Raw genomic sequence first — 144,179 nt, forward strand, 5'->3', positions numbered from 1 at the left:
TTTTTTTTTTTAATATTGATTCAGGGGTGTTTTTCCACTGTTGTCAAGGGAGGGACACAAGGGGGAATTGACCCCTTGGCCTCCCAAAACTTTTTGTTTTATGTACTTTAAAATGTGAGTTTGAGTTCTCTTTTGTGGAAACTTAAGATGTGGTGTAAATGATTCTTTCCAAAATTGTCCAGCAGCTTTAATGAGGCAGTGACAATTCCTAAGTAGTTTATTGGGAGTCCTTTTACATTTCTCCTTAGATGACTTTGCGATCTGGGTGGCTATCGTATAGCCTCACTGTCCCAGAGCACCTGGTTAGCCATTTCCCCTCCAATAGGAATATTTTATAAGAATCAACTGATGACTTGGAGTTCGGGGCCTCGTTATCTGGGCCCCTGGGACACACACGTTTTCTTGGTTTTGAAAACCTGAAACAAGCAACTTCCCATTTGGGGGAATTAGCTGACAGCTCCTGAGGCCTAAGGAGGTGGTAGAACCGTGAGCGGTGCTGTCTCTTTAAAAGTGCCCTTTACATGGTTCCCTCTCCTGGGGCTGCCTGCAGGGGGCTGTGGGCTTGGGAGAGGTTGTGTAGGTGACAGTGAATCAGAATGAAATGGTAGATTTTGTGTAGATGCATTTGTCTGCTGTAATTTTTTATATATATTAAACTTACTGTAACTGTACAGTTCATTTCTGTTGTAAAACATCATTAAACCATTTTCCAAGTGTTTTCACATTGTCTGAGTTTCTCTGAGGTGGTTGTGTTGCTACGCTGGATGCTTCACCCGTTCCCATGCAGACGACTCAACCAAGCCTCCCAGCGTGTTTTTTCCAGCAGGTGCTCTCAGGCGTCCCAGAAGCACAGGAAGCTCGTGGGTTCCTGCCCCACCCCCTCCCCAGCTCCTGCACGCTCCCCCCTGTGCTCCATGGGGCTCTGTGGCCACTGCATTGCTCTCTCCCCAGGCCCTAGTGGCTCCCAGGACCCAGTAGCAGTGGTCTCCTTCAGACCCAAGGGCTCTGTGTGATCAAACACAAGTCCTGATTGATCTGTGAGAGGGCACTTCGGAGGTCCCCTCTCACTGTGTATTTGACTGTGGAACTGGCATTGAAATTGCCTTTTCCAAATTTGTTTAAACTGCCAAGACCCTCTAGCATTTCCTGCCAGGCCCTGAGCACTCATTCTGTGGGGTCCCCTGAGGGAAGCTAATCCCGAACGTGGCCTCTGGTTCTCCTGTCTGAGGGTACACAGCTTAGCTCTCTATAGCTTCTTGTAGCCAACATTTAGTGTCTTAATGTAATTAGTTGACTGCATGAAAAGGAAAATTTGAATCTTAAAGTGAATTTCCCAGAGAGAAAACTTCAGCTTGTTGAAGAGCTTTGGGAGCCGTCCAGTTTAACTAGTGTGTATAACCTGAATCTGTGCGTCCCCCTTGAATTAGGAGACAGAAGAGAGATTGAAAGCGAGAGCTTGGGCTGTGGTCTCAAGGTATGGTTGCTGTCCTGAGAGGGGCCCAAAGTGGGAAGACAAATACTGGGTCCTTTTCTCCCCTGCTCCTAGGTCAAAGAATGCCTCGCTCTTTTCCTTTCTACCCCGTCTCCTATTTATAACTTGCTTTTCAGTTTGTAAAGTTATTTTCTTAAAACAGGTTCAAGTTTTAACAGGAATCAGCTGTTTAGTAGAGAAAGCGGCGGGATCACAAGCATGAGGACTTCCTAAAGCAAAAGCCATTCGCCAGGAGCTAAGGAATGAGGGGAAAGCACTAGTCCCATTCTGTTACCCTGGGGTCCTTTGTAAAAATGCTGTTACATTCTAACCCACTCCCGGGGTATCTACCAAGGGGAATTACCCATGAGAGGATGTGCATGCTCTCACTGCAGCCTTTTCTTTCTCCGAAGCTGAGGTCCACTCTCAGCTTGATCTGGGGCTTCGTTCTACCAGCACATCTACTCAGTCTTCTCCCACCAGCCTTCCGTGTGGTTGTCCTGCACAGAGTCCAGTAAGTCCTCTGTCCCACCCATCCCGGGAAGTTCACACACCCATAGCTTACAGCCAGCTTTCCTCCTACCTCTTGAGTAAAAATCTTGATAGAATTGGGTCAAACTGTTACTTTCAGGCCAGCCATGAGGGTCACACAGCCTATACAAAATTCAGCTGACCTTAAAACTAGGTATGAGGTTGAGGCTTACGTTGACAACACAGGAAGCCAACTTCAGTTTTTATAAAATGCCCAGTGAGTAGAAGATGAAGCAGCAGCCCAAATGAGGCTGTCACCCGTCATTATGAACTTCAGTTAGTGGAAAGACAGCTAAAACAACAGTGTAATTTTCCCATTCCTTTGCCCCATGATCAGGTTACATAATTAGGACTGAGAGTTTCCAGCCATCCTGTCCCTCCTCAGAGGCCTGTTCCTTCCATGAAAACTTCCACAGCTTCTCCCATAACTTGCCGGGCTTGGTCTGCATCCCTTCATCAGCAGCTACTCACCCCTGCCTCACTCTGCTTCCACCTGCCTGACCTGTGTGTGTCATGACACTGCAGTGTTCTTTACATAGTTCCAGTAAGTCAGCTGAGGCTTTTCCCACCGTGCCATTGTCCTTTAGGATCTTTACACGGTGTGGATGAAGTCCAATGACAAAATTTTAAAGGCCCTAACTCTATTATGATACTTCTCTAGCCTCCCTGGTAGCTTGCCAAGTGCTGGGCACAGATAGGGAGGTGCTAGGTCGATACTTGTTGAATGGAATTGAATTCCCCTCTGAGGCCAGGATATGAATCAAATACCTTCTCTCCTGGCAGAGATACACATCACCCCTGTTGGAATGCCAAATGCTCAGGGGCTTTTAATAGCCACGGCCTTGGATTTCAACATCTTTACCCAATACTAGTTGGTGGCTTGATGCGTTAGGGCTTATAAACAGCCTCTGCAGTGAAAGGAGGTACTGCTGGGGAGAGGCTCACTTCTTGTGGAAGAACCTGACCTAAAAGACTGTGTTGTCCCTCATCCTTCCCCAAACCCTATGGACTAAGGTTTTGGGGGGATTTTGGCCATGTGCATGGCTTGTGGGATCTTACTTCCCCGACCAGGGATCGAATCCGGGGCCCCTGAAGGGAAAGCACGGAGCCTAACCGCAGGACCACCTGGGAATTCTCCAAACAGAGGTTTTGTGCTGTGGCATCAGCGACGGCTCATAACCTCCAGACACTCTCTGCCAGCAATGTTCCCTCTTCCTGATGCCCCAGTGCTCAGCTGGCCTCTCTCCTGCTCTCTTACCTGCACGCCACAAGCTAGCTGGATGCTTTGAGCCCTGCACCCAGGGCCCTCCCCTTCCCCTTCTCCCGGTTCCTTCATAAGGCCTGGCCTGTCAGACACCATCTTGCCCCAGGCTGGGCCACTGGAGGCACCCTGCTCGCCTGCATTTGCCAAGGAGCTATCTGTTCTCTCCTGGGAGCAGGCTGATTTCCTGATGACTAAATGACCACTACAGGCTCGACTGCCGAAATAAAGATTACAGTAAAGCAGCATTTGCACTGAAGCATTTATTATGCAAAAAAGTAAGGCTCTAGCAAACCAGTATAAATTAAGACCGAGCAGAGGAGAGAGGGTTTTCCATCCATAGCCACGTGCCCTTTTATTACACAGCCCTGTTCCAGCAAGTCAGCTGAGGTTTTTCCTGCCATGCCATTGTCCTTTGGGATCTTTCTAGGTCTTAATGGTGCGGAGTCTTCCTTCGAGGCCTTTCCCAATACGTGTTTGTCTTTTACTTGGTGCGAGGTGACCAAGTGCCTACAAAGAATGTGGTCGCGTCTCTCGCTGCCCCCTCACCTCGTCTATAGTCTGTAATGACACTGCTATGTTCTTTCACACCGGACTCTTCACTGCTCGCTTGCCTGTGAGAGTGTGGGCTCCATGAGGGCAAGGCCAGGCTGCTTCATGTTTTGGTCCCCACAGAGCCTGGCACACAAATTCTATCACAGGGGACGTATGCCTGACAGCAGGAGCGCCCCTTCCTGCCCCACCCCCCAGGCCTCTGGCTCCCCTGCTCCCATCCCTGATCCACCACTGCTTCTCCTCCAGCCACTGGGGGCTGCTACCTACTCCCACCTTCCCCTCTGCCCCCACCCTTCACAGGGAGGCCCAATCACCAGTTCCCTTGCCATGAGGGGTTACGCGGACAACAGAAGCCAAATTTACAGCAGGAGCAAAGCCACTCAAATACTGACAGAACAACACAGACCTTAGGACATGCGCTAACATCTGGGGTTTCTCCGGGGACTTTACAGAACACAGCCGGTACTTGGCTGTGTTTAAGAAGGAGGGTGCCCGTCTCCCAAGTAAGAGCCTGGAGCCGCTGGCAGCGGGGCATGCCCACAGCCTCCAGGAAACCAGGAAACCCCAGAACAGGCTGCGCGCACAGCCGGCGCCTCAAGGACAGGGCCCGGGGGACGCACGCCCTCCCGGCGTCCAGGGAAGAAATTCTGTGTGACAGTTTGGAGTTGGATATGTATGACCGAATGTTACAACTTGAAGCATCCCATTCGTAAAGAGGACTACTTGGGTGGTGGAGAGATAGGCGTGAACTGGGCTGTAGATACGTCATCCTGTGTCTCAAACAATCTGGGCGTCTGCAGGTCTGGCCTGTGAGTGGTGAAAGTCCAAGCGCTGTTAGCGAGCAGGCAGGTCTTGCATGTGGAGCGCAGCATAGGTGTCCTTGGTGGCCGGGCTGAGTCCCTGGGGAAAGCAAATCAGAAAAGAAGAGGGGGTCAGGAGCCCTGCGGGGGGCACGAGCCTACCTGGAGGCCGACAGGTGTCCGCTGCGGCCTGGCCTGTGATCCCCCACCCGGCTCAGGGGCGCAGGAAGAGTCCCCTCACGCCACAGGTGGGGGCCTTGGCCCACGCAGCTGCCGCAGAGACGGGTTCTGTGTCCCACTGGGAATGGCTTTGGTGTCATTCCTTCCCAGCTAAATTCTCCCCTTCTCCCAGCTTCCCACATGCTGTACCCTACAGAGCTTCCTGTCAGACCACAGAGGAAGGAGAGTCGCTGAGCTGGAATCGGGGGGTGGGGGGGCCCAGACGTGCTCCAGAGAATCTACGGTCGCTGATACCCAGGCCTCCGGGAAGCCGGGACTTGTCATGGGGGAGAGAGTAGCTCCTTGGCCTCTGCCCTCCTGAGCCCCCTTCCCAGGCCATGCCGCCACAGCTATGTTCTTTGTCAGGGAACAAGCAAGCGGGTCCCAATCTCACTGGAACGGCTCCCTCTCTGGTCCAGGAGACAGAGCAACAGCATCACACACAGTAAAATCTGGGGGCCCTTTGGACAGCACTCTGAGCTCAGGCAAGCCCGGCAGTCTGACGTTCTGGAGGCAGTCAAGCAAGCTGTGAACAGCCCCAATGAGGCCGAAAGAACCACGCGAGAACCCGCTGGGAATTACATGTTAGAGAAGCAGGTTGGCGGTGCTCGGTTTGCATAATTATTCACACTGATTTGCAAAAACGCGGCACCTGACTACAGTAACATTTTCTTTCTAAAGTTATTTTTCTTGATTTGTTTACTGCAATCTTCTCACCCATCCTATGAGGTGTGAGGACACGAGGCAGAGCAAGGCTTCTGCAAGGGCCCAGAGCAGTGGAGAAAGAGGCAGGAAGTGGCTTGTGCGGTGTCCTCTGCTTCCATCTGCCCTTTGCTCCAGACCACACAGCCTCTGGGCAGCTGCCGCCTGTCTGACGTGCCCAGTTCCCCCAGAGTCCCACGGCCTCCTGACTGTGAACCAAGTCATGTGCTTGCACGGCTAACGGCAGCCCTGCCCCAGGGACTGGCGAGCAGCGGCGTCACCACAGGCCGGCACGGGCGCCCTGGGCTGGCCCGGCCCAGCTGTTGACAAAAGCTGGCACCGCCAACAAGCGCAGCCAGGGAGCCTGGGCCTGGCCCCGGTTAGCTGGTGCCACCTTGGGAAGAAGGGCCAGCAGCACTCACCTGGTAAAGGCCATCATGTCCCTTGCCTCTTCGCCGCTGGTTCTGTGGGAGTGAGACAAGAAAAGGCGAGAAAGTCAGAGAGTCAGCAGCCGCCGTCCTGCTCAGGAGCCCTACTCAGGGAGCCCCCAGAGAGTCAGCGGTGACTGTCTCCCAGCCAGCACTCCTGCCCCAGGGAGAGAAGGGTCCTCGGGTCACTGGCCAGCCCCTGGCCTCCACAGGGTTAGGTGAGGCCTGGCTCTGACGGGGCTCAGGTTTGCTCTGCCCGACTCAGACCCTCACAGGCATCAGATTCTTGGATCTGGGCCACACGGGAGCTGGCCACGCTGCCACCGCTTGGAATAAACGGGCCTCCCTGCAGTTCTCAAAATTCTTGGCTAACTTGGAAAAACAGTACAGACGTTTCTCAAAAAACTAAAAAATAGGGTTACCGTATGATGCTGCAATGCCACTCCTGGGCATATATCTGGAGAAAACTATAATTCACAAAGATACATGCACCTCAATGTTCACTGCAGCACCATCTACAACAGCCAAGATGTGGAAGCAAGCCAGACAAAAAAGACAAATGCCATATGATATCACTTATATATGGAATCTAAAACAAATTATACAAATGAACTTATTTACAAAACAGAAACAGACTCACAGACTTGGAGAACAGACTTTTGGTTGCCAAGGGAGTAGCGGGAGGGATGGCTTGGGAGTTTGGGATTAGCAGATGCGAACTACTATATACAGAATGGATAAACAACAAGGTCCTACTGTATAACACAGCCGTCATTTCTTTTCCATTGTGGAAAAGGATATGACAAAGAATGTACATATATGTATAAATGAATGACTTTACTGTACAGCAGAAATTAACACAACATTGTAAATCAACTATACGTCAATAAAACAAATTTTTAAAAAATTCTTGGCTAGTCATCAATGCTCATTGGAAACAGCAACTAGGTGGTGGGTACAACCTTGGGCTGTAAAGTCCGATCAGATTCTGGATCCCTAGTCACCAGCTCTGTGACCTTGGTAAGTTACTGAACCTCCTGTGCCTGGCGGGGCACGCATTCCTCATTGGGTTATTGTGGGAATTAAATGAGACCACTCACCTGGTAAAGCACTGGCCAGGCCAGCTTTGCAGGCATGCCACCTACGCAGCCACACGGGGAGCAAGCTTAGAAGGGTTCAGTGCTCTGCTTGCACTTTCGGAAATTCTTAATCACGTGTGAAAAAGGGGCCCCACCATCCTAAGTGCTGAACTTACGTTGGCACACATTAATCACTTGATAATTATTATTAATGGTGACAGACTTGACCCGTTTTCACAAACCATAGGTCATCTTAGAGTTTAACTTGGTTTTCAATCCTAAAAGGGCATCAGCCCTTTCTGAGGACCTTATATACCATCAAATGGGTAACAGCTGGATTAACCTTTGCCTCTGGTAGCCACCACATAGGCTTCTGCAGGTGACAGGAGGACGGGATGGGGCTCTTTGGAGAATCTCCTGCACCACCCAATCCTTGGGAATGAAGAAAGAGCAACACTCACCTCGCCCTTCATCCCTATCTCACTGTAGGCCTCTGCCATTTTGTCTTTTCGCAGCTCCTGGAGAAGAGGGCATGAGACGCTGGTTTTACCAACCGATGTAGAAAACAGGGGGCTCCCCTACAAAAGGAAACCTCTGGATTCCCAAGTTGGTGGGGCAGGGGGGTTTCCACATTCAAGGTTCCAGAGATTCAAACATCTCTGCTAACAACCAGCCCCAACCCCACCCTCCTCCACCTCCTCAGCCCTTTGAAACCTTCTCTGAGCTGCCAGCCCTTTGCACTGAGCTGGGAAGCTCAGGTTAGGTTCAAAAAGATAACATGTGGAGTCTTGGCCAAAGGACACGCATGTTGGACAACACAAGGGCTCACCCGGAGCCCCCAGAACCATTTATTTGAGCAAGTTGTCTCTTTACACAGCCAACACCATGGGCTGTGGGTCAGCCAACTGCAGGAGGGAAGGGTGGTCACCCCTGCAGTGGTCCCATGTGGCAGACCCAGATCAACACCCAGGACAGCGAGGTTTTCAGCAAGAGGTGAGACTCAGGACACTACTCCGGCCCCTAGGAACAGAAGCCCCTCGGAGGGGCTTGCCCAGCTTGACCTCGCTGTCCCCCCAGGACTCCACCAGGCTGACCCGGGAACTCCCGCAGCAGGCTCAGGGCCCGAAGGAAAGCAGGCAAGCCCAGGGGCCTTCCTACAAGCAGCCACTGCAGGCAGTAGCAAGAGAGGCATTATTTGGCCCTGGGAAGTGAAGGTCAAGTCAGGCAGAGACCGAGGAGCTGGGAGCAAAGCCTTTGTCCGGAGCCCTCCTCCAGCCCCTACCCTGCAACTTGCCAAGGAAAACTGTGCCACCTCCTGTACTCACATTATACACGACTTCGTGTGGGTTCTTCTTCCTCTGCTGGGAGAGACAAGGGGAAGAAGTTAGAGATGGAGAAACAGAAATCCAGGCCTGGACAGTTGCAGCACCCTCCCCAGGCCCCCTTCCCCACACCCTCTGTGGGCTCTGCCATCAGCCTGTGCCCTCCCCAAGATGCTGCAGCCTCGCTCGGCCACTCATGGGCCCTGGTGCCTCTACCATGCCTCAGACTCCTTAACGCACATGGACACGCTCTCTCACACCCAGGCGGAGCTCTGCTCTTAAGAAGATGCCACTCGGGCCTCCTCCAGCTGCTCGCCTCCCCACAGGGTGTGGAGTTTAGTTGCTGGGAGGTGGGCATAAGGGCCCAGTCGCCCCACTCACATGTGTGAGGCCCCTTGTGATTCAGAGGGAGCCAAGAGCACAGGAGAAGAGGGGCAGCAGCAAACGGGACCCCCATCTGTCCGCTTGGCCAGGCCTCTAGCATGTCAGGGTCCTGAGCAGAGGCGGAGTGTCCTGGTGCCCAGCAGCCCTCTTCTCACTGCCCAGCTGAGCTCTCACACACACTCACTCTCTCTCTCTCTCTCACACACACACACACACACACACACAGAGTAAGGCCTTACCGGTTTCCCCCCCATCTCGGGGTCCAGGCCCCCTCTCCTATCCAACACGGCATACTCCTCTCTTCGCCCTAGATTAAGCTCCTAAAACAGAGAGAAAAGCGTCAGGGACCAGAAAGAGACGCTCAGGAGGATGGGGCCAGTAGGGCTGGGAGTCCCTTCTCGTTGGTGGCTCACAAAGGAGAGGGGGCTGCGAGACCCACCGGCTGACATCATCTCGGAGAACATCTCAAAGATGTACCATGGGGAGTGGAGGGGCGATCATGGATTCGCTCAAAGTCCCATTGCACGGAGAAAGTGAAATCGCTTCTGCACCGCAGGGAAGATCCTATACTTTCCTTCTCCACCCCCAGCCCTCCGGTTTCTGAAACCGCTGCCGGGCGGGGGCTCGCTAGGAGCAGGCGCTACGCTAAGTATGCGCTTGCGGGTCATCAAACCGCTAGCGCGCGGCATCCTCACAGCACCCCCACGAGGCAGGCACGATGACTATCCCCGTGTTCCGCGTCAGGAAACGCAGCCCCAGGGAGGTTAAAACAACGTGCAGGGCTGATAGCCGCGGACGAGACCTGCAACCGAGCCCCTGGCCGCGGCTTCCCCACGTCCCAGCATAGGCCTGCACTTTCTCTAGACGGGGCTCCACGGGAGGGGCGGACTTACGTTGTAGACCTGGTTCTGGCCCTGCTGGTGGGCGGGGACCGCCGCACTCCTGCTGAACTGATGGAGAAGAGGAGAGAAAGCGCGTCACTCTCTGTGCGGACAGCCTCGCTCCGCTCCTCGACGGCCAGCGGCGCGCGCCCTGCCTGCTGGGGCTGGGCCCTTGCGGGAGCCAGCGCCGTGGCAGCCCCTTTTCTGAATTCAAGTGTCCTTTCTCCTTCCAGGGGTCAAGTGCAGGCAAAGCAGGAGGCCCTGGCACCGACCGCAGTTTCCCGTCCCCCGGCCCGCGCCCTCGCGCGTGCGCAGAAGCGCCGGGCTCGCGGGCCGCGCCCCCTGGGTTCCGGGATGTGCTCCGGGCCCCTTCCTCGCAGGGGCTCGGAGGACACCCCGAGAAGGACGGTGGCTGCGCAAGGTCCCACCTCCTATCTTGACCCCTGCGGCAGGGTGCTTTCCTTGCTGCACTGTGTCGCGCTGGCTTAGTGTCCTGAATTCAGCTGAAACTGCACGGTCTTGCAGATTCAGAGCATGGGAACCCCCTGAGAGATCATCTCGGGCAGCGTTGTTCAAACTTAAGAAAATCAGTAAGGCTCTGTTTCTTAAAAGAAAATCTTTTGCCAAAGTCCAAACTCCAAAAGAGACATGGGTTGAGGCACGGAAGTCATAACGACTGAGGCTTCCTTTCCGAAAGTCCTTCCACCCTCTGCCCACGCCATGGCCACGCCCAGCCCCTCCAAGAAATGCAGGGTCTGCAGGACACCAAGTGAAATCCATGCCCTTGGCCAACCCTGCCGTGTACTAATGAGGACACGGGTTTGAAGAGAAAAGGCTGACCCGGGCCTGGGTCAGCAGTTGGACAGCAGCATCTGGAAAGAGACTGCAGGTCCGCCACCTCCCTGCTCTTCACCGCCTGAAGCAGAACTCCCTTTCCTGCCAGCAGAACCCCCCGCCCTGGGACGCTTTCCTGTTCACACATCTGCATGGCGCCTCACTAAGGCGCGAGCCCCAGGCTCACCCTCCTACTCTGTCCGGCTCAGCCAGACGCCACCCCCACCCTCCCCAGCCCCCGCAATATGCACCCTTGGCTGGTCTCTGCTTTGCCCATGAACACCAAGACTCAGGTACCACCCACGCCTGAGACTTTCCAAGACCAAAGCCCTCTGAATATCCACCGAGGTGGGGAGACCATGCTCTCCGCCCAGAGCCCCGTGGTACCCACCTTCGCTCTCAGGAACAGGGCAGTGATAATGACACCGTAGATGAAGAGGAACCCATCCAACAGGTAGCAGAGTTTAGGATCGAGTAGGCCGAAGCTCTGTGCCGCTGTGTCAAGAGATGAGATTGGTCAACCAGGCGCAGGGGACGGAACATGTCCCTGTAACCCCATGGGGAGGGGGTGTGCCATGACGGATCATACGGGGGGCTGGATGCATTATCTACACACACCCGTCTGACCACAGCCTCTCTCCCCACCTTGGACCAGCCCCTGGGAAAACCTAGCCTGCCCCAACAGTAGACATGGCATCGGTGGAGCCACAAAGACAGGAAGGAGACAGAAACTAGGTGGGAAGGTGGAATTGTCCACTGTGCACAGGGCTGCTGCCTCACGGCATGGGAGCCCAGCTGGGTGGCAGCCCCATCTGAACCAGGCACTCGAAGCCACCCCAAATTGCCAAGGGGCCCCTGATCCCCGCTGCCGTAATAACCTTGGTCAGACTGTCCTGTGCACACTGGAAGGAGGTACAGTAAATATTCTGGTTAAATAAAAGTTAGCATTTTACTTGAAAGCTCACGGCACTGTGAGGGAGGAGACACAGTTTTAAGTCTAGACTGTTCTTCCTATCAGGTATGTGTGCAGCAACTCAAGTGTAAAACGGGGCCAAGTAGGCGGCTCACTCCACCCCTGCCTGGTATCACAGAAGCAGCGGTCCCCCGGCCAGTCTCTCTCAAGCCCGGGGCGCCCTCCGATGGCCACCAGCAGGACTACACCGAGGCTAAGGGAGCGGATAACACGCACTTGAAACAAGGTCTCATCCGTACTAGTTATGTGACTTGGGGCAGGTTATTTACCCTGTTGCAGCTGCCTCTTCTGTTGACCAGGGTGGAAACTGTAACATTTCTTTCGTGTTTACTCCATGCCAGACACCGCTTTGATGTAATAACTTGTCAGATCCTCCCAACAGCACCCCGCGGACACGGAGGCACAGAGAACTTCAGGTTTCGCCAGGAGCAGGCACACAGCAAGTGAGAGGCAGCCCTGGACCGTCCAAGCAGTACGTCTCCCCTCCTTTCCCCCACCCCCACCCCCTGGGCCCAGCCCGGCCCACACTTCGGCAGGAGCAACGTTTTGGCTTGGGTGCAGGTGATTCAAGGCTGCCCCAGAGTCCCCACCCCGACCCCCCTGAATCCCTCTGTCCTCAAACCTTGAACTCCATCCCTAATTCAAGACGCCTCCTGGCCCCAGGCAGCTGATCTCTTTGTGAACTTCCTGCTCAGAAACCATCCACGAAGCAGTCTTTCTGAGCAAAGTCCCGCCCTGACTTAGCAGCCCAGGTCCAGTCCCCACACTGCCCCTCCTGCTCTACCCGCCTGCCTTTGCTGGGGCTGGTTCCTCTTCCCCGCCTACCATGGCTAGCACCATCCCCTCCGCTCAACTGCCGGAATGGGACTCAGGTCCCGCCATCACAGCCCCTGGTGAGAATTCAGTGTGTTGATGGAGATGCGAGAGCCTGTCTCCCATAGAGCACTCTACAGACATCATGTGTTGGGTTATGAAATTCCCCTCCGTCTAGGCTGGAGTAAGTGCTGGAGAACAATGGCTGCATCTTCATTCTTGCCTCTTCCTTCACCCCCATCGGCACACAGAGCACAGGGTAGGCATTCACTAGATACATGGAATTTTCAGGGGAGATGCCAGGTCCCCTACACAAGGTTGGCCTGCCCTCTGGCCCTGAGGCAGCGCCAGAAGCCCCTGCTGACTAAAGGCGGGGGTCTGAAAGCCTCTAAGAGACATTCGAGCCCCCAGCAAAGGCCACCAAAGCTGGGGTGATTTTTTTTTTCCCTTTTAAGACTGGAGAGGAGGTGTCAGCGGCGATTTATGGGAGTGGCTGAGATTCAGAAAAACGGTTGGAAGAAAATCGCTCAGTTGCCTGTCACATAAAATGAGAACAGAAAAATTACTGGACAGTAAATTTAGAACAAATAAGAAGAAATATTTCTTGGTGTTGTGCAGAGCTAGCGCAGTGGGGGAGGGGATTGGGCGCCTCCCCAGAGATAAGTAATAGAAGCAGGTTTTCTTTCTTTCTTTTTAAAGAGCAGCATGATTTTATGACCAAAGACAAGTGTGCTGTGTGTGGTTTGGTCGAGGAAAGGATATTAATAGCCACACACTTCCCAGGTAGGAAGCTTCCCTCTGCCTCATCCTGCTGTGCCCATGCAGGGAGGAATGGGACTGACAAAGGCAGTGATGATCCAGAAAGGTCCCTGCAGGGACCCAAGACCTAATTCAATTACATGACTGATTAAATATTGATTGGGCATTTGCTTGTTGTCAGAGGGTATTGAAATAGAAAGAGCCCTGGATTGGGTATCAGGTGGGTTCTAGTCCTTCTCCTGCCACTGAGTAGCTGTGTGGTCTTGGGCAAGTCACCTTACCTCTCTGGGCCTCGATTGTACCATCTGTAAAATGGTGGGTAATAGTGTCTATCTTAAGGGTGTGGTGAGAATCAAATGGAGAGAATGCATTGGTAGGTGTTTTTGTACATTTCCTCCATAAGGATAATGAAGTCTAGCATTTGGGTAGGGTCTTCTGAGTCCCTGCTCTCATGGGACTTAGGGCTCAGCTCATGAGGCTGCACCCAGGGTGGAAGGGCTTCCCTTGAACAGCAGGCAGCTTTCCAAGATGACAACTCAAAGGCAGGAGCCATAGACACTCCCAGGTTGCAGCTTCTTCCCTGCTCCCCACCACCCCAAAGGCAGAGACCTGTTCGCCCCCTTCCCTGAGCCACTTGTGCCTCTTGTTTCCATCACCACCATATTCAGTCCCAAAGAGAGGTATTTAATGAGGCGATATGGTGCCTGTTTTCCTCTACAACCGGAGAAACTGTTGCATTTCACGCTTCCCGTCCTCCACCCCAGATCCACAGCACCCAGGAGAACCCCAGCATTTGAACAAGTACCCAGATACTGACTGAGGCTTCTCGCTCTCAATCCTGGCGCTCTTGATCCTGGCTGCAGATTGGAATTGGCCCATCCCCCATGCCCCCAGGTTCTCACTTAATTGTTCTAGGGTAGGGCCTGGGCGTGAGCATGGACCAGTGCACAGCAGGGTTAGGTTCAGAGCAGCAGCTTCCCTCAGGTGCAGCCTTCCATAGCGGTACAGCCGTACCCTACAACAAGTATAAATTCTACTGCCAAACAGAGACAACAAACAAAATTAAAGCCTCAGTCTCTCATATGCACTGCAATTTTTGTGTACTTCTGAACTGTGTGTTATTGAACTTCTCTAACTCCTCATCTATAAAATGGGGATAATAATATTACCTGCCTCCTTAGGGGATGATGAGGCTTAGTTAAGGTGACTAGCATGGGGTACAGGACCTGGCATGTAATAAGTGCTCCATACATCAGCTGTTGTTGGTACCATGATTTTTTTCCCAAATCACCACCAATACATTTATTTGAGGGAAAAAGGGTCAAATAGTATCAAGAACTTTTAAACGGAATAGTAGGACTAGGGACACTGTTCTCCCTAACTTCTGGGTGTTCACAACTGCACAGGTAACCAGATCCTGCACGTGAGGTGACACCAATTAAACCTGCAAGCATTTGATGAGCAGTCACGTGATTTCCCATTCGGGAGGTGCTGCTTTGTATCAGAAGAGTCGTGTTGAGAAAAACGAAGCCAGAACCTAGCAGTAGCCTCCTAGCACAGACTTGGACAAGACGGTGACCTCGTGAAAGGGGACCTCACCCTATTTACAAAGCAGGAGACCCTATTTACAAAACAGAAAAGCGATGCTTCCAGCTGAGCTTCAGGGTGAGAGCTGAGGGTGGAATCTGATCCCACGATCCTTTTCCCGTCCAACCTGGGCCTCCACAAGCCACCCTGTGGCCCCCTGCACAAGGCAGACTCAGCAAATCTGGGAAGTAAGGGGATTCTTCCCCAACCCCATTCCACCTTACCCAGGTCCAACAGGTGACCCAATCCACAGGTCACAGCCCCGACCTCCCTGGACCCCCACATCTGGACAGAAACCTGGCAAATATGGAAACTGAAGTCCAGCTGGGCTGGAAAAGATCTAGGTGCTGCAGGGTTGGAGTTGTCTTACAGGTGCTACAGGATCAGGTCTCACCCCAGCTGGCCGGGCTGTGACAGAGTCATTTTAGAGGTGCTTCCAGTTACTCCAGGGTAAAGCACAACCCTAACGTCACCTGGCAAAAAAGCGAGCTGGAGCTTCAGAAGAGCTGGCCCTGCACACGCAGGTACTGCCTGCAGTGGATCTGGGATTAGAACACTGGGGACAGAAGGGGACCCAGCCTGCAGCCTGCAGTTGCTCACAGCCAGGAGATCGCTTGCCAGCATGCTCACAGCAATCCCCATCACAAACTTGGTGTCGCTTCAGATGGTCAGGGCCTGGCTGAACTGGGAACCTGGATTCCAGGTGTTTCCCAGACCCCGTCCTCACACTGTCATCCGCCACGTAGGCACAGGTAAAGTGGGCCAACAGCATAATAAGCTGCAGCCTTCCTGCTAGGTAGCAGGTGTGAAAGCAAAATCAAAATTGCATCCGTATTGCTGAGAGAGCTCTCTAAGATGGGGCCAGGAGGCCATTAAGAAAGTGTGACTTACACATATCTCAGCCTCCATGTAATCTGACCTTTTGACCTGATGATGTCATCCAGAATGCCTGCCAGAAACTGAAGATGCTTTTTGGACCCTTACCTTAAAATAACACATGACAACCTATCTACTTATGGAATTCGCACTCTAAAACAACTTGTGATTCCTTAAGGACAAATATTTTCCGACTCATGTCAGAGTCAATCACAGTTCTCTCCGGGCTACTCTTAACAGCCTGGTGGGTTTTTGCCTTTATAAACCCTTGACCCTTTCTCTTCCTCGGAACACTCTTTCGGATTACCCGAATCTGCATCTCCCAAATTGCAGTACTTAAGACCCCAAATAAACTCTTTCCTTATTTTGCAGCTCCTGAGTTCAGGAAGTTACACAGTACTGACCATTAACAGGAAGATTCTGGGGCCCCAGACAGCAGCCTGGAGGAGGCACCTGCCCTAACAGGGTCTGGTTTCTCTGGGTGAGGTATATTTGAATTGTGTTGTTTGTCTGTCTCCTAGGCAGATGGTGAGCTTCTGGAAACAGAACAGGACTTAATCAGCCTGGCCCTGCTGTAGCCCAAAGCTGCAGACACACACTCGTGCCCATCTCCCCCTCCAGCAAGTCCTTTTGAGGAGCAGGGCATCTGCCAAACTCCCTCACATCCAACTAGTAAGGATATCTCCCATTTGAACCCCAGTTTGTACTTTTTTTTTAATTAATTAATTTATTTATTTAATTTATTTATTGGCTGCGTTGGGTCTTCGTTGCTGCACACGGGCTTTCTCTAGTTGCTGAGACTGGAGCTACTCTTCATTGTGGTGCCAGGCTTCTCATTACAGTGGCTTCTCTTGTTGCGGAGCACGGGCTCTAGGCGCATGAACTTCAGTAGTTGCGGCACGTGGGCTCAACAGTTGTGGCTCATGGGCCCTAGAACACAGGCTCAATAGTTGTGGCACACGGGCTTAGTTGCTCCGTGGCATGTGGTATCTTCCCAGGGCAGGGCTCGAACCTGTGTCCCCTGTATTGGCAGGCAGATTCTTTACCACTGTGCTACCTAGGAAGTCCTGAACCCCAGTTTGTACTTTTAAAATGACTTCCTGTGCCTGATCAAGTTCGATTCTCATGAGAGCCCAGAAGGTAGGCAGGGAGCTATAACTGGGTCCAATTCACGGGTTAATAAACTAAGACCAGAGGAATAAAGTACCTCCCCTGAGGACAGCTGCAGGTTAGCAGCAGAGCTGGATGGGATTACTGAATCTCCCGATTCCAGGTACTTGTCCAACCTCTCTGCCTTAGGTGCACCTCACCTCCAGGTGCAGGACACAGAGTTTTTGCCTAGCTCTGAATTCGCAGCCCTTACTGTTTGCTGGCTTTTGACACTTAGTCACAGCAGCTTGTGAACTTTTCATATCGTGTCTCCCTCCCCAGCAAGCCCTGGAAAGCACAGATGATGCATTTTGGTTTCACTTGCTTCTTTCCCCTCCTCACCAAGCACATGCAAGGCCACTTGAGAAGAGGAAAGAACATGGGCCTTAGAGCCAGAGAGACTAAGATTTAAATTCTGAATCTGCTTCTTACTGGCTTTGTGGTTTGGGACAATTTTCTACGCCACTCTGAGTTTCAATTCTTCCATCTGCAAAAGGAGGGTAATAAGATTAACTTCACAAGGTGGTTATGCGGATGAAATGAGATAACAGTGTGTGGGGAAGTGCCCTGCCCAGTGGCACATGCTCAGCCCCGGGGTCTCAAGTGACCATCTTTCCCATGATAGAGGCTCTGGAGGCACAAGAAGCAGCAGGAGTGGACCAGGGCTTCCTACCCCTTCATGACACGCTTGGGAACAGAACCTGGTCAGCTTCCCCATCTTAAGATGCAACAACCCACATTTCAGGGTATATGAGGATAAAAAACCAGACAATGCACATGTGTAAAGTGCACATACAGCAGGAGCTCAATAGTGTGTGGACATCCTGAGAACTCCCGGCTTCAGCAAGTGATAACGAGGTAACTTACGTTTACACTGTGCACAGTTGAGAGAACTCTTTGCCCTTGCGTGATCTGGTTTAATCCTCAGAACAACGCTGAATGATATGGGCAGAATGACTGTCAATTCTATTCAGATGAGGAACTGAGTCTCAGGAAGATCACTCGGCTAGAAAGTTGCCAAGTTTCATCTGATGCAAAGTCTCTCCACTTTATGCTGGTGCCTCTGGGGTTTCTCACATCCAGAGAGCTTCCCACCTTTTGTAGGAATTTCTTCTCTAATATCTCCAGCCTCTGCTTGAATACCTCAGGTGACCGAGAGCTCGCCACCCTTCAATTATTGGTGGAGAGCTCAAATTTTCAGAGCTTTTAAAAAACAACTTTGGTCTTAGTTCTGCCTCTGGAAGCACAAAGATTCTCCCATGTCTATAGGGCCTTTAAAATCCCTCCCACGGCCAGCTTGTCTTGCCCTAATAAGGAGCACTTCAGCGTCACAGCAAGAATAAATCCTTTGAACGTAGACAACTTGAGTCCGAGTCCTGGCTCTGCTGCTTAACTAGCTGTGTGAACGTGGGATAACCCTAGCCACCTCCCAGGGTGGTGAGGGAAATGGGAAGGGCTGGTGAGCTCTCGCTACATAGGAGCTAGTGGTATCAGTATTAATAGCCTACGATTCAGGTAGGAGCAGACAGCTTCCAAGACTTCTGACCTCCTTTTGCATCTCCAACCTTGAGCCCAGGGTCCTGGAGGCCCTACCTCCAGACTCAGACACAACTGGTGATGACATTGCAGGCTAAGAATTTAGATAACAGGAAGTCATGTGTTTTCAGGAAGGCAGTGGCAGCAGCCTTGGGGGTGCCTGTGTTGGGTGTGATGCCCAGCCTGTCGACCGCAGCACCATAGGCACCCAGACCTCCCCCTCAGGGGAGTTGCTGTCTTTCATTGAGCAACTAACTTTCACTACAGCAGGAAAAATATATGCTAAACACACAGGATAATAGTTATAACCACCAGCTGAAGATTTATTTTCTGCCAGGAAGCAAGTGTGAGTTTTCTCATTTGATCCTTACAGCAACTATGACTTTACAGCTAGAGAACCTGAGACTGGGAGAGCTTTAATAACATGTCTCAGGTCTAGAGCCAGGGTTGAACCCAGACCTGTCTGAATCCATAATCCACAGATACCATGTCGTCCAGAGTCCTAATCACCAGTTGGTACTGCCCTTGGACCACTTACTGGTCTTCAGGGATGCAGAGAAAGGATGCTCACCAGTGTGGAGAACTTCCTTCTCAGAGGATCCAGATTAGTAGGTGATATTCTGACTTCACAAATGGCCTTCTTTCTTTGAGGAGGCAGGCGACTGAAAGACCTAGAGAGTTAATAGGTAGCTGGCCTGCTATCAAATGTGAGGCCAGAACCCGCACCAGCCAATGCCCAGAGAGGCTGACCCACTTGGAGACATCCTAATCACCTTGACCTGCAGAACAAGTCTACATCGTTTATTAAGACCATGTGTAATTTATTGTTACTCACTTTAATCTGCCAGTCTCCTCAAGCCCCTCCTCAGTGTTGGATTTCAAATATTCATGTTTGATTGTAAATCTAATCATCTTAGTCACAACCATCTACAAATTATATCCCCATAGACAAGGATTCTAAGGGAATGGGGGGAAAAGGGAGTTGTTTGATTTCATAACAGGGTTTTAGGTGACTATTTCCCTTCTTGTATTTTTATTTCCATTAAACTTGTTATGTTTGTGCAATCACTTAAAATGTTTTTCTGTGATCGCTTTTTATTTTCAAGTAAGTCTACTCATTATAAAAGTGCAGGAAAGTAGAAAAAAATCAAAATCACCCGCTATACCAGATTCAAACGCAGCTACTATTAACATGATGGCAGATTGCCTCCCAATGTGTTTGTTATTTATAAACTGTAATCATTCTACATAAAAAATTTTTCTCTGAAAAAAACATTTTTTTCAGTTAGTTATCATTTAAGGTTATATTTTCATGTCATTTCACATATTCATATTTCATGTTACCTTATAGTTTTACTGAATATTCTTTTTAAAGGTTGCATCATAACCCTTCCACTATTTATTTAACCATTCCCCCATGGATGGCCATTTGTTTCCAGTTTTCACCATTGTAAAAAATTCTGTGATGAACAGCTTCATTCCTAAAGCTTTTTATAGGTTTAGAATTTAGTCAATAATACTTTGAAAAATAAAATCTAAGACAACTGGTCCAAGAGAAAAATCAGCAAAAGATATAAAAGTTGGCAATTCTCAGAGGAGGAAAAATAAATTGCTTATAAACATAGAAAAAGACACTCAATCTCACTACTGGTCAGGTAAATACAAATACAAAAGGACAAAGAGATGGATCCCATTTTTCATGGCTGGTCAGAAGGCCACAGCTGTGAAGATATGGAGAGGAAGGGCACTCCTGGCAGAGGAACAGCAGGTGCAAAGGTCCTGTGGTGACCCCAGGCCTGGTGTGTCTGAACAGCAAGGAGGAGAGTGTGGCCAGGGTGGCATGGAAGAGGAAGAGTGCTAGAAGATGAGGTTAGAGGGTGACAAAAACATGGGGGCATTAGTTAGAAACTCTTCAGCCAGTGAATTTTACTCTGAACGAGATGGGGAGCAATTGCAGGGCTTTTTTTTTAATACCAAATACACATTATTTTTGTAATTTCAAAAACATTAATAAAATTTAAAAGAAAAAAATTAGGGACTTCCCAGGTGGTGCAGTCGTTAAGAATCTGCCTGCCAATGCAGGGGACACGGGTTCGATCCCTGGTCTGGGAAGATCCCACATGCCGCAGAGCAACTTAGCCCATGAGCCACAACTTCCGAGCCTGAACTCTAGAGCCTGCGAGCCACAACTACTGAGACTGGGCGCCACAACTACTGAAGCCCACATGCCCTAGAGCCTGCATGATGTAACTACTGAGCCCACGTGCGTCAACTACTGAAGCCCACGCACCTGGAGCCTGTGCTCCACAGCAAGAGAAGCCAACCCAATGAGAAGCCTGCACACTGCAACAAAGAGTAGCCACCACTTGCCACAACTAGAGAAAAGCCCATGCGCAGCAACAAAGACCCAACACAGCCAAGAAAGAAAGAAAGAGGAAGAGAGGGAGGGATGGAGAGACAGAGAGAGAGAAAGAAGAAAGAAAGAAAGAAAGAAAGAAAGAAAGAAAGAAAGAAAGAAAGAAAGAAAGAAAGAAAGAGAGAGAGAGAGAGAGAGAGGGAGGGAGGGAGGGAGGGAGGGAGGGAGGGAGGGAGGAAGGAAGGAAGGATGGGGAAGAAAGAGAAAAAAGAAAACAATTAAAGCCAATTGGATAAATTGGGTTCACCGTTACCTTGGGCCCTGGGGTTAGCTGGAGATGCAAGACAGGTGAGATGCAAGACAGGTGAGATGCAAGACAGGTGAGATGCAGTGTGGGCTTAAGATCCGGGCTGCACTGCCAGGGTCGAGCCTGCTATGTGAGGTCCTCTGTGATTTGTCTTCATCCACCCGCATGTATTTACTTTATTTTTTTCTGCCCTTGTCCCATAAACCAAGCTATGGTTTCCACCCAGAAAGTGGTTTTATTTCTAGTGAAGGGATAGATGCAGATCCATTCATTTTTTTCATTCTCTCATCGTTCATCACACATCTGACCGCCAAGCCTCTGTTTCGGTTATGGGCTGAACTGTGTCCCCTCAAAATTCACATGTTGAAGTCCTAACCCCCAGTACCTCAGAATGTGACTGTATTTGAACATAGGGTCTTTCAAGAGGAAAGTAAGTTAAAATGAGGGATTAGAGCCCTAACCCATTATGCCTGGTGTCCTTATAAGAAGAGGCGTTTAGGACAGAGGCACGCACAGAGGGAAGACCACGTGAAGACACAGAGAAGATGGCCATTTACAAGCCGAGGAGACAGGCCCTTAGAAGAAACCAACCCTGCTGACACCTTGAGCTCAGACTTCTTGCCTCCGGAACTGTGAGAAAATTAATTTCTGTTGTTTAAGCCACTCAGTCTGTGGTACTTTGTTATGGAAGCCCTAGCAGACTAACACAGTTTCCTTCTCTAAAACAGCCACCGTAATTCCTAACTTCTAAGTTACTGTAAGGAGGGGGCATATTGCATGTAAGCAAGAACCTAGCACAGTGCCTGACACGTAGTAGGGACTCAAAACACCCTGATAGACCGTCGTTATTAGAAGGTGCAGGCACTGTGCTGGGCAGTCAGGAGCAAGTAAGGACACAGATCTAGCCTCACAGCTGAGCAGGGAGGCGGGCGAATAAACGGATCTTCCCATCAAGAGAGATGCACAGGGCTCTGACAATGGCAGGCAGGGACCTCCCTCAGTGAGCAGAATTCACGTTTCAGCTCTTTCCACTCATTCCACCTTCCTAGCAGCCCCTCAAGGCCAGCAGACAAGCCTCTCTTTTTAGTGGACAGCACTTGCTCTCTGCCAGGCACAGTTATAAGCAAGATACACACACACACAGAGCAATATATACGTATATGTGTATATACTTGCATATATGCGTACGTATATACATATATGCATGCATGTATACACAGACATCTATAACTATATCTTCCCTCTCGCTGCCAGCTTGGACCTGTGGCTTTCCTGGTTGACTCCAGGGATTGACACTATAACAACTGTGGTCATACCAAACATTTGCTCTACGCTTTCCAGTTACAAAACTCTTTTATATTCTTGATTTCATTTGATCCTAACAAGGGTGAGGTGAAGTGAGCCAGGCACATCTTATTTGCTCCACTTTGCAGATAAAGAGTCTGAAGGTCAGGGAGGTGAAGTGACTCTCCTGAGGTCCCGGGGCGCACGTGTAGCAGAGCCTGGAGGAGAGGTCAGGTCTCACCAGGCCTTTGTTCTTTCACACACAGCCCACAGCACACGGCCCTCACATTACGGTCTTGAACATTAGCACCATTTAAAAGAAACCCACTCTAGAGCAAAACCCTCATGTAAAAATTCCAAGCAGGATTTTGCCATTTCTCTGAGGCTTTAATTTATTCTGCAGATAAACCCTCACAGTATGCAGAGATATATGCACAAAGATATTTATTGCATCATTATCTGCAAGAGCAAAAAAAGGAAAAAAAAAAGAAGAGCGATGTAAACGTCCACCAGCCGGAAACCAGATAAATAAATTTGGTATGTTCGTGTATAGTAGTTCAAAAAAACAAGAACAACAGATAGTTCTGTATGTGCTGCTATGGAAAGATCTTCAAGATAATTATGTGAAAAAGCAACCTCTGGAGTGGTGTGTATAATATTTGTGTATAAAAAAGAAAAAGCATATTATGTAGGCTGCACATGTATACTTATATAGACATAAAAATGTATCTGGATGGAGTCTCTGTTTGCGATGATGAAAAAGTTCTGGAAACATTTATGATTATGATAAATCTCTCCATTTAGAACTCTTTAGTTTCTCTAAAAATGGTCTGTGCTTTTCAGTGTATAGGTTTCGTGCATAATTTGTTAAGTATATTCCCTTTGTTTGAGAAGAAGCCACTGACTGGGAAAAAATATTTTTGAATCACACGTATGAAGGAGGATTGAATCCTTAGATGACTAATGAGAACCTACTGTATAGCACAGGGAGCTCTACTCAGTGTTCTATGGTGACCTAAATGAGAAGGAAATCCAAAAAAGAGGGGATATATGTATACATATAGCTGATTCACTTTACTGTACAGTATAAACTAACACAATATTGTAAAGCAACTATACTCCAATAAAAAAAAAGAGGATTGAATCTTGAATATATAAAACTCTAAAATACAGAAGAAAGTTAGGGAGGGAAATTGTTCTGTATCCTGTTTGTGATCGTGGTTACATGAAACTATCCAAATTTTAAAACTCATAGAACTACATACCAAAAATAGCGTATTATGAATTATCTCTCATATGAAATCGGTAATTTCTCTAAAAAATAAAAAATCGATAAAACAGTAAAAAAGAAAAGAAAAAGTTCTGGAAACAGATAGCAGTGATGGTTGCACAACATTGCAAACGTACTTCATGCCACTGAGTCATACACCTATAAATGGTTAAATGGTAGTTTTATATTATTTATAATTTGCCACAATAAAAAGTATCTATATCTATCTATCTATCTGCTTACCTATATATCTGGAGAGCTTAATACACAATACACATTTTCCACGGTTAACTCTGGAGAGGAGTGAATGGAGGAGGAGGTTGGGAAAATTTTACTTATTTTCTACTTTGCACCTTTTTGTGCTCTTTGAAACTCTATGATAGTATATCACATTCATAATATCAAACAACACAAACAGAAACAAATGACATCAACCCTTAAATCAAACCAGGTGTGTGCGGCACAATTCTAAGCAGTCAGAAAGTCGAGGGACAGGGACTCGTCCATCAAGCAAAGCACCCTGCACTTGGCGGTGACAGTACATTTCTGGTGATGGCTTGCTGGCATTTGGAAGTATTTCAAATATATGGAAATTTCCACTGTAATGGTATTTTGGGAAATTTTCATACATTTATGCAGGAACATAAAAACAATTACTGCTGATGAAGAGCACAGTTGTTCTTGTTATTATTACCCAGTGCTGCAGAAAAGAGATGCTTTCCTACGCAAGTCCCTCCTTGCCCCATCCCTGACATGAGCACCAGCCCAGCCAGGTGAAAGCAGCTCTGACCCACGGCCCCGCTCCAACCATACCAGTGCTCCCTGGGAGTCAGGTACCTAAGAAGCCAAGCAGGTGTCTGGGCATCAGGAGCTGAGCTGCCTGAGCAGCCCAGGGGAGACCATGGGACAGAAGGGAACCAGAGGGGCCATCCCTGCAGCCCTCATCCGCCCTCTGGGAACCCCCCTGCTGGCCCCAGGGAACTGAGTGTACCCCTCTGGGCTCCTGCAGCACCCACAGCAGAAACCTGTGCATCTATCTGCTTGTCTGATGCCCCTCGCCAGCCAGCCGGGGCCTCCCTGAACCCGGGGCCATGCCTCCCCCACCTTTGTAGACCTTGTGATGGGATTCTCTCCCCGCACTGTGACAGGTGGGGGGCAAGCCACAGGATGAGGCCCCACTGAGCAGCTTCCCACTGTGCCAACTTCAGCTTCTCCCAGACTTGGGGGCAGAACGTGCTATTTTGATTTGAAATCAGACACAAATAGTTTATGGGATAGAGTAAGCAACTCCCCGGGATTTTAAAGAGGCAAGCTTGAGCTTTCCGAGGCCAAGTTCACTGTTCCCCGTGCAGGGGTCCGCCCTGGAAAGGGTAGGGGGAGAAGCGGGGCTGGCTTCTGGGGGGCTTCTCGCGAGGGGGTCGTGCGCACGCTTACCCCGGGCCCTGGCCACCCACATCTGACAGGGGCGGGTCCTGCCCAGGCTGTCACAGCCCAGCCGGTGCGCTCAGAGGCTGGGCTCTTCACCCACACGCAAAGCCCAACGGGACCCCAGCCCCAAGTCACCAACCACATTCATGAAGGACCGCCCTCCCCCGAGGGAGAGGAACCCCGATCCCAGTGGAGGGGCGCGAGACCCTCCCTCCCCACGCGGCCAGGGTGGGCTCCCGCGCCCCCGCCTCTCAGTGCGGTTACGGGCAGCAGCTCCTCCCCTCGGCCCACAGCTGTCTCCTCGCTCGAGGTTTCCTGTCGAGCGCCGCCATCCAGAGCCTGGGTTATCGCCCGAGATCTCCCATCTGAACCTGAACTGCTCACACAGGCTCAGCGCCCGCCCCCACTTGCGGTCCCATCCCCCGAACCGCACCGCCCCCAGCCTCTGCGGGGAAGTCGGCCCGGGTGCTGGGAGCGCTCGGGGGTGGCTGGGGCCGGAGGGGCTGCCTCCCAGACGCCAAGGAGAACTGCCCAAGGGTCCCCCTGAGAGGCAGGGACCGGCCAGGCCCCGGGGCCTGCGTGGGGAGGGGAGAGGGAGGCAGACGGGGACCTGGAGAAGGCCTGGCTCCGGGTGGCCGGGCCCACGCGCGCGCGTGTCCACGGTACAGCCCTGAGGACAGGCCGCTGCCTTCCGATCTGAAGGCCCGGGGAACAGAGAGCCCCTCTGGAGACACAAAGCTCCCCCGCGGAGAGCCTCAATCTGCCCCGCTCAGAGGACCAGGGGGAAGCACAGGGTCTCTCTTCTCACACAGGGGGACTCCAAATGTCGTCAAAGCTGCCGCTCTCAGAAGCGACAGCCGCTTTCATTTTGGAGCCCTGAGGACTCAGTTTCAGGGCCTTCCCGGCGCTCACGGCGCTGGATTTTATCTGTCCTCTCTGATGGGGCAGCTCTGTGTGAAGCGCAGGGAATGCACGTGGGGACTGCCTGTGTCCCGGCTGCCTTCTCTCCCACCCACCCCAGGAGTGAGGGGCCTCGGTGGGGAGGAGAGGGGCCCAGAAGGTAGCCCCTTCAGCTTCTCTTGGTTTTCTCTGACTTGAGCTAACCAGGTCCCACGGCAGGGTATAATGAAAAATACCCATGCGGAGAATTTTGACGGAGAAGGACCCAAAGAGTCAGTTGATCTAGTTTCTGGGTGGAGAGGGGATGCCTTCCTCCTTTTGGCTGGCACCAGAGCCAAAGCCCTCAGCAGTGCCTGCCAGTTTGGTCTGGGACCTGTGTCAGTACCACCCCAGAGCAGCTGAATTAGAGTCTCTAAAGGACGGTCCAGGGATCTGCATTTTAACGTGCTGCCCCGTGTTCTCGCGGATGCTTCACTTCTGGCATCGCTGCCTTCTGGGTTGGTTGGGTCTGGAAGATTCCATGAGTGCATCCAGCCCCACCTGAGCATTTGCAGACAGGCTGCTCCTTGAAAGAAGGCAGCCCCAAGGCTCTCTGTCCTAGACACAGAGCAACCCAGCAGGGACCAGTACTCCCACACTGTCACTTTTGTAGGAGGAACCCAAGGAACCACGGCCCTAACATTGCAGGTCCACCTTGTGTTCATTCCCCACATTTCATCCTGACGACGGGTGATCTCACGCGGACATCATGCCTAACTTGGCTGCCTGGAGGTCTGCTTTGTTTAAAATATGCTAACGAGGACAGTCCTATAATTTCTTTTTCTCCTAGCTCTGGTTTTTTCACATCCAGTCGTTTGCCTAGGACCAACTTGTGGGTGCTGGGGCCTGCCTAGGAAGCCCTCACACCCACCTGTGTCTTGGGAGATTCTGAACAGCTGGAGTGAGACGCCAGCCTGGGCGGCGCCAGGAGCTGGGGTGGGCATCTCACACTGCATCAGCACTGTCTTAGCATCGGCCTGTGCTCCTGGTACCAGAGGCACAGCTGCTCTGAGTGATTGAGGGGCTCTGAGTGGTTTGCTCAGGGCTATGTGGAAATAGGATGGGGGGCCTGGGCACCCCAAAGCATGGGGTTAATTTACTTCCCTTTGCAGGGTCAGTTGGCCAAAGAGAACAAGTCCAATTTTCCAAGCAGACCAGAATGACCAGCGAAGGAGAAAAGAGTGTTGCAGCCAAAACAGAGCTGGCATCTCACCCCTGTATATCTCCACTGATTTATTCTGGATGGAGAAGGGGCAAAATCACCTACCAATCCTGGAAGATGAGAAGTGCTGTGAGTTGAAGCAGGGAGTCTGGGAGTGCAGGGGTGAGTGCAGGCTTGTATATAAACAGGCAGTCGCAACCTAAATGCTGCCCACAGCTCTCCACCCAAATCCTGCCTTTCCCCTTCCCTCTAGTAATCCTTTCCAAGCCTTTCTCAGCTCTCCCCTTCCCCTAAGGCTTCCTTCCCTTAGAGCTCCAGCCCATACCAACTTCTCCTGCATTAATTACTTTTTAGTACAAAAAGCACTTTATTACTCTCATTGTGTCTAAGGGGTTCTTTCCTACACAACAAGATTGCATGTTGCTCAGGGGCAAAGAAAGAGCCTGGCTTCTAGCTCTTTTGATTCTACCACTGCAGGAAGCCCAGTGGCAGGCGTCATCGGGACTCAGTCATTACATAATTGCTTGGATGATTGGTTGATTGATTGATGGCCATGAATGCATAAGATACATGAATTTGCCGCCTACATTTCAAAGAACCTATGAGTTGGAAGAGGCCTGAGAGACCATTTCTATGGGATCCTGGGCTAATGTTATCACCCAAAGTGTGAGACCTTAGGGAAATTACTTCACCCCTGGTTTCTTTGCCTCCAAAATAAGGGTGTTCATATAACAATCTCTATAGTTCCTTCCAGCTGTGATCTAACGTTGCAGCTAGTCATCAGGAAGAAAACTACCTAAGGTCTCTTAATGAGCAGGTGTCACAAAGTGTCAGACTCCCAAAGTGCCCTGTGCTTTCCCTGGCATCCCTGTGTGCATGGCCTTGGCATAAACATGAGTAAGTAGGATGGGATGTCACAGCCCCAGAGCCTCGGAGGGAGGGAGACTGGCAGGGCCTTTTCTCACGGATGGGTTCCAGGCTGTGAACTGGCCCAGGCCCTGCCAGGCAAGACTACCACCCAGGGTGCATCCTACTGCCGTCTCAACAAGGAACAGGCCAAGTTTCACCCAGAAAGGATAAGCCTTCTGGGAGGGCCAGTCAACAGCTTCCAGCAGGACTGCTCAGTTCATCCTTCCATTAAATTCTTCAGCTTAACAAAACTTTCACTCACCTTTCAAGGCTCAGATCAAATGCTACCTCTTCTGGGAAAATTTCAGTGCTTCCTTTAGGCGGAACTAATCTCCCTTCCGTGGGCACCCGTTTCTATTCCACAGGTGCCCGAAAAACCAGGAATCGTGAGTTAAATTTATTGTTAAACAGAATGTTAGTTACATTTTCAAAAAATACATTCAATATGTTCTCCTTCAACCTTCAGATACCTGTGCAGGTGAAATACTTCTAAATTAAAGAAATAGATCCAATTGTTAATCTTATTTTTAAAAGGTACAAGAAATATAGTACTTTCTTGGTGTTTCCAAGGTTTTGGGACACTGTAGTGTATTTCTTGTGCTTTTTTCACACTGACAATAGTACTCATTGCTTTAAACTTACAAGGATTTTCTCATAAGTTGTCTGGAGGTTGAAGTAAGTCACATCGAGCATACTGTTTGAAAATGTGGCTAACATTCTGTTTAAAAATAAGTTCATGGTAATATTTCTGACATCAGACTCTGTAGCTTTTGACACATTTTCAGTAATTATTCGATGACAGGTGTGTCCCTGTTAAAAATTAAACCCCACAAGATCTGGAATGTATTTTACTCTTCCTTATATTTCTCTCTCTGCAGTCCCTAGCAAGTGCCAGCACAAAGTAGGTGATCCTAAGGGCTCGGTGAATGAATAAATGATACACTCAGCTGGGATTCACCCCAACCCCTGCTCCAGAGCTGAACCCAGAGGGGGCTGCCTGCCTCATCCCTGTGTCTTCACCCCTCTCTCCCTAACCCCTGGGAGCCTGACGAAAAGAAATAAGATTAAGACCAAGAGCTTTGTCTCAGACGTCCAAAAGAAATGTGAGTGGGTGTCGGAGAAATCTGCCCCTGTGCGCAGCAAGGCTCAGGAAAGGCCCAGCTTCTCACCTCCCAGGGCTGCTGACTCGTCCTGCGGCCTCGGGTGGGAAGGGCCACGTGCACCCCCAAGCCTCCTGTGCAGGCAGCGTGTGGGACACAGGGGGCTGCTGGCTGCCCTGAAGCACAGCCAGAGCGGGAAGGCTTTCCTGGAGGTGTGTTTGTCAGTTTGGCAACCCTTGTGTGCCCAGCCCACGCCCCGCGAGCACTCGCCTGTGACGTACTTCGTTCTCATGGATCAAAGGCCCCACAAAGCCTGCCGCCCCTGCAGCTGCCGCGCTGGGGACGTGCTGGGGACGTGCTGGGGACGCGCTGCGGACGTGGGCGCTCGTGGGCTGACGGCCAGACGGCTGGGCTGCCACCTCTGATCGTGGCTCTCTCCCACGGGAGGGAGTTCACCCTGCGGCTTCCAAGCCAGCCTCCGCCCTCCCTCTTCTTGGGTTGGGGGGTGGGTGGGTGGGGCAGGTGGGGGTATGAGGGGCGGGACAGGGGAGCCTGGGCATGTCACCTCCTCCCTTGCTCTCTCAACTACCCCATAATATGGGTCCTCAGGACGTTGCACCAGGACCACCAGGAATCAACCAGATCTGCTACCACAGCCCATGGGGCACCCTCAGCACCTGATGGCCATTCTCACCTGATCCTAAATCTAGATTGATACGCATGTAGACAGTGATGCAGATATCACTATAGAAAAGCACACGAAAGAGAATACAGCAAACTGTTAACAGTGGTTTCATCTCTGGTTTGTAAAATTATGTATGATTTAAATCTTTTTTATGCCTTTCCCTATTTTCCGAGTTCTACAGTATATTATAGAAGAATATACAATTTTGAAATAAGAGAAAATAGTAAAATACATTTTTGATGCCTTTTATTAGCCTCCTCCCCATCGTGGCACCTCCCACCCCCCACTCCTTAGATGCACTTTAGGTCAGTGAATATCCAAATTACTCTGCATTCTTCACACACGCACCCCATCAGGAGGTAGGCAGCAGAGTCGGAGGAGCCCGCAGGAGGAACATTTAGCATGGTGTAAGTCACACGGGACTTGCCGCCATCACAGGCTGGTCAGCGCCGAGCCAGGGCCTCTCCCTGCCTGGCTCTCTGCAAGCCCAGGAGGCAGATGGGAGCACATCTGTCTGCTTGTTCCACTCAGGGATTGACATTCCCTTCTCACATCCCAAGACAAGGACTAGGCTGGGGTTGCTCTGGGGTCAAGGGCCAGCATTCCTGGAATCCCTCCCAAAACGCAGCTCGCAGGAGAAGGCTGAGTCTGGCCATGCGGCTGGACCAGTGTGGTTTAGGGAACAAAACCTGAGCAATGGGTGGGAATGCTGGAGAAAAATGGTGTCCCTTGGGTATCCAGACACACAGATGGTGCAACCCAGATCAGGACCTGGGAGTATCTGCTTGTGTAAATGAGTGGGTCTACACACACAAGAGCCCATGGGAGAGGGCACGCCCTGCCTCTCAGAAGTGTCTAAACCAGGAAAGGAGGTGAAATATTCCTTTGGGCTGGGGCCAAGTCCCTGCTGGGAGAAGTCTGATGGGGCCTTCCAGACCCATTTGCAGAGAAGAGGCACCTGGGCCATTTCCCAGCCTAGGTTCTCTCTGTCAGAAGAATGTGACCAGGGACTTCCCTGGTGGTCCAGTGGTTAAGACTGCACACTCCCAGTGCAGGGGGCCTGGGTTCCATCCATGTTCAGGGAACTAGATCCCACATGCATGCCGCAACTAAAGATCCCGCTTCCTCAGTGAAGATCCCACGTGCCACAACTAAAACCCGGCACAGCCAAATAAATAAATAAATATTGAAGGAGAAGAAGAGGAAGAAGAAGAATGTGACCAGCAAGTAGAAGGCGGCCCGACCCAGCCTCTCACCCCTGGAAAGGTCTGACCTTGTTTCTTGCAGGGCTGAAGCCCTCCCAGCCCTCCTCCCACTTCCCCTCTCCTGAGTGACCCCATCTGCAGGCTGATATACCCATTCCCTCTGGTTTTGTTCTCAGTGGTCTCCTCCCTTCACTCCCCTTGATTATCTACCCCTACCCCCACCCCGGCTTTTATTTCTCTGTCACCTTTCCACCTCTCATCTTTCACCAAATGGTTCCTTCCCGAGATGGCATCATTCCCTGTCACCTCACACAGACTTGGGGGACACGTTGCCAGCAGCCCTGGCCCTAAGGACTTGGGGACTCCTCCTTTTGCTTAATCCAACTTTCTGGAGGACGGGCCGTCACCCAGCCATCCTGGCAAACCTTCCTAGCCTCTGAGTGTGGCTTCCTGTGTGACCACCGAGCATGCACTGCTCTGGACTGGTTAACATAGAGGTCACTCTGTCCACTCTGGTACAGGAATTATCCAGGGAATTGCAGTCGAGTCTGCAATGCAACCTATGACCTGAGGCCAGCAAGCCTTTCTTAATCCCCAGACAGTCCAGGTATAGACGGCAAACTCAGAAACCCACAGTCACGTTGGCTGTCCTTTGTACTAGCACACCAGGGTGCACCCAATTAGTAGCGCTCATTTCTGCCTCCCACCTGACTTCAAATAGCCGAAGCTCTTCATATCTGGAGGCAGAAACCTGAAAAAGTCATCACTGATTTTTTCTTTTAAGGAGAAGGGGGAAAGGAAGGGTGACACACATACAGCTATTCACACACACACACACACACACACACACACACACACGTTGGTTTCATGGAGATAGTGTGCTGGGATATTTAGAACCTAGGTTTGTAATTTGCATCTCTTTTCTCTTGGTCCTGCATGTTAGCCTCCAATTTAGTGGAAAATTGCACTAATGTATTAGTTGAACATCAAGTTCAAAGAGGCATTATTTTTTGGAACAACATCAAACGTTTAAACTTAAAAAAACAGACCCCATTGACATGAGTGGTTGAAATTTGATCTGAACCTACATCAATTTATGTCCTAAAATTATTAAATTAAGGAGAATGTCACTCTATGGCCTGAATTAAAACCAGTGATTCATTTCAGCTAAAGAAGTTTCTTTTTCCGGGAATGCTACGTCCTACAAACCTAAAGGGGGATGGTCAGAGAAATGGTGAAGGAGAAATGGCTGGTTGGTTTGCTTGTTCATTTGTTTTTAGAGTTTTGGTTCCTGACTCAAGAAGGACACCACCCTGGAGATGGCCTTCTCATTCCATGGGACAACAAAACACCCCCAGAAATCCTGACACCGCTGATAAGACACATGCCTTTTATGACTGCCTCAAAAAGGAGCCTCTGTAGTGGACTATGTCGTGTGTTTGGCTGTGCATTGTTCTTCTCCAGAATGTGCCGATTGCGACCGATAGCAATTGCCTTTCCACTGGGCAGTGATAAGACTGTTTTTACATTTCCTTCCTTTGAGAAGCTCAATTTATACACAGAAATAATAAGTTTATAATTATCCCCACCCCGACCCCCAGCAGATGCCAGTCTCCTTGGAAGAAATCACCCCAGGACTGCAGCTGCACAGGATGAAGCCATGGTTTTTCTGGCAACCTTTTTTTTTTTTTTTTTTTTATTTATTTTTTTTGGCACACGGGCTTAGTTGCTCCGCGGCATGTGGGATCTTCCTGGAGCTGGGATCGAACCCGTGACCTCTGCATTGGCAGGTGGATTCTTAACCACTGCGCCACCTAGGAAGCCCCCAAGCCATGGTTTTTCTGCATTCCCAATTTGTGCTGTGCCTGGAAGGCAGCTGATTTATTTCCCCAGCCTGTGTTTGGGAACTTGGCTTTTGACTAACATTTACCACCAAATTCAGAGGCTGCCTCCCTGTGGCGTGGGGTGTGTGTGGCTTCTTAAGCACCCCTGTTTTTCTTTAGGGGAGGAGGAATTTAGCTACAGTTCTGAGCATCTCTTGGTGTGGCTTTCCTCAAGAACGACTCGGAAATAGTCCTGTTAGCAAACTCCCTGGGAGAAGTGGCTCTCAGGCTCAGGACTGGCTGCCTCCTGCTTTGGGCAAGGGTCCTGGCTCCTGAAGCAGTTAAGAGCCCAAATACCTTGAACTTCCCCAGAGCTAATTTTCTCAGCCCCACCTCCCTTTTCTGAAAGCAGAAAGCTGAGCAAGCAGGAAGCTGGGTAAGTGAAGGAAGATGGAGAAGAAAGGGAAGAATTTCGCCTGTAGTTGTTCTACCCTCAAACCACTGGAAACAGAGGCTGACAAGCACTAACCCGAACCTTCAATTGTCTCTGTTTTAAAAGAAAATATTTTTAGATTAATGTAAGAACAAAGCAAAGGGAAAGAATAAGAGAAAAACAGTTACTGAAAAAATTCGAAGATTGCAACATTTATCTGCAGTATGTGTTCCGTTAAAAAAAAAAAGGTGACTATTACTTTAAAGCTGCTCAGTATTAATTCCTTTCTCTTTTCTCTCTCTCCCTTTATCCTTCCCTCCCTCTTGCTCTCTGCCTTCCGATCTTTTGTTTATTCCTTTTCTAATTGATATCACTGTCTCTTGCCTTTCTCTTTTCTCTCCTTCTACCTCCCATCTTCAATCTCCCTTTCCATATATCCCCCTCCTTCCTCCCTCCCCATCCCTCCCTCTATTCCTCCTTCCTGTCCTTCCTTCCTTCCTCCCTTGCTCACTCCCCCCTTCTCAGTCTCCTTCCTTCCCTTCCAAAGACCTGTCCAGAGGCATAATATGTTTACAAGCCTCATATACAGAGTTCTTGGAAGACCTCCCACTCCCACCCACCACACCAACCTCACTAGGCTCACCAGCCCCTCATAAACCAGCAGGCAGTCAGACAGAAATCTACCCAGGGGTAGATTTCCCCCCTTCCTCTCCTCTTCCTATAGTGTTTCTGCATCTCCTTGTAGCTGAGCAACCAGGAAGTGATAGCATTGGTTTCCCTGAAATATTTCAGGGAATTTATTTCACAGTAGGAACTATTTATCTAGCCCAGGCTGCCAGAAAATTCTGAGCATCTAGTCATTCGGAGGTCATTGATGACTGGTGGTGCCCTCTCCATATTTCTCTGGCTACAGTTAAAACCGTTCTTTGAGCAGTCAGCTGGGTGATATTAACTCACTATCCTTCTTCTCTGCTAATTTGACTGTTCAGATGATACATAGCCAAGCACAAACACACTCCTGACAGCAGTTGCCAGGGAATATTGCTTTTTTGGACTTTGACACCAGCTCCAACTTTGAGTAGAATTTAAGTGATATTTACTGCATAGAAATTCTTCATCGGAGCTCTGCTCTTCTGGCTTAGCCTGCTGACAACACATTAGATTTATTCTGGCATCAACCAGCCCAAGACTCAAACTTACTTAACTTCATTGGGGGCTCAGGTTGCAGCTTTGGGGTTTGCGGCTCAGCACAGATCTCGTGACTGGTACCAAACATGGCGCTTAGAGAACCTCAAATCAAACAAATTAACAAAGGAAAGAACTTTCCTTCTTCACATTTTTCTGACCATTTGCCAGGTTAACTTTGACCTCCTTTAGGGAAAAAAAAAATGAGTTTGTCTTTGGACTGACCCGAGGTGCTATGTGGCTTTGTGTGTTAAAGTCCATCTTTATGTTGTACCACTTTAGACTTTTTTTTTTAATATTAGAATTTGGAATTAATGTTTTGGGGGAAATTTTCATTTAGAGATGGGCAACAAAATAATTATTCCCCTGTCCTGCCTTTCCAATCCCAACCTTTCCCCTCAGTTTTAAGGGTCACCTAAATACAGAAAATAAAGTGTAGTTCAGTTTCACTTATGAGGGAAAACACATGCATGTGTATGTATATCTATATACACACATACATGTATATACACACATAGGTACCCACGTATACGCATATACACATGCATACACATGTATACGCCAAGCAGCAATTTCAACGTTCAAGGGTGGGGACTTAAGTGAGTAATAACTGGGTAACACGAGCCCGACAGGCTAGAGCACCTTGATTAGCTAGTTACCACACAAAGGCATCGGACCTCCTGGCTCTTGTTCCAAAAGTACTTTATCCTTTTTAGCATCCAGGTCAGAACCCAGAGGCAACAGAAGATTTATGAGGAATGTTCATTGCGGCACGTGCTCACTTCTTAAAATTTACTGTGGACTCCAAGCCCGTTAACAAAATTTTGCATTTGCTCCTGGCTAATTCTGAGGTGAACATAATCTGATTTTTAGCATCCCTTCATGCAGACACAAAGTCATAAAGTCCCCAGCGGAGGGCCCCAGCCACGCATCACCTATTTTCCACCTCTGTTTACCACCTGGAAACGCCCACCTCCCATCTGGAATGTTCAAAGGACATGAGTTCCATAGGGGAATTTTCCATTCGACAAATAATTCTGTTGCATTGGGTTATTACTGCCTTCCAGCCTGCTTCTCTGCCTTAGTGGCTCAGAAGACGGCACTTTGCAGATAAACAGGAAATGCAGTAAATGTTTACATTCCCTCCCCCCCCACCCCGGGGACCCTGCAGAGCCCAGACCTAAGTGTTGGGGGCTGGCTGTTGTGACCAGCCTCTCCGTGGGCTTGCCTGGTTTTCAGGCACTGTTTTGGCCAGTCCTGGGGTTCTGCTTTATTCTTAGATTTACGGGCTGCCTGTACACCCCTCAGCACCCTCTGCTCCCAACTCCTAACCCAGCTAGATGAAGCCCAGCAGAGTTGCTGCATCCCCGGGACCTAAGGCCTCTGTCTGATCGATTTACTATCCATGTGGGACGTCTGTGGGCTATTTCCCACCCCGGACGCTTCCTCATTCCAGACGTTTGCTGACCAATCGAAATTGCGGGGGCCACGTTACATGGCACCGTTCTCCGACCCCCTTAGCCAATTCATAATTGACTTTTAAATCATTTAGGTGCAAAAGCAAATAATAATAGTCCCACTGTTCAGTGGCTGATAAATTCTAGCTCATGAAAACTGAGGGAGAAGGCTTAGACCATAAACATTAAATATTTATATAGATACTACACCCACATAGACATATAAATGCACATACACACACATTTTAAGCATCGCTATTCATTTTTAACTTCTTATGTGATATCCAATAAGAAAAGATTTCCAGCAAAAAAAAAAAAAAAAAAGAAAGAAAGATTTGTTGCCTCCAAATTAATATAAGAAAACATCTCTGTAATAGCTATCCTCCTCTCCCAGGAAAAGAAAAAAAAAAAGGATACAAAAATACTGAATTGACAAAATTATCTTTACTCTGTTGTGTGAAAGGTGAGTTAATATCCATAAAGAACTTAGAGCTCCCTCAGTTGAAGGATGCTCTATAAATACAAAGCATCATTATAATTTATTATTGAACACAGTCAATGTTTTTCATCTGAACTATTTTTCAAACCTCTCAAAGCACAGGCCCGTCTGATGGGAGCTCTGACATGAAGCCAAAACACCTCTCGCAGACACGGAGAGACTATCAATCAGATTAATGCAAAGACTCCTCCAAGTCAGCCTCCTAGTAACCCAGCAGGGCTGCCTTGGAGCTGCCTTCCTTCAATTAAGTCCAGCGACTTACACAGTGAGCCTACATCGCTGGGCTCACACCTGGGAAAGGGCTGATCTTTCCACCCTCGCCACCTTGCCCAAGCAGGAAAAACTGAGGTTAGGAAACCCTCCCTTTTCTCTTCCCACCTCCACTGCCAGCCCTCCCTTCTGCTAATTGTAACCAACAAATCTATAGCAGCTAATACCTCTGTTCCTGGTCAGCCCGTCTCTCCTAGACAGAGATCCTCCTGCTAGCTGATCCATTGTGAATGACGGGGATTAAAAAATAAAATATTCTCTTTCCTTCCAAGCAGTGGAAGGAAGCCACTCTCTCAAGCACAGAAAAGAAGCAAACCGCACTCAAAAGCAGGAGTTCCTAAAACTGAAAAGATGTGATCTGGTTTTGAAATAAATCTTTTTTTAAAACTTTGGCAAGCACGATCTATCCATTCGCAAGGCTGAGTCAACTTAAATAGTCCAAATCTGTTGGCTCTCAACCAAAGGCGGACAGGACTAATCAGTGTGATTGGAAGATGGAGACTCATTTGATCTTCAGTTGTAAGATTCACTTGCACATTTACTCAAGGGGATTCCCTGGGGAAGGGAACCAAGTCTCGGCCTGGCCTCCAGTACTGGATTACTTCCCAGTGCTGAAGTGGCTACTGTAGATGTGGATACACAAGATGAATCAGCGTTTTTTAATCTGGCGTTTTCTGTTAGCCAAACGTGATTTTATTCTCAAGAACGATGTATGCCACCCACCCCTCCCCCAACATTTGAGAATTGGTCCTGAAGGGGGAGGGAGAGATAAAAGAAAGTGTGCAGGCAAATGATCTGAGGTTTTAGACTACATCAGTCCCTGGCGCTCATGTATTTGTTCCTGTAGTCGTTGCAGAAATGTTTCAAGGTGCCTCTTGTGGGCACCGTGGTTGTCGGGCACTGTCTCTTTTGCTGATGCCTCTGTGTCTACCAGATGTCTTGGAGACACTTGAGGGTCTGGCCCTGGTCCTCTAACCTTAATCTCACTCCTTTTGTCATCTCGTCGTTCATTCTCAAGCCTTTAAAACCCCATCCATATGCTGTGGACCCCAACATTTATATTTGCAGCCCCAACTCTCCCCTGAAATCCAGACTTGCACGTCCACTTGCAGAGCTAATGAACAACCCAGTTCTAGCCTGTCCTAAGCAGGATTCCTTACTTCTCCCGCCCCAAACCTGCTCTTTCTCAGGCCATCGGGTAACGTTAGGATGAATTTGATTTCTCAATTCAAAAGTGAGGGAAGTAATTTTTATATCTATATAATTTCCCTGATAACAGGAATAGAAATATTAATGATAGAAAACTGGAAAATATAGAAAAGCATGAAAAGAAAAAGAAAAATTACCCACAACCCTAGCACTCAAATATAATCAATGTTAACGTATTGCTATTTTTTTAATGTTTATTCTAATGCATTTTTTCAAAACCTTAGGGGTTTTCTTTGTTTGATTTTATTTAGGACTACCTTTCTTTTTTTTTCTATTTTGCTATATACAATGATTTTGCCACTCCACCTATTATTAGAAATCAGGTTATTGTTGATTTGTATTACAAATAATGTTGTGATACACATCCTTAAACATAGATGTTTTTATCGCTCTGATTATTTCCTAAGAAATAAAGACACAGGAAAATGCATCCAACAGGAATACAAATTTTTGAAGCTCTTTAAGCTTAGAGCCAAATTACTTTCCAGAAAGATGATGCCAATTTACCCTGAGCAGTTTTTGAAAGGCTCTAATTCATTGTAGTCTCACCGACACTGGGTATTAATTATCATTAAACAAACAAAAACTAAAACAGCCTACCTGTAAGCAAAAAAACAGATTCTAATTTTACATTATGCATTTCTTTGATTATTAGTAATGCTGAACATTTTTTTCATGCATTTTCTTCATGTGTATTTCTTGTTTTATGATTTGTGTGGTGAGGACTTTTGCTTGCTTTCTTCCTTTTTTTATTTTTTATTTTTTTGATGTGCTTTCTTAAGTGATTTCTAAAAGCATGTTACACACTGGGGATATTCACCCTTTTCTCACTGTATATATTGTGAATATTTTCCCACTTTGTCATCTACTTTTCGTTTGGTGTCTTTGATACATAGAAATTGAAATTTAAATCATCGGTTTTTTGCTTTCAGTCATACGCTTAGAAAATGTTTCCTCATTTTGAGACCAAATATATATTCTCTTATATTTTCCTGGAAGTACTATTTTCAATGATATTCTGAGACACATTCACAATAAAAAAAACTTAGGAAGTGTTTTAGGCAGCAGCCCAGGTTGACAGAATCATACCTATTGCTAAATGTGTGCACATGGGGAAAAGTAAGTCTAACAAAACCGACTTTGTCTATGGAAATGCAGCAAAACGAAGAAGGAAAAATTGTGGACTTATGTCAAGGGGGCAGTAACAACATAGCCAAGATCGCTGTTTTATAGCCAGGTTAGGAAAGATGTAATTACACGTCTACTAGGATTTTGCTGTCGCTAAAATCGGGTCCTCCTGCAACTTTTATATTTAATTTTTTTTTTTAAGTAACAGAGTAACAGTTTATTAAGAAGAGAGTACAACAGCTTCTGGCACAGACACTAGAAGAGGGTAAAGAAAGACCCGAAATATATTCAATTTGTCATGGGTTTTTTTTAAAATATAAAAATCAAAGGGGGCAGAGGCACGTGTAGGAAATGCTTTCAATGCGTACATATTCGTGAGTAAGACTGCTGCCCACTTTGTGTCTGATCATGCCTCTCCCACACATCACACCTGCTAGACGTGTTCGGGTGGCCTGATGGCCTAGAACGTCCCTGTCCTGTTGGCCTGATTCACACCCTGAGCAGCCTGGCACGCAGAGTCACGGGACAGATGCTGGTGCTTGGAAACCCTCCACGCCGGCCCCCACCTTCTGGCCTCCCTGCAGGTCTGCTCCTCGGGCCTTCACCCTCCAGCCCAAGAAGTTATGCTATAGGTCAGGCCTGGAAGGATGCCAGACGTAGACTCCTCGGGCCTCTGCCACCATTTGTTTCCTTCCAGTTTTACACACACACACACACACACACACACACACACCCCTATAGTCTTACAGCGAAATCTATTCTGAGACCTCTATTTGAAAAGCAATAGTTCCATATTCAGACTCACTATTTGGGCCTCTGAGTGTTTCTGTCTTCTGATGTGACCGGCTTCCCCCAGAGCCTCCATCCACTGCCCAGGGTGGGGCAAGCTTGGCTTCTCCCTCCCCCTCCCAGCCAGCTCCTCCATCCTGGGTCTTCCTATCCTGCAACTTCATCTGGGAGCAGTTTCAACCTGGACATTGTTTTGAAAACAAATGCAGTTGCTTCTTGCCTACCTGCAGATTCCCCAGCAGAGATGTGAGGATCATTCAGTCATACCTCCAGGGCTCCCCAGAGCCTCTCAGCTCACCTCTCCTTTAACCCCCCACAATAGCCTTGAGGATGTGGCGGGACTATTACCCCCACTGTGTAAAAAAGTGGGAAGGAACTGACCCAGTTCACACAGCTGGGGTGTCCAACCGTGAGTCCTGGGTCTCTCCTCCTCTGCCACTTGCGTGCAATTGCACGTTCTCTCTTTGAGTGTGTGCCCAGTCGGCCTGTGGGAAACCCCTTCCCAAATAGTCCCGACCAGAGATCTTCCAGATCTTTCGGAGCTCTCACTGGGAAGGGAACTCCCTGCTTCACGGGGCAGTTCCTCACCCCATCACTGGGTGGTTCTACTTGTCAGCAGCCTTCTTGTCACACTGACCCACAGGGTCTAGTTCTGCCCTTGGAAGTTAACCAGTACGCGCTGTCTTTCACTTGGTGGCGCCTCGCATATCTGAAGGCCATTCTTGGCCAGTTCCCCTTTAGTCTTCTGTGCCCTTTTTGTCTTACATCATCTCTGGAGGGCTCTGCCTGCTCTGCACACCCCCTAACACCCCCAGCAGATTAGATAAAGCTATGTAAACCGGAGGTACCCCCCGGGCCTCCTCCCTAAATGTTTCTGTCTGATTTACTCTGCAAGATAAATCTGCCTAAACACAGATAGATAGATAGAGATACTGAACACTCTCCCTGCCCTCCTTTCCTTCCCCTTGGTTCTGAGTCTGGGGGTGGGGTTTGAGGCTGGGGAGGGGGAGCCAGCCTCAAGCAAGTTACTGCCTGAGACTTTAAAGTCAGATTTTAATCTCCCTTCCCTTCCACCCACCCACCAGCACAGTCAACGCATCACTGAGACACCTGCTTGGGTGGGGGTGGGAGGGCAGCAGTGGGGGGGGGAGAAGGCAAAGGCACCCTTGCTTGGTGTGTAGAGGGGAAAGTTCTGCTCCTGGCGACAGAATCTAACTGGAGCCTCGAAGAGATCTTTGTTGGTAACAGTGGCCAGGCACAAAAAAAGAGTCTTAGGGAAAGACAGAGCCCTACCTTGGAAATACAGCCCAGGTCTGGGTAGGAAATGCACAACGCAAATAGGTCTCTTGTCGTACTGAAAGCAAGGATGCTATCAAAGACCCACTGGACCTGGGTCAAAAAGAACTTGGAAGCCAACCTGAAGAGGCTCCCACTGGCCAATGATAGAACCACGTAAGCATCCATAAGAAAATGGCTGCAACTGATTAAAACACTTAAATATGTCTCAGTCCATGCCGTCATCGTGACACCAGAACCAGCCAACACACTCATTGCTTTCTTTCGCAGAATGCTTGGGAACCAAGTCCTCACTTCACTTTTTTAATGGAAAAAAAAAAACAAAAAACCCTGCTTTTGGTTATAAAATATATCAAACATACACAAAAGTAGGATAGGGGAATGAACCTCTGGGCACCTATCACTTGACCTCAATAATGATCAGCTCACGGCCCTTCTCGTATAGGCCTACCCACTCCCCTCTTCCCGGGATTATTTGGAATTCAATCACAAGCATCATATCCATCATTTCATCTAAAAATAGCAAATCAATATAAATAAGCATTTATCCTGGGTATTTATCAGGGTAGCCAAATAGTTAATGAGAACTTTATAGAAATATTCTACCAAATAAATGAAAAAAGAGCTAACCCCTAATGAAATAGCAACTCTAAGCGATGATCAACAATGGCTCCTCCTGTCACCAAAAGAAAGACCTCCGGATGTGATTAGCCTTCTGATGAGATACACCAAAACACCTTGAGGTATTCCTGCTACAGTGTCAAACCAGAATCCCAGCAAGCCTCCAGACCCAGCCACCAGTTTATACAAAACAGGAGGCAGAGGAACATGTCACACGACACCCCAGGGATGCAGTCAGCAAAATCCAGACTGTGGGAAACTCTATGGAATAAACAACCTGGCTTCCTCAACAATCCAGTTCAGGGAAATAAAGAGGGTTGGGGGAGGGTGGGGTGTGGGGAAGGAAACTATAGATTTAAAAGAGAAGAAGTAGCATGTAAGCCAGTTGGCTCCTCATTCAAAGAAACACACTGCAATGTTGAAAAAGGGGGAGAAAAAGAAGATTGGAGAAATTTAAACCTTCACCAGCTATTTGATGATATTAAGGAATTATAGTGAATTGTGTAGGTAGGATAATGGTATCGTGGTTATGTTTTTTTAGAAAGTCCCTAACTTTTAGAGATACGTACTGAAATACATACATAGAGTTCATTATATTATTTTCTCTACTTTTATATGGATTTGGAATAGAAAGAGCCACCCTGGTTTCCCCTTCCAGAAGACAGGGAGCTGGTTAGAAGGGAAGCTTCACTGGTAAGTAGAACATTATGGGTTGAAACGGCACCTCTCCCAGGCTGTTGGCACGTTCCCTGAGTTTCTGGTGAGCTCCCTGAAGTGGGCTCTGATTATGGGGCTGCTCTGTGCCTTCAGAGTGCCAGGCTCAGGGCTGGGCCCTTGGAGTCTCCCTAAACCCTGCCAAGCAGAGGAAACAAACGACCCTTTCAGAAAGCGGTCAGTTCTGCTCCACTCTTACTTAGCTGCATACTTAATCCTTCAATTTCCTTTCTTTAGCTATAAAATCAGAGCAATAAAGCTAAATTCACAGGGTTGTCATAAGGATAAAATGGCATAATAAATGTGAAGCAGCTCTATAATCAAATCAATAACTCACAGTAATAATGAGAGCTAACATATATTGAAGGCTAACTACACTCCAGCTTCAATTCTAACAGCTTTACAAGCATCATCTCATTTAATTCTCATAAAACCCTATGATGTGCTATTACTGTCCTCATCTCACAAATGGGGAAATCAAGGCACAAGGATGGAAAGGATCAGTGCCAAGTGGCTATATCTGTTCTTAATGCACAGATATGAAGAGGCTGCCAGCCACTCTGTTGTCATTTGAGGGACAGCAGGAAGTCCCCTCTCGGAAAATACCTGCAGATGGAGGTGTTTGGGTCTCTAAGACTGGAAATGACCCTGAGACGGGGAATACATTAAGCTTCTGTGCACTGTGAATGCCTTACTATGAAACTGTTTATCACATTACTCTCCCTCCTCTATCAGGACCCTGAGAGAAAAGAGGACTGATCTGGCCAGAAGACCCCAAAAGGAAAAAGATATTAAGGGCAAGGCCCATGATCTTGGCGATTTTACCTGGAGCCTGTCCTGACCCCAACCTCGCATGGTCAGTGCCAGGTGACAGGCGAGCAAAGCTGCCTTTCTTGTTCTCGGAAAGACCCAGGGAAGGGGGAGGTCCCTACTGGATGTGCCGTCCGTGCAGCGCCAGCACCTGCCCAGAAGACTCCTCCCTCGCTGTCCCCTCCCTCCCACCCAGACTCTCGCAGACTGGCTCTTGTGACTGCTGATGCTTCCTTGGGAAGCCGTCTGGAGAGCCAAGGGTGATGCAAAAGTAGCTGCCGGCCCGGCTGCCAGATCTGGGTCTCCTCTCCCGCCCCACTGACCAAGGCCGGCCAGACGCTGTCATTTTGATGCCCACCAGGCTGTCCTGGAAGTTCTAACCCAGCCACACTAAGGCCCATGGAAGTTCCTAAACGCCTTTCTTCTGGGCTGTGCTCTGCAGGACCAGGCAGAGAATCAAAATGCTGGACATGGGGCTGTGAGGGGCCGAGGGATTTGGAGAAAGCACTCTTTATGGCAGTTCAGTTGCTGTATGTAAAAGCCAATGCATTTCTGGCTACACGGGCCGGTGTCCAGTGTCCGGCACACACAGACGGAAAAGCTGGCTGCAAGCGGCCTTAAGCAAGTTATCCCACACCCCTGCTTTTGTTGCTGGCCACCCAGTTAAAGGGACACAGAAGAACTCAGTTCTGCCTGAGGGAAGAGCAATGGTGCGAAGGGCCTTGGGGCCCCGAAGGACGGCTGAGATGAGCTTGGTAGGCCTGGCAAGGCAAGCCTTGGGGACCTCAGAGCTGCTGTCGGTATTTGAAAGTCTGTCTCATGGAAAAGAGCTTAGACACGTGTGTGTGTGCGCGCGTGTGTGTATGTACTTGAGATCAGTAGAAGAAGCTTCGTTAAGGACAAGTTAGAGAGGCCACATGGTGGGTAGGCGTGCTGGCTGTGGAGTCAGAGTGTCCAGCTTCAAATCCCACCTTCTGTGCCTCAATTATCTTATCTGTGAAGTGGGAATGAAAAATGGTACTTCTCTCTAAGGGCTGCTGTGAAGATTAAAGTGAGCGAAAATATGTAAAATGCTTTGAATGGCCTGGTTCCTGCTAAGTACTCAATAAACGTTAGGTTAATATAATGTTCACAACTCTCAGAAAATGGAAACGTATGATATGGTAAATGAAGATAGCAAGATCCAAACTGTATATGGTGTGATTCCAATTTTGTTTTTAAAACGCACATTATGTTGGAAGAATACTAGAAGAAAATACCACAAAATAGCAACGATAGATTAGGTGATTTCTGGACCATAGGATTATGGATGACTTAAATGTTTACACTTTTAAGTTTTGCATATTTTCTAGGTAAGCATGCATTACTTCGTAAATGGAAAAAGATTTTTAAAGCTATCTCTATTTTCAATAAGCGTAGTATGCTTAAAGATGTAATGAGATCCTGGTCACTAAAAGGGTTGAAAACACCCTGTCACTAAAAATATACTAACCCATATGGCTAATGGACAGTTGCGTTATTTATACTATTTAATCCCAACCACGTAAAAAAGCCAGTGCATAAAAAAAAGACTGGAAAGAAATCGATGACCCTGGTAACCGTGGTTACTCTACAGAGATGGATGATGATTAGGGTTTGCTTGTTTCTTTATTTTTCTCTGTACATCAAACATTTTCTAAATGAAATGTGCTTGACTTTGCAAATGGTGGGGGAGGGGCATTAACTGGAATGAAAACTAAACCAGAAAGAAATCAAAAGAAAAGGAGGTCAGTCTCGATTAGCTTGAAAAAACCTGCCCATCTAGATTTTACGACCATAATTCTGTGACCACAAGATGGTGGCAATTACATGACATGACACATCCGCCTCAATCCGCCACACACTGCAGCCTGGTGGTGGTCACGCCGCCTCTCCCTGCCCTTCCCCTTCAAAAACCACCTAGAAGTTCCGGTTTGCTTTTGCATCACACTGCAAACCTCCCCCACCACCATGTGGCTTCAGTGTCTCATACTCTGGTCACCCAACTTTCCACTTGTGTCCCCGTCCGCATCTCTCCCACCCAGCCAGGTCCGCCTCCGTGCGGCCTCACTAACACCCGCCCCCTCTGTGCCTGGACCGCAGCTGATCCCTCACCCAGGACCCCTCCTCCCTCCTGTCAATACACGTATCCAGGTTCTATGCATCTGTCAAGGTTGCCTGCATTTCTCCGACAAATGCCAGTTCTTTTTTACATCAGACAATTTATCACCACCACATTCTTTGTTGCCCTTGGCCCTGGGTCTTGCCTTGCCCATTTGGGTGTGAGCTTCTTGACTGTGGAGCCACATTTTCTACTTCTCTGTTGTCTCCCAGGCCCCAAACCAATACACCTGACTCGGTGCTAAAGGGTTACTCAGAATCCAAAAACACGCACCGGCTGGACCACGTTACTCAATGGCCACGGCCCCGTAGTCTGACACCCCAGCCCCAGCCCCATCCCAGGCCAAGACCCAGTTAGGCAGAAATCAATGGGTCTGAAAAGAGAGTCGACCTGGCCAGGTAGAGGTGATTTGTCAGGGTAGCCCTTCGGCAGTAGGTTCCTGATGTAATCCAGTACTGAGCATTAGGGGCTTAAGAAATAGCTTATTGAATTGACTGGTACTTAATACTCCAGGTGGAGACACATTGCAAATGGCATCATTGTCCCAACTTTCTCCAGGAAAAGCAGAGGGGACCACAAGATCTTCACTTCATTTATCCCCGAGATGAATGTGTTTCTTTGACTCCAGGGCAGGATTGTCAGGGTAGCCCTTAAGAAATCCTGTTTGCCCATTTTACAGGGGACACCGAGGCACAGGGCAGGTGGGGAAAAGCCCTACGCTGCGTGCTGAGAAGGACCCCAGGCCTCCACTGAAGCTGGTTTCCAGCCTTTGGCAGCAGGCCTGTCTGTACCTTTCACTGGGTATGAGCCCTGCCTAAGCGACCTACCTCCCTTCCCTGGGGACCCGCGCGAGTCACCCTCTAGGACGACTCTTGGGAGGAGGCTCAGCACTCAGAACTGTCTTAACAGGATCTGGAGGCCCTCCCCTGAAAAGTCCTCTGAGCTGACCATGATCTTGAATCCACAGCAGCTTCCCTGCCCCGCTGGGGACAGCACTGTCCCCACCACTCTAGGAGAAAGGGGTCAAAATGACATCTCCTCTCTCTTGTGACCTTTCAGCACCCAAAGCCGCAGGCCCAAATGGTCTCCCCATGCTCACAAAATGTTGCGCTCCTGCAAGTACCGGTGATCAAGAAACAAGGCATGTGGGTCCCCCCCCCACGGACAGCTAAGAGGCTGCGTGACTGTCAAGACACCGACTTTCGGGTTATACCTCTACTTTGTTTTGAAGCTCAGCTCGCCTCCGTGGGGCTGGGTTGAATGAGCCTCTATCCTCTGTGAGTGTCTCCCAAACACGTTTCTGCGCAGTGGGGGGGCACTCCCTTCCTTCCCTTCCTCTGCCCACATCCCTCTCCTGTCTCTTGCCCTCACCAGAAGAAAGCCCCTGCAGGCTGGGGCCAGGTGCTGACCTTTAAGAGCGCAGAGCTGTGACAGACAGCGGAGGAAACCCAGCTGCTACGGAAGCAGCCTCCCAGGGAGGCCCGGGCCTCAGGCCTCCCAGCTCCGTGGAGGACCCGGAGTGACTTTAAGGAATCCTTCCGGACTCAATCCCAAGGCGCTGTGTCTCTTCTACCTGGAGAGAGCCTGGGAAGCGGAGGTTGGGGGGCAGGGGTTATCCTACACAGGCCGCCACAGTCCTTCAGGGCAGAGCCCAAGATTGCCTCAAGGCGGGTGAGAAGCTAAAATGGGGGGGGAGGGAGACGCCTGGGGTGAGCCCTGGTCTGGGCCCTTTCTGAGCTGCCTGACCTGACCTAATATCCCCCACAGCCGTACCCACAGAGCAGCTGACCAACATTCTAGTACCTTTAGCTTATCAATTATAGTGCCCGATGGGGAAGACCAAGCCCCTCTCTGAGGTGTGTCGTCTAGACCCTAAGAATAGCCATCCTCCCCCTCCTACTCCGCTTTCCCACCAACCTCAGATGTTCTCATGCCCTTTAAAACAGTCATGCTAGTTTTTCCCTACCAGGGAGCGGATATCTGTTACTATCTCCTATGTTCCCAGCACTGGTTATAAAAGTGTACCCTCAGAGCCCGCCCAGGGGATGGAGCATACTCTCCCCATCTCAGAGGGGGAAGGCAGGGGCTCAGGGAGGTTAAGTTATTCGCCCGAAGTCACACAGCTGGTAGGGGGAGGAGCTGTTCTGTGAGGTGACAAGGCCCATGTCACCCGCAGTGCAGCACCTGCTTCTGGAGGCCAGCTGGGGGGTGGTGCCCGAGCCCATGACACTGACACTGAAAGCATCTTACATTCGCGCAGCACTTTTCGGCAGTGCTCCTCGGCTCTGAGTTCGGGGCATGAACGAGTCCGAGAAGAGGTGCTGGTCCCCTTCCCTCCCCCAGCCCACAGTCACCTCAGCCACTCCATGAGGGACATGAGAAATCGTTTGCCCACTGGACTGGTCGCAGCGGTAGCGGGAGGTTCCCTGAACAGAGGCTGCCCGGGCTGCCCACAACAAGTGTCCCTCTGCCCTGCCCCGCTGGCACCCAGGGTACAGGGCTGGGGGCGGAGGACTTCAGCGCCAGCTCTGCCTGAGGGGCGGGTGGGCCAGGGCTGCGTGGAGAGGTGGGATGGGAGGCGGGAACCACAGCGCTCAGTGTGCAGGCTGCAGGCACAGCTCTCCCCGCTGTCATTCTTCGTGCTCTGGCACAGGGGCCAGTGACCTGCTTTTATTTTCTTCCTGCTTCTCTGAGAGCAATTTACTCTTCGGGAGTCTGATTCCTTTTCTAGAATCATCATTCAGGTACCACCTGCCCACCCTGCCCCCTCTCCTCCCTCTGTGTTCTCCTTTCTCCACCCACTGTCTGCGGGCATGGGGGCTCCGCCCCAGTCTCAGGGACGGCCAGGGCTCCTGGCTCTCAGCGGCCCCCTTCTTTGTCCCTCCCCCTCAGGGCCGGGAAGGAGGTCCTGGAGGATGAGGTGCTGCCTGGAGCCGTCTGGCCAGAGCATCCTGAAGGCACGTCCTACGTTGAACTCCCACTGTTGCCGCTTCAGGAAAAGAGGCGAGCAAGGGTCCGAGTGCTGGAGCGAAGACGTCCCTGCCTGAGCAGATCTAAAGATGGCCCAGGGCAAGGCAGTGTAGGGGTCAGGGGCCTGGGGGTGGTGTGGGCAGACCTGCCCCTTCCCACCTGCCACCCCTCACCGGACATTTATGGAGTGGACGCCCTCCAGCTGGTAGAATGATTTACAGTTCAGCAGCTACATTTGCAGAAACTCAGTCCTGGCCTTAGATTGTTGGAGACTCAAGAAAATGATCTGTTTATACGTCTGCCTCTCCTGTGAGCCCCCCACAGTCAGGGCCCCTGTCTTACTCCTCCTGCAGTGCAAACTGGCACACGGAGGGCTCAGAGTGCCAGGCTCCTGCGGGGAGGATTCTCTGTCTGGCACGGCTTCCTTGGCGGTTAAAACCCAGGCAGGGGTGGGGAACGTGACAGGCAGAGCTCAGGAAGCCCTCCTTTCTGTCCTGCCTCCAACCCCACAGACATTTTGGGTGGGATTTAACTATTTCCCACCAAGAACAACATGAATTCTGTTCTCCGCTTCCCTCTGGCTGAGGCCCCAGAGGAGACGAATATGGAAAGAAGCCACGTGTTGACAAGAAGGTTGAATAACCAGGACCTTAGCAAAAGAGAAAATGATGGGAGGGCTGGAGCCGGGGCGGGGGCAGGATTTGTGATCAGCCACCTTCCAGAGCCTCCCTCCCCTCCACACTGCCCCGCGGCCCCGTTCAGGGACACACCACCACGCTCGGAGGGGCAGGTAGCCTCCGCGTGCTGCTCCCGAGAGAAAACAAGAGAAGAGGCATCGCCAGCCACAGAAACAAGCAGCAAGGAAAAGTCAGTGGAAAGAAAACATGTTTTGATCACAGCAAGATCAAGAAACTGGTCTGCTTCTTGCCTCAACCCCCTCATTTTTCATATGAGAAATCAAATTCAGAAGGGACGCAGGACCTGCCTGAGTCACCACAGCCCCTGAGCGACAACTAAGGGAGGCGGCGAGTGCTCTGGCCTTGGAGACCAAAGCAGTGTGGACCATGGGCAGCTCACGGAACCTCTCTGAGCACCACAGACCAGCTCCAGAGGGCTGTAGTGGGGCTCAGCGGAGAATGCTTATGTGAAAATACGGTGTCAGCTGAAACATAGATGTAAAAGAGAAAGGGATCAGTGGCAGAACTGGCACCAGAGCCCTGCTCTCCCAGGCCCAGCACACACCCGGCCCCCCGCCCGGCCAGCATCCCACTTGAGCTCAGGGCAGAGCGTGTACTCTGGCAGGCACACCTCCAATGGCATGCAGATCTGTTTCCCACGCTCCGCAGGCCAGTCTCTGCTACCACATCCTTTCTCTCTGGCTTGTGGGACGTGCTGCCTGCTGGGAGGGTCAGCACAGAAACCCCTCCTCCCACCCTGTGGAAGAGCTCTGACCACTAACACCGGGCCACGGCCAGCTGTTCATACACCTTTGCGTGAGTTAGAAAGACTCATCTCTGCAGAGGCCAGGCCCAGGCAATCAACACCCCTCCTCCAGGTGGGTGCTCCTGGGCCCCCACTGTTCGGCGGGCACAGGCAGCTTCCTGGACCCACCGGCAGCCTCAGCCTGGTGCCTTTGTCCAGTGCTCAAACTGACAACCACACTTGGCAGTCCTGACCAAAGGGGTCCCTAATCTCACGCCGTGAGAGCCGGACCCACCATCCCTCCAACAATGCTTTATCGAGTGTTTTTTGGTGACAAAGCAGCAGGGCCAAAGGGGACGACGAGCTCTCAAACGGGCATTAGAAGATGCAGGTTCTTGTCCCACGATGTTGCTTTCTAGCTGTGTTCCCTTGAGGAATCCAATCAGCCACCCATAACCTCAGTTTCCCCATCTGTCAAATGGGAATGACAGTCCCTCTTTCAAAGGGTTTGTGGTAAGGTGCAGACGACATAATACTGTGAGAGTGCCTTGTAAAGTGGAAGTCAGGATACGGCTCTAAGATGTTATTAGCATGTGTTTTAACAAAAAATTTTAAATAATTTTATTGCTAAGATGACATAATGGTTATCTTGAGACTTTTTTAAAAAAATAGAAAAAGACCCTCTCTGATGGCACGAAACCAATATTTCCCTTTCTATACGTGCACGCATGTTTTTATGCCACATATGGGAGCATATTCTTGTAGTTCAGATAGTTCTAAATTACAGCTCGGGGCAGTGAGAATATCGTGAGTACAGGGAGGAAGGCTGCCCTGAGGGTCTCTGAAGGACAGGCTGTCTTTGGGCTCAGCCTCTTCTAAGGGGGTGAAGGCAGCTGCCTACCCCTCCATTTCATTAGCCCACGCCTCGTGGAGAGGCAACTTGAAACTCAGGGCTGAGAAGCACATAATGGATTTGTGAGGTTTTACTACCTGACAGCCTACAAAAGACTAATAAAAATCCAGGGCGGGCTTTTCCCAAGAGGGATGTGTCACCATGGAATAAAAATGAAAGAGAGAAAGGAGAGTTTCTAGAAGGATTCTCCCCCATCCTCTGTGTTTATGGGTACAGGCTTTGTGACATTTGAAATACACATGGTGTTAAATTAGCACTCCAATAACAAGAATAAACGGGCTCCCACATTGACTTCTTTGCAAATATGTATTCAAATAGGATAAAATGTTATCACAGGCTCTTTTGTATCTGGAAGCAGGGTTAATTAAAGATTTCCTGCCTGCTTTGTGAATAGGTGACACTCGCATTGAGACACCAGCAATGCCCTGTCTACTTAGTTGGCTCTGCTCCTTTTCTTTTTATTCATCTGGTTTGGTCGTGGAATTTCATGGAAGTGTGACACCCTGTTCAGGGACCAGAGAAGCAAAATGCTCCGCACACCTAAAGCTTATGTTTGTCCGGAAAACTGGTACATCGGAGACGCTGGGACACAAACCCAGAGCAACAGAGGACAGGGACTTGGGTCTTCCTTCCCGAGATCTGTAAAATGTGATGTGACTGGCCCCCGGGAAAGAGGCTGAGGGGTTCCTGGCCGATTGGTTTTCAAAGGGCAAGAGCCCAGATGTCGGGCAGCCGCGGCTTTGCTGGACCAAAGCCCAGGGCGGCCCCTCCCGGCTCCAGAGTTTTCCCCACGTCCAGAGTTTTCCCCACCTCCCCCTTTCTCACAGGCGCTTTCCCTGAAACCAAAGAACCCTGATGCATCCGTTCCTTCAAAAGCGGCTTTAAAAATGCATGGAACACAAGATTGAGTGCCACCCAGCCCTGCCTCTGACCTGTGCCCGTGCTGAGGTGTTGGGACAGGCAGGCCCAGCAAGGAAGCCGGTCTTTTTTCCTTGGGAGGCAGAGCCGGTGTAGCTGCCAGGTGCCCCCCACCTCCACCCCCTTTTCCTGAACTTCTAGCCCAAGTAAGGAACAGTGGCCAGCTCATCTTTGTGTCGCTCCCTGCACAGAGAACCACTGTAGAAAGCAACCTATGTCACTCAAGAAAATACATACCAGGACTTCCCTGGTGGCGCAGGGGTTAAGAATTCGCCTGCCAAGGCAGGGGACACAGGTTTCATCCCTGGGCCGGGAAGATCCCACATGACACAGAGGAATTAAGCCTGTGCGCCACAACTACTTGAGACCTCGATTGCTGCAACTACTGAAGGCCTCACACCTAGAGCCCGTGCTCAGCAACAAGAGAAGCCACCACAATGAGAAGCCCGTGCACTGCAACAAAGAGTAGCCCCCACTCTCTCACCAACTAGAGAAAGCCCGTGTGCAGCAACGAAGACCCAACACAGCCAATAAATAAATAAATTGTTTTTAAAAAAGTAAAGCAAAGAAAATACATATATACAGGCAGGAGGGCTGGGGTGCATCCGGAGGGCCAGTGGCCTCACAATTCCAAATGCATTATTCCAGACGCTGCCCTCAAAGCCCTTCCACCTTTTTTCCTCACCTTGCTCCCATTTTACTTAATTTTTCTTCTCCCATTCTTTCTATTTTCCCCTCTCCTTCTGTCTTTTCTCCTTTGACATCTCAGAAGGAACTTAATATAAGCAGTTATTACATTTTTCTGTGTGTTAAACTCATTATTTTGTTAAATTAATTTGTCATTTTTAAATAGTATGTTTTATTCTAGACTTATAAACTCTGAAATCCTAGTTTTGGCATCTCTTCCTTTAAAAAAAAAAATTTAGACCACCTCACATCTATCACAATGGCTGTTACCGGGCTTCCCTGGCAGTCCAGTGGTTAAGACGGTGCTTCCACTGCAGGGGGTGCGGGTTCGACCACTGGTCGGGGAGTTGAGATCCCACATACCGTGCGGCAAGGCCAAAACATAAAAAATAAAATAAAATAAAATGGCTGTTACCAAAAAATAGAAAATAACTAGTATTGAAAGGATGTGGAGAAGTTGGGACACTTGTGCATTATTGGTGGGAAGGTAAAATGGTGCAGCCACTGTGGAAAACAGTTTGGCAGTTCCTCAGGAAATTAAAAATAGAACTACCACACGATCCAGCAATTCCACTTCTGGGTATGTACCCAAAAGAACTGAAAGCAGAGTCTCGAAGAGGTATTTGTACACCCATGATCATGATAGCATTATCCGCACTAGCCAAAAGGTGGAAGCAACCCAAGTGTTCATCGACAGATGAATGGATAAACAAAATGTGACATATACATACAATGGAATAGTACTCAGTCTCTAAAAAAAGGGAAATTCTGAGACATGCTACAACATGACTGACTCTTGAGAACATTACTCTAAGTAAAATAAGCCAGATACGATAGGAGCAATATGGTATGGTTCCACTTATATGAACAGTCAGATTCATAGAGACAGCACAGAATGGTGGCCTGGAGGTGGGGGGAGGGGAGCAGGGAGAGTTATTGGTTAATGGGTATAGAGTTTCAGTTTTGCAAGATGAAAAGGCTTCTGTGGATGGATGGTGATGGTGGTTACGCAACAATATAAATATACTCAATACCACCAAGTGTACATTTAAAAATGGTTAGGGTGGTAAATTTTACGTGTATTTTACCACAATAAAAAATGGGGGGGTAAGGAATTTAGAAGCACATATTGTTAAAATTGTCTTAGGCGTTAAGACTGTCACATTCTGCATCTGTAAGGGAAGAAGAGAGAAAGAAGAGGTGAGCAGGTTAGGAGTCGTGGTGGATGGGCTGCTTCTCCACAGAAAGGCTTAACACTCACAGCATCGAGGAAAGCAGGAGACCTTGCCTCTGTTATTCCATCCATTATTCTCCGGTTCACTGTCACTTACTTTTCTGAGTCTAACATGTTCCACTGCTTTCAGAGATAAAGGTAGGCAACAGCTTATAAAATTTAGAAGCCAATGTACATGAAGAAAAAAAAAAAAAACACCAAGAAAACAACAGGCTGGTGAGCTCTGTGAAGCCTCTTACCAGCAGAGAGGGGAATTTTCCTCTCCCTTCGCGTAGGTTGTTGTCTTCAGCTTCAAATCATCAACAACCTCCCTGGCCAGGGTTAGCCCCTGGTGGGGGACACCCCGTCCCCCAAAAACCTCTTTCTTGAGCTGACAGTTCATTTTGCCCCAAATGGGAGGTGGGAAACCACTCAAATCCATCTCAAAGGGACCCCTCCGCGGGTAGATGTGAGGGAAGGAGGCTGAGCTGGTGGACTTGTCCAGGGACACCCAGCGTGGTGTCAGCCTGGAGGAGCAGGCCCCTCCAGGGTTACAGAAGGCTTCGTTCCCTGGATGCCATGGGGTCTGCTGGGGGCAGAGAGGAAGGTGATGGGGAGTTGGGGGTGGGGAGGGGAATTTTTTTGGATTCCATACATACTCCACTTCTGGGCAGGTGAAAATGATTTCTCAAACCTTTCCTGCCTCCCCCCGCTGTTTTCTTAAATTTTCTTTCCATCTTCCCTTTTCCTTCTCCAATTTTCCCCTTTTTGCTTCACAGAGTAAGCATCGAGAGACAGCTGTTATGACGTAGAGAACAGACTTGTGGTTGCCAAGGGGGAGGTGAAGAGGGAGAGCGATGGACTGGGAGTTTGGGGTTAGTAGATTCAAACTATTACATTTAGAATGGATAAACAACAAGGTCCTGCTGTATGGCAACAACTATATCCAATCTTCTGGGATAAACCATAATAGAAAAGAACATTTTAAAAAGAATACATATGTGTGTAAAACTAAGTCACTTTGCTGTATAGCAGAGATTGGCACAGCATTGTAAATCAACTATACTTCAATTTTAAAAAATGCTGCAAGAAAAAAAGAGAGAGACAGCTGTTACTTAGTTGAGGTCTTTTTCAATGTCGTCCTTGGGTTAAGGGCTAACATGATTTACGCCTTTGGATCCTCACAACAGCCATATGAGGTAGGTACTATTGCACCCATTTTACAGAGAGAAGTGCTGAAGCCTTGAGAGGTTAAATAATATGCCCAAGCTCACACAGTTAGAATGTGGTGGAGCAGGGATTTGAACGCTGATGGTCTGCGTTCAGAGCCAAGACTTGTCACTATGTTGCTGTATTTTTTGCAGAGTCTCTTTCCTCCTCCTTCTTTCATTCCTCTTCCACATCTTCCTCCTTCCCTTCCTTTTCCTGATGCAGTAGGTCTGATGATAATGGTGTCAGCAGGAAATGAGAAGTCTGACTGATAAGGAGAGAAAGGAGGCAGCCCGACTCAAGCTCCACTCAAGACATTAATGTCGATTTATTTCCTGCCTGCCTTTTCCACAATGGCTGAGTTCCAGTGCTAGAAGGAAACTTACTAATCATCAATGTCCAAATCTTCCATAATGTGTAAAAGAAAACAGGATCAGGGACATCAAGTGTTGTTCTTGAGGCCACACAGCTAGTTAGTGGTGGAGCTCAGACCCAGAAGCTGGCCACCTAATTCCATGACTTTTCCTGTTCTATAGGCTTTCTCCCTAGGTGAGTGTTTACTATGTTTACTTATCCGGAATCATTAATTTGTCCAGGAAGCATTTACCAAAAACTTAACTTGGCCAGGCACAGAATTAAACCCCACCAGAGACCTAGGACACCTGGTATGCTCTTACTTTTGCTGAATCTGTGTGTCTGCAGGTGTAGCCCGGGGGACCCTGGACTTCTTCCTGGGGCTCAACTGTAGGGCTCTTGGGGCTGCAAAATGAGAACCTGGCTTGGGGATCTCACAGGGTGATCTAGGCTGAGTATCCCCAGAGTTATTAGGGAGGCAGGGCAAGTGGGGGAATACAACTGGTCCAGTAACTTGTGGGGGATGGAAAAGGTGAGGGATGGAGGTGGCTGGTACATAAAACAGGCTTTCTGGGACTTCCCTGGTGTTCCGGTGGTTAAGAATCCTCTTCCAATTCAGGGGATGCAGGTTCAATCCCTGGTCAGGGAACTAATATCCCATGTGCCACGAGGCAACTAAGCCAGCGCACTGCAACTACTGAGCATGTGGGCCACAACTAGAGAGCTTGCATGCTTCAGCTACAGAGCCCACGTGGTCTGGAGCCTATGCACCACAACTAGAGAGAAGCTTTGCCTTGTATTCTGTACCCCCTCTAGGGCCTGGATACAGAGAAATTTTTATTAAAGCAATGGGTGTTGAGTGTGCAAGTTCTGTCAAAAATCACCAGTGTGGGGCATCCCTGGTGGCGTAGTGGTTAAGAATCCGCCTGCCTATGCAGGTGACACGGGTCCAATCTCTGCTCCGGGAAGGTCCCACATGCCATGGAGCAACTAAGCCCATGCACCACAACTACTAAGCCTGCGCTCTACAGCCCACGAGCCACAATTATGGAGTCCATGTGCCACAACTAGTGAAGCCTGTGCGCCTAGAGCCTGTGTTCTGCAACAAGAGAAGCCACCGCAATGAGAAGCCCACGCATCGCAATGAAGAGTGGCCCCCACTCGCCGCAACTAGAGAAAGCCTGTGTGCAGCAACGAAGACCCAAAGGAGCCAATAAATAAAATAAATAATAAATTAATTAATTTAAAAAAAAACCCACCAGTGTGGAAAAAGGCAATGATCACATCAGACTTTAAAATTCAGCATACTCATTGGATTTTAGAGTTGAAATGAGGGTTAGAGACTATTCCAGGGCCTTATCCTAAGAACTAATTTCCCTCCCCACTTGGTCTTGTGTCCCCAGAGCAGTTCAAGGACCCTCCATTCAGATGCTGCAGAGAGAAGACCTGGTGGCCCAGGTGGCCACCTGAAAGATTTCAGCGGGCTTCTTATGCTGTCTTAGAATAATTTTCAAAATCCAGTGTGATAAAAAGTTTCCACAATGACATAGTGGTTAGGATTGCAGCTTTGGAGTAAAACCATCCCAGGTTTAAATCCAGATTGACTGCTTATTAGCTGTGTGGTCTGGGATATGTTATATAACCTCTCTGAGCCTAAGTTTCTTCATCTGTAAAATGGGGATATCATGGGGATGTCACCGTACAGGTGCTCGAGAGGAATAATTGCAACAATGCACTGGGTGTGCTCAGCCCCGAGCTTAGCACTGGGTAAGTGCGCATTAAATGATGGAGGTGGGGGTAGCTGTGAAACCGTACCCCAGAGAGTTAACAGAGGCTGATACTAATAAAAATCCTTGGACTTGTCTTACAGAACAATAAAGGAACAGCTTATTAAAACTCCTTTGCTTTTAAACTGCCTTCATTGATTAAGTTTGCTTTATTTTTTTTCTCCCTTTTTTCCTCTCTTTAATTGCATACCTTCCCAGCCTCGTGTAGCGCAGTTGTTTTACATGAACTTGGAGTCAGCTCTTGTCCAGTGTGAGCCAGCTGGGGCTGGTTGGGGTCCCTGACCTTAAAACTGGGCCTGCTCAGGTGTCCAATGAATGGCAATTTGGTGTCAGACAGCTAGAAAACTCCAGCCTCAGATCATGCTAAGTGCCTCCATCTTGAACAGGCAGAAGCATGTAAACAAGATGCACCTGCACAGAACAGCGATTACCACACGTTTTCCCTGCATCCAATCACCATTCCCCGTGCCCTAGCTGGTTAGAAGTTGGAGATTTGGGGACTGGTCCTAAATGACCTCCCTTCGTTTCCTGACAGATATCTTTGGATGAGAGATGTCTTTGGATGGATGGGTCCACTGTGGTGCTCTGTCACCATCATAAATGCCTGAAAGGAATGAGAGAGGAAACCCTTCTTGGTCTTGACCACCATGGTTACAAACGGCCATCAGCTCTGCCCTTTGGAGAGCAGGCCAGGAGGGGTGCGATGTGCACCCTGTCACATGTGAGAACTCCAGCAGATGGAGATAGGCCTGCAGTTTAGGAAGCTTCATGCGGAAGGTGGGTGATGCCAAGGCAGGCCCCAGGAAGCAGAGACATTGAGGGGAGGGGAGACCTAGCAAGTCTACTGCCAGGAATTTATTCCAAGGAAATAACCCCAAATGTGGATACAGATATATGCACAGGAATGTCCACAACAGCACTGTTCATAATGCATTAAAATGTGAAGCCATTTAAACGTCCGACAATAGGCAGTGGTGGAATAAGTTATGACACTCTGTGGGCACTAAAATTGATATAGAGAAATATTTAACAAGAAGGAAAGATGGCCATGATTTATCGCTAAGTAAAAAAAACAGTTACAAAGCTAAATGCACACATTCAAACCTCAAAGGCTAGTCACCAACATACTAATGAATCTTGGTAGAAAAATTTTTTTAAATGATTTTTGTTTTCTCTTTGTTCTTTTCTATACCTACCAAGTTTTCCACAATAAGTATGCTTTGACCTTGTAATCACTAAAATATGAAGAATGTGTTTTAAAGTGTGTGTGTTGTAGGTTCTAAAAGCAGATAATAAAATCCACCCAGTGTTAAACAGGATGCAGTAGAACTGCTGACTTCCAGGTCACCTTTTGCTTATTTCCCATTTTCTTTGGTCTTCTAGGGCAGGAGAACCTTTGTTGGTGGTGAATTACTACTTTTAAGGGCAGCATCAAGTAAATAAGGACATAAAGATTGTAAATGTTGTTGGTATTTGATTTGGAAACAGTACTGATCTCCTTGGATACCCATTATCCTAGAATTTAGAGTTAAAATAAGACATGGGAATGAAGGAAGGAGACTGGCAGAGCAGAAGGAGCACTGGGCTGGGAGTCCATCCTGGGCTGTAGATCTAGAATCACAAACTGTCAACTGGAACAAACCTAAAACTCCCTATAGATGGGGTACCAAACCCTATCCACGACCTGAATTCCACCTCCAGCATCTTTCTGTCTCAGCCACCAGCTTCGTGATTCTGCCACCTCCTTTCTCAGGGCTGGTGAGCTAAAGGGATTGGGATAAAGGGGATCGTCTGGCTTCTTTACCAAACGTAAATTCCATGATGCAGTGGGGAAGAGAGATGGTACCAAAAAAGGCTCCTTTATCATTTTACCCAGGGCGGTCCTGGCCAAATATTCTATTGAGGGTCTGGCTCTTTCTCCTTGGTGCCTAGTATAGACCCTGCTGCGGATGTGTGATGGGTGCTAGCCGCTTGGCCTTGGGATCCTGGCTGTGGCAGCTCTCCGCCACCCTTCCTGTCCTTTAGCCTCTCCTCTGGCCCTGGCCAGGCAGCGGTTTCTGAGCTGCTCAGATCAAGAGCTGCTTTCCCACCTGCCCATCTGTTCGCACTTCTGTCCCTCTGTGGCTAAGGGACTTTGGTTGTTTTTCACACCCAGGTCAGACTAGCTGCTCAAACCAGCAATGCTTTGGCACATTCCTACATGAATCCATACCTTTCCAATCTTTTGTTCTGGAATGCTCAGGTTCCTCAAGAGTCAGAGGAGCAGAGACATTGGAGTGAGAAGAGGTGGAGAGGGCCTCGAGGCAGCTGGAGATGGGCACATGCTTCAGGGACCATCAGAAAACCCTTGAGATCAGCCCATATGGACCTGGCCACTGGCAGACACTCCATTTGACATTTCTATTTTGTCTGTCCAGGCATTCATTCTGTTTTTATTTACAGTGATAGAAAACATGTATTACAGGGCTACTATGTGGCTAGCTCCATCTGGGCCCTTCACACACATTATCTTTAATTCCCAAATGCTATAAGGTAGGTAGAGTTATCTTCATTTTATAAAGGAGCAGACAGTTTCGGAGAAGTCTAGTCACTTGCCCAAGCTCACATACGTAGGTGGTGATAAAGCCAGAATTTTGATGTAGGTCTGGTTGCCTCGTAAATCTATGGTCTTTGCACTTCCTGCTGAAACTGACCTCTCTCCATCCCACCATCTAGATGGAAATGCAAATGGAAGACAGAAGGAGGCACTTGCCAACGGTGAATACCCAATGTCAAGTGGCTGCTTTCCATGATTTATAGCTGTTGCCCTTGGGAAGAGCCACCCAAAAGCCATTCTCACAGGGCAGCCCTGAGGTCATCCCTTCAATTAAAGTCAGGGAAAGTGATTAGCAATGGATCAATTGCTAGCCTCCTGTGCTGGTCAACTTCATGACCAAAATGAAGTCAGACTAGATTGTCCATCAGGGCCTAACCCGTCACTGAGTGATTGACCAACAAAAAATGATGACTTTAACCCACCAGTTCTCAACCAGGGGCAGATTTTGCCCCCTAGGATTTTGGCAACGCTTAGACATTTTGGGTTATCACAACTTGGGGTACCACGGGCATCTAGCGGGTGGAGGGAAGGGATACCGCTAAACATGCCGTGATGCACAAGACAGCCCCCAACAGCGAAGAATCATCCAGCCCCAAGTATCATAGTGCAGAGGCTGAAAAGCCCCACTCCCAGCACTCAATCAAAAGGTATTTGACACAACTGGAGACCGAATATCAAAAAGAGCAGCTATTTTGTTCCTGCAAAACGGTCGCTAGGATTAAACTATACAAGAGTTAGTGGTGACCAAGGTGTCCACATCCTGTTAGGCTAGTAAGTTGGCATTGTATATTTTTTCCAGTTTGCCTCCTTCAAGAGTGGCCCATGGAATTTACTTAGCTCTTGTTTGGGTTAAAATCAGGCATGGAACATTTAACCTCTAAGAGGAAAATAAACAGAAAGTGAAAAGTATGTGTAATAATGGAAGCATGTGCAAATTTTAGTTGAGTGTATTCTTTTCTATAAAGTTGCTCACGCCCCTGCATGCCACCGCCCCAGACCACAGATATACATACAACCTGTCCACATGTAACTGCGTAGGAGAAGAGCTTAGATTTGGACCGGGAAGAATGGAATTCAATTTCCAGCTCTACCAATAACTAATCTTGAGTAAATCACTTATTTTCTTTAACCTTTAGCTTCTCCGCAAATAAAAGGGGTAACCTATACATTTCAAAGGGATGTGAATTTTTCATGAAATAATTTACGTTAAAGCACTTGGCAAAACTCTAAAGTGTAATCAAACCACTCACAAGATGACAGTCACACACACAGAGGGCTTCCCCTCCATGGGGCACGTGGGTTTTCTTTATTAGATTTTCCCACATTATCGCTACCTATGTAAGTTTCTCCTGGGTGATATTCTATTTCTTATGCTGCACTGGAGAAATACTCGTTATATTATGAAAGGGAAACTGAATTTCACTCATGTCCCAAAGGAGATTATTGCTTCTGAGAAGACAACACATCCTGTTACAATGAGAAGGCTTAGGATGATCAGGCAGACAACGTTTATGATGTAGCTTTCCATTTTCCCAGTGATGAGATCTTGACATCACCCAATGTTTTCTTGTCCCACAGTAATTCTTACCACTTTGAGCCAGACTCTTATTGCTCTATGATTCTCATCTGTTTTTGTCTTCCTTTAACTTAACAGGATGCTGAATTTTTACTTTCAAAATCAACACAATTTCAAGGGTTATAAAAAAGTTGAAAATGGAATATGCCATCCTTTCATTATAACCTGAGCTTCTGGTAAGATTAGAGAAGTGGCCTATACAAGTACGTGTGTTATTAATTAACTTTTATCTGATGATCTTGAAGTACTGGTAGCAATTCTAACACCCATGGTTTCTCATAACTGCCCCCCACCCCTTGCCTGTAAAGGTTTCTTATGCAGAGCAGAATTATCCTGAGGACGAATAAGCTGTGTGTTATGACGTGCTGTGAGTTCCTGAGAATAGAAACTCCTGTGACTAAACTCTCCATGAACAGAGCAAATCAGAGAATAATAACAAATGCAGTTATCACTCAGGCCGGTCAAATCATATGGGGGTTTTCATTTCACTTTAGTGAGAGAACTACTGACCTTGAAGATGCTCCCCCAGCAAATGTATGCCACTTTTGTTTTAAGCTCCACACCTGTGCTATCTGCTCACTGAAGCCAACCACCCACTCCAGCTGTGCGGCTACCTAAGGAGAGCACCTCAGGTGTCTCCCTGGTACTATAGGCTGGGATCAGGCAGAGATGGGCAGACACTTACTGTTGCGGCCTCATTTCAAACGCAGAGCTGGAAAACTGGGCCTATGAAGTAGTGGAGGTAGATCTGGACCCAAGCATCTGACTCTAATCTCATTGCTCTTAACCAGGGGTGGCAAAGTAAGGCATATGGCCCAAATCTGGGCAGCTGCCTGCTTGTAAACAAAGTTTTTTGGAACATTGCCACGCTTAGTGGTTTGCACACTGTCCATGGCTGCTCTTGTGTTACTCCAGCAGTGCTGAGTAGTTCTGAAAGAGATCTATGGCCCATAAGCCTAAAATGTTTACCATCTGGTCCTTTGGAGAAAAAGTTTGCTGAGCTCTGCTTAACCACTGGGTTTCATTCGAGAGGGTCCAATGGTAGATACTTTAGGCATAAAAATAACACAAACAATGTCAGGGTCCTTACCTCCAGAATCTTTCAGTTGCAAAGTATAACTACATACATAAAAAGTTAATTAAGGGACTTCCCTGGTGGCTCAGTGGTAAATAATCTGCCTGCCAATGCAGGAGACATGGTTTTGATCCCTGGTCTGGGAAGATCCCGCATGCCGCAGAACAACTAAGCCTGTGTGCCACAACTACTGAGCCTGCGCTCTAGAGCTCATGAGCCACAACTGCTGAGCCTGTGTGCCACAACTACTGAGGCCCTCACGCCTACAGCCCGTGCTCCACAACAAGAGAAGCCGCCACAGTGAAAAGCCCAGGCACCAAAACAAAGAGTAGCCCCTACTCGCCGCAACTAGAGAAACCTCATGCAGCAATGAAGAGCCAACACGGCCAAAAATAAATAAATAAATTTATTTTTAAAAAGTTAATTAATGATACAAAAGCTGGATGATGACATTAGTCAGCAATTAACGACAGCCCAGGGTACTGACCTTATGAGCTGGGGTATAGCAAGTGCTCACATGCTGCAAACCAAGCCCAACACTTTTCATGCATTAAAGAGTTTGTTCCTCACAAAACCCCTCTGAGATAGGCATAGTTACCCACGTTAAACAGATGAAGAGCCCTAGAGCCAGAAAGCCTGTACTTGCCCCAAGGACACACAGCTGGAAAGTACTGAAGGTAGACTTTGAACCCAGTGACTCCAGAACCCATGCTCTTCACCATCAGTTGAGAGGGGCAGATGGTGAAAGCCTGAGGAGTTCAGTGAAGGGACGGATTATTGCGGGCTGGGTGGGCTGCAAAGGCTTCAAAGCAGAGGTGGGGTCTAAGTAATGCCAAGAAGGATGGAGAAGAGTCTGAGACACACTCCTCCCCACTTGAAGGAAGACCACAGTGCACATTAGTCATGACTGGCTAGCCCTGGGGAAGGGACTTGGCCAGAGGACAGGTCTTTCCCAAGACTAATCGCTCCCAGACCCCTTCAAAATATCCAAGAAGCATTTACCAGCAGCCCTCAGTCAACTGCATCCAACCCTGTCCCCACACATCAGTGGGTGGGCCCTGAGCAACTGCAAATGGTGGCAGGAGGTACAGGCTGCAGGTGGCTTTGTGGTTGTCCTGTGTCTCTGGGAAAGAGCCTGAGGCAAGGCTGTCTTAGAACCTACGGGGAGACGTGGTCAGGAGCACCCTGGTTGCCCAAAGAGAGATTTGGATCTGGTCTCAGCATCCCACACCATAGCGCCCTCCTCTGATGGCACCTCTTCCTGCAGCCGTCTTCGTGGCGGAGCTCAGCACGGTGAGAACCCTGGGAACGGCAGGCACCAAATCTAGGCTGCACCACTTAGCAACAACAAGTCCTGAGACAGATCTCTTCGTCTGTTAGAGTTTCGGTTTTCTCATTTGTAAAATGGAATACTGATGCCGACCTCATGGGGTTGTCATAGGATCGAATGGGCTATGAGATGGGACCCCATGTGGAAACACCAGGTGCATGTAGGCATGCAACAAGCATCATTAGAGACAGAAGTTAAAGGAGAATGGAAAGTTGGCAGCAAGGGAAAGAATCTTAAATAGATGAAGACTGTTCTGCTTCAGGATATGGTTCCTTTCTCCCGAATCAGCTCAGATAGAGGGACTCCTTGCTGAGGATGTGAACCTCATGGAGTGGACTTCTCCCACAAAGGAGGGGGCCGTTTTCCAGCAGTAGAATAAAAGCTGGGCTGCTTCTAGTCAACACACTTTCCTCTCACAACCTCCCACAACCACAGCTCAGAGCTCCCCTGAGATACTGGTTGATAACAAGAAGAGAAAAGTAATCCTAGAAATTATTATCTTTACCATGAATATCCTTTTAATACATCTTCCTATCCCTTTCCTGCCTCCTAATTCTCTGTTTCTGTCTCTGTCTCTGTCTCTCTCACACACGCACACACTCTTCTGGCAACAGCAGAGAAAATCAAGGTCATCCCTAGGCCTGGTCTACACACCTGTGTTTGTAAACAAGCAGGTCTCACTAGAGTCAAAATTTATTCTTAACCAGAACACACTCACAAGCCCTTTCCTTGCAATGAGAGCCCTAATCCAGTTTCTCAAATGCTCATGGACTGCAGAAAGCTACAGAGAGAAATGGCCAATTCCTGGTGACTCTTCCCAAGGAGAACAGGTTTGAAGCATTTCTTGACTCAGAACTGAACTGGAACCACCCCGCCTCACAGCTGGGGCCCCCAGCAGCTGTGACCTGGAAACACGACTTCATCTGTTCTTCTTTCACCAGCCAAGGAGACCACACAGAAGGCAAGGAGGGGGCAGCCACAGCTGCCACCCTGGCCCTTCCTCCTGTCAGGGTCCCTCTGCCAGTCAGACCACTGCTCTGCGGAGTTGAGATGGAGCTTGGAAAAGGAGGGTCTGGAGCAGGTAGAAGAACTGTCTAAAAATCCAGAACAAGCCCTGCTGCTTGAGTTACCATTCAGATTCATTTCGAGATTGCAGAATGTGCTGGCGATGTTTTTCTAAAGGGCAACCCCGGTGCTCCCGAGATGGGAAGCACCTTCCCCTCTGACATGTTTATTCCATCTTCCGGAGGGAGCGAGAGGACAGAGCTGGCTCAGCAGCCCCACGGTCTGCATCCACGCCAGTCACTTCAGCGGGAGCTTGACAGTCAACGAGGCTGGAGATAAACGCCTATGCCTGGAGCTGGAAATGTCCTTCCCTTAGTGATACCTAATGGCAAAGGCCTCTGTGCATGTAACATACCTCTTTCCTTTCTTCATCGAGCCACATCATGTTCAAAACAAGTCAAACCATCACAGAAACAGCTCTTTCAGATAGTCTTAGGAGAGGTTGAGAAATCTTGTATTTAGGTAAGAAATTAAGATGCTGACTCAAATCGTAATTTTCAGCAAGGGACTTGTTATGTGGTGCTTGGAAAGTTTCACAATGTCTCTGTACCCCTGAGGTACCATTTTTAAAAGGGTGTCTTAGTTTGAGTTCTTCCTGAAGCAGACCCCACCACAAAGATTGGAATACAGGTACTTTATTTGGGAGATGTTCCAGGCAGCTCTGGTAGGTGTTATGGATTGAATCATGCCCTGCAAAAGGACTTCAACCCCTCCCCCCACCCCAGCACCTGTGAATGTGACCTTATTTGGAAATAATGTATTGGCTCAAGTTAAGATGAGGTCACTGGAGTGGGCTCTAACCCAAGAGGACAGTATCCTTACAAAGAGGAAGTTTGGACACAGAGACTTGCGCACGTGGCGAATGCCATGTGGAGATGGAGGCAGAGATGCAGAGATCAGGGTGATATATCTACAAGCCAAGGAAATGCCAAAATTGCCAGTAAACCACCAGAAGCTAGGGGAGGGGCATTGGAACAGAGTCCCTCTCAGAAGGAAGAACCCTGCTAACACCTTGATTTTGGACTTCTACCTTCCAGAACTGTGAGAGAATCAATACCTGTTTTTTAAGCCAACCAGTTTGTGGTACTTTGTTATAGCAGCCCTAGGGAAACAGATGTAGTAAATACTTGGGGGAGTCTGGCAGGAACAGGAAGCAACTCAATAAAGGCAGCTTACGGGCTAGTCACTACTGCTAACAACAGGGCTTCCTCGTGCTGGCAAATTCGAGGAAACAGTGTGGAGCAGGTCGTGCAGAGCTACCACACGTGACGGCAAGGCCGTTTGAGTGTGAATTTAGTCGCTGGCCAAGGGCTGCCCCTGCAGGGCGTTAAGCCTCCTGCACAGGCAGTCTGTAGGTGCACAGGGAGGAGCCGGCTCCAGGGCCAGAGCAAGGCCTCAGGCCGAGACGCGCTGATGGCGGCAGCTGGAAGGCAGGCCAGGTGCTGAGGGGCAGGCCACCGTGGTGTGAACAGGCACCACCCACTACAAAGGGCGAGCTAAACCTTTCTTGAGCTGTTGGCAGTGTCTGTTGCAGAGTTTAACGTCGAGGTTATTTAAGAAGAGTTATTGGCCCTTCTTTTCACTGGAACAATCCTCCCCATCAGTGCCCCTAAATGTCCTCTCAATCATTTGCCTGTCCTGCTTGCCATGGAGGTGTGACTAGGGCACGAGAGCTGCTCAAAAGGAACGAAGCTTCTAAGCCCTTATCTGGGCATTGCTGCTCAGCTGCTGTCTTGCCTTTGATACATACTTCCCTTTCCTGGGGTGTCTTCCTCTACTCCTCTTTGCATTAAGTGCTGCCCATTCACATCCTGTGACCCCAACATGCATCCCTTTACTCCTCCAGCCTAGCTTTCTGAGAGCCCTTACATTTTGTTCCACTTAATACAGTCCTCCATTGAGCTTTTCTCAAACTGTATTCCACAGGCCATTTAATAGAGGTTCCCTGAAAAAATAAATGCCAAATGGGGTCAATTTGCACAGCATTGCATACTGCATCTCCCTCTCTTCCTCCTGAGGATGTGTAAAGCACATTTGCAGACAGAAGATCCTACATGCCACGGAGAGATTAAGCCCTTGCGCTGCAACTACTGAGCCTGAGCTCTAGAGCCTGTGAACCACAACTATTGAGCCTACATGCCACAACTACTGAAGCCCGCGTGCCTAGAGCCTATGCTCCGCAACAAGAGAAGCCACCTCAATAAGAAGCCCACGCACTGCAATGACGAGTAGCCCCGCTCACCGCAACTAGAGAAAGCCCGTGTGCAGCAATGAAGACCCAATGCAGCGATAAATAAAAAATAAAACAAAATAAATAAAATTTTTTTTAAAAAAGATGCCATTGATTTATCTGCCTCTCTTAGTCATGAATGGGGTGCCAGGCAGGGAGGTGGGACAACCAAATAGAACCACATCACAGAAAGCTCTTCAAAGAAATTCTTCCAAGTCCAAGGATTCAATCCTGCTCACCCTAGGGAGGTCATCCATTGGTGAACAACTGACGGGAAAATCTGGGGGCATCTCTCCTTAATAAAATTAAACATGCTCGTCTATGCTATGAAAGTCCAATAAGTGAAAATTCACACTCATGAAAACAGGTAAATTAGAAACTGAATCCTTGCATTACTAAATGATTTGATAACTCTCATAAGTATATTTTAAGTGTTGTTACAATATTCTCTTCCACCAAACTTTCAAAGGGCCTCGTCTAGTGTGGGAAGTTCCCCTCATATGTGGCTGATATTTTCTTTTTTAAAAAAGCAGTTTTGGGGACTTCCCTGGTGGTCCAGTGGATAAAGCTCCACGTTCCCAAGGCAGGGGGCCTATCTTTGATCCCTGGTCAGGGAACTAGATCCCACATGCTGAAACAGTGTTAGCGTGCCACAACTAAAAATCCTGCATGTCACAACTAAAGACCCCACATGCCTCAACTAAAGATCCCTCAAGCCAACTAAAAAAATAAATCCCACCTGCTGCAATTAAGACCCGGTGCGGCCAAATAAATAAATAAATTTCTTTTTAAAGAAAGTAGTCTTATTGAGGTATAGTTTACATATAGAAGGCATTTTCTGAACCTAGATATACTAATAATATAAGGAATTTGGGTCACTTGTACATTCACTGAACTTTTATTTTATACAGACAAAAAGCACTCTGGCTCTATTTGTGTGTGTGTGTGTGTGTGTGTTTATAGCTTTCTTTTTGCCTATCCACTGTCTGCCTTGCTCCTAACAGGTCCTGTGAAGCAAGGCCCTCAGGCAGCCTGCTGCCCTGTAAGCAGCCTGTGGCATTAATGGACAAAAAATTTAAGAACAGTGGGAACTTGGCATATAGAAGCTGGAGTGGAGGGAGATCAAAAGATCTCCCCTGACTACCCCTATGCAGGGTTTCCTCCCCGTAGGGGTGACCCAGTGCTTTTTTGCACATCCTGAAATAGTTGAAGGCTGTCCCCTTGCTCATGGAAGTGGCCAGTCTGCCACTGTCAGGGCCTCATGACTAGGCTGAACTAACATGGCCCAGCCACCTGCAGCCCTCTTGCTGTTGCCATTCCAATATGACACCTTGTCACACGTACCCTGAGACCCAGGAAACACCATTCCCCTTAAAACACGGCAACCTGGTGGCTCAGAGGACAGATAGCTGGAACAAAAATCAAAAATCCTGGGTTCAAGGGCTGATTCTGCTATGTAACATCTGGCTGATTTATTGATCTCTTGGACCACCATTCCTTCCCTGGTAAAATCCAGAAGTAGAAGTTGAAGGTGTCTATCTTTTTCAGCCCAAATATTCTATGATTCTGTCCTATGGGGGCAGCCCCACTTAGGTCACAGAAAATCTTTCCAGAGAGGCCCCATCTACTGTTCTTATCACTGAAAGTAAAATTCACTGACAGCATCCCCCACACCTACCCCAGCTAATCACGATATCACCGCAAGCCACTGCTGATTACAAAGTAGTTATACTACATGAGAGGTGCATTCCTGATGATTTTGCAAAATTCAAGTTAATTTCTCACAGGAATAAATGCAAAATAAGTCATTATTGTAAATAGTGCACATAAATTGAGACTTTATTAAATTTTTGTATTGTATTATTTTGAATTTGCATAATTCAAAATCCCATTAAATGTGATCTGTATATTTCCTTGGAAAGGATTTTTTTAAAAACCTTCAGAGAAAAGGAATGAAGATGATGGGACATTAAGATAATGTCCCATGGTCAAACACTGATGGAGAAAGACCATGGGTTTGAAGGAACTCTATAGGGAAAGTATCCAGGACGACAGAGAGGACTCCCTGGAGAGGACCCAATACAGGGACAGCACCTAGGACCATAGAGAGGACTCCCTAGAGAGGACCCAATGGCACAATACCGTCTTTCTTGGGTGATCATTCTGCGCTGAATCTGAGATGATTAGCCAATTTGGAGGTTAGATTTCTTTCTTTTTTAAGTTGAAATTACTCCAGGCTTGAATGCTGCTATAAAATATTCAATCCCAAATTTTAAAATCCCTAAACAGCCAAATCCTCTCTCTGTCCCTTGGCACAGAGGAGCCATTTTGTGCTCTTCAAAATGGCTGACAGGAATTTTCTGAGGAAGTTATGGCCTGAAACCGAACCAGAAATTAGATCGGCTTCGAGTCTGAGGCTTTGTGTTTAGAGCCATGGTTGGAAACCAACAGATGTGTTTTTTCCAAAGTAAAGAAATCAAGAAATTGTCATGAAGATCAAAAACTGCTCTGCAGACCTTCCCTTTCACGTCCTCCCCGCTGGCTGCTTTGGATTGCAAGAGTTTGTGATTATAACTTTATTCACAATCCGTTTTTGGTTTCCAAGTAGCTCCCTCTCCAAGATGAAATTACAAAGCTTTGAAAATTAGAGGCACCCTTCGCCTCGCCCCGAAGAGGTATTCCTGATGAGGTACTCTGTTGAAATGGAAGGAATTTGCTTTATAGCAGCCTCCCTTGTGAAATCATGGATGGGCGCATTTAACAATACAGCATTGGCAATGGGCAGGTGAGCGCTGGCCAAGTTTTTAAAGGGGATTTCACAGGCCAGGTCAGCAGGGAGATGGATGGGTGAGCTGCGGTGGATACAATTATTTGACTTTCTGAGCTGTTCTTTTGAAGCCTCTGCACTTAATAGAAAGAAAAAGAATAATCCTCTTTGCCAACCTTTTGTAGCTCAATCTTTATTGTTCCCACCGAAATCCAAAGAAAACAGACAAGATTCATTTTGTCCAGAAAGCATTTGTGTATTTTATGTAGGTCTGGGTTTGAAGCATTGATAGTGAGGTGGGAGAAAAGACAAAGCTTTCTCTCTAATCTGAGGAAATCAAAGGCAGAATTTCTGAAGTGCTGTAGCCTAACTCAAAATAGTCCTGGGTGGTATGTCCTGATATATGCCTCCTTTGCTACAAAACTCAGCATGGAAATTAGCACCAGCTCCCAAAATGATGAAAATTAGACCAGACCATAAAGAAGCAAGCTTGTAGGGAAATTAAGACTTTTTCATAAAACCTGAGAACATGACCTACAGAGCTAGGGGAGTTTTCTTTTACCTGTGGGCTCTCAATCACTCAACATCCATCTCCACGACAGGGGCCTGGTCAGTGGGCTGCTTGGGCCAACCATCTACAGAATTGTTTGTTTGCCTTGGGGCATATGAGAAGTGCTCGGTAAATATTTACTCACGATAAGTCAAGTGGTTTACCAGACAATTTGTTTTATTTATTTTGCTTTTAAGTTAAAAATTCCTTAATTTGTTATCCCTGGTACCAGTACCACAACTTACAGGACAATACACCTGATGTAATGAAAAGAAAAAGATAAAGCTACAAGAGATAAAAGACCTCAGAAATGTACACCTAATTGACACTACATCGTATTAATCAATAGCTACGCTCTTTGCAAACTGTGGCTATGACCATCCTGAACAAGAAGAATTCTTGTTTAAGCTGCAATAACTTTTCTGACAATGGATCATTGTTTCTCCTGTAGCACATTTTACAGTTCCTCTCATGCATCTGGGACGAGTGCCTCAAAGTAGCTTTCCTGACGACTCCTCGCTCTCTCCTGCTAAGAACTTTAGTCCTTTTCTGCTGAGTTTTTAGAACCTTCTGAGACCATATCCGCCCCTCCACTACCAGATCCATAACCACCAACACAGAGACTGCTTGAGCTTCTTCCACCAAAACTGGCCCCCTTCATGGGCCCATAATTTGTTTGCTAGTGTTCACTGTAATTTCCAAAATGATTATATATCCTCCACTACCATAGTTACCACTGCCAAAATATCCTCCTTCATTGTACTCATCATATTTTCTGCCCCCACCAGCATTTCTACCGCCTTGGTTTCCATATCCTGGTCCACCACCACGGTAGCCTCCTCTAATGCTATCACCAGGACCATCACAACAGTCACCACCATCATCCCCTGCTGCCACCACCTCCAGGACCATAGCCTTCTCTTCAACCAAAGCTTCCACCATGACCCATAAAGTTACTACATCCACCTGTACCTCCTGGCAATCCCACAGACTGCATTTCTGAGAAAGGGTCTTTTTCACGTCACAATCACGCCCATTAAGAGTGTGGTATTTCTGAACAACAACTTTATCAACTGTATCATGATCACTAAAGATCACAAAAGCAAATTTTCTCTTTTTCCCACTCTGCCTGTCTTCCATAACCTCTGCCATTTCAATCTTGCTATACTTTTCAAAGTAGTCTTTCGAATTGTATTCTTCTGTATCTTCTTTAACGCCACCAACAAAAATTTTCTTCACTGTTAGATGGATTTTACAGAAGCCTCTCTAGAATGAGCTCTCTTTGGCTCCACTACACACCCATCAGCCTCGTGTGGCCCAGCACACATTGCCCCATCCACCTCTTGTGACTATAAGAGTAAGTCACAAAACCCAAGCCCCTGGGAGGTTTTGTTGGGGGAGGGGGTCTCTCATTGCCACCCCGTCTGTAAGTGTGCCCCATTTCTCAAAATGTCCTCTTAAACCATCTGTAGTTTCAACACTCAGACCACAAACAAAGTTTTCTCAGTTGCTCTGGTTCCTTTGGGTCATGGTCATAGCTCAAAGATATGTATTATTCTAAGTGCTTTAGCAAGAACGGCAGATCAAGAAGTATTTTAAAGCAGCAAACTTTTTTTTTTTTAATTCGTAGCTTTGACTGGGTGCTGCAAAGAAAAGACAGGGCACAGAACTAAATTCTCGTTGCCTCAGAAAGGTCTGTAAGGCCTAAAAATGCACCATTTGCAGCATTTTCTGCCAGGCACCTCCTTCCTCTCCCTTCCAATCCCGCACTCTCTTTCCCAGCGGTGGAGCCAGGCAGCCAGCACGGGCCCATGTACCAGTCAGATGGTTTGAAGAACCAGATATTAAACATAACTATCAGTCTGACGATAGCAACTCTCGACAGCCAAAACAGGCTACCATGAGCCACGTTACGGACTTTGCTCAGCGGTCCATTCTGAGGGCAGAAAGAAAAGAAAGCATCAAATGTATTTTGACTATTTTAGCCAAAACTCACAGGATGGCCACTGTGGGAAGAACTGGTGAGAAGTTGGGGAGCTGGTGACATTTTCTGCTGACGGGTACATGTTCCTGAAACTCTTCGTGCTGGGCCTCCACTCTGAGAAGGGCTCACCATAGGGAACTATTTATGTTAGGTTTTTAACCTTGAGTTCTGAGAACAATAATTTTCCACCTTCCTTTGTCACCTTAACGCTGGTAACAGTGGTCTGGGAGATCCCCATGTATCTGGACTTGGTTATAAGGGGAAGACAGGGTTTCCACAGGTGGGGGTTGGGGTAGGGTCAGCCTTCTAAGTAGAGGGAACTGGAAGGAAGGTGGAAAGAAAGAAAGACAGCAGGCTTACTTGGGAGATGGCAGAGTTCTGAGGGGAATTCTGAGGGAAGTTGGGAGACCTGAGAGGTCTCTGTATCTACAAAGAAGCTGCTCTCACCTCTCCATGATCCTAGAGATTCTAGTTTGGACAGAAGTTTTCTTGACTCCCTTCTGCACAGAATGCCTAGAATGGGTTCGGTAACATCTCAGCTCTGCCATTCTCCCACCTAGATCGCCAGTTCTAAGCTCAAGCAATGTTTGCCCTTCCTTCTACAGAGCTGTCCTGCTGCCACCAATCTCCTCTTAAATGCACACAGTATACACAGAAAACCACTCACTGGTGCACACAGAAAGACGTACCTGCAGACGAGACGCAAGACACGTCCATCTGCGTACAGACAAGCACACACATGCACCAGGCACGCCAATGCACCCACACACTGGGACACACCGGAACATTTGCACAAACACACAGCTTCACACGCACCTTCACACTGGGGCACAGACCTCTGTACCCCCAGCAGAGTACTCAAGTGAACACACACCAGCACATGTGTGTGCTGCACCCACACTGAGCTATAACCCGCAGGACGGGGCCTGGGCACAGGCTGGTCCCACGCTGGAGCCTCCGGTTCAGCGGCCTTCTCCCAGGAGCACGCTGCTCTGGCCAGTCTGCCTCCCGCAGCCACAAATCGCAGCCTCCACCGCCACCCTCCAGGCTGTCCCTTCTACTCTTCCCCCTATAACACCTCCTCCCGCCAAGTCTCCCCCATCATTCCCAGCCCACATGATGAAAAGGCATTCTAACTCAGGGCAGACGTTCACATTATGGCTTAGAGCCAGTATAACATCGTCTGCTGGGAACTGGTGAAATGTAGGAACACACAGCTGACTTTCTAGTGCCTGCAGCACAGTAGAGAGAAGTGGGGATTTGTGTAATCCTAAATGGTCCTGTCCGTTTGTGTTCTGAGCTGTCCTCCCCAACTCCAGGGTTTGGCAAAGGCAATGCACCTATAACCCAGCAGCCCTAGAAATTCCTGGAGAACCTCTCAGAGACTTCTTTCCCAGACCTCCTCCCAGTCAGCCTGGGAGCGGCCCCACTAAGAGTCACGGATATTTACAATCTGGCAACTGAATGCTTCTGTTGAGCATCAGATTTCTCATCTTGGTTTGCTTTGCTCTAGTCAACAGCAAAAGCGTTTGCACTCCCTGAGCTCTGCCCAGGCAGATGCAAGTGGACTCAAGGCTAAAATCTGACATAAATAATTAAGAATTGATTATAGCCGTTTAAGGGTAGTTCTCCCACTCCTTGAGGATTTATATAGAAAACCAAATCTCAGCTCAGAGCCTTTGTGTGCTACTCTTTTAGAAAACCTCACCCCACAAAACCTTACACACTGCATGAAGATACATTCTTACCAAACAGATTGATTTAACAGATATTATTTAGGGTCAAGTCTTCTCAAGCATGATTAAGTTTACATTTTGATTTACACACTTGATTTCCACCTATGCATAACACGGTGGGGAGCAGGGGGTGGAGGGTGCTACGTGGACACACAGAAACGGGTTGAATTGCAAATTGAGTCTGGTCCCTCTCAAGATAAGCTCCAAAATAGATGCATGTATTAAGAGCAAAACAGAACATATGGATTTTACCAACTGGGGGGAACATGAGTTCAGAAGTATAATAGGCCGGAGAAAAACGCAATTGTATATTAACAACCAAATATTTCAAACTCAGCAGAAAACCTTATATTAAATGAGAATATTCAGCATCAAAACAATTATTTCTTACTTCAGAAACTGAGAGGAAAATCATAATATGTGCTTACTAAGGGGAATACCTTCAAAAGTCTGTTTCAGAATTCAGTCATCGGGTGTCTAATACTGCAGATTTAACAGAAGGCCTGGTAGAGAGGCTGCATAGAACATTCGAGAGCACAAACCTTGAACAAGCGATCAGAGAAACCATGTTTGGAGCCTGGTTCTACTCTTAGGCGAGTCACCAAACCTCTGAACCTCATTTTCTTTGTTTATAAAAAGAGAATCTTACTATTAATACTTGTTCTGCTACTTGCCATTTGATGGTTATGGGTGAAGATTCTGGAAAGCATTTTGTAAATATAAAGGGATAACTGTGCTAAGAGAATGGTGGTCTGGACCAGCAAGGATCCTGCCTGTCCTTGTTCGAATGCTTTCTATTTATTTTTTTCCCCTTGAGCCTGCAAATTAGTTGCTGAGTAACACAAATCATAAAAGGCAAGCAAAGCGGACAGTGGAAGCTCCTAACATTTCTACCACTGCAATTTGGCTGCTTCAGACGGCAATTTGCTTTCTCTTCAAGTCAGTTCTCACCAACAAAGTCCTTGTGTGGCCATAAATCTGCAGCCGATGCACAAGCATAAGGGACAAGGCAGAAAATGTTGGGTTCTATCCTTGGATTTTTCATGACAGAGGCTCCTGCTAGAGGGTTAAAAATACTGTGATAAGGCAGAAGTCTGGATTTTTTTTTCAAAAAAAAAGTTTTTTTTTTATTTGTTTATTTGGAGCTTCAGGGAAGAATGAAGTTAGGTTCCTAATTCTGTGAGCCAACCAGTGGGGTGGGAGGCTAGGTAACTTAAACGTTCTTAAAAACTTGGTAATTACAAGACCATACGCAATTCATTTTGTAGCTGAAAGGGATGTTCAACCCTCTTCTCATCTCACAGATGCGAAAACTAAAGAAGTTTCTGCCCAAATTTACTGCAATTTAGTGACAAAGGAAGAAAAAGAAAGCATGTTAGTACCAGGGTTCCACTTTCTTCCCCTGGGAAAATGCTATTCTTTTTATTTTGTGGTTTGGGAAACTGAAGCACACATGATAGTGACTACTGCTTTTCGAGCACCTCTTGTGTGTAGGCACTGCAGAGTAGTATCTCCACTCCACAGTGCTCTGCATGAAGTAGACTTCATTACCGCCATCTCGCAGAGGAAGAACGGGCTTCAAGGGTAGGTAACTGGCCACAGTGAAACACTGGGGAGGAACAAGTACTTGGATCCAGATCTTTCTGGTTCCATGGCCTCCTCTCTCCCTCCACCCTATTGCCTGCTCCAGAAAAGACAAGAAACACTTGTGGATGGTCAGAGAGCTGGGGGAAAAACTCTCCTTCCTCGACGGAAAAACAGTTTAGACTTCAATAGATGTCTAAAGTATCCTGTGAAATGCTCTTTTACTTTAACCTACTGTTTTAATTGTCAGCTGTGGAGAAATTAGCCCAAGGAAGTAATTCAAAAGAAATTTTAAAAGCTACATATGTAAAGATTTTCATGCACGATAGCTATAATAACAAAAATTAGAAACAGCCCAAATGTCCAAAAATACGACGGACAGAAAATACATTGCATAAACTATGGAAGTTTACATAGCGATTAAAAACAGTCATGAAGGCTAAGTATAAAAAAAGATGCTCAGAATAAAACATTAAGGAAAAAAAGCACATGAAATTGTTTTTGTAATAACTATATAAAGATATGTAAACACTTGTAAAAATATTGGAATGGAATAGTTTTTAAATTTATAATTTCCTCTGATTTTATGATATTTTTGGTAAAATACCTCAAATTAAGAGAGAGAAAAATGATAGCTAGTTGGGATATTTACTTAGTAACTTAGAACAAATTGGACTATAATGATTACATATCCTGCTTTTTTTTTTTCCCTTTCTATATTTTGAAGCAGTTGGGCAATTTAATAATGCAATTTATGCTGTAATCCGCAAAATCTTATTTTTCTCCTTGATGCCTTTCATTAGTTTATTAATGCATTAGTTAGTCTCCAATGGTGGTAGCCTTCTTTATTTTCTGCTTTTCCCTAGTGTTAAAGCCAAGTCAGAAAAATGAACATCTTTCTTTGCCTAATTTTCAAGATAGAGTATTAGCTGAGTCATATGAAATTATCATCTTCATAGGTCCCAAATAAATGAATATCGGAAATATCATTTCGTCAACCAGAAAATTTTAACAACGGTAGGATTTTGTCTTTAACTGTCCTTGTAAATCATTTTGAATCAGTCTGTTTACTCAAACTGCCCTGTCCCTTCCACCAGCTTAATTTCTGTGTTTCTTAAAATACTTCATTTAATGTTAAGTTCTCTAGAAGAAAGGTCCAAATAATGCAATTCCAATATATGACCCTCCCCCATAAACCATTAAAGTGAGTTTAATTAGATGGAAAGGTCTAGATTTCCTTCACCCACCTTTTAATTCACTCAACAAATATTTGCTGCGCGTGATCTTTGCTCCAGGCACCGTGCTAAGGGTTGTGATACATCCCTGAGCAAGACTGGAGTGTCTTTTCCCTCAGAAAACAGACCGTGTTTAGACTGGAAGGAATGGCTAAGTATGTGCAATGACTAAACTAATCGTTTTGTTTCAATTAACAGATCAAATGACTTAGTTTGATTATTTTTTAACCAAATGGACTTTATGTTTGCTCAAATTGATTAAATCTACCACCACTTTAGTGTTGATAAGAACTAGCATTGGCCCAAGCAGAAAAGAAATTTATTTTGAACTATCACTGCCATTTATTTAATCAGTTAGCTGACCCATAGGTAAATAAGGCTCAGGAGAAAAAGGATTACAGAGTGTGTGTTTGGACAACTCTCAAACAAGACAGTTCTCTAACGGTGCCTGAATCCATCAAAATAAAACAGAAGACACAATGCCCAGGGATTCTTAAAAGTAAAAGTGTATATCCAATAAAAAATTAAATCTAACTTTTTAAAGACAAAGGCAAAAAATAAAAAGAATTTTCAAATAAATTCAGCAGTGGTTATTCACCTAAACAAAAATTTCCCAGCACTGCTTCTGGGGGATGTTTTGCAGCAGCAGGTGTGTAAATAGGCCAGCAAGCCTGAGAAAGGCCAAAGTAGAAAATGAAGTAGAGCATCTGGATGAGCAGAGCCAGATAACCGGAGGTCAAAATAAACCATTGGTGAAAATGCCATTGATGAAAAACTTGTCCTGGCATCACGCAAAAGCTTCCCTCAAGCCTAGCTCCAAGCAGTTTAAGCAAAGGTCTGGTCTCAAGGAGTGTTCATTTAAATATCCTGGTCACTGTGCGTCCACACCAACCACGTGGCTGCAAATTCTGGATGACCGCCTTGACCAGTGATGACCAGGTGGACTATGTTCCAATCTGCTCCCCCTAGCTACTTATATATATTGTCAGTCATGCTTTCACTTTGGGAGAATATCCCCTACAGAATAAGTATTTCAAAAAAATCAAACTGGTAGCTGTAATGCTCATCCTATAACCCAGCAAAGTTTTGATACTCGTTCACAATTGGGCCTGCCACCCGGAGGGATCACTGCTATGTTCCTGGTATGCTCAGAAACCAAAGGAAGGATGAGCTGGATTTCAACAGATGGAGATAATACCCAGTGCTGTTTTACAACACAATCAAGAGCAAATTAAGACTCCTAACCAGGGGTTTCCATTTCCTGTCCCTGGATGATGAGAATAAGAAAACAGGCCAGGATGTAATTATAGTAAGAATTAATACAACTTTCACGTTTTGACTGTTTTGTATGTATCAGGCATGTAACATTTACTTCTCATTTTCACAGCTCTGTGATGAAGGTTATTCTTATTTTAGAGATGAGAAAACTGAGTCCCAGAAAGGTTAAGTAACTTGCCTAAGGCTGCACAGCTGGGAAATTGGCAGCACTGTGATTGGCCGGACTCTTCCCACCACACCTAGGAGCCTGCATTTCCTGAGACTTTGTGTCAAAGCTGCATTTCCTTACAAAGGAAGGACCAAGACCACACTGACCACTGTGAGGCAGGGCGTTAGAGGCACTGAAGAGTTGAGGGCCGTGCCATCAGGTATGCCATCTTAATCTCCTCCAGCCTCAAGTGACTGTCTTGGCAGACTCAGGTAGACCTCCTCAGGTAGACATACTGGATCACTATTTGCTGTGATCTTAATGATCTAGGCATTTGCAAGAAAATGCAAATGGAAAAGTCTTAGTAAAAAAGAAGATGTTCTAAAAGAGTTTGGGGGTGAGTAATTTAATTGAGCAAGAAAAGAGGGAAGACCTCAACTTGAATTCCATCAGCAGCTTTTGCTCCAAAGGAAATCATAGAGTGTGTCTTCTCAGCCAGCGCGGGTGCCATTTGTGGCCCTCGTTGTTAAAGGACTTTCTAAGCCTCCCCTGCCTTCCCTCAAGGGGGCTAGGACGCTTTGGAAAATTTTGTCCAGGAGCCTTATCCAAAAATAGCTGAAATGTCAATCTTCACACCGGCAAAGCAAGTGGCATTGAAAGATGAATCTGAAGCTTTTCTTCCTGTAAACTCTTGGTGGAAATCAGGCATGGCCCCCATTTTGTCTGGGTGGAGTTTGTTTACCACTCCTGGCAGCCTCCAGCACCAAAACAGCTTTTATTTCCTCTTCTAATTCCATTGCCCCTGCCTTGGCCCCAAGACTCAACACAAATAGACCCCTGAGGACTCTTCACATGGTGGAGTTATCTCCCACGTGCAGTCCCCCAAACCTGAAGCCCAGGGTCTGAACCTATTGCTGTTGGCTGTTCCCTCTGAAGTCACTGAATTCACAGGCTGCTTTGGTGCCTTGGGTCCTCTGGTGCCCTGCACACAGGGATGGGCTGCTCTGGGCTCACCCTGGGTCCTCACTCCACGGCACTGCCTAACTCACACCCAGCAAGGCCTTTCTGAGAAGAGAGCTATGATCTTACAGAAAACCCTGAGATTACTTAGTCCTCAAAACACCTGAGGCACTAGGCCAGGGCTGTGCTGTGTTCCCCGACAGGAACAAAAGTGCCAATGGCCTCTCCTGCCCTCCCACTGTTGTCACCAAACTCCCTCCCACACCGAGGTGAGCTGTAAAGTGGAGGAAGGACACTGGTTTGTGACCACTCTCCCAGTTTCTTTAGATTCAAATACAGCTTGTCCCATTTCTTATAAAAAAAATGCCAAGATGCCAATCCCCAGACTTAGTCCATTTTGTCTTCTTTTCACTTCATCTTATTATCTGAGCTAGAAAACAAGGTAGGAGTGAAAGGATTCTAGAAAAGCCAGTCTCTAGGGACTGGAATAAAGTGAGGAGTAAGTTCTCATATTGGGTGGTTGTTCGTCATGGTGGAGACTTAACAAGTCACATCCTCTCATCTGTCCCTTGCGTTCTGTCAGCATCTCTGGTTTTCAGGCCTCAGGCAGCTGCCTGAAGCCAGGGGCGGTGGGTGAGTCACTGAGCCTGGATGGGTGTGTCATCGGGCAGCCCTTGGCTGTGGGGTGAAGGAGTGGCCATGTCAGAGCTTAGCCTTGACACGGACCCTAAATAAGGCCACTTCCCTCCTTCACTGACCCAGCCAGCCCCTGGCCCACAGGGCCACAGCCATGACCTTCTCTGACCAACAACAAATGAAATGTTCTTTGTTGGGGAAGGAAGAAGGAAAGGGGCTAAGTAACGGAGCCAGCAAGGTTGTAAAACAAGAATACATAAAGACTAGAAAAGTGCCTCCGCGTGAAACATGGCCTGGCTGACCATTTTCTGGTCCCTCCCGGCTTCTGTTAAATACTCCCTCTCCTCTTGTCCACACAGGGCCTGCCTCAGTTCCTCCTCATCCTTCCCCCTTCACAGACTTTTCTCTCTCCTTTCATCACTGGAAAAATCCATACTTTGCACAGGTGTTTTCAAGCAGCTGGCTCTGAGCTGATGCCCAGCTTGGCCGTAATGAGCCAGACCCCTCCTGCTCAGCTGCCCGTTGATTTGGGGAGGGCAGGATTTAAAGGAGACCCTGGCTCCTCACCACTCCTCTACTATCTCCCTTCACCCCCCACACACATGCACAAAGAGTTTCTAAAAGTTCCTTGCCGTTGATACATCCGGCCTTACCTGTAATTGGGAACTGTGCCTGCAGGATGGCCACGAGAGCAAGCGTCGTCCACTTCATCTTGTCCTTCCCCAGGATGGTGCCGGGAGGCAGAGGCTAAGGCAGCCGTGCCTGGATGAAGAAGAGAAAAGCGGCCTCCGCTGGCTTTGTTCTGCTGCTGCCTCCTCAGGAAGTGGAGGACGATGGGGCCTTTGAGGAGCCACCTGCCAATGGGGCCAAGAAACTCACACTCCCCTTTCGGTTCACAGGCAGGAAGCTCTGGAGGTTTGAGGGTTTGGGGTGGTGGTGCATGCGCATAGGTGTGTGTGTGTCTGTCTGAATTTTTTCTTTTCTTCTCATTTAACCATTGTTTTCATTTCCTTTTTTCTAATTTTTGTCTGCTTTTTATCTAATAGGAATTGACTGGTGAAGTCAGTCCCTAAGCAAATACAAGTTCTCAGTGCATGTAAGAACATTCACCCCTTTTCTAGATTCGTGTATTTTATTCATGTATTTCATGTCATGTAAGATAACAGAGCTCTGGGGCTTCCTAGGTGGCGCAGTGGTTGAGAATCCGCCTGCCAACGCAGGGGACACGGGTTTGATCCCTGCTCCAGGAAGATCCCACATGCTGTGGAGCAACTAAGCCTGTGTGCCACAACTATTGAGCCCATGTGCTGCAACTACTGAAGCCCACGCACCTAGAGACCGTACTCCACAACAAGAGAAGCCGTGGCAATGAGGAGCCCGTGCACCACAATGAAGAGTAGTCCCCATTCACCGCAACTAAAAGGAAAGCTCGCGCACAACAAAAAAGACCCAACACAGCCAATAAAATTAATTAATTAATTAATTAATTAAAAAAACAAAAAACAAAGATGACAGAGCTCTGGATTCAGAGTCGGGTGAAATATAGAGACAGAATACTTGGGCCTTAATGCCATCTCTGCTACCTACTTGCTGTGTGGCCTTGAGTAAGTCACTCAACCTCTTTAGACCTCAGCGTCCTTACCTATAAAGCAAATTTCTGGAGTAGATCTGAGGTTGCAGATCTGAACTTAGCCTGAATTTGGACCATAGAAAATAGTATAGCTCACATAATACTTCAAACACTTTTATTTGTTGTCAGGATATAAACATTGGACTAATTTGCAATAATTTTTAAAAAAAGATTAATACCAAGAAGTAAACTTAATAGAAAGTGTAAGATCTATGTGGAACAAACTTTAAAATGCTACTGAAGAATACAGAAAGGACTTGGGTAAATGGAAAGGTGTATCCTGTTCTATGATAAAAATCTCTCCTTCAAGAAGACCACAATTCTCTCTAAATTAATCAACCCATCCCTCTACAAATGCCAGTGAAAGTTTTAGAACAAGATAATCTAGGTCCAAAGTTTATATGAAAAAATTAATGTACAAAAATAGCCAGGACATCAAAACATAAGCAATCAAAGAAAAAAATAAAATAGGTTAATTGAACTTCATTAAAATTTAAAACTTTTGTGCATAAAGGACACTATCAAGAAAGTGAAAAGAAAATCCATAGAAAACATATTTGCAAATCATATGTTGATAAGTGTGTAGTATTCAGAATATAGAAATAACTCCTACAACTCAACCAGAAAAAGAGAATAAAAAGGAAGAATCTGCCAAAGATCTGAATAGATATTTCTCCAAAGAGATATACAAATGGCCAATAAGCACAAGAAAAGTTGCTCAATATATTTGATCATTAGGGAAATGCAAATCAAAACTACAGTGAACTATTACTTCATATACACTAGGATGGCTAAAATTTACAAACACAAAGTGTTGGTAAGGATGTGAAGAAATTGGAACCCTTGCACATTGCTGGTGGGAATGTGGAACGGTGAAGCTCCTGTGGAAAATGTGTGACATTTCCTCAAAAAGTTAAATAGAATTATCGAATGGCCCAGCAATTCTACTCCTAGGCATATATTCAAGAGAATTGAAAATATGTCCACATTAAAACTCATACAAGAATGTTTATAGCAGCATTATTCAAAATAGCCCCAAACTAGAAACAACCCAAATGTCCACAGACTGAGGAATAGATAAACAAATGGTATATTCAAATAAAATACATGTTGCAACATGGATGAACCTTGAAAACAGTGTGCTAAGCGAATGAAGCCAGACACAAGAGACCACATGTTATATGATCCCATTTATAGGAAATGTCCACAATAAGCCATACAGACAGGAAGTAGGTTAATAGTTTTCAGAGGATAAGGAAAGGGAAAAATTGGGACTAACTCCTAATGGGTATGAAGTTTCTCTTGGGAATGATCGAAATGTTTTAGAACTAGCTTGTTGTAGTAATGTACAACACAGTGAATACACTAAAAACCATTGAAGTGTACACTTTAAAATGGTGGACTCATGCAAATTATATCTCAATACAAATAATGCTAGAACAAGCAAAAGAACAGCCAGGAAAACTCCGTAAAAGAAGAGCGATGAGAGTGAAATAGCCCTGCAGAATATTGAGCATACAAAGTGACATGATTACCATATAGTAGTTGTGATATTAAAGACTCAAACATACATGTCAATTAGTTTTTTATAAAGGTACAAGGAAAATTCAGTGGAGAACCAACTAGGTATCTTTATGGTGAAAAAAAGAAATTGGCCCTTATTTTACACCGTACATGAAAATTAACTAAAATAACTTACAGGCCTAGAAGTAGAATGTAAAACCATAAAACTTCTGGGAAAAAAAATAGGAGAAAAATCTTTATAATAGTACATAGGAAGCACAAACTATAAGAGGAAAATAATTGATAAATTAGACTTCATCAAAATTAAAAACTTTATTCATTCAAAAACACCATTAAGAAAATGAAAAAGCAAGTCATAGACTCGGAGAAATTATTTGCAAACTCATATATCAGACAGAGGACTCATATCCAGAATACATAAAGAACTCTTTCATCTCAATAGTAAGATAATTAACTCAATACAAAAATGGATAAAATATTTGAATAGAGAATTCCCCAAAGAAGATAAATGAATGGTCAGTAAGCACATGAAAAGATGCTGAACATCACTAATAATTAAGGAAATACAAATTAAAACACAATGAGATACAACTACACACCTATTAATAAGCTAAAATTAAGCAACTGGCCATATCAAGTGCTGACAAAGATATGGAGGGATTGGAACTTTCATCCATGTGATGATAGGAACATAACATGATACAACAATTTTGGAAAAAGTTTGGCAATTTATTAAAAAGTTAAACATACATCTACTATATGATCCAGCCAATTCACTCCTGGGTACCTACCCAAGAGAAAAGGAGGTATATTCCCATACAAAGACTTGTACATGAATATTCATAGCAACTTTATTTGTAATAGCCAAAAACTGGGAACCACCCAGATATCCATCACCAGATGTATGGATAAACAAATTATGGTATATCCATTCAATGAAATAATACTCAATAATAAAAAGGAATAAACTGCTAGTAATACAATAACATGGTTGAATCTCAAAATCATACTGAGTGAAAGAAGACAGGCAAAGAGTACATATTGAATGACTACATTTATATAAAATTCTAGCACTGTCACAAAGGCTTAGTTCCTTTATACATAAGGAGCACCTAAACATTGTTCAATGACAACAGATACTTTTTGAGTGCCTACAGTGTGCCAAGCACTGTACTGCATGCTGAAGATATAACTGAGTGAAGCAAAGAACCCTCACCCTCGTGAAATTTTCAGGCTTGTGGAAGCCTAAAAATACATTAGAAAATGAGCAAAGGACTTGAACAGAAAATTCATAGGAAAGGAAGTAGCAGTTGACTTTTAAATGAATGAAAAATTCTCAATATCACTCAAAATAAGGTAAATCAAAATTAAAATGACAATGAATACACTTTTTTATGTATTATATTGGCATCAACCCCTCTGCTGGGTTCCATCCTCTCTTGCCTCCCAATGACATTATTCCAGAAATTTTCTCCTTTCTCCTGCATAACAACTGAATCATTCTTATCAGTACACAAGCATTTTTATATCTCTTATCTTTAAAAAACCCTCAAAGATTTGAAAAACATTTGCACATTGGAGCTTGCCATAACTCTTGCTGCTTTGGAAATCCAAAAAGTGAATCCAGGCTTCTCCACGTGAAGAAGCACATGACTCAGCTGAGAGCCAGCACTTACTTCCAAGTAAGTGAGTAAAGCCATCTTAGGTCATCCAGCCACAGCAGAGCCACTAGAGGACTGCAGCCATAAGAATGACTCCAGGTGAGGCCAGACAGAGCCCAGCCTAAGTTGCTGACCCACAGAATCATAAGCACCTAAAACAGTTGTTGTTCTAAGTTACTAAATTTGGGAAAGCTGTTACATAATGGTAGATAACAGAAACACTCAGTATCCCCATATCAATATCAGAAAATGATCTAATTGGCATAGCTTGGGTCTTAAACGCTCACCTCTTGTATCAACCATTGTTTCCAGGGAGACAAGACAAGATTGGAGATGGGACACTATGATTAACAGCCCTACCAGAATCATTTGTCATAGAAGAAAGAAAGGGAAAGGATTCTGGGCATGTGTAAAACAGCGGGTGTGCATTACTGCCAGCCTTGCCCTGGTGAGTGCAGTGGAATGAGGCTGGGACCTAGAGGAGGACACAGGAGCTAGGGTCAGGGTCGGGAGGCAGGGTCAGGAGCTGAGAGAAAGTCCAGGTAGAACATAGTGACCAGCAGCTGTGAGCTCCTTGTGGGAAAGATCTGGCTGTTGCTCATGATTGAACCTTTAGCTCCCAGTACATTTTTGAGGGGTGGGTGAATGGGTGAATGGGTAGGTGGTAACATGCAGGATGACAGAAAGTCCAACACTGAGTAGGGGGCTGCCTCAACTGTTGAGAAGAACACAGCGAGAGGAATCCAGAAACTGGTGAGTGGAGCAACTCCCAGGTTCCTGATCACCAGAGAAAGAAGCACAGAGAGAGGATTGGCTTCTGTCCTTGAGGTTTCCAGAGGCAGTCACTCCCAATGACATTATTCCAGAAATTCTCTCCTTTCTCCTGCATAACAACTGAATCATTCTTATGAGTACACAAGCATTTTTATTTCTCTTATCTTTAAAAAACCCTCAAAGATTTGAAAAACACTTGCACATTGGAGCTTGCCATAACTCTTAGGGAGGGGCACTTCCCTATGCCTTGAGGACCCAGTGCGCTGACCCAAGCCCTGCCCGCCCCCTCGTCAGGTGACTGGTCTTGAACTGACAAGAAGCTGGAGGCCAGCGCTTATCGCTTCCTGAGGGGTCTCCGTTGAAGCAGAGATGGCGGCCAATCCCCGTAGGACCCCACCCAAACACCTCCATGAGGCCTCACCTTTGCCGCCTCACCATGCTGTACCAAAAACTTATGTACCTCATAACTGTAAGTTTGTACCCTTTGCCCAAAATCTCCCTATTTCTCCCACCCCCTAGCCCCTGGTAACCACCATTCTGCTCTCTGTTTCTGTAAGTTCAGCTTTTTTGGATTCCACATGTAAGTGATATCAAATAACATTTGTTTTTCTCTGTGTGACTTATTTCACTTATCATAACGCCCTCAAGTTCCATCCATGTTGTAACAAATGGCAGAATTTGCTTGTTTCTCATGGTGGAATAATATTCCATTGTCGATATATACCACATCTTCTTTATCCATTCACCTGTTGGCAGATGCTTGAGTTTTTTCTGTGTCTTGGCTATTGTGAATAATGCTGCAATGAACGTGGGAGTATAGGTATTTGTTCAAGATCCTGATTTCATTTCTTTCAGATATATAACCAGAGATGTGATTCCTGGATCAGATGGTAGTTCTAAACTTAATTCTTTGAGGGACCTCCATACTGTTTTCCATAGTAGCTACATCAGTTTACATTCCCACCAATGGTGCACAAGGGTTCCTTTTTCTCCACATCTTTGCCAACACTTGTTATCGCTTGTCGTTTTGATAATAGCCATTCTAACATGTGTGAGGTGATATCTATTGTGGTTTTAATTTGCATTTCCCTGGTGATTGGTGATATTGAGCATATTTTCTTGTACCTGTTGGTCATTTGTATGTCTTCTTTAAGAAAAAGTTTATTTAATTCCTTTGCCCATTCTAAAATCAGGTTATTTGGTGTTTTTACTCTTGAATTTTATGAGTTCCTTATATATTTTGGATATTAACCCCTTTTCAGACTTATGATTTGCAAATATTTTGTCTCATTCTATAGGTTGCCGTTTCATTTGCTTGATTTTTTCTTTTGCTGTGTAGAAGCTGTTTAGATTGATGTAGTCCAACTTGTTAATTTTGCTTTTGTTGCTTGGGCTTTTGGTGTCATATCCAAAAAAAAAATTGTTGCCAATACCAAAGTCAAGGAGATTTTCCTATGTTTTTCTTCTAGAAGTTTTATGGTTTCAGGTCTTCTGCTTAACTCTTTAATCCATCTCAAGTTAATTTTAGTGAGTGGTATAAGAGGGGTTCAATTTCATTCCTTTGCATCTGGCTATCCAGTTTTCCCAAAACTATTTGTTGAAGCAACTGTTCTTTCCCCATAGAGTATTCTTGGCATTCTTAAATATTAGTTGACTGTATATACATAGAGAGAGTTTACTTCTGGGTTCTTGATTTCGTTCCAATTTTGTTTATCTTTTTAAAAAACAGCTCAGTTTCATTGATAGTTTCTATTGTTTTTCTGTCTCTACTTCATTTTTTTCTTCTCTGCTCTTTGTGGTTTCCGTCCCTCTGATAACTTTGGCTTCTTTTTTCTGGTTCCTTGAGATGTAAAGCTAGGTTGCTTATTTGAAATTTTTCTTATTTTTTAATGTAGGTATTTATCACTATAAACTTCCCTCCTTTTTTTTTTTTCTTCCTGCATCACATGGCTTGCAGGATCTTAGTTTCCCAACCAGGGATTGAACCTCAACCATGGAAGTGAAAGCACTGAGTCCTAACCACTAGACTGCTGGGAATTCCTAAACTTCCCTCTTAGAACTGCTTTTGCTGCATCCCATAACTTTTGTTATGTTGTGTTTCCATTTTTGTTTGCTTCAAGATATTTTTTAAAATTTCTTCTTTGACCCATTGTTTGACCAGAAGTGTATTGTTTTGTTTACACATTTTGTGAATTTTCCAGTTTTCCTCCTGTTGTTAATTTCTAGTTTCATACTATTGTCATCAGAAAAGATACTTGGTATAATTTTGACCTTCTTACATTTACTAAGACTTGTTTTGTGACCTATCATGGAATCTATCCTGAAGAATGTATCATCCCACTCTCCGGCTGCCTGTAAGATTTCTGCTGAGAAATCTACTGACAGCCTTATGGGGTTCCTTGTAAGTTTCAAGCTTCTTTTACCTTGTTGCTTTTGAGATTCTCTTTTTGCCTTTGATATTTTACAGTTTTATTTTAATGTGTTTTGGAGAATCTCTTTAATTTGAGTTTGATGACCTATGAGCTTCATAAACTTGGATTTTTCAGTTCTCCCTCCAGATTTGGAAAATTCTCAGTCATTATTTCTTTAATCTTTCTGCCCCCTTCTTCCTCTCTTTTCCTTTTGAGATTCCAATAATTTGCAAATTGTTTCCTTTAATGGTGTCCCATAGATTACATAGGCTTTCTTAACTCTTTTTTTTCATTCTTTTTTTTTTCTCCTCCTCCTACTGGGTAATTTCAAAGTTCCTGTCTTCTAACACACAGATTTTTTTTCTGCTTGACTCATTCTGCTGTTGATGTTTTCTATTACATTTTTCATTCACTGTATTTTTCAGCTCCAAAATTTTATTAAATTTATAAATAATAAATAATAGAATATAAAATTTATAAATAATTTATAAAATTATCTCTATCTTTTTGTTATACTTCTCCTTTTGGTCATGTATTATTTTCCTGATTTGTTGAATTGTCTTTCTGTGTTCTCTTATAGCTCAATGAGCTTCCTTAAATGAAATTGGGACATTTGTAGAGACATGGATGGACCTAGAGACTGTCATACAAAGTGAAGCAAGTCAGAAAGAGAAAAACAAATATCATATAGTAACGCATATATGTGGAATATAGAAAAATGGTACATATCAACTGGTTTGCAAGGCAGAAATAGAGGCACAGATGTAGAGAACAAATATATGGACACCAAGTGGGGAAAGTGGGGTACTGGGGGGAAATGAAATGGGAGATTGGGATTGCCATATATACATTACTAATAAGAAAAAAAACATCAAATTGTACACTTTAAATGCATGCAGTTTATTGTATGTCAATTATATCTCAAGAAAAGTTCTTTAAAAAATGAGCTTTCTTAAAATAGCTATTTTGAATTCTTTATCAGGTAACTCACAATATCCATGTCTTTAGGATCGGTACTGGAAGATTACTGTAATCCTTTGGTGATGTCATGTTTCCTTGATTTTTCATGTTCCTTGAAGTTTTGCATTGCTGCCTTCGCATTTGAAGTAGCAGTCACCTCACCTCTTTACTAACTGCCATAGGGAGAGAAGTATCTTCCATCAGCACTGCTAGGGATTCTGAAGCTTTCTCAGACCTTCCATGGATATGCCTGTTCCATGCTCCTTGCTTCCTCTTGTGGCAGAATTCATAAACTTGTATGCTTTTTCTTTTTTCTTTTTTTTTAAAAAGATTTTTTATTTATTTATTTTATTTATTTATTTTTGGCTGCATCAGGTCTTAGTTGTGGCATGCAGGATCTTTCATTGTGGCACACGGGCTCTTCATTGTGGCATGTGGGCTTCTCTCTAGTTGTGGTGTGCAGGTTTTCTCTTCTCTACTTGTGGCGTGCAGGCTCTAGGGTGCATGGGCTCTCTAGTTTGTGGCATATAGGCTCTCTAGTTGAGAAGCGCAAGCTCAGTAGTTGTGGCAAGCTGGCTTAGTTGCCCTGTGGCATGTAGGATCTTAGTTCCCTGACCAGAGATTGAACCCACATCCCCTGCATTGTAAGGCAGATTCTTTACCACTGGACCACCAGGGAAGTCCCTTGTATGCTTTTTCTTAATCTTACAACACACTAGGCCAAGTGCCAAACAGCCTCCCTCTTTCTTTCCCAAATGTGGCACTAATGCTTAAATTTCTGGTCTTTCCCTGGCCTGTAGATTCAAGTCAACTTTCTGTGCATACTCTCTAGCCATCTGCCAGTGCTCACTCTTACCACCAACATCAGGAGTGCACAGAGGGAGCCAAGTGTGTGGGTGAGGTGCACAGAGCATTGGGATGTTCATGGGCCAGTTGGGAGGATCTGCAGGCAAGGCATCCCTAGTGGTTAATGGACTGGCTTCTTAATGGAGCCCACAATGCACTTAGTAGGACTCGCATCCCTTTAATGCCCCCCACAAGTCCTATCTGCCACTCTCCCAGTTTCTTCCTGACCCCTAGTCATGTAGAGCACGATTCAGTTCTCTGGATGGAATGAGACAGAAATTAGCCTCTTTAGCAGCATCCCACACAGCTAAGGAAGCTGGGTGCTCATTCACATGCTCTCACTTTGCCCTGTAGGAGAAATCACAGGGCTGAGAAGTTATTGCTTATCCCTTAGCTGTGTCACCTCAGGGGAGGGATGATGTAAGTAAATTAAAGCTGTTTCTCTTACCCACTCCAGGGCATCTAAACTCGTTTTTTCGCTGCTGTTGTTCCAACAGAGTGCTGGAACTTCTCCTCTGGAACCCAAACTTCCACAAAGGGTCTCTTGTCTGTGGGTGACTGCCTGAGATAGTATTTTCTGGGGGCTCCCAGACCATGGGAGAGGGGCTGGAGTCAGTTCATGGGCCACTGTAGGGTCCACAGGCAGGACCATGGTCTGTATGCCTATTACCCAATACACATGTGTGCAGGACTTCTCCTGGATCCTTTGGTGTGTGGTGCTGGATCCCACAGCTCCCACAAAGGTACTTCTGTCCATCGATAGATGTCAAATTGTTGTTGAGAGTAGAACATAAACGAGGGATGTCTTACTCAGATATGTTGTTGATTTCACTCCATCAATTTTGCTTTAAAGAACCAACTATTGGACTTCCTAGGTGGCACAGTAGTAAAGAATCTGCCTGCCAATGCAGGGGATACAGGTTCGAACCCTGTTCTGGGAAGATTCCACATGCCACGGAGCAACTAAGCCTGTGCGCCACAACTATTGAGCCTGTGCTCTAGAGCCCGTGAGCCACAACTATTGAGCCCATGTGCTGCAACTACTGAAGGCCACGTGCCTAGGGCCTGTGCTCCACAACAAGAGAAGCCACTACAATGAGGAGTCTGTGCACTACAATGAGGAGTCTGCGCACCACAATGAAGAGTAGCCCCTGTTTGCAGTAACTAGAGAAAGCCTGTGTGCAGCAATGAAGACCCAACACAGCCAATAAATAAATTTAATTAATTAATTAATTAAAAAAAAAAAAAGAACCAACTATTCCCCCTTGATTCCACTCTTGATGAGACTGTCATGTAAAGCCAATCCGCTTCTTTCTCCCTGGAATTTAAATCTCGAGAGAGTGAAAAAATACCTGGAGACAGCCCCTGATCATTTCTCTTGCTTGGACCCATCCCAGGAGCTGTTCATGTTCTGTGGCTCTGGGAACACTGTTCCAGTAAATTTCTTTTTTGCTTAGGTTACCCAGAGTTGGTTTCTGTTGCTTGCAACTAAAAGATCCTAACTCATACATTGGAATTTTCAGAAGTTGTATTAGTTTTCTATTGCTACATGACAGAGCATCACAAACTTAGTGACTTAAAGCAATACAAAGTTATTATCTCACAGTAATGTAGGTCAGAAGTCCAGGCACAGCATGAGTGGGTTCTCTGCTCAGGTGCTTATAAGGATGAAATCAAGATGTTAGCTCGGACTGCAGTTCTCATCTGAGGCTCAGGGTCTTCTTCCAAGGTCACTGGTTGTTGACAAAAATCTATTTCCTTACAAATATGGGACTAGGTCTCTATTTTCCTTCTAACTATTGGCCAGGAACTATCTCAGATCCTAGAGAACACCTGCATTTCCTTACTACAGGCAGTTCACAGCATGGATGTTTGCTTCCTTCTAGGTCAACCAGAGCACATCTCTCTGACTTCCTCTGCATTCAGCTTAAGAAAACTCTGCTTTTAAAAGGCTCAGCTGATTGGGTCGGGGCCACTCAGGATAAAATTATATAACCACAGGAGTGATGTATTCATATTCACAGGTCCTTCCCATAATGAAGGAGGTTATACGAGGCATATACACCAAAGTGTGGAAATCTTGGAGGCCGTCTTATGATTTTGTCTCCCACAGAAATACTGTTGGAAAAGATGCTCCTTCCTTCTTTCTCTGTGAGGATCAGGTATGTCTGATACCCATCTCTCTCACCAGATGGAGGAAGCTTGCCCAAGAATGAATCCAGCCTGGAGGAGAGCAGAACAAAAAATGTGTAAAGATAGGTTGACAACTTACTGCATTCATCCTGGATGATGCTATACCTAAAGGCCTGCCCAAAGGCTTTTCTGTTTCATAAGCCAATAATTTTTTTCTTATGCTATTTGACTTTTTTCTGTGCCTTGCAATTGAAGTGATCTTGAATATTAGGGAAGCTGAAAGTGCAAAACCATTGAAGACATGCTTGTAAATTTCACAGTTTTGCCTGGGTCTACTTTGTGGGGAGGAAAAGCATGCCTAATGTTCAAACACAAGAAAAACATGTGAAGACTGCACAAAGATATAAAAGATTTAAAAAATGACAAGAGATGGTAAAATTAAGCTGGGGTATGGGTAAAGTGAAAGAGATACTATCAAGGGATGAGATGAATGATAACCTACTAAATATCACTATTGATAGTCAAAGATTTTCCACTGGAAAAAAGAACCTTTTCTGCTTTGGGAATACCTTACATTTGTGTGTCACTTTCACACATAGTGTCGTATTTAATCTTCATGATGACTCAATAAGGTAGTCAATACTGGTATACAGTTTCTACCTTATCGTTAAGTAAACTGAGATTCAGAAAGATCAAGTAATTTGCCCAAGGTCACAAAGCTGGTAGTGGCAAAATCAGGATTCGAACTCGGCTTTTCTGGATACTGGTCCATGGCAGTGGAAGAACATGAGCTTTAAAACAGCCGGACCCAGGTTCAAATTCCAGCCCTACCACTTACTGCCTGGCTGTTGACTATTTTAATAATGTTTGAAACTCCTTGTTCCAAACTGGCTAACAATGCCCTCCTCATTGGACTGTTGGAGGAATGAATACAGTGATATTTGTTACGTCCCTGGTATAGAGGTGTTGGGAAGAATTATTCCCTTTTACGTCATTCAGAGAAGGTGAGAGTCACCATCGTTGCCTAGGGAAAGGACCCCAGAGGGCTGTTAAATGTTTGAGGCGGATGCTGGGTGTGAAATCTTTCGAAGTATGGAGGCGGGGGTTCTAGTCTCTGTGGAGACGGTGGGAGATGGAGAGGAGCAGATGAGGCATGAGTTAGGCAAGCCCTCTGGCAGGAAGGGAAGGCCCCACATCCCAGAGCAAGGCCCTGTGTGCTCATTCTTTTGCATCCTGCAGCTCTTGAGCACCAGGTCAGGACTTAGGGCACCTGCCTCATGTTTGTTATGAACACGTGATTCCAGTTCCTGGGCTGGTGGAGGTAATGAGTTTAGCTTCAGAAGTCTTATAAAGTCCACTCCTGGAAGCAACTTAAATGTCCACTGACAGATGAATGGATAAAGATGTGGTATGTATATACAGTAGAATATTACTCAGCCATAAAAAAGAATGAAATAATATTATCTGCAACAACAAGGATGCACCTAGAGATTATCATGCTAAGTGAAGTAGGTCAGACGAATATATGATATCACTTACATGTGAAATTAAAAAGATGATACAAATGAACTTATTTACAAAATGGAAACAGACTCACAGACTTCGAAAACAAATTTATGGTTACTGAAGAGGAAAGTTGGGGGGGGATAAATTAGGAGTTTGGGATTAACATATACACATGACTATATGTAAAATAGATAATCAACAAGGACCTATTGTATAGCACAGAGAACTCTACTCAATATTCTACAATAACTTATATGGGAATATTATCTAAAAAAGAATAGATATATGTGTATGTATAACTGAATCACTTTGCTATACACCTGAAACTAACACAATATTGTAAATCAACTATACTTCAATATAAACAAAAATTTAATTTAAAAAAAGTCCACTCCTGGGCATCTGAGCAAACATGAAATCATCTTCTGAAATGAGCAAGCTTCAAGCTATGAGACATCAGGACATCCGAGAGCCCAGTCTATAACTACATTAGAAGCAGTGGATGTTCTCAGCTTCCTCACCTCTGCAGTGGATTAGACTCACTTCTGACTCTACCGAACGGTCTTCCCTCTGCATGGTGCTGCAGAGAGCTGCTGCTATTGGAATGCACAGACCCAGGATCTGCTCCCAGCTTTGTCCTTGACTAGCCGTGTGACCTTGACCAAATCACTGTCCCTCTCTGGGTCTTGCTGTCTCCAGTCATGAAGACATGAAGGGGCTTAATTTTTTAGGTGGATTTTCCATTACTTGAGACTCAAAAACATCCTGAGAAATAGAGATATCTGGGTACCTTTGTCAGAAAAGCAGCTCTTGGAGGGCTACCTAATCCCACGAGACCTGGTACAATGCTTTGCACTTACTTGAAGCTCAGTGAATATTTGTTACATCAAGAGTGGTCTTGATTTGTATTTGTAATTGAAACATGAAAAAAATAAAGCATCCTTCTTCTCCTTTTAAAAAAGGTAACTAATAAGAACCTACCGTAAAGGACTTCCCTGGTGGTTCAGTGGTTAAGAATCCACCTGCCAATGCAGGGCACACGGGTTCGAGCCCTGGTCTGGGAAGATCCCACATGCTGCGGAGCAACTAAGCCCGTGTGCCGCAACTACTGAGCCCTCATGCTGCAACTACTGAAGCCCGAGGACCTAGAGCCCATGCTCTGCGAAAAGAGAAGCCCCCACACTGAGAAGCCCTTGCACTGCAACAAAGAGTAGCCCCAGCTCACTGCAACTAGAGAAAGCCCATGCACAGCAACAAAGACCCAACACAGCCAGTAAATAAATAAATAAAATTAAAAATAAAAAAAAAAAGGAACCTCCTGTACAGCACAGGGAACTCTGCTCAGTATACTCCATAATGGCCTATATGGGAAAAGAATCTAAAAAAAGAGCGGGTACATTGGGTTGGCCAAAAAGTGCCTTTGGTTTTTATGTAAAAATAAAAGACATTTTTCATTTCCACCAAGAACTTTACTGAACATGTATTCACCCTTTTGTTCCACTACCTTCTGCCATTTTCCAGGCAACTTCATAATTCCAACTTCCCAAAACGTTTTATCATTTTCAGCAAAGAACTGTTCCAGGTGCCTTTTACAGTTTTCCAGGAAACTGAAATTTCTTCCATTAAGAGAATATTGTAAAGACCGAAATAAATGGAAATCTGAAGGTGTAATGTCTGGTGAATACAGAGGATGAATCAGAACTTCCCAGTCAAGCTGTAAGAGTTTTTGCCTGGTCATCAAAGAAACATGCAGTCTTGCATTGTCCTGATAGATTATGCATTTTCTGTTGACTAATTCTGGATGCTTTTCATCAAGCGCTGCTTTCAGTTGGTCTAATTGGCAGCAGTACTTGTTGGAATTAATCCCTTCATTTTCCGGAAGGAACTCATAATAGAGGACTCCCTTCTAATCCCACCATATACACAACCTCACCTTCTCTGGATGAAGATCAGTCTTTGGTGTGGTTGCTGGTGTTTCATTTCATTTGCCCCATGGTCTCTTCCATTCCACATTATTGTACAGTATCCACTTTACCCATCATAATTTGTGTTAAAAATGGAATGTTTTCGCGTTTGTTTCATTTTGATCACAGGTCTTCACAATGCCTGAGCCAGCCAAGTCCGCTCCCGCCTCCAAGAAAGGCTCCAAGAAGGCGGTGACGAAGGCCCAGAAAAGGGACGGCAAGAAGCGCAAGCGCAGCCGCAAGGAGAGCTACTCTGTGTACGTGTACAAAGTGCTGAAGCAGGTCCACCCGGATACTGGCATCTCGTCCAAGGCCATGGGCATCATGAACTCGTTCGTTAACGACATTTTCGAGAGCATCGCGGGCGAGGCGTCCCGCTTGGCGCATTACAACAAGCGCTCGACCATCCCCTCCAGGGAGATCCAGACGGCCGTGCGCCTGCTGCTGCCCGGGGAGCTGGCCAAGCACGCTGTGTCCGAGGGCACCAAGGCTGTCACCAAGTACACCAGCTCCAAGTAAATATTTATATGCGTTGTCAAATCCAAAGGTTCTTTTCAGAGCCACTTAATACTTCTCAAGGAAGAGTTGGGGCTCCTTGCCTATCATTTCTGGGGGTGTGTGTGGGCGTGTCTGCTGGGTTGGCGTGATTGAAGAAGTGACGTTTAACTAAAATTTGGTGTTAACCTGGCAAATGTTCAGACAAGGAATTTTGCCTTTTCGTACTCTAACCCTTCTCATATTTCAACTTGGATAGCGACAATATCTGAAAACCTCGAGGGCAACAATGACAACGCCAGGGAAATCTAGAAAGTGACTGGAGTGGTTTCCTAACATGTTTCTCCCTTTAGATACTAGATTAACTACTTAGGAACCCCCAGATTCAAATGTTTGCAGTTTTGCGCATTCTATAAATGCGCCTGGAAGCATTGTGAATGGAGGCCATTTTTATGTGTGCAGAAACTCCAGACCCATTCACTGCATTGCCCTTTTCCTCGTATCACTTTGCAGCGGACCACGATGTCGGAACTTAGGAACAAGTCTATACTACCTGATCTGAACAGCTTCTAACTCCTTGAAAGAACAGCTTCTAACTCCTTGAAAGAAAAGATAGATATCCCTGGAAAGAGCTTTTACGAGCGAGAACAGCAATACAACATACAATGTAATCAGCCGTCAAAACCATAGAGGGTGTCTCCCTGGAGCTCGAGAGAACAAAGTCCACAGCCGTGACCTTCTTGCGCTTGGCACCCTGCGTGTAGATTATGGCGTCATGGTCACGTTTTCTAATGACCTTCAACACCCCGCAGGTCTCTGTGAATGAGACCAGAGATGCATTTGACTCCACTGCTGCCGTCCAGGCGCCTGATGGTGAGTTTGGTGATACCCTGGATGTTGGCACACAGGACCTTACGGTGGCTCTTAGCACCAACATTAACCCTAGTCACTCCCCTCCTTGCCACGGCCTTGCCGTGTTGAGAGTACAGATAAATCGAAACTGTCAAGACGAAAGTGGAAAAAAAGTGTACTCAAGGGGGAGGAGGGAAAAAAGGACTAGACTTTCATTTGAATTCTTCGGACCAAATTGAAAACTAGAGAAGTTAGGGCGGGAAAGACTCGCAGTTGTCTTTTCCCCCCCTTCCTTGTTCCAAGCAAATGCGGGAGAGGAGGTACCGGCTACTCCCGAAGTAAGTAGCTGAGTTCATCTTGGATAAGGTGAGGCCTAGCTGCGGTGCCCTTGGAGGGAAGAAAAGGTGCTGTAGACTGAGAGATATATTTTAGACACGAAAAAGAGATTAACCAGTGAACAGTGGAATGTGCTGGTGGCCTAGAGGCAGGGATGGGTGGAGGCTTTTTAAAAATGTGTCCCATTTATGCACTTTGAATCCTGAATCGTATGTACACATTGTCCATAAATAAACAAAACACACGTAAAAATAAAAAAAAAATTTTTTTTAATGGAATGTTTTCATTACGTTTAAGTAGAGAATGACACGCGCAAATACAGTCAAAAAGGGTTTTTTTCACTTAACTTATGTGGAACCCAAATATCAAAGCCATTAACATAACCAAGCTTGTGCAAATGATTTTCAGCCCTTGAGTTGGATATTTTGAGTATGTCGGCTATCTCCCGCGTGGTATAATGTTGACTGTTCTCAATTAATGTCTTGATTTGATCACTATCAACCTCAACTTGTCTACCCAACTGTGGAGCATCATCCAGAGAGAAATCTCCAGCACAAAACTTTGCGAACCACTTTTGACATGTTTGATCAGTCACACCAGCTTCTCCATACACTGCACAAATAATTTTTGCGTTTCAGTAGCATTTTTACCTTTCTTGAAGTAATAAAGCATAATATGCCGAAAATGTTGCTTTTTTCTTTCATCTTCAATATTAAAATGGCTACACAAAAATTCACCAATTTTGATAAGCTTTTCTTTAAATGCACACTGATATGACAGGTGTCACAATACAATCTAACAAAATTGTTTCGAATGACATTAAAGACAGCTAAGTGCTACTAGAACCATCTATGGAAAAAACCGAATGAACATTTTGGCCAACCTAATATGTATATGTATAACTAATTCACTTTGCTGTACACCTGAAACGAACACAACATTGCAAATCAACTATACTCCAATAAAAATTTTAAAAATAAAACAAAAAATAAAATATAGATGAGAGAAACCTGAAAAGAGAGAGAGAGAGATGAAAGGGCTGAACTAGAGGCCCCTCCCAAGCTGTCTTCTATCCAGAACTTGTATTTAGGTTTAATTATCCCTGGCTCGCCAGCGCCCCCTTCCCGTTCAGCCTTGCCAGCTGTTGTCTCCCCACCCCACCCCACCCCGCACCCCTGACTAGGGTGAGGCCCAGGCTGTGTCCTGGATGCTGTGATCCTGCCACTCCTTGCTGGTCACCCACACTGACCCAGGTGCAGGCCCGGTGACCAGGCTTCCATACAAGGATCTGGCTGTTGGTCTGCAGGACTCTGCCTGGTGTGATTGTGCTGGAGACGCTCTGACTTCATGCAGATCACATTTTTGTCATTTGCAAAGGGGAAAGACTGAGCTTGCAGGGGGTAGAAGCTGCTGGCTGGCTCAGAAATCCTCTCTAAGCCCAGCCTGGCCCTTAGGAGACCCCCTCTCCCCCCAAAAATAGGCCTGCATCTTCTTGCCCCAGAAACTAGCCTGAAGGGGGCCCACCTCTAGGGACTGTTGAAGAGGGACAGGTGGGTCCCCACATTAGACCTTTACAGTCCCTTAGGACAGTCACCAGCTTAAGGGGAAGGCAAGATGGTTGAAAGATAAAGGGGGCATGGAATTCCGGTGGTGCAGCTGGTCTGGCCCCATGATGGGAGGATGAAAGAGGATTTTCCAGCTCTGAGCAGACCCTCCCTGGGCAGTTCAATGCGGTAACACAGGGACCTCTAGCGGCTGTCATGTCAAACTACAGTTTCCCTGGCTCTTCCACTGCTGGCTGCCTGGGCCTGACCCTCTGGCCAGGTTTCACCACAGGACCCCAGAGCTTCCCACCTCTGCTCTGCTGCTGCATGGCACACACCCAGCACATGATGGGGGAGGGTGTCCCCCAAGGCCCAGTGGAGACCAGTGACTGACACATGGCAGGGGAGACCTTCTTGCGGTGTTATTACTGAGAAAATGGCTGGTTCTTTGCTCCTCTACAGCCTGACCAGAGCATGCATGTCATGAGTGGCCTCGGCTATCCCACATTGTGATGGAGACTAAATGAAGCTAATAACCACCCCCCCACCCTAGCCCCCCAGTCCTAGGTATCGTCCCTGACTTACCTACCGAGAGGGACCCTCTTGCAGAGCATTTGCCCAAGGCCACTCGGCTAAGTGTTTGAGCTGGGATTTGAAGGCAGCCATCTGGCTTCAGAGCTCACACTCTCTCCTATACTCCACGCTGCCGGTTCCGAAAGATGTTCGCGCACTACCTGTGAAAACCTGGGGGTTTTCTTGCACATGGCCCTTTCCATTTTTTTAAAAACTGCACACCATAAATACAAATGGCAAGACCCAGATGTCGCCAGCAGGTGAGGGGGTCATTGGATTCTTAGGGACAGAGCTAGATTTAAGGACAGGGTCTGACAGGCAACTGTGTGAACTCCCCCAAGCTGCCCATCTGGGGACTCGAAACTCCTTCCCAAAGTGAGGAAAATAACATGTCCCACCTACTTCTTGGGCTTGTTGCAAGGATTAGATAAAATACTGTGAATGAAACTATTTTATAAAATTAAGTCCTATGACAATGATAACTTTTAGTTTTGAGAAAATTCAACCTATAGTTACCAACTGATATTTGAAGCAAAGGAAAGAAAAACAACTAGTGTTTATTGGGTTTTTTAGGTAGTGGTAACACCACCTATGAGTTGCCAATTAAATTCACACAGTACTGGACTTCCCTGGTGGCACAATGGTTAAGAATCCACCTGCCAAATGCAGGGGACACGGGTTCGATCCCTGGTCCGGGAAGATCCCACATGCCATGGAGCAACAAACCCCATGCACCCCAACAATTGAGCCTGCACTCTAGAGCCCGTGTGCCACAACTACTGAAGCCCATGGGCCTAGACCCCGTGCTCCACAACGAGAGAAGCCACTGCAATGAGAAGCCCATGCACTGCAACAAAGAGTAGCCCCCACTTGCCACAACTAGAGAAGGCCTGTGTGTGGCAACAATACCCAACACACCCAATAAATAAATAAATATATATACATATTTTTAAAAGTCACAGTACTATTTTTACCTGTAAATTCAATGCAGAGTGAGAATTTTCATACACTGTTTGCAGGATCGTTCATTGATATAAAGCCTTAAGGGCATGGTGTAATAGGGCCCAACCAGCTTTTGGCTTGGGAATTCCACAGCTGGGAATCTCTCCAAGAAGTAAACAGAAACGTAGAAAATACTTCATGCATAAAGATGTCTCTCTTATAATATGGAAAAATTGGAAGCACCTTAAATGTTCAAATACTGGAGAAAGTGGTAACAGCGCTTAGCTTTTCCCTGTCTAGTCGCCCTTCGGTTAACATAACTTCTTTTTTTCCTTCCAGGAGCTCCATTTCAAAATTCTCCCGGTACCCATGGTTCTGACAAGCGCTGAGCTGAATCCCAACTGCAGGGAAAGACACAGGATGGAGACCTGGCCAACGAGGGAACCCCATTCCCAGACGTAGGATTATTCAGGAATGGCTCCCCTGGCTGGGAAAGGTGCATCCTCTTTGCTCTAAGATTGCTGACTGCAGTTAAAACCAACGCAGTGGAAAAAGGAGCCAGGAGATGAACAGCGAGTTCTGAAGGAATATTTGAAGATCAACAAACACTTCTTTTCGCTTAAACTACTTTGATTAGGGTTTCTGTCACTAGCAACAGAGTGCTAACACAAACCATATTTGATAGCCAAAGTAGATCAATCTGATGACGTATTTGCAGCCATTCTAAGCCATCTTTATTTATTTATTTATTTATTTTTTTGGCACACGGGCTTAGCTGCTCCGCAGCATGTGGGATCTTCCTGGAGCTGGGATCGAACCCGTGACCTCTGCATTGGCAGGCGGATTCTTAACCACTGCGCCACCTAGGAAGCCCTTAAGCCATCTTTATGAATGGTTTCTAGTAACAAGCTTATGATTAAGTGAAGGAAGCATGACACACAATTTTGCTTTCATAGAAGCAAAGATGTCTTTTTTGTTGTTGTTAGGATTGTTTTTTAAGATTTATTTATTATTTATTTCTTTATTCTTGGCTGTGTTGGGTCTTCGTTGCTGCACGCGGGCTTTCTCTAGTTGGGGAGAGTGGGGGCTACTCTTTGCTGCGGTGCGTGGGCTTCTTATTGTGGTGGCTTCCCTTGTTGCTGAGCATGGGCTCTAGGCGCTCGGGCTTCAGTAGTTGTGGCACACACATTTACTTGCTCCACAGCATGTGGGATCTTCCCAGACCAGGGCTTGAACCCGTGTCCCCTGCATTGGCAGGTGGATTCTTAACCACTGCGCCACCAGAGAAGTCCCAAGGATGTATCTTCTAAGAAAACACATCAAAATATTAGCAGTCGTGCTGGCTGGTGAGATTATTAATTTTCAAACTTTTATTTTGTGTATCTTCCACATAAAGATAAATATCTTGTAATAAATAGTAAGCAAAAAAAACTAAGAAAAAGATAGTTTTACTGGTTGATTTATACCTCCCTTAATCCCCAAAAGGACCTAAGTTACCACTGTCTTCTCAGATGAAAATGTATAGAGCACCTGGTTTTGAAGTGACAGTTTGGAATTTCCCTAAAAATATTGACTTTCCAGTTTTACACGAAGTAGAACGTTATTTTTTTCAGTACTAAAACTGAAAACATGCCCCACCACAGGAAAGTAGAGTCTCCTCCTCAACGACTTTGTGATCTTCAGTCTGAATATTACTAAGAAGGGAAACGTGACATGAACAACTTCCAGTTAGAATATGTATGCATCGCTCTCATGGAGCCCTGCTTCATATCATAAAGGATTTTTCTCCACTCCACCTCATACTTGAAAGGAATATGAACCTAGACTAATAGACAGGATGAACCGCGGCTATTGGCCACAGTCTGGTAAAGATAAATGGTCTTGACCAGCTGAGCACAGATCCAAGGCCAAGACAACATCCGCCAAGCGCAGCCCCCTGGACTCAGCAGCTCTGGGTTCTTTGGCAGCTCCCTCTTCCTACTTCTAATTTTCTCTTCTCTTGATCAGGGCCTGCCTTGCCCTCTGGGCCAAAGTTAGTCCCCATACAAGACACTCATCCCCTGTCTGGTTCAGGTCAGGGCTCTGCTCCATTTCTGCAGCAGGTCATGAAGCACATGATAGGGAGGGGTAAATCCATGAAAGCCAATCGGCAGCAGCAGAAGACCAGGCCTCCGCTTCTCCTCTTGCCCTGCTGGGCTGCCTTTACTCCAGGGTCATCTCATCAAGGCCATCACCCCCACCCCAGCCCACGGTGGGTATATCAGCTCTGCTGTACCGTAGTCCCCTCTTATCCATGGTTTTGCTTTCTGCAGTTTTGGTTACCAGGGGCCAACCTCATTCATAAAATATTAAGTGAAGAATTCCAGAAATAAACAATTCATCAGTTTTAAATTGTGCATGCTGTTTTGAGTAGCATGATGAAATCTTCCACCACGAATCATCCCTTTGTTCAGGGAATCCACGCTGTATGTACTACCCAACACTTAGTAGCAAACAGGATTATCAGATCAACTGTCTTGGTATCACAGTGCTTGTGTTCAAGTTACCCTTATTTTACTTAATAATGGTCCCAAAGCACAAGAGTAGTGACACTGGCAATTCAGATAGTCTCTTACTTTGCCTAATTTATAAATTAACCTTTATGATAGGTATGTATAGGAAAAAAACATAGTATACATAGATTTGGTACTATTCTGGGTCTCAGGCATCTGCCGGGGGCAGGAGAGGTGGGGGGTAGGGGAGGCGGTGGGTCTTGGAACTATCCCTGCATATAAGCAGATTAATGTACAAGAAACCAGCATCTGCACAAAAAGTGGTCCACAGTGCCCTCCGGTGGTCAATCAGAACACAATGGGGACTTCATCTGCACCTTCAGTTATAAAGGAATCTGCAGCACCTTCTGTGAAAAAGTGGTTCACTCTCCTCTGTGATATTTGGATCTTACCTGTTTTTACATGGTACCAAATGATGAAGAGATAACTCACAATAACTGGGTAAAGGGAGAGATACAGATAGACACTCTCAACCTAATTCTATCACAAGGTACCTTGGCACTGAAGGCCCTGAGGGAAGACCCTTGACAAAGTCTCCATTCTGGCCAACCCCCAAATTTTAAGACACAATGAGCTGTTTACCAACAGGAAAGAGTCAAATTATTCACCTTCAGCTTTGAAGCAGTCAGAAGTTGATTTAACAGCCTGCTAAAATAAAACCACAAAAGGGTTTTGACCACGGACAGTGAAAAAACGTGTAATAAATATTAACATCTCTGTGTAAGAAAATAAACCCAACACATTTCATGAAAATAATGCTTTTAATTATTAATGCTTTGAATAAGAAACCCACTCTACCAAGCTTAAGATACAGCATTTTCTTAAAGAGAAGCTGTTTGCTGGATTTCAGATGAGTTCATTTTGTAGTCTTCAAACTCATATTCGACTTCCTCTCTCTTAGCCATATAAGGATTCAGTTGCTTGATTCCTGACACACCTCTTTATAAAGGATCTCACAGAGTCTTCTGAAATCATGTATATAGGTAATAAAAGCAAACCATGTTTTCCCTTCTGAAGAAATGTGATTTCTTTTTCAAAAGTCATGTTGTCTTCCCTCTGATGATCTGATTTAGGTAGTAACAGCATTAGAAGCCATTTAGAGATTTGAAGCAGTTGAGGAAGGCTTAGGTCTTTGCTGAATACCATTAGAAAAAAAGCTACAGACAGTGGTTGAGAGATGGACTTTGGCCCTGGTTTAAGTTGGTCCACGTCTGGGTTAACTTAGCTTATAAAAGAACACCAGAAACAACTTACACACAAAATCCCCTCCTTTCTTTTCTTTCTTTCACAGTCCCATTTTGGGGCAAAAAAAAAAATAAGAACTTCTTTAATTAAATCAAATTAAGGAAGTTTTATGAACTTTGTTCTAGATAATTATCACTTTAGACTTGAAAAGTTTTTTTTTTTTAAGTTCTTTATAAGAAATAGTCTTGCCTTGTGTTGGATCAATAACACCCAGGACTGTCAGACATAAATGGACCATGAGTGAGATGCTCCATTTGAGTTTCATCACCGTCTGTCTTGGCAAGATTTATTCAGGTGCACTGTAAGAGCAGCCACGCCCTTCACACAGGCTCAGGCAGCAGTTGTAGGGGCGTGACCCCTCTCCCCAGCACAGTGGTTTTCAGGAATTAAGAACACATACTTTCAAATGCCAATGGGCATCCTATAACTGGTACCTGCTCCTCTTCAAGGAGCACTGTTGGCAAAGTATTTGGAATCAATGGAACAAAACTTCTTTGATCATAATGAAAGACATGTCTCTATGAAAATGGCTTCAAAATATGAAAATATCCAGCAAAATCTCACCTTCCAAGAAATGCAGTAACAATCCAACTCAATTCTGTAAGTAAGCAAGCAAGGAAAGAAAACTGGCTAATCTTCTGGGAAACTTTCCATAGAGAAACATTAAGCACTTCAAGTCTGTATGAAACTTCCTAAGAAACTTTGTACATAAGGTTACATTCACCATATGCTGCTTCACCTGGAGAGGGGAAGAGAGAGGAAGAAAAATTATTTCATTAAACTGAGTTGACAAATCATAAAAGTTAATTCATTCTAGGAAAGGACTAGAGAAACTTCTGATCTGAAAGTTTAAGATCTCAAGTTAATTTCAGCCACTTTAGTATAGTAAAAGAATCATCTGAGCTTGCTAAAATGCAGATGCCTGAGTTCTGGTTTAGGGTCAGACCTAGGAATCTTCATCTCAGCCATCATCCCTCCTCTCCAAGTATGATGCTGACACACTTTAGCAAACGCTGCCAGGACTAAATATTAATGAGCAGCCGTGGCTGCTGTGATCATCTCATTCAAGAATATCTGAAGATTTAAAAGACAAAAACAGTCGAGAACAGAAGGGGTCCCGAACATTAGGGCAAAAGAGCAGTAATCAGCCAGTGCCCAGCCAGGGCAGAAAAGGCCCACTCATCTGTGTTAATAAAATGGAAACCTCAAATTTATCTATTTTACTCACTTATTCAGCATGGAGACTTATGGGAAAACCCAGTTTTATTTTGTTATTAAAGCAAGCATTGAGACTTCCCTGGTGGTGCAGTGGATAAGACTCCACACTCCCAAGGTGGGGGCCCGGGTTCAATCCCTGATCAGGAAGCTAGATCCCACATGCCACAACTAAGAGCCCACCTGCCACAACTAACACCCAGTGCAACCAAATAAATAAATAAATAAATAAATAAATAAATATTTTTTTAAAAACAAGCATACACAGAGTGATTTATGCAACAAATATATGACTTATGAAGTATAACTTAAAAATGAGCCTGGTGACCCCTCCAACACCCTTTTGCTACCTATGTCCCCTTTCCCCAGTTCTTGTCTTTCAGCCCAGAGGTAAGCCCTATCCTGAATGTTGCATCGATAAATTCTTTGCTTTTTAAAAATGGAATTTGATCTATCATATTATTTTCTGTGCTTTTCCATGCATCTGAAATGCTTCAAAATTAAAATAAAATAAAGCAAAAAAAACCCCACAAAAACAAACAAACAAAAAAAGCAAGTGTTGCCCTTGGGCATGTTATTTATACAAAGATAACTGTACTTCAGAGGTTGTTATGTCCTGTAAAAGTGCACTTGAACCTCAAAGAGCAGGCCTGGCATCTTACTGGCCATCCTCCTTGATAATTTGTTGTCCGGCCATAATGTTGTAATTGCTACCTCTATCTTCCTGTAAAGTAAGATGGCTTTTTGGGTCCAGAAGACAATCACTGGCCTTGGCCTCTTCTCCTGCGTGCACGGCAGCAGAATAAACGCCATGATGCTGGATTCTTTATTCAAACAAAGTCGAGAATCTTTGCCTCAAAGGATCAGCCTGACAAGTAACCAGGATTTATTAAACACCTGCTCCCTGCCATGCACTGTCCTAGGTCCAGTTCGGAATGAAAAACCAAAACTGAAACCTGAGCTTTGCTGTGAAGAGATTTACAATCATGGTAGAAAGTCAACAGTTCACCACAGACGAATGCTGAGAATGTAAGCCCAAACCTGAGCTGCAACCTACGGTCTAGCTTAGCATCCTCACCCTAAACTCCACAATCAGCGGTCAGTCTGTTACAAGCAGAAAAAGTTTACATTACACTGGAGTTGGTCAGAATGGCCATCACCAAAATATCTAAAAACAATAAACGCTGGAGAGGGTGTGGAGAAAAGGGAACCCTCTTGCACTGTTGGTGGGGATATAAATTGGTACAGCCCCTGTGGAGAACAGTATGGAGGTTTCTTAAAAAACCAAAAATAGAACTACCATATGACTCAACAATCCTTCTACTGTGCTTATACCCAGAGAAAACCATAATTCAAAAAGATGCGCAGTGTTTAAGAATCTGCCTGCCAATGTAAGGGACACGGACTCGAGCCCTGGGCCGGGAAGATCCCACATGCCTCGGAGCAACTAAGCCCGTGAGCTGGAAGCCCGAGAGCCTAGAGCCCGTGCTCTGCAACAAGAGAAGCCACTGCAATGAGAAGCCCATGCGCTGGAATGAAGAGTAGCCCTTGCTCACCACAACTAGAGAAAGTCCGCGTGCAGCAACAATGACCCCAACGCAGCCATAAATAAATAAATAAATAAAATAATAAATCTTTAAAAAATACACACACACACACACACACACACACACACACACACACACACACACGCTACCAAAGGTAAAATAGATAGCTAATGAGAAGCTGCTGCATAACACAGGGAGATCAACTCGATGATTGGTGATCACCTAGAGGGGTGGGATAGGGAAGGTGGGAGGGAGACTCAAGAGGGAGGGGATATGGGCATATATGTATAAATACAGCTGATTCACTTTGTTGTACAGCAGAAACTGGCACAACAGTGTAACGCAATTATACTCCAATAAAGATCTGAAAAAAAAAATTTTTTTTTGATTACACTGGAATTGGCCAGCTACCAGTAAGGTAACCAGAGGGGCAGCAAAACATACTGGTTAGAAGCAAGTTGAGGGCTCTGGAGCTGGAATGCAGACGTTTGAACCCCAGCACCATTGCTTACTGGCTGTAAGGCTTTAGGCCAGTTTCCTTCTTTCTGTACATCAGCTCTCCATCTCCTAGATGAAGAAAAACACTACCTAACTCATCAGACTGCAGTAAGGGCTCAGTGGGTTCAGACATGTAAAGCCGCCAGTACAGCTCCAACCAGCAATGCTCAACACACGCTGCAGCTACTGTTATTGTCATCAGCGTCTGCTAGACCTTGAGACTGCCAGCCACGCCAGAGTGACCTGGGTCGCCTGGGAAAAGAACCAGTCCCATGTATTCCTTCATTTGAACCCTGACCTAACATCAAGGACTCTGATCGCACACTTCTTTCCTGTCCCTTCCCCATCTTCACATTATGTTCTGCTTCATTCTCTTCCATGGCTCCTCCCCTCCAAGTGTCTGCTTCCCGGCAGGACACACCACACACCCCCCCAGTCCAGAAGCACCCAGGTCTGATTTTTGTGAGAAAATGCCATCACGGGTCAGAACTGGGTTCCACCCGGGGCCCCAAAGCACAGCTTTAAAACGGGGTCTCCACCCGGTGTCCTAGTTCGTAGACAGAGTTGGGGGAGGGGGGTCTGAGATGGGAAAAACTGGGATGGAAAACAGTTTTCATTTTCATTAAGTTCTAACCGAACGGATCATTTTCTTCAATGATGAATGAAGGCAATAAACCACAGTGGTGACAGCTTATCTGTGACAGCCACCAACAGAAATACAGACATCACGGATACTTTCACATCATGGTAGAGGTGCTGCAGATGTCTTAAAATATTCAGTTCTCACTACTCTGAAAGTACAGAAAAGTTATGGACTCACATATTACTACACCACACATTTTATAAAATATTTTTATAAATGTATTTCAATATAGTTGGTTTCTTTTGTAATCCTATGTACTTTATGTGTTTAAAAAATATTATTCCAGGAATTCCCAGGTGGTCCAGTGGTAAAGAATCCACCCTGCAATGCAGGGGATGCAGGTTTGATCCCTGGTCAGGGAACTAAGATCCCACACGCCTCAGGGCAACTAAGCCTGCGTGCCGCAACTACTGAGCCTGCATGCCTCAACGAGAGAGCCCACGTGCCCTGGAGCCCGTGCACCACAACTAGAGAAGAGAAAACCCACATGCCACCACTAGAGAGAAGCCTACACGCTGCAACAAAAGATTCTGCATACTGCAACGAAGACCTGATGCAGCCAAAAATAAATTTTAAAAATACATATATATATTATTCCTGGGGGGGGGGGGTCATACGACCCCCTTGCTTTATTTTTATTTTTTTTTTAATGGTTTTTTTTTTGTTGTTTTGTTTTTGTTTTTGTTTTTGTTTTTTTTGGCACACGGGCTTAGTTGCTCCACGGCATGTGGGATCTTCCTGGAGCAGGGATTGAACTCCTGTCCTCTACATTGGCAGGCGGATTCCCAACCACTGCGCCACCTAGGAAGCCCGACCCCCTTGCTTTAGAAGGTTGAGAACCACTGATAAGGGCTATAATATTAGAAAGATGAAAGATGTGTAAATACTTACTGAAATGTGGCATTATAATATTCTTCAGGCGTCACTATTTTTGGTCCACCAAAGTAGTCCAGGACCCAGATATTGGTTATATTTAACTTAGCGAAGAACCAATTATGGCTGGATGGCCAGGTTTTCATCTCTGGGTGTCGAATGAACAATGAATTCTTTGCAACATCCATTTCTGCTTCACTCACCTAAAAGACATATGTAAGATAAACCTACTCATAGCAGTGACATTTTGTTTTCTCGGCTGTTAAAAATGTGTGATTCCAGCATTCTACAAATCCTAAGGAGTTTAGTTATAAATCCTGATGTCTTTAATTTTTATTTTTAAAATTAATTATTGATCTATAATTGACATATAGCATTGTATTAGTTTTAGGTGAACGACATAACGATTTCACATGTGCACACGTTCCAAAATAATCACAAGTTTAGTTAATATCCAACACCACACAGCTACATTTTTTTTTCTCATCTTTTTACTTTTTCATTTTTTTTTTCCTTGTGCTAAGAACTTTCAAGATCTACTATAAATTCTGATCTTAGGGAATCAAGACGAAGTAAAGGAAGCTTGAAGAAATGCAGAGAACAAGGGAGAGTCCAAATGTGGATGATAACATGTACTATAATGAAGTGGGAAACCACCGTGAGTACCAATTTTCACTGCTAAACAGCAATTTTGAGCTCTCAGAGTAATTGGCACAAAGTACTATAATAAAATGTTACTTGCTGGTGGTTATGCTATGTAACATGAGTACTTTTATCCCATAACCTGCACATGTTAAACACAAAGGTGAGTGCAGGCAAAGGATAAAAGTCTTCAGAAGAAGCGCAATGGAACTCAAGAACATCTGCTGCCCCCCTCCTTTCTCTTGCCAGTGAAGGACACTCAGCTCCAGAGATGCAGCCCCATGGAATTCCGAGATCACAAATGAAATGTACCTGAGGTATTCATGATTGACAAGGTCAAAAAGCCGGTCTGCTGGCTTGGCGATCGCATCAGTTCTCATAACACCTCGCCCTCTGCCCTTGCCACGGTTTCATTGAACGTCTCCCCTCTAGCACCCACCCCAAACTGTCTAAATTCACTTCTAGTATTCAGTAATGAATATTCCCCTTTTAACCTACTTAGTCCGCTCTCTGCTCTAAGCCACTGTTAAAATATGGAGACAAGGAACCCAAACATGGGAAATACTGTACAGCATACAACATGATCAGGAGTATGAACTTTGGTTGAGTAGATGTTCCTTATATAGGCACTTAATACCTGTTACATCTGTTCAGCTTCAAAAAATAGTTCATTTTCCTCAGAAATATCTTACTGAGGACTTCCTAGGTGGCGCAGTGGTAAAGAACCCGCCTGACAATGCAGGGGACACGGGTTCGAGCCCTGCTCTGGGAAGATTCCACATGCTGCGGAGCAACTAAGTCCGTGCACCACAACTATTGAGCCTGTGCTCTAGAGCCCATGAGCCACAACTACTGAGCTCATGTGCGGCAACTGCTGAAGCCCATGTGCCTAGGGCCCGTGCTCCACAACAAGAGAAGCCACTACAATGAGAAGTCTATGCACCACAATGAAGAGTAGCCCCCGCTCGCAGAAACTAGAGAAAGCCCGTGTGCAGCAACGAAGACCCAACGCAGCCAATAAATAAATTAAATAAATAAATAAATTTATAAAAAAAAAAAGAAATATCTTATTGAACACCTATATGAAAGTAATCGATTAAAACCTTTACTTTTTATGAAATTACATATTAGAACATATTCTAACTCTTTATCTCAATCACAAAGCAATTTTATTTTATTCTCGAAATATTTCTTCCTCCATTGTTAATAACATGATGCTCTTCTAAAACCAGTATCTGTTCTTGTAGGATAACTATTTACCTTGATAACAGTTCCTGATAGTATTATGTGAGCACAGAGGGGACTTTGGGGATCAAATCCATATTTCCTGCAGAAACTAGTCTCTGCCAAAGACATGGTCAGCGTAGCATATGGATTCTCCTGTAGAGAGAAAATGAAGACCTCTCATGTGAAATATTGTCTCTGGAGAGGTAATAAATTTCACAAGTTGCATACACACTGTCCCCAGAGCCTGACCGTTCTTCCATGAAACAATGAATTGCAAAATACCACCTTCCACTTGGGAAAATTATTACTTGGATAGAGACTGATCTTGACCCTCTCTCCAAAAAAAGGTGTCTGGGAGGTTGTTTCATATTTAAAATTAACTGACTTGGTAAGAATTATTTTAACCCTTTTTTCCCTTAAACTCTTAATGTGTCCCATATTCACCAGAAGAATTATAATCACAGTACCACCCAAATACAAGGCTGATCTCCAGTCTTCATTGAAAGATCTAAAGGATTAGACTAATGTGAAACTAGTGCATAAAAATACCACCATGGTGGCTCAACTAGCTAATTGTACAATTTAAGCAAGAAAGTAGCTGAATCATGCTTCTTGGTTATCTTATGCTAGCAGAAATTGTCATGTGATTTCAAAACTGGAGAATTTGCTCATTCCTGTTCTAGCAATACGAGAATTCTTAGATTTAAAATGTGATGCTAGCAAAATTCCTAATTCTTTCCTATTCAGAAATCAGCTTCATAAAAGGCATTGTTGACATAGTACAGCAAAATTCACATGCTGCATTTAGTGTTTTAAACCCCAAGTGTCTTGTGTGGGGAATTTTGCCATCTCACAGTGACCCATCAAAACAGTGAGTCATAAGGAGATCTCTTTGGAATCATCAGGCCAAAAATCTGCTGTCAACAAACTATTAAGCACTAAAGGATACCAAAAATAGGGGAGGGGGAGACTCAGATAAGTTCTTTCCCTTCTCTGTGAGTTTATTATCTGGTTGAAAATTCAGACATAAATAAACTTTAAAAATGCAAAACAAAGACACAGAAGAGGTCAAAAAGCAGCACATAACTAATTGCCAAGTGAATGGCACAGTTAAGTGTATTTGAAGTTCGGTGTAAGGAGATGTCAGCACAGCCTGGAGTGATATGGAAACTCCAGAGAGCCTTATAAGATAGTCAAAATCAGCACAAAAGTGGGAAGACATATTAAAGGTAAAGGGAACAGTAACTGAAAAAACACAGGACAGGGAAAGTGTAAGACGTGACTGTGAGTAGTGAAAACCCAATTTGCTTGAAAGAAAGGCTTCCTGAGGGGAGGGGGTTGGGGACAATGTAGGGGAGGTTGGAGGTTGCAGGTAGTAAGGGTTCAACTCCAAGCTAAGGAGTCAACATTGCATTTTGTAGGCTGGCATCTGTCGGTGCTTTCCAAGAACCACTTGCCTGGAGAGCTTGCTAAAAATGCTGATTTTGGACTTCCCTGATGGTACAGTGGTCAAGAATCTGCCTGGCAATGCAGGCGACACAGGTTTGAGCCCTGGTCCAGGAAGATCCCACATGTCGTGGAGCAACTAAGTCCATGCACCACAACTACTGTGTCTGCACTCTAGAGCCCACGAGCCACAACTACTGAAGCCTGCGTGCCTAGAGCCCATGCTCTGCAACAAGACAAGCCACCACAATGAGAAGCCTGCGCACAACGAAGAGTAGCCCCTGCTTGCCACAACTAGAGAAAGCCCACATGCAGCAACGAAGACCCAATGCAGCAAATCAATCAATCAATCAATCAATCTTTAAAAAAAAAAGCTGATTTCTGGGTTCCATTCCCAGCCCAGGTATCTGCATTTTTAACAAGCACCTAGGTGAATCTTATGCAACTCTAGGCAGCCAGATGTTGTTAAAGGTTTCTGGGCAGAGGGCAAGGTTGAGTGGTATTCTGTTCAAGTAAATCTGGAGGGCAGAGTGGACAGGAGCAGACAAGAAGACGACAGAGGTCAGAAGGAGGAAAAGCAGAAAGCAGAAAATTGCTTTGATTGGTTAACTGATGGCATCAGAGTCAGACTAATTCTGATTTGGCCATGTCTTTTCACTGCCATCATGAACCTGAAATCCTGGGTAAGTGCCTCACCACTGTCTTTTTCTAGAGACGTCAAAGACCTAACTAAGCTCAAGTTCCATCTGACAGCCATTAGCTGACTAGTCACGAGTGAGTTTCTGCACCTCCCAGTTGGAGTTTCCTCATTTCCTAAAATGAGAAAGATAATATCAACAAAATTTTAATATATTCATGTATAGCAGTGGTTCTCACTGGCTCCCCCTCCCCCAATATTAGAAGGATCAGGGAGGGATTGGGGGGGAGCATTTTTTAATAAAATGTGTTTTCAGTAAAATGCCTAGGAATTGCATTTTTAAAAGTCTTCTCAGATGACTTATTTGCAGCCAAGTTTGAACACCACTGATGGGAGTGGAATGTGCTTGCTCTGAGCAAATGTCTAAGGGAGTGGAGCGGGCTGGCAATAAATAAGAAAATGGTGAATGAGGGTGTTTGTGCCTTGGCTAAAGGAGGCAGCTGCTTCTGGTTTTTCTCAGAGAATGCAGGCCCCCAGAGCCACAGATCTTCCAATTTTTCAATAAGTTAGAAACTCAGACTTTTAGCTGCAATCTCCATATTTGAATGTTGGTAATTAATTCAAATGTATTAAAAACAAAACAAAAAACTGCATGGGCCAAAGAAAACCAGTCTGTGGGCCTGATCAGCTCATGGGCCACCAGTCTGTGACCTGAGTTTTGAAGACAGATGGACCTGGGGTGAAATTCAAGAGGGGCCACAGGCTTTGGGCAAATTACTGAACCTATCTAAGCCTCAAGTTCCTCATCTGAAGAATGAGGATGGTAATACCCACCTCAAAGCGTTATTAAAAGAGACTACCAATGGAAGATGAATGGAAAGGTCAGCCTGGCACACGGTAAGTCCTTCATCAAATACCAGGTACTTTCATCTTATCTCCATCAACAATGTCAACCTCAAATCTGGGATCTTTTATCAAAAAGAACCTTCCCCGGGACTTCCCTGGTGGTCCAGTGGTAAACAATCTGTCTTTCAATGCAGGGAATGGGGTTTTGATCCCTGGATCCCTGGTCAGGGAACTAAGATCCCACTTGTCGCAGAGTAGCTAAGCCTGTGCGCCACAACTACTGAGTCCGCAGGCCACAACTAAGATCCCACGCAGACAAAAATTTTAAAAACAAACAAACAAACAAAAACCTTCCCCAAGTAAGGATCCATTCCTGGACTCAGTATGTCCCCAGTCTTCCAAGCTGTGACACCACTCTTGACATAGCGGGGGTCCACCAGAGAGGTGTTAACCTGGCCCTGACCCAAAAGGTGGGCAAAGGGTGAGGACATGGCCCTCCAACAGGTCTGCTCCCTGACGGGGAAGCTGATGTGCACACCAGCCCTAAAGACTGCAGTAATCATTCACGAAGCTGTCCATTCGCTTTATGCCGCTGAAAGGAAAATTCCTATTTCAGGAGTAAGAAAGAGGAATCCCGAAGCCACTTACACAAAGCGCTAAACTACCCAGCAGTCTCTACACCCTGCAGAACTTTTAATAATAAGAGCCCAGTTAATGAGACACCGTGCCCCGAGACCGGGCAGGGGTGAGAAGTGCTCCAGGCGCTGGTAAAGAATTCACCCCCAGTGCGAGGCGCGCGGTGGCGAGGGCGTGTGTGGAATCCCCGGTATTCAGGTGCTCAACAACCGGAAAGCTGCAGTGTCCGCCAGGCCAGAGCCGGAGAGGAGAGGCAGGGGGTCGGGCTGGGTTCAAACTCTTATCTCTGCGAGGCCGGCCCGCCTTCCCGGGCGGACTGTAGGCGACAGGAGAAAGGCTCGCGCTCGGGCTCGCGGAGCCACGCCGCCCCCTCGCGCTCACCTTCAGGTTGGCCACCGACTGCTGCAGCGGGCTGAGGTAGAAGTAGGGCACGCCGCTGCCCTTGCCCGGGAGCCCGTCGCTGAGCGATAAGACGTCGGCGAAGGGCCGGCCGCGCACCCCCTCCTGCGTGGCGACGGTGGCCAGCGCGCCCCAGTCGCAGACGTTCGTCACGAAGCGGGCCACCAGCGCCGCGTCCTCACGCGGCGGCAGCGGCGGCAGCAGCGGCAGCAGCTTGACGGCGCCCCAGTCCCCGTGGCCCCGGCCGCCCCGGCCCCGCGCCGGCGCCACCAGCAGGGCCACCAGCGCGGGCGCCAGCAGGAAGGCGAGCGCGACACGCGCAGACCCGCGAGCACACCCGGCCATGGCCGTGACCCCAGCGGGAGTGCCGAGCCCCGCCGCCTGAGAGGCGCAGGGATAGCGCGACGCGCCCGGGCCCCGCCCACCGCGGGGGCGGTCCTGTCCCTCCCCCTCCGAAGAGGACCAATCGGAGTACGGGAGTCGTGGGCGAAGGGGGCGTATCCCTCGCCCTGCTCTTCAACCTGCTGGGACCCGACTGTTGGTCCAGCGTCCTGCGGCTCCGCCCGGCGGCTGTCAGGATTGCGAAATCGTCCGAAGTGGGATGTTTGTTTTGTTTGATGGATGGAAAAACGGAGGCTCAGAGAAATTAAGCAACTTGCCCAAGTCATTACTACTAGGAAAGGACCAGCCTCTTCTCACGTACGCCTTCCTTTAATACCTTTGAGTATGACTACCTGGCATCTGAGAGGAAATGCTGCGTTTTCTACGTATGCGCCTCCTTTCGGTTTACTTCACTGTCCGCACCAAAGAGCAGCAAGGGCCCCAGTGGGAAGGACATAAGCCCCAGAGTTTAATACCATGCACGAATCTGAACTCATCCAAGCCAGTTGTGGGCCTAAGGCATCAGGCTTGGGGGCAGTGGTCTCACAAATGTCTTGCCCTCGCTGACCCCTCACCCCACGTAAGCGACATTTCCTTTTGCTCCTCCTAAGAAGGTCTCTTCCGTTTCTTCAAGGGTGCCTGCTCTTTCTGATACTCTGGGAACTGGTAAGTAAGTCAAAGGTCTGCACATTCAGGTAAGAGGGTGAACACCTTAGTCAAAGTTGGTTCCCTTTTTAGCAACTGAATTTGGGAGAGCTTCAAGCTAGATGGAAGACTAAGTGGGAGAAATTAAGAGGAGGAAACTCTGGTTTATCATTTTCAAAACAAATATGTAATACAAATCGTTTGAGTACCTGCCAGTTACAAATATTTCATCCCTTACCTGCTAAGGAAAAAGCATATGGAGTTTCAAATTTGGAGTTCTAATCTCAGCTCTGCCACTATCAAGTCGTGTGACTGGGACTTTCACCTTTTTGGACCTCTGTTTTCAATTCTAAAATGAGGAGTTGGGGGACTTCCTAGGTGCGCAGTGGTTGAGAGTCCTCCTGCCAATGCAGGGGACATGGGTTCAATCCCTGCTCCAGGAAGATCCCACATGCCCCAGAGCAACTGGGCCCGTGCGCCACAGCTATTCAGCCTATGTGCCGCAACTACTGAAGCCCACTCACCTAGAGCCCGTGCTCTGCAACAAGAGAAGCCACAGCAACGAGGAGCCTGGTCACCACAACAGAGAGTGGCCTCGGCTCTCCGAAACTAGAGGAAGCCTGTGTGCAGCAACAAAAACCCAACACTGCCAAAAAATAACTAATTAGTTAATTTTTTTTTAATTTAAAAAATAAAAATAAAATGAGGAGTTGGATTAGATGATATCTGATACCTCTTTTGGTTATATACTCTGTTTTTTTGTTAACATGCAGAACGGGCCTTTTGTAAGTTTCAGAACATGAATAATTTTTTTACAAGAGGACTAAAAATCTCTTTTGTTTATTGCTATACCACTGTTGCTAGTATATGAAATAACAGTAAGCCCTATTATAGCTCCATTACAAAACAGGTGCCTAGAGCTTAGTCCTATGCATCTGAGCATGCGAATGAGGTCTGCAAACTCTCCAATTTTAAGCACCTCCCCTCAGGGTCTGTCTTTGCACTGGCTGTTCCACCTGCCCAAAATGCTTCTCCCTCAGCTACGGGCATGGCTACCTCATTCACATCCATATCTCCACTCAGATCGCACTTCTTAAAGGTGCCTTCTTGACCACTCTTTCTAAGAAGCCTTCCTCAGTTATCCTCTATTGGACAACACTGTTTATTTCTTTTATAATACAGTAGTTCAGAATAAGTCACCCCAAGATGTGCCACTTTAGTATGTGAATTTCTTTTTTTTTTTTTTTTTTGGAGATTTCTGTTTATTCATGAAGCATTTTCTTCCTAGTAAACAACATTGGTGCTTCCTTGGTCCATTCAAGAAGCTCTGATACGATTGCATCATCCAATCTAAGATTTTTAAAATGCCTTGTAACTGCATATCTATAGAACAACATGAGATAATTCAAAGGAGTTACAATGCCAAGATTCATTTGTAATGACAACTTTCATTACTATTTAGAGCCTTTGTTGCAAAGATGAAGCTATCGTCCTTTTTTGAGAGAAAAGTAGCTAAGTTTAAGAGCCTTCTGAATATTCTATAGGACATCCTGTTTCTGTCCTATTTCCTTACTCTGTTCTCTGCAGTGGTGACAACTGTATTGAAATTCAGTGCCCAGGATTTCTGTTGCTATAAGCATGTGGATTATTTTGAGCTGAAAACAATCAAGGCCCAGAAGACTCAGGAAGAAACTTTGACCTCCCCCCAACTGCCTAAAAGAATTAGAAGACCTTCTCCAGGAAGGGAGTTATCATCACGGATAAGTATACTATAACATGAACTATTTGTTGTAGACGGAGAAGAGCTGTCAACCAAAAAGTAATGCAGGAGGCTGCAAATAAGGAAAGAGTTTATTTGGGGTCTTAAGAATTGCAATTCAGGAGATACAGATTTGGATAACCCTGAAAGAGTGTTCTGAGAAAAAGAAAGAGTCCAGGATTGTTGTTAAAGCCAAAAAAGCCTCAAAAGCCACGAGGTTGTTAAAAGTAGCCTGGCAAAGGACTTCCTAGGTGGCGCCGTGGTAAAGAATCCACCTGCCAATGCAGGAGACATGGGTTTGAGCCCTGCTCTGGGAAGATTCCACATGCCATGGAGCAACTAAGCCCGTGCGCCACAACTATTGAGCCCATGTGCCGCGACTATTGAAGCCCACGCGCCTAGTGCCCGTGCTAAATAAATTAAAATAAATAAATAAATTTATAAAAAAACAAAAATAAAAACCAAGCCTGGCAAGAATTGTGATGACTTTGACTGCAGTCAGAAAATACTTGTCCGTAAGGAATCACAAGTTGTTTTAGGGTAGGACTCCAACAAATAGATAGACTGTCACAAGTTGTTTTAGGGTAAGCGTTCAATTAATATCTTGAGTTTTTGGCAGGTGTTCTGGATGTCTGGACGACTTCATCAGGTCAAAAGGTCAGATTCCATCAGCTGAGATGTGCATGAGCCGCACTTCTTTAGTAGCCTCTTGGCTCCATTTTAGAAAGCTCTCTTAGCAATACCTACTCCATTTTTCTTTTTCTTTCATGGAACCCAACAAAGTCTGTTTGTTAAAATTCTGCTCTGCATCCTATTGTTTCTGTATAGCCCAGAAAACATATGTTTACCAAACGTTTGCTCTTTTTCATCTTCCTGTGAATTGCTTTCTTTCCCTTTGAAGTCCCAGACTTCTACCCCTTTCTCTGTAGTCTGGAATGACATGTAGAGCTCATTTAGCCTGACTGTCTTTGGAATCTTTTGTGTTATGTGGATTCTCTGCAGTCTTAATTAAATGTTTTTCTCCTGTTAATCTGTCTTATGTCATTTTCGTTACTCAACCAGCCAAAAGAACCAAGAGAGGAAAGGGGAAATTGTCCCCTCCTGACAACAGCAATCATCCCACTCTGCAACAACCATATTTATTTAGTTAGGTATTTGTTTACCGCCTCCCTTGCCAGAATGTAAGCTCCAGGAAACCAGGAATGTTGTCTGTCTTGTCCACTTCCATATCTTCAATGCAGAGTAGGCCCTCAAATATTTATTGAATGACTTCCTGAGTTAATGAGTAATATCTGATGGAATTCTTTGCACATAGAGCCTTATAAAATCAACATTTAGCAAATGGGGACAACTGAATGGAGACACGCAAGAATAGCAACAGGTGCTTCAGCTCTTAGTTAGCACACCATCCACATCAGAGCATCAGGAAAAGCCCTTAGCCAGGAGTGGCTGGATTGACCATCCAGATCCAATGCTTCTCATCTGGACTTTCTGTCCATATTTGAACAGCCTGAACTGATCCCCTTCTCCCACAGACCCATCGGGAAGTAGTGATCTTCTCACATCTGGATTCCATCCTAGTGGAGAGCCCACCCTTCACACGGGGTCACCCTTGTTCCTTTGTTGGGGTCACTACCCGCCCCAGTTTCATCTAGTTCAGGAACCCTGGATACATTATCTCTGTATCCCAGCACTGAGCACAGTGCCAGGCATCCAGCAGGCATCCATGACATGCTGTTGACAAAATGAATTGTATCAGAGCAGTTATACCAACTGTAGCAGGTTCTCAGGCTGTCCGCAATTGCTCAGGAACTTTCTGTTTTGAAGTATGCAAGTTTCAGATAGTTGGTTGCTTAGTGAAGTGGTGAAGAGAGCTAGCTTTGGAGTCACTTAAGCATGACCTTGACAGGATGAATTCCTCCTCATTAGAAAGAGGAAAATAATAGCCCCTACCTCGTTGGATTTTGTGGCAATTAAATGAGATACTATTGTAAAATACCCAGCATAGTGCCTGCGACATAGTAAATGCTCAGTCATTTCTAGTTGTTATTTTAGTGCTTGTTAGCTTTTGTTCCACTTGTTCTGTTCCTACTTTCTATTCTGCAAATCTGTAGATTGCTTCATTTAATCTCTTTTTGAGATTGAATGCTTTCCACTGTGGCCTCTGTTTTTTTTTTTTTTTAAATGCCTTCTGAAAAAATAATTTTATAAAATGTCCAGGATTCCTCAAGCAGGTACTGAGAGTTTCATGGTCCACACCTACTTTCAGGGAGAAAATGCTCGTGCATATTATTTTGCATTAATCAGATGTCCTTTCCTCCACGCTTCTTATCATCCACACTTACTTTAATCAGATGTTCCCAAACTTTAAAAAGTAGTAATACAAACCTAACCTTTTGTTGACTACCCTAAGTTTTGTATTTTACTCTTTCATGTACACTTACATTTGACTAACAATGGTTTTCCAGTTGTTTTGGAAATAATTCTTGACTCCTGTCAATCTATAGGACATGTTTTCCACCTGCCTGGATAGTGCTTGGTACACAAAAAGACATATTGACAAATATCTTTCAAATTAAATGTTTTTAATCAAAAACATATCAACTAAGCTTTAGAAGAGTAATCTTCCCAGCATATCAATGATTTAGTAATATTAAATAGGAAAAAGTTACCTGTGAGTCAGAAGAAAATTGTTAAATTAGAATTTGCACTAACAGCCATTTCACATCATTATCATAATAATTTGAGTACAAATAAAAGAGCACCTATAACAAGATATAAGTCCACTCTGCCTGCCAGCTGTCAACATTTCCACTATGTATGCAGTTGTGTATTAAATTTGTGCATTTTACAAGTATGCAGTGGTGCCAGCCAAGCCCTGGGGGCACTGTGACAGGTGCTGAGAAACCAAATACTAATCGACATTGTTCCTGCCCTTAGGAGAATTTCTGCCTAGTTAATTAATAGATAAGTGAATAGAAAAATTATAATTCAATGTCATTAGTGCTATATGGAGGACTATACAAGGGGCAAAGGAAACATAGAAGAAGGAACATAGGACTACCTCGAGGAAAGGCTTCATATCAGAGGCAGTTCTTGAGTTGAAACTTGAAGGATAGTTAGAAGCTTGGCAGACAGCAAAAAGGTAGGGGAGAGAGAAGGAAGGGAAGAGTTTCACACAGAGGACCTAGAATGTACATGGGCACAGAGACGCGATGTGTTGGGAAGGCAGCTTGTTGTTGAAGAGGATATGAAGAACCATTGGTGGGAGACAGGCATGTTCAGCTGTGTAGGGGAAATGGACCACACCAAGGACTATGGTCATCTCAAGGACCTACTGGGAACAGATCTGCTTCTAAGCTCACTCACACGGTTGTTGGTAGGATTCAGTTCTCTGTGTGTTGTTGGCTTAAGGGCCTCAGTTTCTTGCTGGCCACTGGCTGGAGGCCTCCCTCCGTTCCTTGCCACATGGGCCCCTCCATACGGCAGCGCACATCATGGCAGATGGCTTTCCTCGAAGCAGCTAAATGAGGGAAAAAGAAGGCCAGCAACATAGAACCCAGAGTCTTTTTATAGCTTTTTTTTTCATAATCTTGGAGTAGCAGCCTGTCACTCAGAGAGACGTGATTCACATAGAACACAAATACTAAAAGGTGGAGAAGATGGGTATTTGGGATTGGTGCAGTTACATAACTTTAGTGTTCAGTTATGAATTCAGAAAAGCATCACCAATTTATATTTACCTTCCAGTCCCGGTCTGTACTTTCCCCTCGTCTCATGCCTAGTCTAGAAATGAAGCAGGACAGAAAGGGGAAGAAGTGACTAAAAAAAAAACTCAACCACATAAACTGAAAGTGCGTATGGCAGCAATGCTGTTTGACAACAGTAGAGCAGCTGTGGGCTGGTGCAGGTCGGCAGTGCCTGACACAACGGTGCCCTCTGAAAGTAGATCGACCAGTGGTTCTGACAGCAGAAGAAGGGCCATCATGAACAAGTGCAGGCAGAGGTGGCCTCAACAGGCAGTGGAGGTTGAGCTCATTTGTTTGTGAGCCTGTGAGAGACGTCCTGGTGATGGGAGAAGCTTAGAGAAGAATAGAGGTCCCACTGTCATGAGTGGAGATGAGGGCCATAGAGCTAGAATTCACTGTTAACGTGACCTGTTTTGTCTCCCAGGCAAACAAAGATACCTATGTAGGTAACACTTTCATTGGAAAGAAGGAAAAGTCGTTGGCTATCTAGTTTGCGGTGAGTGAGAAGTTGACTGTGGTCAGAGGTCTTAAAGTGGCAGGTACTGCACTGAATTCGGAACACCTCTTCTCATGTTCCTCTTGTTTCTTCTCCACAACCTCTAAGAGACTCGGAGTCAAAATCTTCACTTATCAAAAAAGTGCAGGAGTTGGGAGTTCTCTGATGGCCCAGTGGTTTAGACTCCGCGCTTCTACTGCAGGGGGCATGGGTTGGATCCCTGGTCAGGGAACTAAGATCCCACATGCCTTCTAGCGGCCCCAAAAAAGTGCAGGAGTGACGTGGGGAGGTGTGGGGTGGTAGGGATGGCTTGGCTTTTTGTTAATAGTTTTTCCTAAAAGCAAAAAGGGAAATGAAAGCTAAGTTGTGACAAATAGAGTTGAATAGTCAAGATATTACGCAGCTTGCATATAGGGGCTCATGTCATTTAGATCTTGCTCCATACACCATTACTTAAATCAGTATTTGATAAATATTTATATGCTTCATGTAAGGATATTTTGCACAGTAGAAAAGCCACATTTGCTAGATCATGTGCCTTATTTCCAATAATCACAGGCTTTCATAACATGGGGGATGATTTAGTTTTGGAGGTTAAAATGTGTTAGTAACCTGGGTGACTGCTAGAATACCAGATACAGTAATTCTAATGAATTAAAAGTCCATTATAGATGTGAGAAAAATCATAGACCAGATCACACTATCAAAAATAATTCTCATACTCCTTAAGTAATTATAAATCAGAGCATATTCTTTCTTTCCTCACATCTTCAGTGGCTACTCATTGCACCTAATATCCACATTGCTTTGCACGGCCTGCAGGTCCTACCTGCACGATTCCCTGCCTCCCTCTCAAACCGCAGCTCCTCCCCTCATTCACCCTGCTCCAGCCACATGTCTCCTCGCCCTTCTCCAAACATCTCAAGCCTTTTCCACCTCAGGGCCGCTACACTTGTTCTTCCTTCCTCCAAGAACTTACTTCTGTGAGCTCTTCATGAGCCAACTTCTTCTCAGCCTTCTCAACTGTTAAAGATAACTTCACAGAGACTCTCCCTGACCACCCTATCCCAAACAACCGTTTCCAGTCACTTCTAGCACCATCACTCTGCCTTCTTGTCTTCCTAGCACTTACAACAATAAATAATTTACCTTAGTCCATTCTCTTCGCTAGAACGGAAACTCCAAGAGAGGAGGACTATCTTGGTCCGTTTGGCTGTTATAATAAAATACCAGTTTTTAAGACGGGGTGGCTTTGAAACAATAGAAATGTATTGCTCACAGTTCTGAAGGCTGGAAGTCCAAGATCAGGGTACCAGCATGATCAGGTAAGAGCCCTCTTCCAGGTCAAAGACTTCTGTGTCCTCACATAGTAGAAGCGGCAAAGGAGCTCTGTAAGATCTCTTTTATAAGAGCACTAATCCTATGGAAGATGCCTTAGAGGACTGGGGCGGGGATGGTGGGGGGGACTCGAGGGGGGGGAGTCAAGGAAGGGAGGGAATACAGGGATATGTGTATAAAAACAGATGATTGAACCTGGTGTACCCCCCAAAAAATAAAAAAAAATAAAATAAATGTAACCTGGAAAGAGTCTTAGGGAATTCAGCTCACTTCTTAAAAGAGAAGAGAACTAACTACATTATGTGATAAATAAAATATTTTCTATTTGAAAAAAAAAAAAATAAGAGCACTAATCCTATTCACGAAGACGCCACCCTCATGATCTAATCACCTCCCAAAGACACCCACCACCACTACCTTCTAACACCATCACATTGGGTCTTAGGTTTCAAACATATGAATTTGGGGAAGACGTAACCATTCAGACCTTGTCTGTTTTGTTCAGTCCTTGTCTGTTTTGTTCAGCCCTGAATTCCCAAGGCACAGAACAGTGCCTGGCCCACAGCAGACACTAAAGCACTGACTGTTAAATGAATTAGTAAATAGATGATTAAATCATGGGAAATATTTAAAATACTTTTGGCTGAGTTTACTTCTATAGTGTATTTAATTTGAAGGACAACTGAAGATCACAGCACTCTACATTCCCATGCTGTATCAAAGGAATTTATTCTTTCCATTTTTGTGCCCTCCCACCTCCAAAAGGAAGCCCAAGAATTCTGGGCCACTCTGCAAGCTGTGGAGCTGATTCTGTTTCTATTGCCTTATGCAAAAACAAATAATTTAACAAGTGAAAAACCAGAGCCCTCTAGAGACAGACTGCATTCAGAACCTTTATTTTGAGCTATTGAGGACACATTGCAAACAGGCCGCCTGGTGCTGGAGTGCAGGCGTGGCTAGAACTTCACTCCCCACAGTTTCTCAGGGCACAGGGATCACAGGATATCCTCTCCCATAATGTTGCCCTAAGCTGCGCTCACTCTGTGCACCTGTGAAACTGAGCTCCCAAAGTAACAGTTCCTTAGTCACAGAACCCTCTCAGTGTAATCAACATGGCAAACATTTATTAAGCGCCACGTGCCCAGCACTATTCTAAGCACTTTCATATGTGCTATAGGTCCTCAGTCTCATATCCTCATTTCCAAAATCCCAAAAGCTCTGAATACAGGAAGCTTTTCTAAGTCCCTTGGCAGCAAACCTTACCTCTGGGAGGTTCTTTATGGCTTTTATCCACCTTCCTTACTGCAGGTGCCCCTGTGTGTCACATAGAATTCTGAGTGTTGTAGAAGGAAGGCAACTTCCTTCTGGCATCATAAGCCTTTATTCTAGAGCACTGGCATCATAAGCCTTTATTCTAGAATTCCAGGCATGAGAAGTCCCTGAAAGGAGTGTTCAGCCTTGGGGAGAAGGGAGGCATTTTTAAAAATGGTTTTAGCAAGAGGATCAGTCCTAACTTAGCAAGTCTCGGGGATAGTTGGGCAAGGATGGGTCTCGGAAGAGGGAGGATTCTTCGTGCACACCAGCAGCCGTGGTTCGGGCAGATTGGATTTCATCAAGCAGAGAGGAGCTGTTAGGGGCTAAGGTCATGTGTGCAAGGGAACGGGAGGAATAGCTGTGGAGGACAAGGACTTCGAGGACCTCAGTGGAAACCCCTCAGTCCTCCAGTGCCTTTCACAGTATGTTTGTGGGGTACTGCCCTAGACCCCACCCTGGGGGTGTTGTATAATACAGAAAATAAATGCTAAGGACACCTTATTACCTTTCTCAGATCTGAAAAACCGAATTCCAAGATACATCTGGCCCCAAGTTTCTTGGTTAAGGGATTATGAGCTCTTTTTATCAGTACCATCTTTCAACCGAGGAAACTGAGACTGGTAAGTGTTAAGGAACTGCCCAAGGTCTAGCTTTAATGAGTAAACAGATAGCCCATTTTTGCAAGTCACTCCCAGGTACCAGAGCGGCCAGGTCAGTACCCAGTTTGGTGCTGTGCCCAGAGCTGCTCTCCCTCGGACCTCGATGTCCTGCCCTGGGCTGGAGGCAGAGGTGCTGCCTCTCTCCATCCTGAGGTCAAGGATAAGCAGGATGAGCAGGGGGAAAGCCCACCCTGATATTTCCATGTCTCTTGCCTCTCCAAGAGTTGCGGAGGAAGCCTGTGGTTATTTTCCTCTCTACTTTATTTCATCCCTGGTTTCTTGGCCATTGTGACATAATAAGAAACATGTATTTGGTCTCTGTCCCTGGTTCCTGGCACAGAGCTTCCAAAAATTTTGTGGTTCCAAAACCCTCCTGAGTGATAGGAGCATCTTTTGTTATAATATTTGATTTAGTCCCTGACTCTTCTACCTTGACCTCTGGGAGGGGAGAGGGGCTGGAGACTGAACTAATTACCGAAAGCCAGTGATTTAATCAATCATGCCTATGGAATGAAGTTTCCATAAAAATCCTAAACAACAAGGTTCATTTGGGGTTCCCAAACTCCATAGGGACAGAAGCTCCTGTGCTCCAGACCTAGTCCTTGCCTTATGGACCTCTTCACCTGGCTGTTCATCTCTATCCTTTATTATATCACTTATAATAAACTAGTAAACATAAGTAAGTGTGTTCCTGAGGCCTGTGAGCTGCTGTAGCAAATTATCAAACTTGAGGAGGGGGTCATAGAAACCCCCGATTTGTAGCCAAGTTGGACAGAGTGTGGGTAACCTGGGGATCACTACTTGTGATTGGCATCTAAAGTTCTAAAGGGGGGGGAATAGTCTTATGGGACTGAGCCCTGAGCTCTGCGGTCTGATCAAGCTATGGGTAGTTGGTGTCAGAACTGAATTGTAGGACACCCATTTGGTGCCAGAGAGTTGAGGTGCTTGATCTGGGAAACCCGTACACACACATTTGGTGTCAGAAGTGTTGTGAGTAGAAGAAAGGGTTTTTTTTAAGCCATTGACAATAATTTAAGGGCTTGGTGTTTTTTTGTTTGCTTGTTTTTTGTTTTTTGTGGGGTTTTTTTGAGGATTATTTAGAATAAATAAAAATCCAGAATGACTTTTTATTGAAAGTAAAAAGAGAAGTGCTTACAAAAAAGGAAACCATAAACAAAACAAAAAGACAACCCTCAGAAAGGGAGAAAATATTTGCAAATGAAGCAACTGACAAGGGATTAATCTCCAGAATATATACAAACAGCTCAGCTCAATATCAAAAAAACAAACAACCCAATCAAAAAATGGCAGAAGATCTAAATAGACATTTCTTCAAAGACATACAGATGGCCCAAAAGCACATGAAAAGATGCTCAACATCATTAACTATTAGAGAAATGCAAATCAAAACTACAATGAGGTATCACCTCACATCGGTTAGAATGGGCAACCTCAAAAAACCTACAAACAACAAATGCTGGAGAGGGTATGGAGAAAAGGGAACCCTCTTACACTGTTGGTGGGAATGTAAATTGGTACAGCCACTATGGAGAACAGTATGGAGGTTCCTTAAAAAACTAAAAATAGAGTTACCATATGACCCAGTAATCCTACTCCTCGGCATATACCTGGAGAACAGCATCGTTTGAAAAGATACATGCACCCCAATGTTTATTGCAGCACTATTTAAAATATCCAGGACATGGAAGCAACCTAAATGCCCATCAACAGATGAATGGATAAAGAAGATGTGGTACATATATACAATGGAATATTACTCAGCCATTAAAAAAAAAAACAAAATAATGCCATTTGCAGCAACATGGATGGACCTAGAGATTGTCATAGTGAGTGAAGTAAGTCAGACACAGAAAGACAAATATGATGTGATATCACTTATACGTGGAATCTAAAAAAAGGGTACAAATGAACTTATTTACAAAACAGAAGCAGAGTCACAGATGTAGAAAACAAACTTATGGTTATGAGGGGATAAGGTGGGGGAGGGATAAATTGGGAGATTGGGATTGACATAGACACACTACTATATATAAAATAGCTAACTAATAAGAACCTCCTGTATAGCACAGGGAACTCTACTCAGTACTCTGTGGTGGCCTATATGCAAAAGAATCTAAAAAATAGTGGAGATTAGACAGAGATAGAGGTAGAGGTAGAGATAGATATAGATAGATAATTGATTCACTTTGCTGTACACCTGAAACTAACACAACATTGTAAATCAACTATTCTCCAATGAAAATTAAAAGAGAGAGAGAGGTGCTTCCGGAGGCTAAAGTTTCTGGGCAAGCCCTCAAGGTCTGACAGGGAGATCAAGGCAACCTTTTCCCACTGCAGGGCTTTCCTGGCTATGCATCTATGAGGAGGGGATTCCACTGACAAGCCTGCTTTAACTCACAATAAATCCTCTTAGGATTTCACGGGTAAACATGGGTAAATATTTTTAAAAGCTGGAATGTCACAAAAAATTTAAGTGGGTCCCCTCTCAAAAGAGAAAAAAAAAACCTCAGGAAGAGTTCCATAAATCTTTATTTTACTGCACCCTCTTCACAGAACCCAGTTCTGTTCTACTTCAACAAAAACAAAAAATAACACAGGAGGCTACAAATAAGAAGAGGGTTTATTGGGAGTCTTAAGAATTGTAATTCAGGAGGCATAGATTCAGGTAACCCCGAAAGAGTGTTCTGAGGAAGAGAAAGCATCAGGGACTTGTAAAGAACAAAAAGCCACCAGACTGTTAAGAGCTGCCTGGAGAGAACTGTGATCGACTCTAACTGGAGTCAGAAAATAACTGTCCTTAAGAAATCACAAGTTGTTTTAGAGTACGGGTCCCATAAGTATATAGACTGTCACAAGTTATTTTAGGGTAAGAGTCCAATAAGTATCTTGAGTTTCTGGCAGGTGTTCTGGATGACATCATCAGGTCAAAAGGTCAGATTCCATCCAGGCTGAGACAGGTATAGTCACACTTTCCGGCTCCATTTTAGAGAGCTCTCTTAGCAACACCGACTCCATTTGGATTTTCCTTTCATACTGCACACAATCTAGTCCTCTCACGTTCACCACACCTAAGCTTATTATGACCCTGAATTCCACTTGGGTTTCAGGAAATGTAATTTTGTTTGACAGGAGGCAGAAACATGGCATGTGGAGGTAAATTAACCCCCTTTCATGGTGCTGGCTGCAGTGCCCTGGAGGGGCTGAGGGTCAAGGAAATAACTACTAGGAAAGCAGAGGGATGCTCAGGAACAAAGAACACATGCAGAGCTGGCTCCCAGCCTCGCCCGAGAGAAACATGCCTGACTTCCTACCATGTCATAGACAGAACTGCAGGGAACTCATTTCAATGCTTCCTGCGCTGGATCGTTCTTAACAAGGTGCTGACGTTTCTTGAAGAAATCAACTTCACTAATGATTTTTTAAATGCTAACCAACGGCATTCTCAAAGAAACTCATCAATATTGGAGGTCTATACTCTTTGTTTTTTAAATCTGTTAGCAGCAGCCTGGAGAGCCCCATCTCCTTCAGCTTAGGGGAACTACTTTCTCCTTTAATATTTAAATTAAAATATCTCATTTACTGGGCTGGAAAACTCAGCATTTCCTCACAGAATAACTGAGAATTCTCCGGGGGTTCTGTTTCTCGTAATAGTTTTCTGCTAAATTCTTGATGTAGCTTGAAGCTCTCTCTTCTTTTTGTCCTAAATTAACCCAACAAACACTTTCTCTGAATTCTCCACCCCATAGCAAACACTGCTTACCCAAAGTGTAGCAGGTTTTTGTTGACGATTTGGGGGTGGAGTTACATGGCTGTGAGCCATGGCAGATTATTTTAAATTAAATATTTGAATCTCTTTTCTAGAAAGTGTCCCAGGCTGCTTCAAGGAGTATGGACAGTAATTTAGCTTGAGGTCTCTTCTAGCCCAGCCACCCTGCTGTGAGGCTATTTTTCCACAACAAAATGGCTTTCTGAGCCTTCTGTTAAATAAAATACACTTCTTTTTCTGAAGACGTTCTGGGGCCCATTTTTAAACTAGTAGGGTCTTTTTCTCCCTCCTTCACATTCATACAGCTGCAAAGGGAAACGCTTAAGTAGTCACACAATGTATGCTGATCGACTAAATTTCAAGCTTTTTGGTTGAAATCATCCTATTCCTTCATACACAGAAAAAGGGAAGAAAGGAACACTTAAGTGGGCCAAGGGTTATCATGTATGATTACGTTATCCTGTCCACCCAATATTTCTGGCTGTGTCTCAGTATCTCAGGGACGACTGTAGTTCCTGAAAACTTAGGGTTAGTGGAGGTATATGACTAGTTCTGGCCAAGGAGATATAAGTGGAAATGATGTGTATTTTTTCCATACTGGTGTAAGACCCTCTTTCCCTCTACCTGGGCAGCTGATACTGTTCCAGATTGCGGCTGCTCTGTCCACCTGCACCCTGAAGCATTGTGGAGCAGATCCCCACCACCCCGAGGTCATCTGCAGTGAACACAGGGAACATGTATTATGACTGGGAAATAATTTATTGTTTGACGTGACAGCATAACTTAGTCTATTTTGACTGATACACTGTCTAGTTATAATTCTTGCCAAAACCCTGTGGAGCAGGTATTATTATCTCCATTTTATGGGTGTGATTTCCTCCAGTCACAGAGCAAATAAGTGGTAGAATCTGTATTCAGACCCACATCTGTCTGACCCAATGCCTGTGCTCACAACCCTGTATTTATAGTTCCATTTATTAAACTTTGCTTTCTGATGAATGTCCTTAGAAACTGATTCATAGCTTTTATAAATTTCAGGTTCTGCTGGGCAGGGATACCAGTAAAATAGCACCATAGAATTTTTACTATATATTATTTCATTTGATCCTTACAACAACTTTGTGTAGCAGGTCCTTCTTAGTCTCATTTGTAGATGATCCAAATGAAGCCCAGAACCATCAAGGGACTTGCCCTAAGGGAGGTAGATATTACAGGACAGGGTCAGGTCTTGAACCTAAGTTTTCTGACTTCAAGTGCAGTGCCCTTTCTAATTCAGGGTACCTTTCAAACCAACTACTTTTCCTTCACTGTAGACATGAGGTCAATGAAGCAAGCAACAATGATTCCATTTATACTTTCATTGATTCCGCAAATATCCATTGAGCAGCTCCTATGTGCCAAGCACGCTTCTTAAACAAAATCTGTTGATAAATTCTGGAAGGAGTAGGTGAGGAGAAAGAAGACCAGTTTCCAGGAAGAAGTTTAACGTTAGGAAGGGGGGCATTGGTGTTTGACTCAGTTTGAACCAACCTGTAAGAGCTGATTCTGCACATCTCTTGTCTCTGAGTTCAATGACCTTGCAGCAGCTTGAAACTGGCTGTGTTGGAAGTATTTACACCACGGAAATTGGCACATGGTATAAATCAGGGCTTTTTTTTTTTCTTTTTCCTGGAAAGCTGATTGTAAATCATCTCTCCTGTTGATGGGGGCTTTGTATGAGTAGTAGCCTTTGCCCTAGCGTGAGGGAGTGGAAAATAAGGTTGAATGTGTTCCCTGGCCAGCCAAACCCTTGGACCACACACAAAATTATCCATAGCTTCCATGTCCAATCTGGGAAGAGTGTCTGTTATCTTTTAAGAAGAGGGAGGGACATAGAGAAAGTCATCCAGGGAAGAAATGAGGAATGAAGAGTGGAAAAATCTTCAGACTTCCCTGGTGGCACAGTGGTTAAGAATTTGCCTGCCAGGACATCCTAGGTGGCGCAGTGGTTGGGAATCTGCCTGCCAATGCAGAGGACATGGGTTCAAGACCTGGGCCAGGAAGATCCCACATGCTGCGGAGCAACTAAGCCCGTGTGCCACAACTACTGAGCCCACATGCCACAACTACCGAAGCCCTTGTGCCTAGAGCCTGTGGCCCACAACAAGAGAAGCCTCGGCACTGAGAAGCCCATGCACCGCAACGAAGCATAGCCCCCGCTCACCACAACTAGAGAAAGCCCGCATGCAGCAACAAATATCCAACACAGCCCCTCAAAATAAATTAAAAATAATAAATAGTGCTGAAAGAAAACAAACAAAAACAAACAGAGTAGAAAGTCTTCCTAGTGACTCAATCCTAGTGTCCCCAAATCTGCTTTCTCCAGACATGAAAACTTGAGCATAAGAGGAAGCAAGAAACAACATCAGTAGCTGAGGTGGCAGAAAGGAAATGTATATTTTGTTGTTACGAGCAAAACCTGCAGTGGCAGTATTGCATAGGGGCTGCATTAAATAAGTTCTTTAGGCAGCACTGGTGGGACGGGGTACCAAGATAAGTCAGGAGAACAGAATCTAGGGCAACCCTGCAGGGAACTGGAAGTCAAGAGGGTGAAGAAATCAAATTCCCACTCTCCAAATTAGTCATTCTGATTTCATCCCCACCCTTCCATGGAAAGGTTGACAGTTACTCCTGTGCTACTAAACCCAATGGACACTTCACTTCTCAGAAGTATTCACTACAACTGACCACTTCATTCTCCTCAAAACAGTCTCTCCCCTCCACCCCCAGATTTTGCTCTCCTTGTCTTTCCACCGTTTTTCAGCACATCTTTTTCCCCTCTGCTTGCTCCTCCTTTTCTGTTTAACCTTACATTTGATGTTCCTTCATGCTCTGTTGTACGCTCTCTTTCCTTCTCTTCTAGGCTCTTTCCCTATGCAATCTCATCCTCTCCTATGGCTTCATTAGCCAACAAAACGACAGCAACTCTCAAATCTGTATTTCCAGTTTCCTAATTAGTAACTACACTTGGATGTCTCACAGACCTCTCAAGTCTAAAAATAAACTTACCACCCAATCTTAGTCTTCTCTCCTACTTTTTAACTCAGTAAAATGGTGCACTATGAGTGTGTCATCCTGAAAACCTGAGTCGTCTTTGACTCCTCTTTCATCTGTCGCTTTATCATTTGATTCTTCCGTACAAGTTTTCTCTCTATCCCATTCTTTGCACCAAAGTTAAGGTGGTGCCAGCCACCATCTGGATGACGGTACTAGCCACCTAAATATCTCCCTCTACTCATTTTTTTTTTAATTTTATTTATTTATTTATTATTTTGGGGGGATATACTCTTTTTTATGTATTTATTTACTTATTTATTCATTTGGCTGCACTTTGTTGCAGCAGGATCTTCGTTGCCGCATGTTGGATGTTCCTTGCGGCATACGGGATCATTTTTAGTTGCGACATGCAGGATATTTTAGTTGCGGCATGTGAACACTTTGTTGTGACATGTGGGATCTAGTTCCCTGACCAGGGATCGAACCTGGGCCCCCTGCCCTGGGAGCGCGCAGTCTTAGCCACTGGACCACCAGGGAATTCCCCTCTCCCTCTACTCTTGCCAGCTCCATTGCCAACAATCCATTTTCTAAAGGAGCAGTGATCTTTATAAATACAAGAAATTGGGGCATTTGCCTGCTTTTAAACCCTTTTGTTATTTACCATTACCTATAAAATTAAGTTTTTTTCTTAAGGTGAAATTCATAACAAAATTAACCATTTAAACGGAACAATTCAGTGGCATTTAGTAAATTTGCAGTGTTGTCAACCACTACATCTATCTGATTCTGAGAACTTTTAATCACCCCAAAATACAGTCCTGTACTCACTATGCTTCTACTCCCCATTTCCTCTTACCCCTGGCAGCCACCAGTCTGCTTCCTCTTTCTGTGGATGTCCCTGTTCTGGATAGCTCATATACATGAAATGATACAATGTGTATGACCTTTTGTGACTGGCTTCTTTCACACAGCATAAGTGTTTTGAGGGTTCATCCGTATGGTAGCATACAGCAGTACTTCATGCCTTTTTATGACTAATAGTCCTTTGAATATATATAACTACACCTTATTTATCCATTCAGCAGTTAATGAACATCTGGGTTGTTTCCATTTTTTGGCTATTGTGAATAGTGCTGCTATGAAGATTCTTGTACAAGGATTTGAGTATTTTCAATTCTTTTGGGTGTATACCTAGGAGTGGAATTGCTGGGTCATGTGGGAATTCCATGTTTAAATTTTTGAGGTATCACCAAACAGTTTTGCACAGTGGCTTCACCATTTTACATTCCCAACAATGTAGGTGAGTTTCAACTTCTCCACATCCTTACCAACACTTGTTTTCCTTTTTTTTTTCTTCTTCTCTAGTTGCGGCGAGTGGGGGCTACTCTTCGTTGCGGTGCACGGGCTTCTCATTGTGGTGGCTTCTCTCATTGCGGAGCACAGGCTGTAGGCACAAGGGCTTCAGTAGTGGCAGCACGTGGGCTCAGTGGTTGCGGCATGTGGGCTCTAGGGCACGTGGGCTCAGTAGTTGTGGCTCTTGGGCTCTAGAGCACAGGCTCAGTAGTTGTGGTGCACGGGCTTAGTTGTTCTGTGGCATGTGGGATCTTCCCAGACCAGGGCTCCAACCTGTGTCCCCTGCATTGGCAGGTGGATTCTTAACCACTGTGCCACCAGGGAAATCCCTGTTTTCCTTATTTTGGATTATTGCCATCCTAGTGGGTGTGAAGTGCTATCTCACTGAAGTTTTAATTACATTTCCCTGATGGCTAATTATGTTGAGCACCTTTCCAGGTGATTTTTAGCTTCTTGTATATCTTCTTTGGAGAAATATTTGTGCAAGTCCTTTGCCCATTTTAAAAAGTGTGTTCTTTTTCTTTTTGGTTTTAGGATGTAAGAGTTCCTTATATATTCTGGATACTAGACCCTTATTTAATATATGATTTGCAAATATTTTCTCCCATTCTATATATTGTCTCTTCACCTTCTTGTTAATGTCCTTTAATGCATAAAACTTTTTAATTTTAAAGACGTCCAATTTATCTATTTTTGCTTTTGTTGTGCATGCTACCACTTCCTAGCTGTATAACCTCTCTGTAACTTCAATTTCTTCATCTATAAAATGGCAATAAGAGAGTTGTTATGAGGATGAAATAGACAGATAAATTTCTTAGAAAAGTGCCTGGTGCAAAATCAGCATTTGGTAAACGTTAGCTATTATTCTACTACATTTAGTCTCTAGGCCAATGTGGCGTGGGGACATTTCTGTGACATAAGTGTATACCAAAGGCAGAGCATAGACAAAAATTCTAATGAACACATTCCCTTACTATGCAGGTTATAGCTCTCTGGATTTGACCAAGCAAATCAAATATTTTGCTTCCATAATAGCTTAGAGGATAATGTCTTACTTAAAGGATAATGTCTTCTGAAAATATGACTTTTTATCAGATTTTGTGATCATCCAACAAATCTGCTACTTAATTTGTATTTAATAACACATTTGAGGGACTTCCCTGGTAGCACAGGGGTTAAGAATCCACCTGCCAGTGCAGGAGACATGGGTTCGAGCTTTGGTCCAGGAAGACCCCACATGCCTTGGAACAACTAAGCTCGTTCGCCACAACAGAGCCTGCACTTTAGAGCTCTTGAGCCACAACTACTGAGCCCATGTGCCACAACTACTGCAGCCTGAGCACGTAGAGCCCATGCTCCGCAACAAGAGAAGCCACCGCACTGAGAAGCCCATGCACCACAACAAAGAGTAGCCCCTGCTCGCCACAGCTAGAGAAAGCCCTCACACAGCAACAAAGACCCAATACAGCCAAAAATAAATAAATAAATGTTTTTAAAAAAATAACACATTTGAGCTCTTCTTTTTTACTTGCTCCCAATAAGCTATCATCCAGATGTGTCTGAAACAGCTTTAGATTTCCTGCCATCCTGATCCTTCATTTCATCCGAAGCATACTTCTATTCTTTTTACTAGGAGTTCAGGAAAAGGACAGTAACTCAATCCTCCCTGAATATTATGGGTTGAATTGTGTCCCTCCTCCTGCAAAAAAAAAAAAAAAAACGTTCATATCTTGACGTTCTAACCTCCAATACCTCACAATGTGACTTGATTTGGAAATAGGGTCCTTGCAGATGCAATTAGTTAATAAGGTCATACTGGAACATATACTTCCTCCTAGGTTCTTCCTCACAAGAACTTCAGTGACTCCTTCCTCGGCAGTGTTTCAGTGAAACCTCTGGACCTCTAGATATCGTCTTGTGACTGGTGGTAGTCCCCAGGTCCAGAGAACAGCCTGTGTGCAAGCCAGTTCGAAGGCAGAGCAGCCTCTGCTCTTGCTTGTTGTGGAGGTATCTCAGGTCAGGTTTCCCAGGAAACAGATTCTGAGACAAATATTTGCATGTAATAAGGTTATTGGGAGTGACTCAAGAATCAACACGTATGGGGAGCGAAGAAAGCAAGATTGGGCAGAAGGAGAAATTGGGTTGTGATACAGTCACAGCAAAAGACTCAGGTGATCAGGAGAGCTCTGGACCTGGGATGGCCTTCCAGATCATCCTGACGGTCCAGGCCTTTACAGCCCCCTGCATTAACTTGTCATTAGCTATGGGAACAGGACCATGGATGAGGCAGTTCTCTACTGAAGGCAACCTTGCAAGCAAGATTCAGAAGCAAGCTGTCAGCTGTGAACCTGCTCAACAGCTGGAGAAATGAGGGCTTCATCCGGCGTGGGGAAGGAGGGATCTGGGCAGCACACAAAGCACCCACCATAGTCTACCCCTTCGCCACTTGAATCTATACTTGCTTTGTATAAACTTTAGAAGCAGTTCTTTGAGGTTTTTCCTAGAGAGGCTTTTTCCCTGGGGAAAACTTAGAAGAGGATGATTGGTAGGATAAATGATAGAAATCACTGCTACAAATGGTCTCAACTGCTACTCATAAATGTCCTTCTTCTACCATCTGTTCTAGATTCCTCTGACTCTTGGTGAGCATCTTTCTTCATCCAGGTGGCTTACCTGGTGGAGTGACCTAGACCTTTATCCCTAAGGGGCCTGAGTACCTGATTATAATGCACTTCTTAGGCCATGCCTGCTGCATTTGCCCATTTATTAGCAAAACTGGGAAAGGGAGAACCAAGTGATGTCCAAGTGGATCACCTGCGTGCCATCCATGTTCATTTCTGCCATCATTTCGTCACAGCAGACTCATCTCCTCCTAACAATCAGGGTCTTTTCCTGCTGGTCTCTCAGCATGAAAATTAAGATGAGAGGTGGAAACATTCACCCTCTGGAAGCCAAGACCTCTATCCTGCTTAGTGTTCTCTGAGCTTCCTGAGTCTATGGTTTGGTGTCTGACATTAATTTGGGGAAAATTCTCAGTCATTATTGTTCTAGATATTTCTTCTGTTCCTTTTCTCTTTGTTTTTCCACTATATATGTGTTACACCTTTGTACTTGTCCCACAATCCTTGGATATTCTGTTGTGTATTTTTTCCAGTCTTTGTTCTCTTTGCTTTTCATTTTTTAGGATTTGCATCTCTCTGTTTACATTGCCCATCTGTTCTTGCATGCTGTCTACTTTATCCACTACAGCTCTTAGCCTAGCAATCATATTTGTTTTAAATTTCCAGTCTGATAATTCCAACATCCCTGTCATGTCTGGTTCTGATGCTTGTTCTGTCCCTTCAGATTATGGGTCTTTTGGGATTTGTTTGTTTGTTTTGCCTTTTGGTATTCCTTGTAATTTTTCTTGTTAGCTGGACGTGATTACTGGGTAAAAGAAACTACTGTAAATAGGCCTTTAGTAACATGCTTGTGAGGTGTGGGAGGACGGGAGCATCCTATAGTCCTGTGACTAGGTCTCAGGCTTTCAGTGAGACTATGTCTCTGGACTGTGAACTTTACAAGAGTTTCTTAGTTTTTCCCACCCCCTTAGGTGGAACAGGATGGCTAGAGTGGACTAGAGGTAGGCTCTGATAATACCCCAGCAGGTTAGCCTCTGGTTAACTAGTTTCCTCTGAAGGCAGACTTTTTGAGAAGAGAAAGCTATGTTGTATTTCAGAATGGTTTCTTTTTTCCTCCCACTTCAGGGAGCCAGAGGGGATTTTTCTCTGACATTTACTGTGGGAACCTGGTGGAGCTCCTGGAGGTTTTTAACTCTCAGAGTTGTCCTGAGCCCTCAGAACTTCATCACTCACGGTTCAGGTTTTCCTACCCGGACACTGGCTCCCAAGGCCATTTCAGCTCCTGAGTCTCTGCTCTGGGAGGCTGCGACTCCCTGTATTCACCTGTCTGCCTCTGCAGTCCTGGGGGCAGCTGTTCTCCCCATTCGTACAGATCCCAGAAGAGTTAATTTTCAGTCTGTTTTACTTGTTGTCCAGACAGAGCGGCAACTTTAAAGCTCATCACATGCGGAACCAGGAAACAGAAGTCTCTCGTCCACTCTTGATTTCTTTTAGCTGTATAGACTGAACAAGACCCTTGCTGACAGCCTGTTCATCTTACCCTTAAGGACGTCACATTCTAGTCACTCTCATGTCTAGTCTCTCTCCGTGGCCACCACTTCAACCTTGCTGCACGTCATAGTAATTGCACCCAGTTTATAAACATTCTTCTTTCTTGCACCAATCCTGGCACTAACTGCCAAAGGTCAGCTTCCCTTTGCATCAGACTCTGAGATAGATGCTTAGCACAGAAGTTTACTGGGGGGTGCTCTCAGAGTCAACCCTGAAGGGAGATGGCTAGGGCAGCTGTGAAGAAGAGCTGTGACTCAGTCACATCAGAGGCCTCAACTGATGCCACAGGTCCTTTGGAGAAGGGGCGGCCCTGAAGTTTTCCCAGACTGGGGCAGAGGGGCTAGACATTTATAGCCCTGCCTTGAGCAGCAGTGCTCACCAGCTGAGGGCAATCTCCAGGGCGGGACTCAGCTGCCAGCTGTGAGCTGCCAACACTCCAAGCAATTGAGGAAATGAGTGTCCCAGTCCTGAAAGGGGGTGAGAGGTGGGCACGTGGGCAACACACCACAGCACCCACTACAGGAGGGTCTAAGGAGGGGAGAGCTAGAGCAGGATCCAAGTGCAGAGAAGAGAGCCAGGTCACCTATACATGCAGTGGGTTGCATTACAGGAGAGGAATCCTGAGTTTAGGGAACCAAGTCTTTTCTAATGGACAGAAAGTCTGCCTAAGGAACACATTATCTTTGATAACTAGACAGGAAGCAGCCCTGCACTTTGGAGGGAGATGTCCTCTCTATATCTTCCAAGGCTGTTCGATAAACAAACATCCTTAAAAATATCATCTAGAACAAAGGCAGTCAGTACCTCTGTTCACAAGATGTGTAGGGGGATACCCATGGAGAATTATCCCCCCACGCCACGCTCATCCTTACCCACAGGATCCATATGATTCAGCATGGTACCCAGGGGCACCAGTCTCACTGCATACAGTGTGAACGATGCCCTCTGGAGTTCTGCAGTGGGCCTGTCCGTCCCAGCCCAAACCCAGACTGCTATGCCCGCCCATTCCTTGGATCTGTCTGCTGCAATGCCTGCAGAGCCTCTCAAACTCAATACATATGAAACTGAACTAGTGGTTTTCCTCCCTCAAGTCCGTTCTTCTCATTGGTGTTGATGGCGCTGGTCATCTAAGCAGAAGCGCTTTGCTGGAATGCACTGCAGACTCCTTCCTCTTCCTCCCCATGCCACCCTGTTATTCACCATGACTTTCAAATTTTATCTCCCCAGAGGCTCTCAAAACCATCAACGTCCTTCCATCCCAGCCACCACGGGTTGGGTCCAAGCCCTTGTTCTCTCCAGTGTCAATGACTGAATAGCTTCTTAACTGACCTTCTTGCCTTCTTTCCATTTTGCCCCTCAACCAATTTGTATTCAGAATTTCATCATTCAGAATTTTCATCAGAATGATCTATATTTTTTTAAGTGACTACACCACTCCTCTAACGATGTAAAATCCTAAGTTTCTCCATCATGGCACAACTCTGTCTCCCATGTGCCCCCACTTCACATTTCACAGTCTTGCTATGTTGTCTCATTCCTTGTACAGCCTTCTAGAGTTTTGCCTACCCTGTTCCCTTAGCTCAAACCCTGCAAAGTCTCTTCCCCAGGAATTTCCCGGAGTGTTCAGTTAGGGTTGCTAGATAACATACAGGATGCAGATTTAAATTTGAATTCCGGATAAACAACAAATAATTCTTGTAGCATAAGTATGTCCCACGTGACTTCCCTGCCGGTCCAGTGGTTAACACTCCACGTTTCCACTTCAGGGGGCTCAGGTTTGATCCCTGGTAGGGACACTAAGATCCCGTGTGCTGTGCAGTGTGGGGGAAAGAAAAGTATGTCCCATGCAGTATTTGGGACACACTTATACTAAAAAAAAAAGTGTCGCTGTTTACCTGTAATTCAATATTTCAGAATTCAGTGTCGTATTTTTATATCCCAAATCTCATAACCCTCATTCCAGGGAACAGTTCACATATACTCATGACAAATATCATCCGTTACTCTCCTAGCCCACGTTCCCCAGGAAAAAAAAAACCCAGAGGCGAACCTCACATACTGCAGCTTTATTGCATATCCCAGGGCAGGAGGCAAAAGCAGGGAAGGGATGAAAGCATATACAAGGTGGCACTTGATTAGCTGCCGTCAGCTGCACAAGAAGAGACAGCTGGTTGCTCGGTCACGCAGACTGTCATTCACACAAGCCAGGTGGAAACACCGTGCCTCAGAACCGTGCCTCCGGGGAAGAAAGGAGAGGGATACATCGGTCAGGTCCTTCATCTCCTCTGTCATTGTTGAAGTTCAGCGCATGGGGCATTACTTCCCCTGCACTTCTGGGCTGAGTTACACAGGTCCTCTGGGAAGTTGCTGGGGAAGCCAGATCCCCTATCCTCCAGTGTGACCTTCTCCTGGGCCCAGAAGTGTGGGAGGAGCCGCAGCACTGGGAGTGCATTTGGGAAGAATCGGGGCCCTGGGACGGCTCTGATGGACATGATAGAAGCCATGCCAAAGCTAAGCGCTCTCCTGGGGGAGGCTGAGGCAGCTGGCACTGCGAGGACATGAGACGATGACAGTGCCAGCAGCGGAGGATCTCCACTGAGCACATAGCCAAGGTCTTGGGGTGAGGAGGGGGCTGGAGTATTGGCGGGGTGGGGGGCGGGGGGCGGGGGGAGAGACGCAGGCGGAACAGAGCAAAGACGGGTGGGGGCACAGCAACTAAGCCTGGTGTGATGACTATCCCTCATCGACCACTGTCCTCCGCGCTTCCTGCTAGAGCCCCCTGTGCCGGGCGTCTCCCCGAGACACCGCTGTCCTTGCAAGGGGCACCGCTGCTTCTGCTGACCCCTTCAGATGTACCCGCAGGGGGCCCCTGTGGCAGACCCCATGCTTCCTGGCTGAGAGCGTCTGCCGTCTTCTGTGCCCTCCATGCTGTGACAGAAAAGGAAGATGGGACATTCCCTGGTGGTCCAGTGGTTAAGGTTCTGGGATTCCAGTGCCGGAGGCCTGGGTTCAATCCCTGGTCGGGGAACTAAGATCCTGCGAGCCGTACAGTGTGGCCAAAAAATAAATAATAAAAAAAAATTAAAAAGGAGAAGAAAAGGAGGATGGTTCACTTTCCCTCTATTTGTATCAAATTCTCTTAGATGTTACCTCTGAGGACACCATCTGGATAACTGTCGGCAAAATTACCCTCAAACTGACTAGAGCAAAAAAAAAGAAAACGTTCTGGCTTATAGTACTGAAGATCCCAGGAGAAGTTACATGTTTACTTTTACATGAATCAAGCATTTTTTTAAAAAAAATAAAGAAAATTCCTTAAGTGGGGAAAAAAATAGCAAGCCTAGCCCATTTACATTTCAACACAAACCAAGGAATAACTTCTGAGGATTACACTGTGATTTCTCTAGTCCCTTTAACTTCTAACATTTGTCATCCTTGACCCCCACTGCATTTTTGCAACAAATAGCAGTAAACTCTACAATGATACAGAGCAACGCAAGATAGAAGTCAAGGTTAAGCAGGGGGTCCCGATAAATCAGGGAACAATTCTGAGGGGGAGATACAAATCTTGTTTCAAAAGAAACACCAAAATGATAACCAAGTCTACCCTTGAGGTGAGGTTAGGAGTGGGGGTTGTGGCAGGAGGGAACTTGTGCTTTTTACTCTTTCATGGTGCTTGGGTTTGTCACAAGTACATGTCACAAGTAAAATTTTCAAAAGAGGAAGAATGGAAAAAAGCAGGGAGATTTTGATCCAAACTCTTTTCGGGGTGTATCTTACAAATTGCTTTTGCTTTCGGATAAGGAGGAAGCATGAGCATCTGTGATGAGATCAGAAAGGCTTTTTTCTGAGGGAGATGACATGGCTTTTGTGTTACCTGTTAGGAATTGCTTCAACTGATATTTGACGCTGTCACCTAATCTGTGTCCACAAATGTCTATGGCAAAGACTGGTAAATGCCCCCCAATACCCAATCATTTTTCTTCCTTTTGTAATCAACCCCTAAATTTAGCTGGCCACGTGGCCATGCAAAATGAAGATTACATTTCTCAGAGCCCTAACTCCTTGCAGCTAGCTATGGCTGTGAGACCAAGTTCTGATCAATGAAATGTAGGCAGGTATGCTGAGTATAAACCTGGAAAATCCTTAAAGGGAGGGAGTACAACCGTCTTTGCCCTTCTTCTTTCCTATCTGTCGTGTAGAACCATGGTGGGAGCTGCAGCAACCATCTTGGGCATAAAGTAGAGGCCACATGCTGAAAATCAGAGCAATGGAGGGAACCTGGGTCTCTGACATCGTAGAGCGCGATACCCGCTCAGCACTGCCAACCTCTGAAATTCATTTGTGAGAGACAGATGTAAGCTTCCATGATGGTTAAGCCATTGTGATTTTTCTGTTCCATGCAGGCACACCTAATCCTAAATGATCTAATGTAATGACCTGAGTTTACTCTAAAATCAAATCAATTTTGGCAGACATCTTCCAACATAAAATTGGTTTATTGCAGCCACAGCCATTGTATACAGCAGGTTAGAACATTTAGTTACTGGGTGGGGAGGGGGCACAATTATGAACTAATCTGTACTACAGATTTTACCAGGAAGCTATAGTTTTACACTAGTGTAAGAGATTTTTGTCCAAGTGAGAAATCACTAGCATCTGCTTTGAGTTGTTGGTTTTTTTTGCTTTTCCCTCAACTAGAGTTATCATAAGCCCACTTTAAGAGGGTATCTCTGTCCCAATTGTTTCTTTTTTTTTTCTTTAATAAATTTATTTATTTATTGACTGCATTGGGTCTTCATTGTTTTTGTTGCTGTGTAAGGGCTTTCTCCAATTGTGGCGAGCAGGGTGGGGGGGGGGGGCAGGGGTGGGAAGGGGGGGCTACTCTTCGTTGTGGTCCTCGGGCTTCTCATTGCGGTGGCTTCTCTTGTTGCAGAGCACGGGCTCTAGGCGTGCGGGCTTCAGTAGTTGTGGCACACAGGCTTAGTTACTCTGACGCATGTGGGAGATTCCCAGAGCAGGGCTCAAACCCATGTCCCCTGCATTGGCAGGTGGATTCTTCACCACTGCACCATCAGGGAAGTCCTCCAGTTGTTCCTTGAGTTTAAAATGTAGATTCGTTGGCCCAGTCTAGGACAACAGAATCATAATCGTTGGAGTTGGGCCCCGGGACTCTGCACTCTAAATGAATATCTTAGTGTGTCCTAGTTACACTAAAATTTGAGAATTGTTTTTATGCTTCTCTGTTTCTTTCATAAGCTGGAGTAGACCCCAAACTGTTTTCTAAAGAGATTTTGGCTTCACTCCTAAATACTCCTTAAATTCACCTCTACTAAGATGAAGTGGACATCCGTCGGTCACATGTCTGGGTAGACTCCTACATGCTCTTTAAAGGACTTCATTCTTTTCCCTTTTAGTTATTAAAATCACAACGTCTTCCTTTTATTAACAACACAGTTTCTTTCGGGAGATGACAACCTCACACACTATCCTGACACTCTATTTAGTTTTACCAAAAGCCCTGTCAGGAGAAATCATAGCTGTGATGGATTTCCTAACAACATGCAGTCCACTCCTTTTTTTCAGCTCTTCTAAATTTTACCCTCGAAATGTATCAGAGTAGCAGAGAATTGCCTCCTTGGATTATATCAGTTTCCACCCTTGTTTGGATTTATTTGTACTGAACTGTACCCTGGGTGACACTATCAGCCTTGCTTTGAACACTGTTATGAGAAACAACTGTAGGAACTGTGTTACTGCACCTCTCGTAGGACTGTTGTTGGGCGTGTTTCCCACTGTCTCACAGTCCTTTCGTCATGAACACCCGTGGGAGAATTTGTCAGGCCTCGATACCAGACAGCACAATACTTCCAAGGAACAATCGTCTGTATTCCTCTGATGAACATGATAAATACAATTGCGAATTATTTTTTCCTCTTCGCCTTGGTTGCTGAGAGATTCCACAATGAAGTGTCGTGTGACCTGCTTTGAGCAAACCTACAGGACTCTATGGTGCTTGTTGCTTTGTGCAGGGCTTCCCCCTCACCTTTTATTATTACATATATTTTCCTTCATCATATCCCCCAAACTCTACATTGTGTCATTTTTACTGTATGTGTTTTAACAAGTGACTACCAATCCTTTATGGAAAGATCAGGAAGGTATGAATGGATGGAGACAAACTCAGATCTTCTAAATCCTCAGTTATATCAGTGTTTCCCTTTTTGCATACCCTCCCGCACCCCCAACACACACTCAAAAAAGAAGAGGTAAATTTTTTAAATCCCATAAAAAAGAGAAATAGGGGCTTCCCTGGTGGCGCAGTGGTTAAGAATCCACCAGCCAGTGCAGGGGACATGGGATGGATCCCTGGTCCGGGAAGATCCCACGTGCCACGGACCAACAAAGCCCGTGGGCCACAGCTACTGAGTCTACACTCTAGAGCCCAAAAGGCACAACTGAACCTGCGTACAGCAACTACTGAAGCTCACACGCCTAGAGCCTGTGCACCACAACAAGAGAAGCCTCTGCAATGAGAAGCCCACACACCACAATGAAGCGTAGCCCCCACTCGCCACAGCTAGAGAAAGCCTGTGCAGCAACAAAGACCTAACGCAGCCATAAATAATAAATAAATAATAAAAGAGAAATAAAGATGGTATTGTTTATAAGCAAATACAACTATTTCTAAAAACAGGTAAGGAGAGTCAGGGGGGAGAAAATGAAGGTAAAATAAGTAAAAGAGAAAAGAAATGGGGGGCAGGGGAAACATAAAGGCAGAAAGAAAATGTGACAAGACGTGCGGATCATATTCATATTGAAACAGAAGTTCTGGATTTTCCAGGCTAGTATAAGACATCAGATCCCCCGGCCAGGGAGTATTCCAAGATGTCCCTTCATTCTGTCCTGCTGGTCCTTGTACTTAGTAATTTGTCCTGGGTAGAGTTCTGCAGGCTTGGCGATTTTTCATCATTTCTCCTCAGCATGTTTCAAAGTCACAGAAAGCAAAAATAAAAACACACCAAGACAGAAACAAGTGTTTGTTTCATAGTTGAAGATTGTTTAAAATGTATTTTTCTCCTGAGTGTAAATGTGTGTTGTACTCCTGACACACGAGGGTGCTATTTCTTCAGCTTATAACATTCACGGTACAGAAATTCCTGTAGAAAACTAGGTCTGTGGAACTCCGAGCTGGAAGCATGAAGAGGAAAAGGGTTTGCTGTGTGGTCCGGGCTCACCAGTTTTCTAAAATGGATGGGACATGTTCTAACGTACCAAGTGAACAATGTCAAGCGTTTCAGGGCCTGCAAGCTGGCCTTCCAGCCACAGGGCTGCTGGTTGGAACCTCCTTGGGATCAGGATTCACTGCCTCTCATTTATCTACTCAGTGACAGAATCAGTGTAGCAAAACACTGGCTTTGGAGTCTGACCTAGAATCAAAGATGGATGAACTGGAGCAAGGTGCTTAAACTCTTCTTAGTCTGGTAATGGAAATATTAGCTCATGGAGCTGTGGGGAGGATTAAATGGGA

At 45.7% G+C, this 144,179-nt stretch overlaps 3 protein-coding genes across 5 annotated transcripts; 1 reads left to right on the forward strand and 2 right to left on the reverse strand.

Annotated features, from left to right (window-relative positions):
* Positions 1-4,380: 4,380 nt before the first annotated feature.
* On the reverse strand, positions 4,381-80,230 carry CD247 (CD247 molecule). 2 transcript variants are annotated; one of them, XM_057729571.1, is made up of 8 exons: positions 80,056-80,230; positions 10,859-10,962; positions 9,646-9,702; positions 8,992-9,072; positions 8,372-8,404; positions 7,508-7,564; positions 5,962-6,003; positions 4,381-4,718 (listed from the first exon to the last, which is right to left on the reverse strand). In XM_057729571.1, the coding sequence occupies exons 1-8, from the start codon at positions 80,111-80,113 to the stop codon at positions 4,653-4,655; spliced, it is 498 nt and encodes a 165-aa protein (XP_057585554.1). In that variant the 5' UTR covers positions 80,114-80,230; the 3' UTR covers positions 4,381-4,652. The 2 variants fall into 2 exon arrangements, with proteins under 2 accessions (XP_057585554.1, XP_057585552.1); XM_057729569.1 differs by having other exon boundaries at positions 8,372-8,407.
* Positions 80,231-94,949: 14,719 nt separating this feature from the next.
* On the forward strand, positions 94,950-95,333 carry LOC130849039 (histone H2B type 1-C/E/F/G/I-like). The gene has a single exon (XM_057727593.1). It carries the CDS (start codon positions 94,950-94,952, stop codon positions 95,328-95,330), a length of 381 nt encoding a protein of 126 aa, XP_057583576.1. The 3' UTR covers positions 95,331-95,333.
* Positions 95,334-102,847: 7,514 nt separating this feature from the next.
* Positions 102,848-114,364, reverse strand: CREG1 (cellular repressor of E1A stimulated genes 1). 2 transcript variants are annotated; one of them, XM_057729007.1, is made up of 4 exons: positions 113,942-114,362; positions 110,029-110,148; positions 108,145-108,329; positions 102,848-104,089 (listed from the first exon to the last, which is right to left on the reverse strand). In XM_057729007.1, the coding sequence occupies exons 1-4, from the start codon at positions 114,302-114,304 to the stop codon at positions 104,086-104,088; spliced, it is 672 nt and encodes a 223-aa protein (XP_057584990.1). In that variant the 5' UTR covers positions 114,305-114,362; the 3' UTR covers positions 102,848-104,085. The 2 variants fall into 2 exon arrangements, with proteins under 2 accessions (XP_057584990.1, XP_057584992.1); XM_057729009.1 differs by lacking the exon at positions 102,848-104,089 and having other exon boundaries at positions 108,141-108,329; positions 113,942-114,364.
* Positions 114,365-144,179: the final 29,815 nt, after the last annotated feature.

The sequence above is a fragment of the Hippopotamus amphibius genome, chromosome 3, assembly GCF_030028045.1.
Source record: "Hippopotamus amphibius kiboko isolate mHipAmp2 chromosome 3, mHipAmp2.hap2, whole genome shotgun sequence".
Classification (NCBI taxonomy): Eukaryota; Metazoa; Chordata; class Mammalia; order Artiodactyla; family Hippopotamidae; genus Hippopotamus; species Hippopotamus amphibius.

Coding starts and splice junctions, on each gene's coding strand:
- CREG1 (XM_057729007.1), bottom strand. CDS start 114,304: ATGGCCGGGTGTGCTCGCGGGTCTGCGCGTGTCGCGCTCGCCTTCCTG. Junction 110,149..113,941: donor AGTCGGTGGCCAACCTGAAG/GTGAGCGCGAGG, acceptor TTCTCTCTACAG/GAGAATCCATATGCTACGCT. Junction 108,330..110,028: donor TATCAGGAACTGTTATCAAG/GTAAATAGTTAT, acceptor TATGTCTTTTAG/GTGAGTGAAGCAGAAATGGA.
- CD247 (XM_057729569.1), bottom strand. CDS start 80,113: ATGAAGTGGACGACGCTTGCTCTCGTGGCCATCCTGCAGGCACAGTTC. Junction 9,703..10,858: donor CCCTGTTCCTGAGAGCGAAG/GTGGGTACCACG, acceptor CTTCTCCATCAG/TTCAGCAGGAGTGCGGCGGT. Junction 6,004..7,507: donor AGATAGGGATGAAGGGCGAG/GTGAGTGTTGCT, acceptor TCACTCCCACAG/AACCAGCGGCGAAGAGGCAA.
- LOC130849039 (XM_057727593.1), top strand. CDS start 94,950: ATGCCTGAGCCAGCCAAGTCCGCTCCCGCCTCCAAGAAAGGCTCCAAG.